Source organism: Colius striatus, chromosome 6, assembly GCF_028858725.1.
Source record: "Colius striatus isolate bColStr4 chromosome 6, bColStr4.1.hap1, whole genome shotgun sequence".
NCBI classification, from domain to species: Eukaryota; Metazoa; Chordata; class Aves; order Coliiformes; family Coliidae; genus Colius; species Colius striatus.
Window position 1 is genome coordinate 21840107 of NC_084764.1, and position 121920 is coordinate 21962026.

The 121920-nt window shown below is 41.3% G+C and overlaps 1 protein-coding gene across 1 annotated transcript; it reads left to right on the forward strand.

The window, feature by feature from the left end:
• Window positions 1-36379: 36379 nt before the first annotated feature.
• CLMN (calmin) lies at window positions 36380-116441 on the forward strand. Its single transcript, XM_061998370.1, has 13 exons — window positions 36380-36527; window positions 88700-88761; window positions 91274-91369; window positions 92881-92964; window positions 95567-95659; window positions 96893-97083; window positions 98826-99019; window positions 100151-100233; window positions 101422-102732; window positions 103718-103902; window positions 105465-105525; window positions 106556-106617; window positions 107821-116441. Exons 1-13 carry the CDS (start codon window positions 36446-36448, stop codon window positions 107972-107974), a joined length of 2658 nt encoding a protein of 885 aa, XP_061854354.1. The 5' UTR covers window positions 36380-36445; the 3' UTR covers window positions 107975-116441.
• The last annotated feature ends 5479 nt before the right edge of the window (window positions 116442-121920 follow it).

Genomic DNA, 121920 nt, shown 5'->3' on the forward strand with positions numbered 1-121920 from the left:
TGGCTTTGCTGTTTGCAAGTAGAATAAAGAGACTGGAAATTCATCACCACAAGACCTAACCTTCTGACTGTTCTGTGCTGGTCCGCTGTTACCAATGAGCTTTGCTGAATCAGATTGTAAAATCAGAGTATTTTATTGCATGTGTCCTTTTTTTGTACTGAAAATATAGTTGTATTTGAAGTTGGCATTACAATACAGTAAATAAACATACATGTATTTCTTTTTAAGGACTTTTAAATTATTCCAGGAGGTAGTTTCACAGTCTTAATGTTGTTATTTCTTACCATCAGAGTATTTTGGCTGACCTAGAAACACCCAGGACAAGTGATACAAGAACAAAATTTGCTGCTGCCTACATGTCTGCGCATGTACCACTGGAAGAGGATTGGGCTGAACGTACCTACTTCACTCTAGCCCGGTGAGATATAACAGATGATGTCAGCTTTTCCATAAGGCTGTTCAGTTGTTTGAATGGAATTCTACCAGACTCAAAGAAAATGTGAATTTGCTAAAACATATTACAATTTTCAGTACGATTTCTTGCGAGTGTGGCCTCTGACACTCTCTCAGTGGGGTTCCCCTCAATCCCAAACCTGCTTAAAGGGGAATTTTTTGAGAAGCTCACATTTGAAATTAATGCCAATCTCACGTAGTAAGCGACCACTGTATTAGTTCAACCACCTCTGCTTTCTCTGAAGAGTAAGCACTGCAGCATGTATTTGCAGATGCACAGTTCTCATTAGCGTCCAGGTAATTGGTGGTTTCTTTCCTGAATCTTTATGAGATAGAGTCTGCCAAGATCTCTGACATTAAAGGGCTCCACAGGCAGTTGCTTCTGGAGAAGAGGGCTAGGTTGCCTGTTGCTTTTATGAACACACTGAGCTTTATCCAGGTCTTTGACTTCTCTCAGGTCTTTGGACCATGTGGTGCTGTGCCTTCCTATGGGCTGTCTCCCACTAAGCCCATAACAATACGAATGAAAATGCTTCAGTTGATCACATCTCTGTCAAGATCAGAGCAGCAGCTTGAATACAGAAGGAACAGAGTAAAATAAGTCGAGGACTGTAGGAATAGCAGACTGTGATAGTGGGATAGTTGCATTCACATAAGAGCTACAATCAGTGCACAAAAGAAATTTCTGCTCTTCCCCTCTGCCCTCTCCCCGCCCCTTTGCAATACATGTTTAATCTTGCAGTTTATTTTTTTTGCAGAGTCAGAATGTAGGCTTCTTAGTGTATATCAGATCTCTTCTTCTGGAACCAGCAAAGAAACTTGGGACTTAATTTTGTCCCAAACACCATACATAGATCAGAAAAAACTGTCATGCAGCAGGGAGGAGTAAAAAAAAAAAAGCGCCTTGGGATAGATAAAACAGCTTGCATTTGTATGGTGAATGAATATTTTGTTGACCAGGTTCAGTCTGCAATCAACTCTACAGCTGATCAGTGGGAGTTGAGACAGTCAACAAGAATTATTATAAACACTTTTAGAGGACAATGAAATACTCTAGGGAGTTATAAATCTCTGAAGTCATATATTAGTGGAGAAACACCTGTTTTAGATAGCAACCCTGCTGCTAGAGAATGGAAGTATCTGTTTAGGTTATAGCAACAGAAGGTGGCAAGTTGAATAAATAAAGATAATAGGGTAAGACCCTCAAGTGGAGTAAATCAGTGTAGCTTCATTGAAGCTGTTGGAACTAAGTCAATTTACAGCAACAAGAATCTGGCTTGTGGTCAACAGGGATTTACAAAATGCTTAAAACCTCTCCATTTAGAAGGTTCTCCTCAGCCTTATGCCTGTGCATTAAATCATATCGGCACAAAAGTCCTCAATGCTATAATGAGGTCACTTCAGATGTGAGTGTTCATTATGTGCTTAGGTAAATTAAGGGGAAAAAAAAAAAAAGACATCATTAGTATAGTCCTAAATAAAAAAGCAAAGTTACCGAGTGTGAGCTATCTCAATAAAATCAATTTCAGCCCTGGAGAGTTAATGGGGAGTGACTTTCTATGGAAAAGGGCTGCATGTAGAAGCAGAGCGCTCTGACCATGAGAGATTAAAAGCAGGGACTGAGGATTTTTTCTAGGTTAATATTTCAAGCTTTCTAAACTTCATTCTGTGACATACCATGAATGCAGCCTTGATTTCCAACTGCAGAAAAATGCTCTGATAAACACATATTGCTGGAGCAAATGAAACTGAAGGCTCATCCGGTTTTACTGTAGCACTCCTCGTATTAAGAGGGATTGTAATATAATCCTCTTCAATGAATAACACTAACAGATGTTATCAGGGTTGCTCTGTGTGAGCTGTGGACCTCTTGCTAGAACTCCCTCTGTGGAAGTCCAGTTCATAAATTGTCCTAATGGGCTGCCTGCCTTGCCCCGCTGCTGCAGCAGCATGAAAGGGAGGTGGTTAGGGACGGCCTTGAAAGCCAGTGTTATTCCCATCTGCTTTGTGTTACAACACTGCTAAATATTTCGTGCTTTTTGTTTTACAAACAAACAAGAGCAGAACTAATCTTTTTATTTCATGTTCCTTGATTGACGTTTGAGTGAGGAAAAAAGTTTTATGTTTGTTTTGATTTTTCTTTTTTTCTTTACTTCAGATCTTAACATGGCTCTGCAAAGTCTTTTAATGGAAGATAGAGCAGATTGCCACTGACTTTTCTGGTGGGCTTTTTATGGCACCATTGATATAGGAAAAGATACGAGAGAAATCCAGATGATGAATGTGCTGTTCAATCAGCTGGGATTTCTTTGCTTGTGAGGAGATAACTCGATGAAGTGCAAACAGAGACAGGGAGCAGACATTGACTGCTTGTCAGCCATACACAAAACTATCTCTGTCTGGGGCTGCTGGAAAACACAGCAGCTATTAGTACCCCTGTGCCCTTTCACAGCACTCTGTCAGAGGGTCCCCAAGCTCTGCAGCAAGAGCCATCCATTAAACCGCAGAGCAAGGAGGCTGTTTCATTTCCCCCACTTTACAGTGAGGGGAATGGCAGCCCTGAGAGAATTCAGACAGCATTTTAACCTCCCAATTCCCTCAACTCCTGCCGAGGTGGCTGAGCGAAGGCACTCCCGCGGGCAGGCAATGTGTCTGGCAGTAGGCGCCCGCCTCCATGCAGGGACCTCCATCCCTGGGACAGAGGTTGGGACAGGTCAGCAGACTCCCTGGGATGTGCCGTCTGTGGTGCCCACCTGTGGAAATGCTGAAGGTTTTGGGCAGTTCGCTTCCAATCCAACGCAAGCCTTGGCACAGAGTAAGGCCTCATGGCCAGTACTTCTCCACTCAGACTGCCACATTGGCTGCTTTGTCTGGTGCTAGGACAAAGGTTTTCATTGGGGCGCCCATTAGGCTGTGTTAGCTGTGAGGCCTAATCTCAGGGTGGGATGGATGGAAAGGGATAAATATTGAGAAAAGGTAAATATTCACTCTCTTAGCCAGTTCCAGCTTGGCTCTGCAATGAGGTGACTGTATGTCTGTGCATATAGTTAAATCACCATACTACATTTGACAATACAGTCATAATTTTTAGATTGTTGCACAAACAGAAATGGGTTTGTCTGATTTACTCTTGAGATTAATTCTCTACAGTTACTGAAGGATAATTTTTTTTCTCATCCCTTCCTCCCGTAACCATGGGCCTGAATTCAGAGGCAAAAACAGGGCTTCGGGACTGGGCCTAAGGCTTGCCTGTAACTGAACAACACCCAAGCAGTAAAAGATACTGCTTTCTTATTATGTTTCTTATTTTTCTAGCATTTTCCTCCTGAGGACCTCAAGGCCCACTGCAAGGTTTAACTAATTCTCAACAGCATGTGAATTCAGTTCTTTTTGCTAATTACAGATGACAGGCTAGTGCCAGAGCGGGTGATTGCTGTTCTTGGGCATTTCTCCACAATAACATGCAATGGTTTTACTTGGGACTGTAAAAATAAACTGTAACTTTTAACCGCTGCAGTTCCTTGCATTCAATTATTTTCATTGTAGATTTTGACGTTCCACTTCAAAAATTTCAAATCCAGGAATAGTAAATGCCGAGTCATAAAAGCTTAGGAAACGGGTCAAATCCAGAGTGCAAGACAGCATTACAGTGTCTGGTCTGCTGTCTCTGATAATACCCTCACAAGACAAGGGTCTCTCTTTTTTTTTCATTCCTGAACAAATGAACTGCAGCATGTATGAAATCTCCAGAGGCCATCTGTGACTGTAATTAATTTACCCACCATATCATGGAAAAGATTTTCCAGTGAGTTCAAAACTCAGGAAAAGGGGGAAGGGAATAGTATGGTGAGAAGGACCTGCGATCCGTATCTAAAAATAAAAATATTATTCAATTGTCATATTTGATGGATAAAGTGTCTGACGCACCAGGCGAAGGCATGGCAACTAGATAAATATGTTTAAAGCATTTAATTTTGATACATTAAGAAAGGGTTGGAGCAGGGGCTTATCGACACTGAAGTTAAGCAGACATTTCTACGTTCCTAAAAGCCTCTGATTTTGTTTAGTTTGGAAGAAATTTGCTTGTAGATAACTTCGAAGTGCAAGGGGAAGTTAGTGCACAAAGGAGCAGCTCTGACAGGTCAGAACTAGCAATTACCTTTCCTCTTCAACTGTTATTTTCCAAGTGCCAGCAGCCCCTACCTGATTTGTGTTGGACCACATGAGGCCCCTCGGAAAACTTGCAGACCCTCAGCTTCTGCTTTTAAACTGAAATTAGTACCTTCATTTATGACTTTAGTTGCTGCAAAAATATTTTTATATACAGGGTGCTCTCAATATTTCTGCACTACTGTTAACATTCAGTAATTGTAATAAGGAACACATCCTCATGAACAGCCAATTGGTTATGTGGCTGCGAGCATCAGATTTCCTGCCTGAGTAATTCCAAGGATGTCAGCGATGTTAGGGCAGGAATGAGTTCAGCTGCGTGTCATGTTGGTGCCCACCGAATGGTTTCAGGTTCTGCACCGGGTCCTATGTTTCTTCATGAAGGGATGTGGTGCAGAGCAGGGAAACGGTGCAAACTTCATTTTTTTTTTCCCTGTAGACATCTGACCAAAAGTTATGGTTAAAGGAGGAAAAAGTTTACTTCCACACAGTAAATAGGGGTTTTATCTGAGCACAGAGAGGTGAAAAAGAAGGGAAGAGAAGGAGCAATTTAACTTGCTGTCAGTCTGAAGTCAGTGAAAGGTGCTGCAGTGAGCCCAGAGCCCCTGGCACTTGTGCAGGTACCAGTGTCAACTTTCTCCTCCTAACGTATCAGGCCCTGAAAGACCTTTTTTCAGAGACAGTGCAGAAGTGAAGAGCACACGGAGAACTCCTTTTCCCTCCTCTTCAAAGGGTTGCAAACACATTCATCTCATCAGCTAACTCACGTGGTTGGTGTGGGGTGTGAGGTGAGAAGAGGCTGGAAGCAGCAGTAGAGCTGATTGCTAACAGCCCAACTTCCAGCCTTGGAAGAGAGATTTGCAACTCTTCGGTTATTCAGAGCAAGTCAAATGTGCCTGCTTGGGTGCTCAATGTAGCCTTTAGAATCATAGAATGGTAGGGGTGGGAGGAGACCTTTACTGCTAATACTGCTACAATATCCCTTTCAACATGACCATCACAGACCATTAAGGACTGTGTTTCTTTTTTGCTCATGCCTTCACATATACAGCAGATAAAATGCTTCTCAGAGTGCCCATAACACTGAGTGTAGCTTTTTGACTGCAAGTATACAATACTGCCAAAATGTTCAGTAATGGGACATGGTTTACATCAGCAAAACTGCATCTTTTTAACAAAATGATTTACTTTTACAGTGAAGAACTAAGACTCATTGGGAGAAATATGCTTTTACTGGTACAACTATACCTATGCAACAGGGCATATTTTACATGCCTAAGTATATATTTGAGCCCCAGCTACATGCCCTGAAGCAGCACAGGGTTTCACAAGGGAAAAGGAGGCAGCAGGGCAGCATCCGAGGCAGTCAGGTTCCAGCCTAGGCACAACCATCAGCCACTCTGGGGATCTGCTGCCTCTTTCCTTGGAGCCCAGAAGAACAGCCTTCTGCTGAAAATCATGCCTAGAGATACTTTTAAATAACATTTCCAATCAGCGGTTACATTACTCGTGGTAAGACGTTCCAAGATGATATTCTTCCACATTGTCACTGTCTTGCTGTGTTTGGCTCTGTAGCTCTCTTTCGACAGCTAGCAAGAGAAAGAGAGCTCCTGGCACAGGGAGATGCTGAGTCCTCCGCAGAGGAATCAGGGGCTGCCCAGCAGTGGGCCTGGCCTTGCTCATCACTGCCCATCATGCTGGCAGGGAGCCAGAGAGGCTGCTCTTCATCAGGCGTTTGGCAGAACTAACCTATACCCACAGGATCCTTGTAACCAGCAGTTTTCTAATGGCTGCATTTTCCCTTCAAGACTGTGTTCAGCAGTGTTGTAGTGCAAGGCTGAGGCCAATAGAAATTGGCTTCTGAGCATGCCCCTGCGCCACGCTGTGTAATTTCCTGGGAAGCTGGGGTGTCTCCAGCTTCCTCAGCTGGTCTCAGCCCTTCCTTCAGCCCCTGCTATGGGGTGCTGGCGAGGGGCAGCACGACTGCCTGCCCGCATCACAGTCTTCTCCACAGGGCACCTGGAAGAGCCTAAGAAAAGCTAAAGGGAAAGGGGATTCTGAAGGTTGAATTTCTACATGAAGCCAAAGCAACTGCCGTTAGTACCTGCCTGCCATGCTGGAAGGGCAGCCAGTGAGTCTCGGTATCTCACTTCAGAACACTCCTGAAACTTAAGGGTATGCAGTGCCCTTTCAATTGGGAACAGCAGTTCATATTTGTAAGCATTTCCTTTGGTACCACCTTCTTCCCAGCCTCTGAAAATGTAAATCAGCATCTTGGAGAGATGTTTTGAACCAAGCTGGTAATCCAAGGTAGCAGCACAGTACTGCAAACACAGGTTTCAAGCCAGCGATATTTGGAGATGGATGTCACATTACTTCAGATGACTCTGCTTAATCTTGTGGAAAAACTTGGGTTCAATAAAAATTGACAATAGTTGTGTTAGTGCACAGGCAACTCCTGCTTGCCTTTGTGCAAATGCATTGATATTGTAGAGAGAAGAAAGCCAGAACATTTCTACTGGCACCTAACAGGTATCTAACAAAAAACCACAGTCAGGCATGCGTGTCATGCTGCTCATTCTCTGGTCTGATGAGTGCAGGCAGAAATGCCAGTAGCTGGCAGGAAAAGGACCACTTCTATTTTTATTAGCATGTCACCAGTGAGGAGTCTGGGTCTCAGGCAGCAGAGAGAAAAGCCAGGTGGTTTCACAGGCAGAGAAGTGTGTGAGTTCTGTGTGCATGGGAGCACATGGAGAGGCATATGCCCAATGCTGGGCAATCATGCGGTAGAAAGGTGCCAAATGAGAGCAGCTGGGACCAGACTATGGTTTGTAGAATGACAGATTATCTGACTTTTTGTGTGTTTGGTTTATTTTTTGGAGGACTTGGCTGATCAGACCCTCCTTGGAGAGCGCAAGTGCTGATTTTGGATGCAATCAGATTTGTATCTCCAGGTTGTGCTCTTGCTGTAGGAAGCTGTTTTGGGGACACGTGTGTGCCTGCTCCTCAAGGGGAGCAGACAGGCTCCATTTCCTCTGCCCCTTTCATACCATGGCCTGAAACATTTATGTTTAAATTCCATCACATTGTGAAAAAACCTATTCTATTTCCATTGGCCAAAAACAGCTGCTATTTCTTCTTTTGTTTGAAACAGTAAACCAAAACAGTGTTTACTTTAATTCTTAAGAGTGTCACAGATAATCTGTGGGATGGAGTCCTCAATTTCCATGCACTCCAAAACCACGGAGTGTCACGCACAGCTGTTGGTAGTACAAAAAATGAAATCGAGTTGCTCAGCTCAGACATAAGCAGATAAAAGTTCTCTGTGTGTTTTCCTGTAAGAAAAAAAAAATAACAGGAGGAGAAGAATTTTAATATAAAAGAAATGTGAGGATTTTAGAGACTCACAGGAGGATAAAAGAATCTGAAATCTGCCAGTAAAGAGGGATCTGTTGCCTTCCTGAAGCATGGGGATCTAATTACTCCTTTCCCCCCCCCTCATTTTAAAGCAACTATTGCAGAACATAAATGACCTTGTAGACTCACTAGATATTCTTGCCAAAAAGCGTATCCGTTACCAAGTAATACATTTTCTGCTTGTGTAGTTCCAGTGTGCTCTTCTGAAAAGCACTAAGTTCTCTTCTGACTCCCTTATCACATTTCAGGATGCCTTTAGTCATGGGACTCTGCTTATTCAGTAGTTCATGACAAATTTTCTTCAGTAAGCAAAACTTAAGAGTTCTTTGAGAGCTACTTTTCTGTTCCCCAGTGAGGGAGGTGTTGGGCTTGCTCCTTCTCTCACTGAAATATGTTTGAGGTTTGCTATTGATTTCATGGAGGCCATGAAGGCACAAAACAATACTTCTCAAGACCACGTCTCTCTGGAGCTATGCTAATTCACACCATCTGCAGTGTCTTTTTGCAAGAAATCAGTGGTGAAAGGAAAATCAGGATCTGGGACAAGGACTTAAAAAAGTTAGAAATGGATTTTAAAATGCAGCGCAGTTCAGATCTTCCTGGCTGGCTGTATTGATACACGATTTGCGTGTCATCAAACATGCGTCTCTGATAGGGAATAACTTTAGATTGAAACACTAGTAATTCTTGATAAACACAAAACTCTTTCAAATACTAGATGCAATCTGAAAAGGGTCAGCTGCACCCCAGTGCCTTCAGGGGATAGTTGTGGCCAGCGCTCCCTCCTGAGCTGTTCCCAGCAGAGGCTCAGGACCACGACAGTTGGCATCGGCTGCAACCAGACCATGCAGGTTAACCACACAGATCAGGCAGTAGGTCACTGAAAATGTAGCACCATAAATGTATTTTAGAGTCCCAAGCTCGACTGAGTACGTTGGCCTCTGATGACAAAACCTGGATTTGAGTGCTTTGCTTCATGATGCAGTGAGTGCCACAATTAATAAAAGATTATAGTTTTGTTAAGAGAGGTAAAGAAATACACTGTTTTTGGCCTAGAGATTGAGCCTTTTGCTTGCTCAAAATAACTCTTAAATGGGAGTTGTGCCCTTAAGAACACAGCTACCTGCTTTCATTTAAGAAAAATAAAATTGCTCTTGTTATCGTGTCTCACATTTTATTCAGCCATAAGGTACTTGGGTTTTCATTGTTATTGTAAAGTACTCAGACATTGCAGTCCCACGGGGGATGAAACACTAACTGTCCATGCTCTGTCTTCAGGTTTGTAATAAAAGAAAAAAAAAGGGGTTGCAATTTAAAAAGTCCTAGAAATGTATAAAAGCATTCTGATTTTTAAATGATGTTTCTTGTTAGGACCTGTCAGTTATGACAGCCTCCCTGGCATGCTGAAATACTGTGTCCCATGTTCACACCAGGGTCATTGAGGGCTGTCCTATGGGCTCTGTGCACCCAGGGGAAGGCATCTTATCTCTGCTGTTTTGTGGTTTCCCCGAGTTTTGACATAAAGCATGATGGACTTGCTCTGTTCTATATGTACTCGCATTAGATATTTCAGGCTTTTATTGGCCTTTGGCCTCTGAAGTCCAGTGTCACCACCAGGCTGAGGTTCATGGCTCCAGTCTTGCCTCCCAGACGCCCTCTTGACATATGGAAAGAGGGCAACATCTAAGCATGCTTCAGTACAAGCCCAAGCTGTTGCTCAACAGGCCAAAGAAATGAAGCTTGGTGTGGATGAATAGGCCACTTCGGCAGCAAACACTTTGGCTTCAGAGTGACTAAAACTACTCTTAACTTCAGTGTTCAAGAGCCACTGCTTTATTGGGCCAAGCAGTCTCTAACAGCTGATCACAAAGTTCTCTATATTGATCTGAACAGAGTGCATAAAAGTTAAATGTTTACAGCTTCTGTTTTCATTTCTATTGATCAGTCCAAATTTTTCTTCTTGTTTGCAAAATAGGCAAATAATGTTTGGGGTTATTTGAAATGAACTTTTTCCCTACTGGTAGCTTCATCTACATGGATGTGACTCCCGGGATCCTTTCAGTCTTGCTGCTGACTTGGGAATATCTCAGTCAGATCACCTGTAGACTCCAGGCACATCAAAGGTATCAATCTCACTGTGCTATAGTTTTCTCCTTCTCAGGTAAAATATAGCACAAGATGAGATAGTTCCACCTTTCCCTAGAAAACAGCTTCCTGCTGAAAGGAGAAATGGTCTTCCAGTGAACTTGTCTGACATGGACTGTCTTCGCTGCTTTGCCATCATTTTTTTTTAGGTTATTTGACACAAATCATCTGGTTCCAAAATACTGATTCTCTCTCTCATAAATATGGATATTAATATACATGACACCTTCAATGGAAAAAAAATCTATAGATGTTTTTGAGACTATTAATTAAATGAATGTTATAGAACAGCTTTCTAACTAGCTCTAAGCAAATACCCATCAGCATCAGAGGTAGCAGATCCTTGTTTCAAGTAAATTTGCATTTTTTCCATTGATTTTTTTTTCTTTTTTAAACTGGGTTAGACTAAAGCTGCAGTCTGTTTGTGAGAGGAGAAAGGGCCTTATGAATATCCTTAGCACCGGAAAAAGCTCAATCAGAATTACCTTTTATTACACACAGGATATGTTCTTCATCTGGGAAAGACAACTTAAATGATGGGTGGATTTTTATGTCTGATAAAGCATTAGCTGTGAGCTAAACTTTTCCTGCAGTTAAAGTATTTAGAATGGCTCTTTCCTGTGTGGATTCTCTGATGTCTCTCTCCTCTAACTGACTGCTTATTTAATGTAGAAATGGCAGGAGCACCCTATTTTTGTGATTTCTCCTCCTCAGTCAAATCTGTCTGAAGCTGGTCCATGAGCTCAAAAAGATATTATGAGAAGGGCAGACAGAGACATAGCAACACTCACGCACACAAGGTATGTGATCACATAAGCCTTCTTGTCCAAGCTAAAAATAGAAAACCAATGAAATATCCCCAAATTACTTTAAAAGATGAAGCTTAGGCTGGAGACAGATTTTTTCCATGTCCGGTATTAACCATCAGTATTTTGCTGTCTGCCCTCAACGTGCCTATGAGGTGCAGGGTAACCCATTGGCCCTGGCAGTGTTTTCTGTGGTGTGAACACAAGACAGTTGTACCACAGCCTCACTACCTGAAGGAATATTACATGGATGCAGTTGTCACTTTTGTTGAGGAAAAGCTGCTGGTCCTACTGAGCGTGGCTAGGCTGCCACATCATCCCTTTTGCATGAGCCTCTCCAGGGAATGCCATATATTTTCATATCACAAATAACCGTGGAAATGGGACTCAGATGGGAACTTCTGTTGAAATCTGGATCAAAATTCTCATGGCAGGGCCTCAGGAGGGCTCAGAGCCTCCAGCATCGGTACGTTGCTGCCATGACCTCAAGGATACACCACTTCTTCCCCATAGGACCTTCCCCAGGACAATGCACTAACCACCCTGTAATACACCAAATCTATCTCTCTTAAAGAAAGCTGTGTCTTGATGTACCCCGGTCGAGCATATCTTGCCCAAGCAAAAACCATCTGCTCAGCTTATCAACAAGCAGTTTTTTCCAGGCCTGTGACCTGCTTTTCTTTGTCTCTTCAAAGCCTAGGAGTGCTGGGGTTTCCAATCCACCTGCCGCCTGCCACAAAGGTGGAGTTGTATTGCCACACAAAATGGAGACGGTTGCAGAAAAGCACCCAGATTGCCTCAACAAAAGGTCCTAAACGTGAGGGAAAAATCAGAAAACAAGCAGGACATGTAGCTCAGCCAATGCAAACATAGAAGAAACTATGCAAAGGCTCAGAAGAGAAACCAGATTGCTGTTGAAATAGCTGGTTAACATTTTGTCTGGAAGCCCAGCTTCAATAAAATAGGTAAGGAAACCAGCTTAGGACCCCCAATGGCAAACATATTTATTGAGAATCCAATAAAACTCTCAGAACAAATAGCCTGAAGGACCTGTAGACGCAGCCTCTGCTGCAATAAAAACTCAATACAAGGCATCAGGGAAATGGTAAGGGAAAAGGGCTGCTCCATGAGAAAACCAAACAAGAATCCCAGAGCATGAGGCCTGGAGACACAGGCTGGGATGTAATAAAATAACTGCCATTGGGGAAAAAGAAAGAAAAACAAAACATCTAACAAAGGCACAAAGAAGCCCCAGATACTCCAGCTAGTCCTAGAAAATCACCACAAGTTGCCATAAAAACACATGGGAAAATAGGAAAAGAATAATGGTTGCAAAGTGATTGACTCCTGCAGGTACTCGAAGGCAGCTCGTACGTAAAGTCTACAGGAAGCTGTGTCAGCTGCAGTAACCTCTGAGGGTGCCTAGGAGACAAATCTGTTAAAGGTAACAAAAGAGCAGCCTCAGAGTGGCTAAATCTCCACACTGGAGAGAGATTTACATTAAATGCAAACCCCTACATTGCATGGAGCTGAGATTTTTATTTATTTTCTTCAGCAAAAATTTTCAGTAGGTACAAAAAGATGCTAGAGAATTTCTACTGCAAATGCAGGTGAAAAACTGATTCCAGAGACAACTGGAATCCTGAACCCTTGGCTTGAAGGGTTCAATCTGTACCTGCTTACTGTGAATTTTCATGTACTGTAAACGCAGATAGAAAAATGAGCATGCACTTACTGACAAAGTCATTGTCATACTAAGTATCATTAATGAAAATGACATAAACCACGGGTTTGTAGGAATAAGCAAGATTTTTTTATTAAGGCAAATAAGATAATTGAGAAGGAAGGTGATTTTCATTTCCTGGCTTTGGTTGCATGCTGCAGGTCATGGCCATAAAAGAGTGGCTGTCTGTCAGGAGGCAAAGACCTGCATCCTTGAGCCATACTGCTCCTTGGTCCATGCCTTGCTCACATAGCCTGTACAGATAGGAGAGGTAGAGGCTGGCATCTCAGCAGCACATCCTCCTTGCTGCAGACAAAGTAGCATGCCTTGCTGCAGAGAGATGATTCAACATAGGCAGATCTCTCACAGACTTTTCTCATTGCTGCCCCTGGTTTTACCATCAGGGAGCACAGGCAGCATATGAGTTCTGCCTGGATTTGGGCAAGGATGCTCTCAGGACAATCCAAGGTGCAGATGTCACCCGATTTTCTCCACATAAATGCTACACTCGGAGGTGCTATGACACAAGCTCATGCTACAAATAACATGGCTCTGTAGTTGGGATTTTTTAGTATCTCCAAAATCTCATTCAACTCGTGCCCAGAAGCTCTTTTTCTTTTTCTTTTTCTTTTTCTTTTTCTTTTTCTTTTTCTTTTTCTTTTTCTTTTTCTTTTTCTTTTTCTTTTTCTTTTTCTTTTTCTTTTTCTTTTTCTTTTTCTTTTTCTTTTTCTTTTTCTTTTTCTTTTTTTCTTTTATTTTTTTTCTTCAAATATACATACTTCTGGAACAACTGCTGAGTCAGTTTGCTTAGAAATATGCTACAAGTTGGCAGCAACAAAGTATTATTTTGTTTATAAGCCTCTGAACTGGGAAACCTGATACTGGCAAGTGCTAAGTTAGACCCATGAATCCACTTGTCAAGTTTTACTTTACATTGCTGACAAAGTATGTACCTTTTCAATAAGTTTCCTTCCACTTGTTCGTCAGCTCTATTCCTGGCACCAGTCCCTCTGAACCACCTACACTCCTGAATTTCCCTTCCTGAAATGTGCTTCCTGGGCTGCAACGGTCTTAGGGTTTGCTGGGCAGATGGTTTCATGGTAGAGGATAGAATTGTCAGGATTTCTGAATGACTCTTCATCCAAGCAGGCTGTGGGCTGTTCCTCACAGCCTATATTTCTCCAGCTCCCATTGATACCTTGGGGTAGATTTTGCCCTCCTTGGGTTATTTACAGCATCACTTGCTGCCAAGGAGACTTGAAGTTATAGCCACTTCCTGCAGGTGCCAGGCCAGCTGATGTGGGTTCATCCACTATTGCCCAAGCAGTTTGCATCTCCTGCTCCACCACGGAGTGCTCCGGGAACATGGCGCTGTCTGCAGTTCACAGAGCTGTACATGCAGGGGGGCTCTCATCACACGAGCTCTGGAAGGAGGCAAACACAAAAGGACCAGTTACAGCAAAGTGGTTAAGCTGTTATGTCTGTGGTCCAAAAGAGTGGTGAGCTGAGCTCATTCCACCAAGTTTCTTGATAATCTGGTGCTCTCATGGGTGTGAAATACTATCAGCTGTTAGAGTTATTAACCAGTGTTAACCAGGTAGTGCATGCACTGAGCTATGTTTAAGGTTAACTGTGTCGTTAAGGGCTTACAAAATCAATTAAAGATTTTAGTGCTCAACAGTTAATGGTTAATTTCTGCAGATGTCCTGTTTCCAATTACTATTCGTATATAATGCAAGCAGCATGGCATCACACTTCGACTCAGGCAGACCGATTTGTTTTTTAATATATTTTATACCAGCAGAAGGTTTCACTTAATTGTGTAATACCCAACATTTAGTATTCCTGGAGTGTCTTTGAAATCCCTTTTTAATACCAAGCATTTTCACCTTTCTTTTTCTATTATTATCACTGCTCCCCACCTCACTCATGCTTGCCTGACCCTACAAGGGTATGGAGGTGTTCTCCATGATGTGCCGTGACCCTGCTGCCTCAGGGGGAGGAAGGCGTGCTGAGAAACGGCCCTCCTGGTCCCCACAGACACAGGAAGAGACTCAGCTTTTTTCTCTCTCATTGGAAATGATGTGGAAAGCTTGCAGCCCACAAAGTGTATTGAGGAGCTTGAATGCAGATTTAAAAGCCTACATTTGAGCCCAATGAATTTGGAAATTTTAAAGCAACAATAACCCTCTTCAAGACCAACTCTGATAAGGAAGCGTTTGACTAAATCTGCAGGTGGAGTTAACTGGAAAGTTCTGAGTCCTGGAATTACGCCCAGGTGGAAGGAAACCCGTTACAGTCAGTAAAGAGAAAGAGTGAATAAATCAGCTCTCAATTGATGAGACAAATAAATTCATAACTGGAATCACCCATTAGGAAAAATCAATTCCTTTCTATACATGCAACTGTGATATTCCTCCTGAGAAATACTCTCAGTTCAGCAAAGAACGTGAATGTATACCTAGCTGCACATGTGAGTAAATCTCTGCTTATTAAGAATATAATTAAATTGAAATTAAACATAAAATGCCTTGGGAATTACTCATGAGCTTGAAATTCAGTCATTCAAGTGTGACGTTGAACTGGGGCTGCTGGGAGAAAAGGACTCAGGGAGATACACACCGCACCAGGCTTGCAAAACCCTGTGAACACTTTCAGCCATCTGACAATTCTACTGTTATTAAAAAGGCATATCCCACCTCTTTTCCCTGCCATGCTTCCACAGAACAGCAACCAACTAGGCTGTTTGGCCAACTGCATCAGCAAACCAAGTCATTTTCAGAAGAGTATGCTCTCTGATTCATCTAACTGCATGGCCACACTGCTGCAGGCACTGGCCTGTGAGAGAGGGGAGAGGGGTTGAGGTGATCCCACCTCTTCTGACAGCTGCAGTCTTCAGCAAGTCAAGGTGATGAGGAAACCTCACGTGTTCTGAGGGCCTGGTAGTTAGTGTTATCTGGAAAGTGCCGTCACTTCTGATTTGTTCTGTTCTATTACATGTGATTTTGTGGCTCATTTTGAGTCATTCTGTCAGGTAGAGGCGCTCTTTTGGGGATATCTAAGGAGGCAGTGTTCTTTGAGATTCACAGAGGTGCAGCATCAGTGCCTCCTATGGCTATACGGGCTACAGCGAGTCTGCAGAAAAAGTGTGAGCCGCTCAAAGGTAGAGATCTACTTTTTTCTGAACAAAATATTGACAGGAGTCATCAACCTCAGTGATGTGTGTTCAGCCACTGTAAACCAGGAAAAATCTGAAAAAGAGGTTAACAGAGGAGACCTATTAAATGCAAAAGGGGCAATGCTAAGTTAATAGGATGGCATGTCTAAAAATGATCATGGATGGAGAAAATAGGTGTCTGGAGCTCAGAATTTGTCTCAAGTTTTGAGGCGAGATCCATCCTTCTTAGATGTACAACGGTTTTACAGTGTGGGTAGAGCTACTCTTGGCAGGAGCCTCTACTCTGGCTGTGTGGGAGAAGCTCCAACAAGATGTAAGACTCATTCTAATGCTCAGTGCTTCTTGTTCTATATGTTAGAACAATGTTAGATGATGAACCTCATCATCTCCCACAGAAATACAGACTATTGGGCACCTTTAAATGCTCCCCAGTGAGTCCCCAAAGGGGAGAGAGCAGCCCACACAAGCCTGTAAATGGAGAGCAGATGAGAGGAGGAATGCAGCATGTATGACAGATATTCTTCACATCCTTCAAGGGATCACATGGGTGGAGGAGGTTCACATGGGCTGTGTGAATATCAGCAGTGTACAACAGATCAAAAACCACAGGATTTCTCTATTAAAAGACAACGTGTGTCTGACTTTTTCCTTCATTGAAGCTACTGAAAATGAAGGAATGGAGAATTCTTCTTAAGAAGCTGTTTCCGCTTAGTGCTGAGCACCTTGCTGAATATACGTGTTTTTATCAGGCATTTATTTTACAATAGTGGTGGCACCTCTAACCAAGACCAGGCCACCAGAGTAGAGAGTGACCCCAGCTCCCTACAAAGAGATAAAATCAACTGAAAAGTTGAAAGTGTTTCTCAGGCTTCATAGGATTTTTCTTTGCTTTTTTTGTTTTTCCTCAGTGGAAACTCGGAAAAGCACTCCAGTGGATGGCAAAGCGTCTCACAAATATCTTGTATAATTTGGCAACCACAATGTTCTGCATCAAATTTCACTGCAGCACATTAAAAGTTTGGGTTGTTTTTTGTTTTACAATGGTTTTTGCACCTTTAACAGCATGTTGATTATTGCCTTCTGAAATAACTCACTTCTTTAAGAATAACTTCAGTGAAAATTTCATTTAGAATTGCAACACCTGGAGAAAATCAACATCATGTGACTTGTAGGCACTTCTAAACAGGAAATACTCCATTTATTTTTTTAGCTGTGTTTGTGTAATAAAGTCTAGCATCCAAGTGTGAGCAACACATTTTCTTGTTTTATTAAACAGCATGAAAGGATTTATTACTCTGCTGAATGCACTTCTGGCACCAAATGGTGCTGGACAAAAATTGTCAGGCACAGAGTTTACCATTACGAGAAAACACCTTTGTGGAGTTTAGAGTTTATTGTATAATGAAAAATACACCTAGATGGTGAGGCTTCCTTTGAGAATTTGCTTGGTGAGTGTAATCTCAGGTACTGCTGCTTAATAAATTGGATTCTTTGAAATAGAAATTGAAGTACTGAAATCATACCTAAGAAAGTTATTTTTCTTTTCCTCCTACAGCTATGTGAACTTCTTTGAGAAGGAAAATAGAAATAGAGGGAAGACTATCCTACCACTGAACAGGTGAGGGCTGTGAGATGCTCTCAGGGGTCACGTACCATGCTCAGGACTCCTCTCCCTTTCTACTCTGATCTTTCTCAACTGTACTGTTGGCTCCTTTTCCTCTGATCTCCCCCATGCCCTGATCCAGGCATGAAGGACTTTCCTCTCTTTTCCCCTCTTTCTTTGTTTTATTCCCTGTATTGCAAGGGAAAGGTGCCCCAGGCAAGATCCTTGAAGAGAGGCTTGAGTGGAGAGTAGAAGTCACTGCGTGTTTTGCACATGTGCAGCATTAGTGTACCTTCAAAGCTTCCTGAGAAATGGAGGCTGATGAAGAGAGAGAGATGCAGTTAAAATCAAAGTCCCATGTTTCAGAGGATGCGCAGAGTGGACAGATCTGCAGGGTTCTGCTCAGGAGTCCCTTGCACATCACGCTGTGCAAAATGCCTGGGAAACACAGGCAGCAGAGCTTTGTGCTCTCTTGACACTGTCACAAATGACTGCTCAAAGTCAAAATAGCAAAAATGCCTTGTATAGCTCCGTGGTCCTGGGCTGACAAATTCTCCCCCAGGTCTCAGTGGAGCATTCCACTGGGACTGTCTGTGCACGTGTTAGAGGTTTGGGGTTAACGACAGCAGTGGGAAAATGCCCTACACAGTGCCCAGAAGAGGGATTCTGACTGACGAAAAAGCATGCAGGACAGAAAGTGCAGAGCAGGACAGAAGGGTCCGGGTGCCACTGCACGGGAGGAGGGAGGATTGGGAGAGTGCGTGGGTGGGCCTGGTCCCCAAAATGCAGAGAAACAGTGACAAGCTTTTTTCTGAGAACGAGTAGAGGCTTTGTCTTTAACACCCCCCTGGAGTGACATGTAACCGAGCAGACTGAGCTCTAAGCAGGAAGCCTTGCTTTTGTGTCTGCACGGGGTACGGCCGTGGCTTCAGCACTCCCACGCCGCGAGCCGCAGTTCGAGCCGGGGAGGCCGCCCGGAGCCGCCCGAGATGCGGGTGGTTGCCAGGAGAGGGCAGCGGAGCCCGGGCTGAGCCGCGCCGGGGCTGCGGGACCCGGCCGGGCGCCGCGGGACGCTCCCTGCGCCGGCCCCACGGCCCGCGAATGTGCCGCTTGGCCCGGAGGCCGTGTTCCCTTCGCGCTCAGGTGGGGCATGAGCCATCAGACACAGATGCAGTTGCCCCGCTGTAGGAATAGCCATTTCTTATTGGGTTTCAAGGCCAGAAGAGACATTCACAGTGAGACGGTCCGATGACTTGTCTGAAATGGACTTTCCATTGTGATGCCTGCCAATAGCACAGACCCCCGCGGAGGCCTTCCCTGTGTGTTCATAGTATGGGCAGGTGTGGTGGGAAAGAGAGGTTCTCCTCTGATGGCCTCTCCTCTGGTCCCTGTAGGGCTCCCACCAGCCTGGCCCTTTCTACCCTGGGAACGCACATGCATGTGTAGAGCGCTAAAAGCACTAAAAGCAGCTGTGTGTGAGTGACCTTTAGCCATCATGGAGACCACCCTTCCAGAGAAGCTGCCAGGCTGACAGACAAAGGGGTTACAAGTTGGACATAAAGATATCTACAGATCAGGATTGTTGTCTGGGTGCTGGTTTTCCCCATCTCGTAACATCAGAAATGAGGGCCTTGCTGGGAAAGTGAAGGTGGCAAGATCACATCAGTCATTGCTTTTCACACAATCAGGCAGTACACAAGCTCCTCCTAGGACAAATTCAAAAGTTCTCCATTGCCCAGTTTAACTTATCAGATCTGTGCATAGGTAACATTAATAGCTAAAATTTGATTAGTTATCATCGACCAAGAGGTCCATGAGTCTTTTGATTCTCCTAGTGCTGTTCATTGTTCCAGGAGAGGACATCAGATAAGATATCCTTCCTGGCTACCCCGTCCGACCAATTCTTGGTTCCCATTTTCCGTAGTAAAGAAGAGTTGCCATCTGTGCTTTCCTGCACTGGCAAACTGGTAACAATGGGCAAGGAGGCTGAGCTTCTCAACAAATTGTGCTTTGGCCTCACTGGCAATTTCTCATCCCACATTTCTTGAGTGGATGAACCACAAGACAGGGACTGGGTGAGCAAAGTCCCTCCCACTGTATGAGAAGATCAGGTTCATGACCACCTAAGGAACCTGAACATACGTAACTCTATGGGACCTGACGAGATGCATCCCAGAGTCATGAAGGAATTGGATGCTTTAGTTGCCAAGCCACTCTCCATGATGTTTAAAAAGTCATGTCAGGTGAAGTCCGTGGTGACTGGAAAAGCGGAAATGTTGCACTCATTTTTAAAAACGGTAGAAAAGAAGATCCTGGGAATTACTGACCTGTCAGCCTCACTTCTGTGCCTTAGAAGATCATTAAATGGATCCTCCTAGAAGCTATACTAAGGCATGCGGGAAGTACCAACCTGTCAGCTTCACCTCTGTGCCTCACAAGATCATGGAACAGATCCTCCTAGAAGCTAGATCCTAGAGGATTTTGCTCAAGATGGACAGGGAACTTCTGGAGAGGGTCCAGCACAGGGCCACCAAGATGATCAGGGGATTGGCACATCTTCCTTATAATGAAAGGATGCGGGACCTGAGGCTGTTAAGTCTGGAGAAGAGGAGACTGAGGGGGGATTTCATTAATATTTACAGATATCTAAATGGTGGATGTCAGGAGGTTGGGGTATCCCTTTTTTCTGTTGTATCTAGAGACAGGACAAGGGGTAATGGGATGATCCTGGAACATAAGAAAAAACTATTTTACTGTTCAAGTGAGGGAGCCCTGGCACAGGCTGCCCAGAAAGAGTGTGGAGTCTCCTCTGGAGGTCTTCAAAACCCACCTGGATGGATTCCTGTGTGACCTGATCTAGGTGGACCTGCAGAGGAGTTGGACTAGATGATCTCTAAAGGTCCCTTCCAACCCCTACCACTCTATAATTCTATGCTGAGGCACATGAAGGACAGAGAGATGATTTGAGACAGCCAGCATGGGTATACCAAGGGCAAGTCCTGCTTGACCAACTTAATGGCCTGAAATGATGGAGTGACCATATCAATGGGCAAGGGAAGAGCTACAGATGTCATCTGTCTGGAATTCTGTGAAGTCTTTGGCATGGTCTCTCCCAATATCCTTCTCTCTAAATTGGAGAGACGTGAATTTGATGGGTGGACTGTTTGGTGAGTGAGGAATTGGTTGGATGATCCCATCCAAGGGATAGTGGTCAATGTCTCAAGGTCCAGATAGAGATAAGTGACAAGAAGTATCCCTCAGGAATCTGCATCAGGACTGGCACTGTTTAATATCTTCATTAAGGACACAGACAGTGAGATTAAGTGCACCCACATCAAGTTTGCAGATGACACCAAGCTGAGTGGTGCAGTTGACACACCTGGGAGATAGGATGCCATCCAAAGGGACCTGGACAAATTGAAGAAGTGTGCTCATATAAACCTTATGAGCTTCAACAAGGCCAAGTGCAGGGTCCTGCACCCTTGCTATTCTTTGATTCTGTGAATACAGGCTGGAGGATGAAAGGACTGAGAGCAGCCTTGCAGAGAAGAACTTGGGGGTACTGGTGGATGAAAAACTGGACATGGGCTGGCAACGTGTGCTCACAGCCCAGCAAGCCAACTGTATACTGGACTTCATCCTAAGCCATGTCAAACAAGGTGATTCTGCCCCTCTCCTCTGCTCTGGTGAGAGCCCACCTGCAGTACTGTATCCAGCTCTCGGGTCATCAGCACAGAAAAGACATGGAGCTGTTGGAGTGGGTCCAGAGGCCGCAAACATGATCATAGAACTGCAGCAGCTCTTCTATGAAGACAGAAGGTTGGGGTTCTTAGCCTGGAGAAGAGAAGGCTCCTGGGAGACCTTACTGAGGTATTTCAATACTTAAAGGGGGCTTATAAGAAAGATGGGAACAAACTTTTTCCTAAAGTCTGCTGCAATATGACAAGAGACAATGGTTTAAAACTAAAAGAGAGTAGATTTAGACTAGATACAAGGAAGAAATGTTTTACTGGGAGGATGGTGAAACACTAGAACAGGTTGCCCAGAGAGGTGGCAGATGCCCCATTCCTGGAAACCTTCAAGATCAGGCTGGATGGGGCTCTGAGCAACCTGCTTGGGTTGAAGATGTCCCTGCTTCTTGTGGAGGAGTTGAACTAGATGATCTTTAAAGGTCATTTCCAAACCCAAACCATTCTATGATTCTAAATAGGATTTAGTGTTTACTTTCTCTTGCTTCTTGTGAATTTAAATGATCCTTTTCATTTGTGTGTATTTCAGATCTCAAGGGCAATGCATGAGAATCCCAGGTGAAGCAAACTGGAAACAAAAGAAAAACCTATTTACTAGTCTATGCTTCTTGTGCTCACTGAAAGAAATACAGAAAAACACATCTGAAAAATATGCTTAAAAGTAGGGCTGGTCTTCAGAATTGTTCACTTTCTCATGCTGATGTCTCGATGCAGAAACCAGTTATGCATATAATGAATGTTATCACCATGATAATCCCATGATGGCATATTTTGCTTTTTCATGAAACCAGAAGCAATGATGAGATCTTTCAGTTCTCCCTCAGTTACACAAGTTGCAGAATATAATGTCTTTATGAAGAACATATGGATAAGTGACATTTTGAGGAAAATTGTTATAATTAATAGATATTATAGGATTGAGACCTGATTATAAATAATAAGGTCATTGCTAAAATGGGAATATTTTCCTACCAGCTGTAAAATTTGCCTGGCAAAATATAGGTCAGGCCACCCTAAATGGTATTTGTGGTGTGGTTCCAGGCAATTATGAAATCCATTTGGAGGAACTGATTTAAAACTTGTATGAGATGTACCATATAAATCACAACCTCTGAGAACTCTGATTGTATTTATGCCATTCTTCTCTGCACATGTAACCTCAGTTTAAAAAAGTAGAGTAATTCCTGAACCTAGGAAGTCATATGTGAGGAGTGGCAAGAAAATGTCGTGAAAACACTCTATTATACTATAGATGTGTGTGAGAAGTGAATGATGAACTTTTGATGCAGTTATTAGGGCCAGCCTCATTATGTTCATAATCCTCACTCCTCATAAATCATAGATGTCCCAGAGTCACTGATCCAAGCCATCAAGCCTTCATTAGCTGGGAAACCACTCCTGCTGACTACTGCATATTGCAGTTGCACACACAAAGCTACATGCTGTATGAAGGCCTGAAAATTCATCTGGGATTCAAGTAATTGCTTATATTTAAACTTAGTCTGTTTTTTTCATAAGATGTCTATCCTGTGTGATACCAATGATAATTCTTGGGTGACTAAACAGCTCTGTGCCTGGAGACTGTTTCCACAGATAGAAAAATTTAGCCAGATAACTCATAGTGGTGAAACTAAAGTCTGGTAGGAGTAAAAAGAATTATAGGTATTTTTAAGAAATGTGACTATTTCCAAGTTTCTACAGGAAAGTCTAGAGCTGGCACTCATCACAATTTAACAAACTGGACATTGTTCCTCTCTGATGACTCAGCAAAGCAGCTAAGCATGTGCTTAGATATCAATGACAGCAAGGACGGAGGGAGGGAGAAAAGATTGATCAAATGTAGCAGTTCTTCCTATGTGTGCCTGGACCCTGAAGGTATATTGGTATGAGGAGGTGGTCATTAGAAATCATGTAATTACATGACGGTTAGGCAGAAAACATTACCTCTCAAGAGGAAAGGGAACCAGGAAGGTCCACATGGCAATGGCAGAATGCATGACAATCTAAAACCAAGCCAATATCCAGTCTCCAAGACAAATCCTCTTCTCTCCAGCATAATCCCCATGAAACACCCACACACAGCAATAATTCCATCATCGCAGTGCCTGAGACCTGTGCAGGAAGGGGTTAATTCTCTCTCAGCCTTTATGCACAAAGTAAAAGCTCTTGTTATTTTTGCTTTGTTTTTTTAAAAATTGTGTGGAGAAAGAGGCAGGCTTTAAATATTTGCGTAGGCTGCTTAGCAACATATTGCATGTGATCGTTATAGAAACAATGACTTCTCATAGAATTTACCTCCTGTTTGAACTGGATGCTAATGGCTCCCAAACAGTGCTCAATGGCTGGTTTGTGGGAAGAAGCAGCAAGAGACGTGTTACATTGTGTATTGTGTGCTGCTGCGCCAGCTCTCTGAGTAAGGCCGAGCTGTCAGAAGTTGAGGACCAGGGAGGAAATAAAGCTGTGGCTTTTACAGCACGTGAAATGCATTAGGTGAGACCCGACACTAGTTGTGGTTGCGCACTGAAGGTCACTGCTCTGAAATATAACTGATGGCCACAGGCCTGTCTCCTTCAGTCTCATGAAATTAGCTGCCTACTCAATATTTTTCCTTCAGAAATGATGTCTACTAGTCTGCGGTAAAGGTGCTATTAAACAGATTGTAATCCTTTCCCTACCGGCTGAGGACTGATTTTAAAATGATGTATTGTCTGTTCAGCCGTGCAGGAAAGGCAGAGCATACCTGCACATTTGGCTGCTCAAAGATCGTTGAAATTAGCTTAGAAGTCATGAGATTTCTCAAAACAATAAACATTACTTACTTTTAACTTTTTTTTCTTAAAAAAAAAAATCCCCCTCCATTTTGGCCCTCTCCATCTTAGGATACAACTGGAGCATGTTTTCTTAGATGTCTTCCACTACTGCTGAAGCCACAAGCATACTTCATGCATCCCCCAAATTCTGTTCTTGGCAGTAAAAATGCCTTTTTAAGGTAATGTTATTTGCAACAGCAGTGAGAATAAACCAGTGAGGATTTCTGGTACTGGGTTTGCAACCCCTCCCATCATCTAGGGAGGTTACACTATTTCCTCACACTAATGGCCTTAGTTTAGGGCCTTTTGAACCACATTTGGTGAGGGCAGAGAGGTTATGCATGTGCAGTACCAATTAGGTTGCTCCTGAAGAGGATATTTATAAAGAGTTGAATACAGGTGTATCTGATACTCTGCCTTAAAATGTGCAGAAATAAAAATTCTTCATTTTCCCTAGTCAAAATACAGCCATTGCTTTCAGTTTATATAGGTAACAATGAAACCATACAGCTTTCCTGAAACTTCCTCCACATGAAGACATATGAGGTAGCTCACAAGAGGTGGGAGAAGCAGGGCATGATGAGCAGACAGCATCCAGTCCAGTAAACAAGATAATATGAATTCAGAACAGTTAAGTGACTTACATATGATCATGTATGCCCTAGGCCAGAGCCAAAGCCAAACTAATGCCCAGGTTTTCTGAATTCAGGTGCTCTGAATTCAGTGAGTGATCACGATAACTTCACGTAGGTGTGCGGCTATTTGTGTTTTAACTCTCAGAACATACCTAAATGGGGAAAAGGAGCTTTCAAAAAGTGCCACCCAGTAGCGAGGCACATAGTGACTATCTGAGCCTCGCTCTGCAGGTACCATGTGACTGTTAGGAGTCCTCATGCAGTTACCTAAGAGGAGCATGCAGGAAGTTGCATGAGGCAGTGGCTCCTTGAGCATGGGCATGTATGACCGGTAGAGGTGGTGCTGAATGAATGTAAATGTGTTCACATGTTCATAGTCCACGAATATCATTCTTCTGTTTAGTCTCATATTGATTAATTCCATATATATATATGAATGTATATGTACATACATAGACAATTTTATATACACTCATGGAAGAGAGACATGGCAGGGACTATGTACACACACAGGTACGAACTGTGTTGTAACAAACATCTAGCAAGATGTGTGTTCAGACATTGTGGCAATGCTTTTGTCTATAAATGCAGGATAACCTCACAAAAAATGGACTGTGTGTTTTGGTGACTGCCTTGCTGAATTGATATCTGAGGATTAAATTATGACTATCAAACCATTCGCCTTTGTCAATGGAGCTAATCACAATCTGTTTGATATTGACAAAAAAATGCCATCTGATGGCAGCTTTGTAGCTTTGTGAATAAGCAAGTTAGTTTCTACTGTCTGAGCACTAACTGCAAACTGTTATCACTTTGCAGTTCCTGTTACTACTTTTGCTTTACTTAATGGCTTCATTTTCCAAGGTAGAAATCTGTAAGGAATGGAATGAAGACTCTTTTACATAGTCTGTGTAAGAGCTGGAAAAATGAGAAGAAAAACAATACCTTTTTAAGATAAACCTCTCAAGACTAAAGGCAAAGGACCATTAGATCCTCTGATATGGCTTTTATAGTACAGGCCGTTACACTTCACACAATTCATCCACTTTTGAATAAACTGTACTCTATTGGAGTATGGCACATCTCCTAGCAAGGCATGTGCTCTCTCTGAAGACAGTAAGAGCTGGCAAATCGTCATTTCTCTGGATGACTGACTCACTATTAAAATCGCGTCATTTGGATTCATTTTGGCTGCAGCTTCTGGCCAATGTTTTTCCTTGTCCCCACTGCATTAAAAAACTCCTTGATGCCTGATGTTTTTATGAAAAATAATTGTATGTGTGAAGGACCCTTTGCCACTTCAGTGGTATTTCAGCAACCAAGAGCTTGTGGAGAGAGACCACTTTTTTCATCAATTTTGCAATAAAATGCAACAAAATATGTAAAAGGAGGTACAAATCACTGAATACAAAAGGCAAAACACTCCAGTGCAATGACAGGTCGAGGCACTTTCACCTCATCCTGGAAACTTTAAGAACTCCTATAAAAGTTTAAATCAAAAGGGACAAGCCATTGACTTGTATAAAAACACATCAATACAACAAAGAAAATATTGTTTGTTCAAGCTCTGAGAAGCTGGGCAGCCTTGCCAGATCTTGCCAAATTTAGGAGGTTTTAAAGATCAGCAGTTCTGCAGTCTTGGAGATAGTTACTGCTGCTGGGACCTCCACTCGAACCTACCACTCCTTACTCTCCTGGTTGTGGCAGGTAAGAAATTGCACCAAATGTCTTTCTTATCAGTTAAGGGGAGAGTTAGAGAGTGTTTTCCACTCCAAAACTTTCTTTTCAAATTACACCTGTTCAAGGGAGTTATATCATAAATGGATGTATTCCTGAGCCTTTTTCAGAAGCAAAGTACAAACATTTCCATCAAAGATGGCTTAGGAATATTTCCCAGGTGATGATGCCTCATACTTTTGTCTTCATCCTTAACTGCTGTTCACTTTTTTTCCCCCAAAGCAATTATTAAACCAGGGGTAAAAGGCATAAATACATACAAATCTATCAATTTCTTAGTCCCTCAGCACTCATTTCTGCTACCCAGACATAACTGGGAGATGCAGAGGGAGGTTGGACATGGGGAGAGGCAACTTTAATGAAATCCTCATGCTAAACCATTGGTGGCAAGGTATCACTCCAGCCTGTATTTCTCTGCTCATGCCCACACAAATACCTACAAACTGAATGCAGGAAGTTCTTTTTGGTGCCCCACAGATACTGCTGTTTATTTTCTCTCCAGATTTTTCTGTTTAAAGAATGTATTTGAAAGTCAGAGTTTGATTCTCATCTATTCTCATCCCCTTTTACCAAACGCACAGTGATAGGAAGCAGGCAGCCACTTTCCTCTAGAACCACATCCTGACTAGGGTACTGCTTTCCAACCCAACATTAAGGATCCTGCCTAGCAAAGCAGGGGTGTAAAAATTTTCTTAAGCAAAGGCTCCACCATGTTCTCTGATGTGACTTTTAAAGATTCTTGCAGTTAACTGTGGTCAGGTGAAGTACCACCATGACTTCTAACCTGCCATCTACAGCAACCACAAGGACATGTCTGACATTGGTAGCACTTCTCAAGGTCACGCTTTGAAACATGGGAAAGAGAAACTTTCAAAATCATCAACCTCCTTCTGCTAAGCAATGACTGTCAGGTTTTAATTCTCCCTATTTTCAGAAGCTTCTGGCAGAACTCTGACATTAAATATTCAGTGAAATACAAGTAAGGTTTGAAAATGCCTGCTCTGAAAGAGCTTGGAACCATTAATGCACGTCATACTGCAAAAGCCTCCACCTGGAAGGTTAGGCATCAGAGACATCCACTTTTTACCTCAAAAAATGATCAGCTTATTTATCAGCTATGAAACATTTCTGTATTTCTGTTACTTGCAAAGCTAATGTTGTCTGAGAAGGCAAGGGAAGGAACCTCTTCTCACATTACTTTCACAGTCAAGCTGACTTGACATTGGACATAAAATTGAAACTACTTATTCAAACAGAATCAAACAAATAAGAGAAAGGTTGAATTACTTCTGAAGGGAGCTGCATTGGCAGGCAGTTTAGCTGAATATTTCATTTGGAGAATATTTGACATCTCCAGTGCTGTGAAAGAAGTCAGGCAGTTCAAAAGGAGATTTCTTGCTTGCTTGCTTCTAAAAAACTAGCTCATTTTGATACTATGATGAAGTACATAGAATAGATCACACATAATTCATTCTTCCATAAACATTTTATTGCAAAAATATGCAAGATGTTTTCTATAGTAAAAAATATTATTTCAGGGCTTGTAGATTTTGTTTCAGGCAGATTAAGCCAGGAAATTACAGAAAATTGCAATATACAAGAGATTTGAGATCTGCAGATGGAAAGCTGTGTTTAAAAGCCGGCAATGTTATCATTTTTATAGCATCTGCAACTGCATTGCTTAGGCACTGTAATAATTACCTGCTGCCCTGTATCCACTCCTAGGATTCACAGAGTAAAAACTACTCATGAAATCTCCATTTTCTACTTGAAACATTCACTTGTGGCTGGTGTTGGAGACAGATGATTTATAATTTACAGTGTGTTAAATATTTGCAGTAATGTCCAGAAATAGTCTTCCACAGTGAATATCACTTTTAAGGCCTTGACTTGTATCTATTGTATATACAGTGAGAGTACCTCAAGTTTCTCTAAGCATAGACTCATAGAATCATAGAATGGTAGGGGTTGGAAGGGACCTCAGCGATCATCTAGTCCAACCCCCCTGCAGAAGCAGGTTCATCTAGATCAGGTCCCATAGGAACATGTCCAGGTGGGTCTTGAAGACCTCCAAGGAAGGAGACTCCACAACCCTCCCTGGGCAGCCTGTGCCAGGGCTCCCTCACCTGAACAGTGAAATAGTTTTTTTTCTTATATTTAAGTGGAACTTTTTGTGTTCCAGCTTCACCCCATTACCCCTTGTCCTGTTGCTAGCTACAACAGAAAAAAGGAATGTCCCAACCTCCTGACACCCACCCTTTAGATATTTGTAAATGTTAATAAGATCTCTGTTATGGCTTTTATAGCACAGGCCATTACACTTCACACAATTCATCCACTTTTGAATAAACTGTACTCTATTGGAGTATGGCACATCTCCTAGCAAGGCATGTGCTCTCTCTGAAGACAGTAAGAGCTGGCAAATCGTCATTTCTCTGGATGACTGATTCACTATTAAAATCTCGTCATTTGGATTCATTTTGGCTGCAGCTTCTGGCCACTGTTTTTCCTTGTCCCCACTGCATTAAAAAACTCCTTGATGCCTGATGTTTTTATGAAAAATAACTGTATGTGTGAAGGACCCTTTGCCACTTCAGTGGTATTTCAGCAACCAAGAGCTTGTGGAGAGAGACCACTTTTTTCATCAATTTTGCAATAAAATGCAACAAAATATGTAAAAGGAGGTACAAATCACTGAATACAAAAGGCAAAACACTCCAGTGCAATGACAGGTCGAGGCACTTTCACCTCATCCTGGAAACTTTAAGAACCCCTATAAAAGTTTAAATCAAAAGGGACAAGCCATTGACTTGTATAAAAACACATCAATACAACAAAGAAAATATTGCTTTTTGTGTTTCAGCTTCATCCCATTACCCCTTGTCCTGTCGCTAGCTACCATAGAAAAAAGGGATGTCCCAACCTCCTGACATCCACCCTTTAGATATTTCTAAATATTAATAAGATCTCCCCTCAGTCTCCTCTTTTCTAGACTAAACAGCCCCAGTTCCCGCAGCCTTTCCTTGTATGAAAGATGTGCCAGTCTCCTGATCATCTTGGTGGCCCTGTACCGGACTCTCTCCAGAAGTTCTCTGTCCCTCTTGAGCTGGGGAGCCCAGAACTGGACAGAAGACTCCAGATAAGACCTCAGCAGGGCAGAGTAGAGGGAGAGAAGAACCTCCAAAGACCAAGATAATCAAGATAACTCAGGCAGCAGAATGTAACCTGGCTAGCTGGGGTCCCCTGAATGTTGCGTAGCAGAGCGTTGGTCTGCCCTGAGCACACCTAATTAACCGCTAAACAGTTCTTCAACCCCTTCCCTATCTGCTGAGCAACATCCAGATGTGGTTTGTTTCTTCCTGAACAACTTTGACAGCTTGTACAGCTCTGCAGGATCTTGCTGTCAGGAATTCACCATATGAAATCACTGCTCTGTTATCCTCTCTCCTTCCATGAAGTAAGCCCCTACACAGCATAGGCTCTTCCATCTCTTGGGTCATCGTTTAAGCCATTCTTTGCACTAGGCATCTCTGTCTTTGCGTGGAGAACAGATAGGATACAAAAATGAAAGTTGTGTTATGGGAGCGGGTTGTGAAGAGCTGAAAACTCCCAGGAGACACCCAGATGCTCTCCAGGTGAAAGCTTTACTTCATGCATAATTTTCCTGGCCTTTAGGGTGCTGCACAACATCTATAAATGGAAAAGCGATCCTCTTGCTGCTATACACTGCAAACTATGTTCAGTATCTGCTGGGGCAACAAATCATAGTGTGCTGGAGCATACAGAAGGGAATCTGAAAGGTCCTGAATTCAGTTGGTCACAGATGACTGAGAGCAAGTCAGGCTCAAAGTGACAGAATTACACAATACTGACAGACAGATGAGACCAACTGCATCCTGCATCAATGAGAAACAGAGGAAAAATAGGAAGGGGAAAAAGGGAAAATTAATGAACAAGTTACCAAAAACTAGATGGAGTTTTTACCGTGTCAAGTGCTGTATGAATCAAGCAAAAGATTTGCCCTAGTGAAGATTTTGAACAAAAGGCCCATGGCAACAGAAACAAATCAGCTCTACAAATATTCAAATGAGTTTTACATAACTACTCTCCTCTTCTTCCAGCCTTCAGACTGCATGAAAGAACATCAGAAAATCAGCACAAATGTAAGAAAACCAGCCAGCAGACCTTTCCTATTGCTTCTGTCAAATAAGGACAGTATATATGTCCTTAATAAATCACACCTTAAAATGAACCATGCTCACCAAAGCAAATGAAAAAACAACAACAGAGGAAGGACTGGGGGTGACACACACAATCCTCCTCCCACCACACCGGCTGCACCAGTGAAGAATCAGGACTTTACCTGTACAGATCTTGCTTTCCCCGAAGTGACGCTATCACTCCAGAAGACCCAGTCTCAAAAATACTACTGCTCACTGGAAAGTGCATTTTGCTACTAAGTTGGTACAAACTTCATCTTGGTAGCAAGAAAATAAACTAAATTCAGCTGGATTTGTCCAATTTAGAAGCCACCGAAACTCCTGTCATTGTTCAGAGACTGTAATGAAACTTCCTGATAGCATACAGATACCTTCTAGCAAATCCTAGTCTACAAATTGCTATCAGGTGGCAACAGATGTTGTGAATCAGTGTGATTCATTGGTGTGGTGGGGGACTTCTGGGAGTCAAGGAAGGAGGAAACACAATCAAATGAAAGAAGGGAGGCTGGCCAACATCCGGAGTTTGTACATGTGTTCAGTGGTAGGAAGGCAATGCCAGCAATCACCACTCCTCTCCCTCTTTTAGCACCTGAAAGGGACCAAGAGGAGGGCTGCTTTGGTGGGGCAGAGCACTCATGTTTCTATGCTGATATTCATTTCATTGAGCATATAAACTTTATATATTAATTCAATGCTTACCATCCAACTTTGGTTGGAAAGGCAGAACACACATTTTAGTGTACTGTCCCTTACCTTTAAAGTTGTAAACCACTCACATTTTATTGCTTATTTGTTTTTTTACATATGACCTCACCTCCTCCAGCTGCTTAATCCACTTATTTACAATCTCTCTCATTCCTTTTGCACCTTTTCCTGTTTCCCCTTTACTTGGTTGAATTAGACTGTCTTTTTTCTCATGACTTTTGGTGTTTTGCTTTGAAAGCCTAGTTTACATGGTACTCCTCCCATTGTTTACATGTGTGTGGGCAGAGGAGCCAGACTAAGGGGTGGCTGCTGTTGGACAGAGTAATAGAAACAAAATCTTCGCTTAGTTATTCACCTGGCACAGCTAATGAGTCTTTTCTCATGGTTGGTATTCCTTGGTACCAACTTGTTTCAGATACAGGCTAAACAAGGAAAATGAAGTGTTGATGAGACTTACGGTGACATGATTATTGCATTGAAATGGAGTCACTATTCAGGTCAGGTTGTATTGTATCTGTAACATCTGAGAGTTAAATAAGAACTTGGATTACTTTCCTTTGTTACAGACTTCAACTTTCCTCCTTCTCTTCATTTGGCTAAAGAGTAAGAAAGTCTCTGTTTTCAGTTGTCTTCCAGGAAGACTTCAGAAAAACCAAACCTTAGGTGCTGTATGGTCTCTTTATAACGAGCCAGAGGAGTGTGCAGACTTGAGGACTACACCATCGGTGTAGGGACAGGCCTAAATACCCACCATCTTTCCAGAAAAACTATCTGTCGTGGACCTCAGGGGCCTGTGGTGTTCAACAAGAATGTTTTGGGAACACGGGCAAGGGGAGGTCTAGCAGGGATCATTGTGGAGTTATTTTTGTAGCTCTTTGACCAGGACAGCCAAAGCATGCCTAGATAGGAAGTTACACTTCTCCAAGATTTGGGCTCAATAGACACTGTTCTCACATGGACATACCTATTTCAAGATAGACAACATCTTTTTCTGATTACCATTGGTCTGAAACTAGTTTAAACAATCCATTCTTGTTCATATGGGCAACTCTATTTATAAAGCCAAACTAATTTAGCTACTATGGCATAAATACCTTATTTAATTCCTTAAATAGCTTCCTTCATGTCAGATAGTTTCCGTTGCCATTTTAGCAGGAGCCACAAGGCACTCTCCACCTGGACAGATACAAAGCCTCGCTGGAGGATTGAGGGTTTTGTTGCTACTATCAAATGATCTTCAAGTATAAATTTTCCTCTCAAGCTGAGAATTCAACTGATTAAATCACTCACAGGTAAGATATGCAAAGGGTGGTAAACTGAAAACTTTTTAACATCTTTACTCTCCACACACTAAAAAGAAAGGAGATGAAGGTGATATAGAAGAGTGGTAAGTTCCTCATGAACTTCCTATTAGAATCTCTGCCTTCTCATATATGACCAAAATCTTTTTTTTAAATAAACCTATTATTATAGTTCAGAGGCTCTGCCAAGTGTTTACAGCATTGCCCTAAGTAACAAGTCTGAGCCAAAGGACTCAATGAAACGTAACCCGCTTTTTCAGTTATAGAACTGTCCTTAAACATCAAAAGGCAAGTGAACTTTAATAATAAAATCTGAAATCACTTTTTGTTTAAGAGAAGTTATTTACTCCTTACTGTATATAATCAGTTACTCTTAGAAGGCATATAGTACTTTCACAGATAATTTCCCACAAGCATTTACAGATTTTATGACAAGTAATATAACGTTTGGATTTCTGGCTTTATGTGAGATTCTCAGATTTCATATTGTCTTCTTGAACTGATTCATAGACCACATGGTCACAGGGAAGAACATAAAATCTTAAAGAAAAATGTTTATAAAGGATGTCCCTTTTGATCTTTCTTTTTTTTTTAGTGTCTTTACAATTTCAGAGGCTTAGCTTTTCATTTTGGAGCATTTAGTTCTGTGTACACTGCCATTTTTTAACAACCATCTCAGAGGAGGTTCTACCCATGAGGGCTTCAGCTAACACAAAGTTGGTTTGGGGAAGGTGCTGAAAAGCCATCTATTCATCTCAATTGACAAACATAGGACACATGGCTTCTGCCTCCCTGGACAGAGCTATGCACCTGCTAAGTGAAACTGGACTGGAATTATTCACAGTAGCTCACTGCCCAGTGTATTAATGTAATGGAGCTTATATTGATGTGCTGGAGGTCCTGCCTGGCTCACTGGCAGGAGAAGGGCATGCTGCAATGCTGATGCTCTGGGCTCCCATTAGTGCCAGGAGGCAGGTAGTCCAAGCCTGTGCTGCCTCTGGACCATACTGTCAGTGCCACTTTGCGTTCAGATGATGGGGCTGTACAGAGCAGATGCTTTTCCAATTAAGATTTAATGCTTTTCTCCTCTTCCTAGGTGGAAGTTTTAACTTCCTTGTGCTCACGTTAATCATTTACAACATCTTAAACCTAGCCTGACCCTGTGACCTAGGTTGTGCAGGTGAAATGTAGCTACCTGGCATACCTGGAGGTGACAGAGGCACCTTGGTAGTGGAGCTGGGCAGATCATGCATAGATGGAGGGAGCAGGATGAAGAAAGTAATGAGACACAGAAAAATGTGCAGAGAGCAATACATCACAGCTGCAACATCACACGTCAGGCGGGGTTGGCAGCAAGGAGTTACTGGATTGCTTCCTCTGACCTTTGTTCCTCCTGCTGCACCTCAATGTACCTTCTGTACAAGCAAAAGTGTGTGGCCAGCAGGACCAGGGAAGTGATTGTATCCCAGTATTCAGCACTGGTGAGGCCACGCTTTAAATACTGTGTTCAGTTTTGGACCACTTATCACAACAAAGACACTGGAGCATGTCCAGAGATGGGTATTGAAGCCGGTGAAGGGTTTGGAGCACAAGCCTGATGTGGAGCAGCTGAGGGAGCTGGGGATGTTTAGTCTGGAGAAGAGGAGGCTGAAGAGAGATCACTCTCTAGAGCCACCTGAAAGTAGGTTGCATCAAGGCAAGACTGGAAAAATTAGGAAAAATTCTCCACTGAAAGAGCCCAGGGAAGTAGTTGAATTACCATTCCTGGAGATACTTAAAAGCCATGTAGATGTGCTGCTTAGGGACATGGTTTAGTGATGGGCTTGGCAGTGTTAGGTTAGTGGTTGGACTCAATGACCTGAAAGTTATTTTCCAACCAAAATGATTCTATGATTCTGCTGCTGATGGTTGCAGACTGGTTCACTTCTCCTCATTCATTCACCCTTGTCTAATACCAATTCTCTCTCTGGCATATCAAGCATAGCAAGCAGACACTGGAAGGTGTCACGTGCAGGCCAGGGCCGACTAGAACAGGCTATCTAGAGAGCTCATGAAATCCCAGCTCCTGAAGGGTGCCCACGTGTTGAGCTGAAGCCTCAGCTGTCCTCATCCAGCATTGGCAGTAACCCTGATGTGAGCAGCAGCATTGGACAAGAGACCTCCAGCTGTCCTTTGCAAACAGTATTTCACCAACACCGTGAAGTCATTCACTTGCTTTTTCCACAGCCAGGCTAGCTCAGTTTCCAGCTCCACCCCTAAACATGGCACTGATGCATTCAGCCCACTCAGATAACTTCTGGAAAAAACAAATTCTTCAGTGCAAAAAGCCTGGCATTGCAATGTGAGCAAATCCAGATGAGTTCAGATGTCTTCCTTTTCACCAGCTGTTTCTTCTGCTCCTTGCCTTCAGGTTTATAAACTCTTTGGCATGACACTCACCTGTCCTTACGTTCATATAAAACTTTTGAGCCTTGATGTAAACAGCTGAAGACTGCCTCAGGCTCTTGGAGACTGGATGTTGGGATAGTTGACTGGTGCATGTTATAGCAGTGATGAATAGCTCACCTATTAGATGCTTTATGGATGACTTTGCCTTCTCATCATCTCCATCTGCTTTTGAGCAGTAATAGAGGAATCACTGGAGTAGGCTGTGGGAAGAGCACTGCATTCCTGAGCTGGGTGAAACAACTGGTTGTGTGCAGTTAGCCTTTATTTGAGATCACATAAACACTTCCAACATGAAAGAGCCACAATCTCTAGATCCCAGTTTGTTTATATTTAACTTCGTAGATTTCAGCTTGTGTGTTTTGCTAGTCTAACTAATGACGCTATACTAGTCTGACTGGATTGTGTCAAGATTTGCTGTTTACATTATACAGTCTTCATGGTTTGAAATGAAAACAGGCACAAAAAGCACAACTAGTGGTACACTGTAATGAAATGCCTCGCATGTCAAGGAAACGCTCATGCTGTTCACCAAGCTCATAGAGCACTGATCCTTGTGAGACCAAAGAGCCTTGGTAACAATTACTGCCCAGTTTCATGAAAAATAGTGTAAATGAAGATATTCGATGTGAAAATTCCTCACAGAGGGAAGGTGGCAGCTGGAACTGTCTAGCAAGAGCAGGATAAATCAACACGCAAACGGCGTGGCAGTGCTTTTAATTTATACAGACGCTTACTTCGTCTCCGCGAGGAAAACCCCTCTGCCGCCCATGCTTTCCTCTTCCATTTCTGCCCCGGGTGCGTGACATTTATTCCGGGGAAAGACGCATCTCACCTAGCCAGGCACAGGAAGAGAGAGCGGGCCAGAGCTCGGTATTGTTCGCAGCTCCGCTGTTGCCTCAGCAAGAAGAAACCGTGTTTACTCAGAGTGCCACCAGGCCGCTCTAGCGCGGGACGGGACGGGGCGAGGGGCGGCGGCGAGAGCGCTCCGGCCGCTGCTGGGGGGCTCCGCCGCGCCGGGGCCGGACCCTCCCGCGATCGCACGGCAGCCAGTGCCGGGGCAACGCTGCGGCGACCCCTCCGCAGCTACTAAGGGGAGGAAAGGGGCGGCGTGCGCCTCGCTCCCTGACCGGGCGGGCGGTGAGAGAGAGGCGGGCGGCAGGGGAGGGGAGAAGAGGGCCGGGCCGCGGGGCGGGGCGCGGCGAGGGGCCGCCCCCTCGCCCGCTCCGCTCCGCTCCGTTCCGCGCCGTTCCGCGCCCGCCGTCGGTGCCGGTGAAGGCGGCGGTGGCGGTGCCGCCGGCTCCCGCGGCCCCCACCCCGCTTCCCCTCGCCCCGGCCCTGCGTCCTCATGGCCGGGCAGGAGTGGGACTGGTTCCAGCGTGAGGAGCTGATCGGGCACATCAGCGACATCCGAGTGCAGAACCTCCAAGGTAAACCGACACCCCCGCACAAACCCCTCCCTCCGCCCCCGCGCCGCCCCGCGCCCCTTCCTCCCCTTCTCACTGCCCGGTCCTGCCTCCCCCGCCTCCACCCGGGCACTGCTGCGGGGCTGCCGCCGGTTCCACCGCCCGCTCCCCCGAGCCACCCTGTATGGGCTCCCACGGCTCCCGAAGGCGGGGGCGGTGCGGGGAAGGAGGGCGGGGGCGAGGGGCGGCAGCAAAGTTTCCCCCGGGCGCGGTGGGGGGCCCACCATGCCCGCAGAGAGCCGCGGCGCGGGCTCCTCGGGAGGACCGGGCGCAGGGGACCCTGCCTTCCGCAGCCGCCGCCGTGGGCCATCGAGGCGAGGGTGCGGGCACCGGCTCACCTCTGCCCCCCTCGGGGCAGCTGGCCGGGCAGGCGGTGGCGAGGCTCGCCTTGCCTTGCCAGCGCCGTAACGGGGGTTTTGCCTGTTGTCCCCGCGGAGCCTGGCAAAGGCGCACCACGGGCAGGGGTCAGAGCCCACCCTTGCCACTCCCACCCGCACATTTGGAGGGGCTCGGCCGCAGCCAGTACTGGGCTTTAGGTCCATTTCGGCGCAACCTGAAGAGAAGCCGATGGCCGAGTACTCATTGTGCCTTATCATAAGCTACTGTAGAATAAACGTGGGCAGAGCTTTTGGATAAATCATCTGCGAGATGCTCTCCGATTCTGCCACAGGCTGTTGTGGCGGAAGGGATGCAAATGCTTAGGTCTGAATGTAGTTCGAGTACTTCCTCCAAAGTTCTATTTGGCCCTCACCGGCGAACTCTTTGTGATTGGCAAGGGCAGTGAGAATCGGTGAAAGAACACCAAACAGCAGTGTTTTATGGGAGAACAACGCTAATGTAACATATCCATCTTAATCAACAGCTCGCATTATCCTGCAATGTATCTTCGTGTTCCATAAAAATAATAGACTTGAATTATAGGTCATTATCTTTTCCTGTTTATGCATAATGATATTAAAGCACTGTCTGCTGGCAGAAGCAGTGCAGTTGCTGGAAATGAGTTTTGATTTGGCTTGATTATAGAAGATGTATAATTTATCAGAAAATAGACCCAAATTAGCAATTCTTTCAGCTCTTATGTTGCATTAATGCAGTTAGCTACTGATGGAGTCACTCCACAACATTTTGACCTGCATCATCATAACCTCCAAAACTCAGATTTTCAGTACAGCCAGTGCTGTCAATTGCAGGTTGAACTCCCCTTGGGTTTTGACAGTCTCTCATTACAGTGTAATTCTACATTTCTGACTCCTGGCTCTGTCTCTTTCAGTTACATGTGTTAGCATGGATGGCCTTCCTCAGATCTCTTGTTGCTCGAAACTGTAGCAATTAAATCAGGTTTAATCCTTAATTCATGGGCATCCTTTTTTTTTTTTTTTTTGAGAAGGAACAGAAATGAAATCTGTTCTTCAAAAAGATAACATCTTTTTGTCTTTGACTCTCAGTCATTTGTGTAAGAAGGAGTTAAACTCATTTCCCTTTCTGGAACTTAAAATGCATTTATACAGATGCACACAGCCTTCTCTAAAATTCCTATAGTCCTGTAGGAGAATGTTATCCTAAAGGGCAAATTCCTCTGAATAGCATTATGTTCATGAAAAAAAACCTCCTGTTCCCTTCTTACCATACAAAAGGAAATTTGAGAGATATATTAGTTGTCACTTTGCTTCTACTACTAAATAAGATTTTAAGAAGTTTTATGCCCCGTATGGGCTATTATAGGGAGGAAAAAGCATTTCATCTAAGGTACTGCTCCAGAGCAAGTGGTAATATCTGTCACTTACAGTATATATGATTTGTAACACAGTTCTCACATTATCTTCTAGCAATGAAAAACATTTTACAGATGGTGAATCTGATACTCAGGAGAGTGTGATTTCTGTCACTCAGGAGCTTAGTGGCAAAGCATGGTGCTTCTCTTCAATATCACTTCTTGGAAAATGGCAGCATATGCTCTGCATTCATGTGTAGTAATTAAACTTGCTCGTGCTTTATAATTCAAAATTCATTCTCTTCTCTCTAAAGGATGCAGTCTGAATCACGGCCAGTATCATTGTTTGTCAGCTGCAGAATCAGTAACAGTTTTGATGTGCTAGGAAGTCGTAAGCATAGATAGGTCTGAGAGGTGTCAATGCTGCACAGGGAGTATACTGTAAGGAAGAGAGGAGAACAGGCAGTTAAATATTTGCAGATATAAACAACCCAGGAAAACACCGGCATGTCTGCCTGCAGGGATGGGGACTGACCACCTTCTTCCGTTGATGCACGGAGACAGCCAAATACGAGGTCTTTCAGGTCTAGAGGACAGATAGAGGTATTACTGTCATGCTGTGTCTAAGCCATCCTGCCCAACAGCTGATTGAAGAGCCAAAGGAGGTGAGCCCAAGTAGTGATTATTATGAGAACCCATGCCACTAGCACCTGAGCGACCTAGCTGGTGCTAAAAGATTCTGTAGGCATCATACAGCCATCAGCTATACCAGTTTTCTATAGAATTTCCACCTCCTTTTAAAAAAGCTAAAATTATTAATTTCTCTTGAAAAGTACTTCATTATGTCTTAGCTAAGCTAGAGAGCACTACTGATGTAAAATACAATTTGGAAATGGCATATGCCATTTCAGTCTGTTGCATCTTCCCTCTCTAGTTTGGTAGTTCCACATCCAGAAGGGATCTGGGATGCCAGTTACTGGGAAGTGTCTGCTCTCATGGCATCCTTTTGAAGTGGTACGATCCCACTGAATTCAGGAGTTGTTCTGGGTGTATGTGCTGGATGCAGAAATAGCCTCAGGAACTATACATTCTGACATGTAACTGATGGGGGAAATAATGGCAAGGGTGGGGTTTTCAGCTTTTTCACAGGGAGGTTAAAACTTAACAGCCAGGGGTGAAATTTGCTGAACTAACTGGACACAGGAGAAAAAAATGACGGTGTTAAAAATGGAATTATGGCTGGATATTTAGACATAGGATGGGATTTTATTTTCTCATTCCATCAAGATCTGAGATTTTCCATTATATTTTGTTCAATGAAGGAAGTTAGAGTTAAAAGCTGTCACAGGTAAGTGATGCTAAAAGCCAGGCGTGCTGCTTCTGTTCTCAACAGAGGTAATTTCAGAGAAGTAAAGTCATCATCTGGTAGAGAAGAGAAGAGGAGAAGATAGAGAGGCAATAAGTGCCTGGTATGATGATATGCAAACCAAGTCCCTCACTCTGGGTCTGTTAGTTTTCTAAATGCATTTAATAAACTGAAACTCTCGTGCTCTTTGTTCTTTTTATATATTCTCCAGAGTGAATTTCTCCACATACTGAAAGAGAAAAATGGAAAGCCTGGGCAGAATGTAGGAGCACATCATCAAGCAGTGGACTGCTCAATAATTAATTTCCTGCCAGGAGATGGGGTTTTTTTCCTCTTTCTTTCTTTCATTACAACACCACCGGGAACATTTTGTTACAACATAAGAATATTTTAAAATCTTCCCTACTGGAAGCTTGATTATTAAAAATATACTCCCTTACATGGTGAATTGCATTCACTAGAATGAGGCAACATCCTCAGCAGGACCTGTTCTCTTCTAGATGATATTTTGGTCCTGTGCTTTGCTATAGTCTGAATGTATATATAATAGTATGTATCTTTCAGTTTCATTCTTTGGAATGAAATATGTGGAGTTGAATACTTGTATAGTCAGATGTGTTGTCCATCTCTGGCAAAACAGTTCTATTACCACCATTTAAAAATAATTATGGTTTGAGTGTTCATTTCATACATTTATAATAGAGCATATATGCTGGGATGTTAGAAGCCTGCCATTCTATCAGAGGACTAGAAAAGGAGCCTGAAGTCCTGATGCTTTTCATTTTGCTACTCACTCAGGGTTTGACCCAGAACCCACAGAAATCCATAGATGTGTATTCCCAGGTTGCAGTAGATCTAAAAGCTTTTCTAAGACTCAGGGTTCCTCTGATGAGGGTTGCATGGCATTCAGACACACTTACAGAGTCATACAATCATTTAGGTTGGAAATACCTTTAAGATTATATAAGTCCAATGACTAACCTAGCACTGCCACTAAACCATGTCCCTAAGCACCACATCTACACATCTTTTAAATACCTCCAGGAATGGTGACTCCACGATGGACACTTCCTAGGCAGCCTCTTCCAGTGCTTGATAACCATTTCAGTGAAGAAATCCTTCCTAATGTCCAATCTAAATGGCCCCTGGCACAACTTGAGGATGTTTCCTCTTGCCCTACCTCTTGTTACCTGGGAGAAGAGACTGACCCCCATCTCACCGTAACCTCCTTTCAGGTACTTAGTAGAGTGATAAGGTCTCCCCTCAGCCTCCTTTTGTCCTGACTAAACAACCCCAGCTGTCTCAGCTGCTCCTCATCAGACTTAAGCTCCAGACCCTTCACCAGCTTTTTGCCCTTCTTTGGACATACACCAGCACCTCAGTGTCCTTCTTGTAGTGAGGGGTCCAAACCTGAAGACAGTGTTCAAAGCACGGCCTCACCAGTGCCAAGTACAGGAGCACAATCAGTTCCCTGGTTCTGCTGGACACACTATTTCTGATACAAGCCAGGGTGCCATTGGCCTTCTTGGCCACCTGGGCACACTGCTGGCTTATATTCATCTGGCTGTTGACTAGCATCCCCAGGTCCTATTCCACTGGCAGATTTCCAACCACTCTGTCCCAAGCCTGTAGCAGTGAATGGGGCTGTTGTGACCCAAGTGCAGCATCTGGCACTTGGCCTTGTTAAACCTCTTACAGTTGGCCTGGGCCCATCAATCCAGCCTGTCCAGGTCCTTAACTTGAAGCAGATCAACACTCCCATCCGTCTTGGTGTCATCAGAAAACTCACTGAGGGTGCACTTGACCCCCTCATCCAGACCATTGATAAAGATGTTAAACAGAACAGGCCCCAGCACTGAGCCCTGGGGAACAACACTCGGGGCTGGCTACCAACTGTATTTAACTCCATTTCCCACCACTCTCTAGGCCCAGCCATCCAGACAGTGCTTTACCCAACAAGGAATATGTGCATATAAGCCATGAGCAGCCAGTTTCACCAGAAGGATGCTGTGGAAAATGGTGTCAAAGGCTTTACTAGAAGTCCAGGTAGACAATGTCCGCAGCCTTCCACTAAGCGATAAGGAGATTGTGTTAGTCAAGCAGGACCGGCCTGTCATAAACATATGCTGACAGGGCCTGATCACCTAGTTGTCCTGTACATGTTGTATGATGGCACTGAAGATGATCTGCTCTACAACCTTCCTTGGCACTGAGATCAAGCTGATAGGCCTGTAGTTCCCCAGATCATCCTTCCAGCCTTTCTTGTAGATCACATTTGCAAATTTCCAGCACTTTGAGGGCTACACAGGAATATACTGTAGCTATCAGAAATACTGCTAAAAATCAGCCTCAGTGGCTCCCCATCCTTCCCCTAGTTGGTACTTTCAGGTGAATCACTTAGTCTTAAGCTTCTGGTGTGCTATGATGTTGCCTGTCTTCCCACTTGGGCCCTTAAGATTTGAACGTAAGCTTCGGACAGGGCTGATGATAGTTGTTAGTGCTATGAACTTCAGCTTCCTCTGAGACAAAGCCTGTGCCTTAAGAAGTAATATGAGTGTTGAACTTGTAACAGTTAACTATCTCTTTTGCGGAAAGTATCTACATTTCTAAATTCTAAAATCTTTACTTTGGGGGGTTTTTTGCATCTCCGATGGACATCCAATGGCAACTACTCATAGTCAGGAACTCTTGAAAATGTTTCTCTGTATTTTTGTTAAGCCATTTATGCATGAAGCACAGTTCTTATGATTGTTACGCTTAACTACAGAAAGTAATTTAGTTTTTTTTAATTACAAGATACAGCAGTGTTCAGCCTGTTTGCTGCAGTTTGACATGCCTTTCAAACACCTGGTAATTTCACAAATGTATCCATTAATTCTGACAAAAGTAAGGTGCTGTAACTGTTCATTACTTTAACTCTTCTGTAACTAGTCACCTTATTCAGCGGGATTTCATTCTGCCTGTAGACATGTTCATTTCAGTTGAGCTGCTTGTAGACTAAATTGACCTTTTTGAAGGATTAAATTCCTTAGAAAACCTTAGAGGAAGTTCTGTGAAACCACAGAGTGATGCTATTCTATGTAAAAGTGAAGTAGATCTGAGAATTATCAATGTCCAAAAGTCCAAAATAAAGATTCAGATTCACATAAGTCAACATATTGTTCTGGAAACATACATATTATGGCGAGGATGTATGGGCACTCTCTTACCAGACAGTATTTGTTAGCAATGAAAGGAAGACTTACCTGTTCCAGTTGTAGGAAGCTCTGGCAATGCAATGGAGGAGCAGTCAGAGGCAAAGAACAGATTGCATGTTTTAGAATGCAGTTTTAACAAGGTCAGTACCTAATTTCTCTAACAAATTAGAAGTCTGCTCTCTCTGTCCTATTGCGTGGATGACATTACACCAAATTCAAATCATGCCCAGTAGCTCCACAGTCAAATGAACTCTTACATCCATATATTAACACTTTGTTGTAAGGCTGTTGTTTGACATCCAAGCATACTCAAAGGCATAGAGTTGATCTGCTGTCACTTGCCAACGTCACCTTCTCTGTCTTTCCTTGGCAAGCTGTTCAAGCACTGGCCAGCCTCACTGTTAGAAGCATTGGTGACATCTCAGACCATATCACTTGCTTGAAGTAGAATGGCATTAGCTTAAAAAATTACAATCTTAAAAACACTGTGTTAAAACTAATGATGATTTTAAGAGATAATGAACTCCATGTAGTTTCTCCTACTTGTTTTTTGTTTTGCCCACTCAGCTTGGATAAAAATTCAAACAATTTTCTTTTTCCTAAAGACAATTTCTAGGTTATGTTGCTTGTGTCCTGAAGTATTTTCAAAGCGTTTACTTTGAAAATATTACAAAGGAATGACTTTGTTTCCTTTTTCCATTTTGAAGGCAGCTTTCTATTGGACTAGAAGATGCAACCTTGGGCATTTTGCCTTGTCAGTGTCCATTTAAACATTATTTGTTTATTTCCTATGCAGTTTAAACTTAGAGTTGTTGCAGAATGATTGTTAAGGACATATGTCTAAAGAGTAACAGCCAATGTTGTTATGTCTTGTCATGTAGAAGTCAAGAAGATTCTCAAAATTGTGTATTCAGGAGAATAATGCGTTATCAGATAAGCAGTCACATCTGTGTCAATGCTGGTGTGGTGAAGGGCGTCACAGCACCTTTTAAGAAATAAGTGTCTTTTTCTACATGTCTCTTTACCTGCCATTCTATTTTTATCTCTCCCTAACCAGTTAAATAGAGGAACTGTAGGTGGAGGATTGCTGGATGGATTTTACTTCATGATAATTGCTGAATATTTCTATGTAAACAGCTGAGCTGTGTTTTAGCTGTAGTTTGAGGCTTTATAGCCACAAACACAAATTTAAATTGTCATCTTCTGAGGATGCTCATAATAGCCTACGGGTGGATATAGATGTATGTCTGTAGTGTGAATGCCTGTGGACATGTAACCTGCAAGCAGAGAATAATTCTTTCTAAAAACAGAAATCCCACTACATCTGAGAAGATGTTACCAATAACATGTAAAAGATAGTACTCATCTCTATGCCCATTGCTTAATTTGATGATGTGATTCAAGATACAATAGTTAAAATAATGTAATACTTTGAAGGATTCTGTTAATTATTTTTCACTGATTCAACATATATAAAAACGTGTTTTATGCTGTAGTGTCTTCAGAGTTTCTCCTGATATATACTGAAGTATATACTGGGTAATTCAGACCCAGTGAATCTATGAATAAGTTACCCTGTTTTTTATACTTCACGTGTTAGCATCTTTTACTGTTTGTACTCAGAAATAAGGTCTCTCTAGACTGGTATTGTGGATTTGCTTCATTATGGAGATTTTTATGTTTTTCTCTTTTGGTAGTATAATTCTAGTTGTTTAATGTTCACTAACTATGTGCCAGAGGATTAATTTCAAATAGAAACATTTATGTTCCTGTCCTGTCTATGCATGTATCCGTTTGGATCTTCATCCTGTCCTACTTAAGACTGGGAATGAGTGCATTTTTTGTGTCCCAAGCCAGGCAAGCAGCCTCTGCTCTTGCACAATATTCATGACCAAGAAACACAACTGTTCAGTGGTATGTTTAGATTTACATGCCAGACAGACCTGCCTTGCTTGTTCTGGTGATGCTCCATACATCCGAGTCAGTCCAGAGCCCTCCTAAGCCCAGGGATGCTCTATCCACAAAATGACCCATCTGGATCAGATTGTGCTTTTGTGTGCACTGGGATTTTAAGTAAAACGCCAAATCTTGTTTGAAGGCAGTAAATTGTATTCTAGTTGCCTGTACTGGTGGGTCTGTGGGTTTTTTTGGGCAACTGGACATCTTGGTTTTCTGTTTCATATTTGGGTTGAATGGGAGACTGTTGTAGTTTCCTGCTTGTGAAATGAGTCTCGAGTGCCTATTTGACTACCCTCACGGTCACTGCCATGGTGCTTCTGTTCTTATATTGGGAACTCTAGGGAAGATGCTCCACGTTTCAGCCAGACTTATGTGGAAGCTCAGACTTAGGTCTTACACCTGGGATTGTCCATCAGAGGAACTAAAACTCTCTTGAGTACTGTTGTTCAGTGTGTCTCAGCAGTTACAGCCTCCAGATTAACAAAGAGCCCTTAAGAGAAAACATTTTGTATGTTGCACCAGGAAGAAAGTATTTACAGGGGAGAAAATGAACTTCAAATAAACTGCCTACATCTATTTTTTCCCTCCCCACCCATCTTACCATCATTATTAATGGTAATATGGCAGATTTTACTGTTTAGGCCTGTCCCTGAGAATAATTAGCTTGTTACTCTTATGAAACCCACGAAAGTTTTCTGATGTGCACCAGTCTTTAGCTATTCTCCAGTGCTTATAGTAAGCTGCATTTTTATTCTTCCAGGTTGTTTTTCTTGTTTTCTTAAAGAAATCCAGATAACAGTACAGTAAACCCCTCAGTGATCAGGAGTCCACGTGTTATTCAAATGATCCATATCACAGCCTGAACCATCCATTTCATGGGACTCCAGCTGAAGCTCTGGATTGCTGCCAAAGCACAGGGACTGGTTGTGTGCACAGGCCAGTTGTACTTCTGTTGTGCACGAATGGTCAGAAGTACTTTGCTATTTAGTTTTAGTCTTTGCAAAGAACCCCTAATATATATCAGTATAGGTGTTTTGTGTATGCAGTCAGTGTAGTTCACAACCAAGGGATGATTATACTTCTTTGCTGAGTAAAAAATGGGAAGGGCAAGAGAGTCCTGGCACCATGACAAATGAAAGCAATGCCAAGGAAGATAACTTGGTAAAAAATTGATCCTTCATATGACTGTGTCTCAACATGTGATTAGAGTTTTCTGGCTTTCACTCATGTTCATGATAAACATGAACTGCACTTATAATTTGATATAGTATTAACAAATAACATACTATGAAATGTCCACTTCAGACTTATAGTCTGGGATATGTATAAGGAAGGAAACATAAATCTGTCTGGGCTGTTTGCCCAGGGAGGGTAACTAGGCAAACAGATGTGGGCAAAAGGGGAAGAGCCCCAGAAGAGTGGAGAGCCCAAGCCCAGCTGTGTGGTCCTCAGAAACCTGATGATAGTGCAGGAGGACTGCAGCCAGCACCTTCATGGTGTGTTTCAAACTGGTGAATCATAACAATCCTGCCGAAGTCAGAAGATGAGCTTGCAGAAATAAAATTCCTATTAACTCTCCCTTTTCAACAGAATACTCAGTAGGCCTATTACTGATACAGGTCCTGAGCGATTCCAGCAGTTTACTGGGAAGCATTGGGTCCCTGTCCTTGTTCTCAGGTTCCATGCTGGGTAGGTGATTTCCTGGCCCTGATGATTAATGCCACTGAACAACATTTAGTTGCTATTATTCTCAGGGTGTTTTGTTTGTTTATTTTTAAAATCTCCTTGGATACAGTACAAACAGTAATTTGAAGTTATAGGGACTCTTACTTGAGTTTTTTTTCATTTCTTCCCATTAGAAAGAAAAAAGTATTTAAGGGACCTAATATTCATTGAAAAGAACGTATGCTCAGCCTTCTTACAGAAGTTAATATGATTATTGACCTTGGCTGAAAGCAGAGAGAGTATGAATTTTTGCTGGCTAAGCTGCATTTCTTCTCTTGAAGGTAAACAGTCTTTCTGATGTATTTAATGATGGCTTTTCAAAACTTTAAAACATTGTGTGTTTATTAGACAGATCAAAGAAGATAAGAGATTTACTTGTCTTCAAAAACTGTGTGTATCAAGAGGAAGCACCATGTTCTGGTTGCTAATAAAGCTGAGGGATGCTATAAAACCCTTCATCCGTAATGCCGCAGTTGACAGTATCACTCACCATGAGTTTATTTTAGTTTAAGAACTTGGAGGTAGCAGCAGCATGACTACTTTGAAGTCAGGAAGCAGTTGTGATCCTGGTGATGGTAGCCTGTATCTCCAGGAGAAGGGCAGTGCAGGTTTCCCATCCAGTTTTTGGCATTCCCAGGAAGGGCCATCCTTAGGTACTGAGAGATCCAAATGTAGCTGGGGAGCTCTGGAAAACTGATACCCACCTGTGTCCCAAGACTATTTGAAAACTAATTAATACATCGCGTTATATTCAGATTTTGTTTCAACTGATCAGATCTTAGAAGTCAAGGACTTGTAGGGCACTCTTTAATTTTTTTTAACAGGAGTTATAAACATTGTTTAATTTCCTATCCCGCAGATGTCTGTAGAGCAATGTTTTTTTTGTGCAGGATCCCATTTTTTTTCATGCATATTGAGTCCTTTGCTTTTATGCTGAGACTGAGACTGATGATGAAGGCCAGTTGCAGAAGTGATCTGGATGCTTACAGCTAGCTCAGATGAGACCCTTATGTTGCATCATTGAAGCCAGGAGACAACTCTGCCATTCAGGCACTTAATTATGAACCAAATGTTCACTTGACCTCTTATATTCTCATTTCACTAATGAACCAAAACTTACAAAGAGTGTCTGACTGTGGATATGCTGCCTTTTGGGCCCTATCAGCCAAAGTTTCCATTCATTTCATTTATCACACTAATGATCAGTTTTGGAGCCTAAACACTGGCTGCCTCTTAGGAGCTGCATGGGAAACAGCTTAATGTGCTAATCTGGTGTCCATGTGGCAAAAAGACTGGCGTGGGCTGCCCACTGCATTTTGACTTACCAGTCCTGCTATATATGTGTGTTCTTGCACTCTGCATTCATACAGAAGGATGGGGCTGTACTGGATGTGGTTGTATCATTTAGTATCTGTGGGTTTACAGAAAGGGTCTGAGTTCTGGTACTCAGATAATATTGATACACGTGGACTTTCCCACTGCTTTGTGTTTGTCTTGAATAAAACTGAAATGTGTTATTTTCTTTCTTTAATATTTGAGGGTCTCATTGTTTTGATGTATTTTTCTAGATCACACCCCTATGCTGAAGCTGGCAATCAAAAGCACATGAAAGTCAGAGGATTTATTTCAAATTTATGCAGACAGCCTAATGACATACTTTGTGTGAAGATGGAAAGTTTTAGTGGAGCAGTCCTTCTTCCCTTTCCAAGGTGACCATTATAACTACCTAATCTAATCCATCTCTTCACATCTTTTTCTCCTCTTTCACTGTATGACAGCAAAAGCTAAAGCTAAACTTGTTATCTAAGAATTCACATGAACTGTATATATGCTCCCTTGTCTGTTGTAAACTTTTGCAACTTGTCAATTCACATGAATTTATAAGCCCATCTTTTGTCCCAGCATGTGATATTCCCATGTTTGATGGCAGGCAGTTTCTTTCTAGGTTTGCTTGTACTGACTGGTGTTCCAGTGCACATCAGTTGGTGTGAAGGCTAATTAAGTGCAATCAGATTTCATTTTGGCTTGGCTTAGGGTTTTTTAATGCAAGGAGAACAAAGTGTTTGTGGAATGGGATCAACCTGCTTTCTTCTACTTCTCCCTGTTTGTGAAGTTATATTTTTTTAAGTCTTGCATTGATCATCTTTATGTGTTACTGTTTATCATCTTCAGGTAAAAATGTGGGGGTTTTTTTCTCTCCAAGTGCTTTGAAATTACCTCAGTCAAGATGCATATCAGCAGTACTCTCTCTGCCTTTTCTTACTATGCTTTCAGTTCACTGAATTAGTTCCAGGAGTTTTGTTTGATTTTGATTTGAGCTAGAAAGGAAATAAAGTGGAGCCAGGGAAGGTAGAAGACTTACTACTAGAAGCTGGAGGAGGGTAATTAATGATGAACATCTCCAAGAGCTATCATTTGTTTTCTTTGAGGAATGTTTGTTAATAAAAGCTTTCCATTTGCATACGTACATGAATCGGATTAAATTTTATCCCAGACTGAACTCATCATACCGTGCTCATCAGTTCAGTTCTCAGAATAATCCAAATGTTATTTTAACAGAGAACAGTACTACATCTACTGTCCAGAAGCCCTGTCTCCCTTGTGCTTGGGTCTGAAAGAGCTTGGTGAGGTACAGAGGAAGACCAAGGGAGAACTTGCTTTGGGCATGGATGAGAAACATTAATACTGCATGTAGAGTGATGTCACCTAAATAGGTCTATCTGCCCTGGATAATTATAAAGATATGTTCTGCAAGAGAAAGAAGTCAGAGTATTAACAGTAATGAGATGAGAACTAGGAGAGCATTCAGGTTCCGTTTTTCTTTTCTGCAAAGGTCATAAAGGAATGAGGCAATTAATTGCCTTGCCTTGAATTTGGGTTTGTAATGGAAGCCCTGCTACACCTGTGAATGTAAGCTGACTTGACTTGAAGCCAGTTGCAGCAACCATCTTGTGGAGTTAAAGCTTCATGAATAAGCCATTCTGACTTGCTCCTGGAAGACTTCTTTTCTTCTTTGCTTTCTTTTCCCAGTTTCTCAAGCTCTTTGGTATTTGTTTGGTGATATCCATCTAGGCTTGGCTTCATGGCACGGGCAGAGGAAAGTGTTGCTATTTAGTCTCACGATTCTTAGAGATAGGTTATTAATACCTAAAGCAAGCAATAGATGACAGGTGCTTTGCTGAGCCCTTCACCCGACTTTATCAGTCTTTCCTCACACTGGAGCATGGGAAGTGCTGAGACCCGCTAACTCTTGAAATAGCCTCAAGTCTTCCCTGGGCAGGGCCTCCCCACTGTCTTGCAGTCAGTATGTGCGTAGGAGCTGATCCATTGCTTAAAGCTTCTTTGGGAACCCCAAAGAACAGTAATATTCTGTTGACTAGGATTTTACTATTTATATCCATCAGCTGAGTAGCTGCCTCCTTTGCCTGCTCCCTGGTTACCAGCCTGTAAATCTCTTGGTGGTCCTCATAGTCTGTTGCATGGTTGACAATATGATGTTTAATTTCAAGATGAAGTTGCTTGAGGCACTTAGGCAAATGCATTGATGAAGAAAGACTTCAGTTTTTTATTGCTTTGTTAACCTGTTAGGTTTTTGGACATCAGGCAAAGAGAGTGACAGGAAGCTAACCTAAAAATAAGACGTATCATTATAAAACAGTACAAACCTATAGCAATGCAAAGAGGAAAACAATTAGATCTCTTATAGCTATGTTTGTGAAGTGCTGACATACACCTGTCAGATTAAAGATTGAATCCTGCTACCCACATTCTCTCCCAGCAGTTTATTCCTTTGTTTTCATTTCTTTTTTTTCCTCCTAATTTTTTTTCTGCAGCAGAATTTCAATTTACTTGAGTAGAAAAGGTGTCATCTTTTTCCAGAGAACTCTTCCTTGGCTTTGAAACATGGGGAAAAACATGTCAAATTTAGCCTGATATTTTCTAGGCTGCTTTTTTAAAGGCGAACCTTTTAAGAGAGGCTATACAATTTATTTCAAAGACAAAAAATAAAGTCAAACCTGTGGGAGTTTGCCAGGGTGAAGTGAAAAGAAAGCAATTATTGCATAGTGAGCTTTTATGAAGATTTTTGAGGCTCCTGTCAGAAACAAAAGTGTGTTAATAATGGGACTTATTCATAATAAGTCCAATTGCTTTGGCTCCAATATGGATAAATCCCATCCCAGGGGAGAGGGAGTTTAATCCAGTGTGAATCAGAGGAAGCCACTGCTCCTACTTGGAGTTATTTTTAACTGTATGAACATGGATCACATAGTTATCTAGTTTTCCTTTGGTGCCATCCTACATGACCAGAGACCAGTTCTTTTCTGAAGACCTCTGTAGTGCATGCACCAGGGAAGCACCATATAGCTCTTGGATTCCTGCTTCCTTTTTCTCTATGCTTTGGGAATGTGATGGTTCTGCACAGCTCCCCTCTCTTGTGCTGTTGTTCCCCAGCTCTGCCTTTTGAGGTTTTCTAGCACATAAAATCCTCTTTGCTTAACCACTGGAAGCGAAAAACAGGGCATGTTCAATGGTTGAAAGCAAACAGCGAATGCTCGGAGAAACCAGTACATTCTCTGAAACCATTTTTTAATTACAATGAAAGCTTTCTGATTATGGAAAGTTTGGGGTATATTTGATACCATCTGGATACCTAAGCTTGGGCAACAAATCACTTCTGACATAATGACGACAGTGTATAATACTGTGTTCTTCTAACCCGTGTCTCATTAATGTGGAAGCACATGGATTTTCCTGTAAAACGTTGATTCACCATCTGTGCTACTATTCTTTACAGCAAGTGAAAGACTGCCTTTTCTGTTGCTATTGCAATGGACCCCTTCTGCTTTTAATGACTTCTTTCTCTTGGACCAAAGGGGTGGGTCACAAAACAACGTAAAACTACACCAAACAGTACTTGCTGCTAATGCTTATCTACTTTGCTTCCAATGTCGGAGTTATCAAAATTTATTAAGGTGGAACTCACAAGATGAAGTGACATTTTTCTGTTCTTACTTTCCGATGCTTTTGCTTTAATGTGCTTATTTCAGCCGTAAACCCCTGGTTTTGGGGAAATTGAGAATTCCTTGTACGCCCCTTTTAGATGTCAAGACCTAAATTGGAGATTGTGTAAAGGACAGTAACATTGCTAGAGTTAAAATAGTGTAGGTAGATTTAAAATGGTATAGGTGAGGATTGCCCATTGGATGGGTTGCAACATGGTTTGAGTTATGTTGCTCCTCAGTTATAAAGAAGCTGAGAGGTTATTTACTTTCAGAAGTGAGCATTGAGTCTGGTCTAAGTCTGGGGATTCTCAGCTTCATTTTACTTCTCCACGGATGCATGAACTGCTCTTTGAATTATTCTGCCTTCTTTGTGAAGCCTTTTATATTTACAGATTAATAGTTCAGATTCTTACGTAAAAGGTGTTGCAAAGCACTCTGTCTCTTCACCATCATGTCATTTGAAATATCACAAAAAGGATGTTTTACTTGCTCTGAAATTTTATTCCACTATCATATAATTGATAAGTTCATTTATACTACTGAGTTTCACGAGCCACTACTGATGGTATCCAGATGAAACCTATCAACCCCAGGGATCTTGAACCACATTGTGTTTTCTTAATCTCTCTCGAGTCCTTCTGCTTTTTCATATTTTTGATCCAGAGAAATAGATGGAACATGTTTAAGTAAGTACATAAGTACATTAGCAGTAAAAATTTTGTCTGCTTCAGTAAGCTCATGAATGTAGTATGACAGCACAGTAAAATTAAGGGCAAATTCTGTTTTCTCTCACTTTCAGTAGTTTTACTTCTGCAACCTCATGGAGACAAGCTGCTTTATGGAAGATATCTGCATTTTATTGATGAGTTTTTAAGTTTGATATATCAGTAAATAGTATCAAAGGGAAAGAAAGGCCTTCAAAAGAAATTCTTTCAGATGTGATGTGAAAAGAGATGAGGAACATCAGCCAAGGGGTTAGACTTCTCTAGGATGCTGCAGGGGAAGATGATTACAACACGACAGCAAGAGGAAGACTGCTCTGGAGGGACTGGGGAGGGAGAAGCTGACATCAGGAAGGTGACTGATCCCCATGCTTTAGAGACAAGTCCATCTCTCTTCAGACACAGTGAATGACTCTGACAGGATTCAGAAACAAATTAGAAACAGCAATAGCAAAGCTTTTCTTAGCTCCTTGAAACTAACCTTTGGTGGGGTCTAACAAAGTAGAAGCAGCAGTGGCTGGCAGCAGTAGGCAGGAAATTACCAGGTAGCTGGAACAGGGTTTTCTGAAGTGAAAGAATGTGAATAGGAGAGACTTGAACAAGTAGGTAGATGAAAGTCTACAATTTTACCTGCTGGGATGCGAAAATCCAAGGGTGTTTGCTGGGAACATAGAAGAAGAGGTGGTTATGGTATAGGAAGCTAAAAGGCATCTCAATGCTTTGTTCATGGCTTTTATCCACCAAATTATTCACAGGCTTAAACCTCTGTAACTGTAAGCTGTTAACGCTTGCCTTCATCCTCCCTGCTTGTCTTCATATCTTTGCCTGCAGCTGGGGTCTGATCTTGCATCCACTGATTTTTTTTGCCATTGAGCTCAGCGGGGCTAAATCTGTCTGCTGCAGTGGAGAAGCTGCTCATCTTTGCCAGTCACAGGTGCACAGTTACGTGCTAAGGCTCCAAGTGTGCAATGTGGGTCCTCCTGCACTATGCTGCACTATGACCAAAGATGGCTTATAGAAATGTGTCTACCTGCAGTCCAAAAACCTGAATATACAGAAATACATATCAGAATTAGATCCAGGTCCTTGGATCAGCCAGATATCCCACGTGCTTGTCCTTGGTTGGCATGTGGTTGGATAGGCCAGCAGCATATCTGTGTAAGAGGGGTCATGTGGAAGCCCCTAGGTGGATGTTACAACAGCTTTATGTGTGTATTTTCCAAGGTGTAGGAGTCGTTATTATGGCTTCTGGCCTACTTCTCAGCAAAGCAATTAGCAAGTCCAAAAGGTCTTGCCTTGACGCTCTCACAAGCCATGAATTATGCATTTAATTCTGTATCCTGCCTCCCATTTCTCTAACATGCTCTTTCAGAAGATCCTATAATGTGTCATTTTCCCCTCATATAAAAATTTGACAGCCTGGTGCCCTGAGCAAGGGAAGGGGAAGGGCTTTTTGTCATCTCTTCACAATATTCAACTTCTTTTTCTTTTTCTTTTTTTTTTTTTTTTTTTAGTTAGTGTTTATGAAAGAAAATGCTTGTTGCTAGACATTAATATCTTAAGGCTATTCAGTACCCTCCTTCTCTGATGAGAGTCCTGAGAGCAATAGCGATCTGTTGGGCATTCAGCAGCAACAGTTGCTGCTGCCTGGTACCATTAAACCACATATTTAGTGTTTATTTACAGTACCATGGAGCAATGAACCATGGTTTGACATGGTGTAGCTAAGGAATAACATAGAGTGTATCTACATGAGTGCACTCAAAAGTTAATCCAAATTAACTTTCCTGAAAGTCAATTAACTAAGCCACTCTGGATGCCGATGAGACGGTTCCTCTGCAGAATCACAGTGACTCTGATTTAGCTGCATATGTTTCAACTGAATTCAAGGATGCTTTTTTCCAGAGGTGGATTCCCTCTGCAAGTGGTTTCCTTGAGATAAACTCCCAGCTGTTTGTGGTTCAGGTCTGTTTCAGCCTATTTGAAATCGATCAGAGCCCTGGCTGTGGAGGTGGATTCAAAGCAAGCAGCGAGGATGGTAGAGGAGAGAACCCTGTCATCTGAGTTTTTACTGATGGGTCATGCATATGCTTTGTAGCAGGGTCCACACATGTGGAGCTGGGCTCAGTCAGTCACCAGCGCTGGAGGCTGTGCCGGGAGAGGCAGGCTGAGGAGCGGTTTAGCTGGAATGGCTAAATGCAGAACCCTATCCTGCCAGAGCCGTAGGGCTCAGGCTAATTAGTGTGTCATTCTGCTCTTGTCATTGCCTTGAGGAAAGGAGGAGGAGTTGTGTGGCTACTCCAAACACAAATAGGCTAGGAAAGAAATTCATGAGTATTTCCCTGCATTTCTGTCTCAACCCTGAGCTCTTAATGGCAAGGATGTATGTCTCTGTGTGTGGGTATGATTACTGTGCAGCTGACAAAGACAAGGTTATATACCTTAATGTATTTTGTTCCTGGAAACAGTTTCTTTGTCCTCTCCAGACTTTGGGATGTTCCAGGGAAAATACCAATTCCCTAAACTCTCCCAGGTATCCCTACATTGTCCCATGGCTACACATTTGCTGATCCATGGGATACACTTACTCCTCCAGCCTCATGGAAAATGCTGTCCTAATTCAGTGCCATGACAGTGAATGTGGAATGAAAAGTGGCTTTCAGCCACTTCAGGAGCTTGCTGCTGGAGTCGCCAAGGAATCCCACACGCTTGTTAGGGAGCCAGCTTGTCTCTCAGATCAGTTCTTTGGGATAGAGACTCACCCACAGTAGCGATGGCAATTTTGGGCAGTGTCAGATGGGAGGTAATTTGGTCCCGAGCCCCACCGTTTTGCTGCTGAGGCTCCTCCATGGGTGCGTGGATTGCAGTATTGAGGGTGTGGAGGAACTTGCAGAATGCCCACACTGGAAAAATTATACAAACTTTGTTTCCAGTACCAGTGTTCCTGTACTTTCTTTTCCCTTCTGCACTAAAAATCCTGTTTAGTTACAGAAGTCATTTATAAACGGACGCTGGAAGTCTTAAACTTCCAGCAAATGTAAAATTTAATTGTTAGGATGAGAAATATCTGCACAGTGAAGCTGCTGCCATGATATAAGCAAGGCAAGGTTTGTAGGGAGAGGTAATGTCTTTTATTAGGCTGGCTGATAAATTGCTTTCTTGTTTTCTGACTCCTATTTGCTGGCCTAATAAAAGCTACTGCCTCACCTCAAACTTTTTTTTTTTTTGTGGCATGCTTATCTGAGTAATAGAAATCAATGAAGTTAGCCTAGTGTGAGTGGTCATGTTTTCAGACTGCAAACTATGGAACAAACAAATCCAAGGTTAATTTTTATAAATCCAGATTATTTATTGCTTGACTTATGTTGCTTTTGTTCTCTAATTTGTCACCATTGAGAAAAAATCATGTTCTTTCATTTATATAGAGTAATCTCTTGAAAATGCAAATTGCTTCAATAGCATGACTAGAAAGAAATATGATTACAGCAGTGACTGACTGAGACTGACAAGTAACCAAAAGGCACAGCCAAGGCCTAGCCTCAGTTGCAAAATGTGAAGTTTTGGCTTTGACAGGTAGCAAATGGATGGATTAAACTAAAATGGTAGGCAGGTGACTGTTGTTTGGCTATGTTGCCATATCCTGAGTTTTCTGGTGTCTTTGTGGCCCCTGGACAAAGTCATCCAGCACTGTTTCATGATAAAAACCAGTGCATGAAATGCACCTATCCAGACTGCAGTCTTGTGGTAATTCCAGCATGTATAATGTATCAAGAAGTTTCATTGCATTAAATATAAATATTACAAAACACACATACATTTTCCCTAGCTTATTTGACTGTGTAGGGTGAGGCCTACTTGAAGTTCATCCTACTTTAGTTTATTTATGCGTGGAAAACACTTCTGGACTACTTCAAGCAGGGGGCACAAGCAAAGGCTGGGAAATGCTTGAGTGTTTCCCATGCCCTCACTAGGCTGTCAATGTTGTTACAGGATCAGACATTCCTGGGAGCAAACAGTGTTAGTGTTGAATTGACTTTTTCTCATCTTGTTATGGCTAGCAGAGCTTGGTGGAAATGGACCTTAATTTACTAAAACCAGATTTAATTTACTAATGAAGGAACTACCTTTGGTGTAAACAGTAGGGAGGTTGTTTGTGCTGCTCACTTGGAAACTGTTTTGGCAAATGTCTCCTTGATGAAAATACAGTCCACTCCTATCTACAGTCCTTGTAACTGCTGGTATTACATGCCCTGAAGGTCCCTCGTGTTGACTTAGCTCTCATTAAAGCTGTGCATTTCTCAGAACGGCAACTCTTAATGACAAACACTTTGAGTCATAGCACTTTGTAGTGGCTGGATGCAATTCCTGAATCTTATAACCCCCCAGGACTATCTTTAGAATTTGGATTAATGGGTAGTATTTCTCCTTCTTAAGCCTGAGCTGTCTGGAAGTTGGGTCTCTTCAGCTAGTTGTGTAGACTTCCTCTGGAACCATGATTTTCCCCTAGTTTTGATGGTGATTTGCAATATGTGAGCATGTGAAATACTACATGCCAGGCTGGGAAAGGACTCTTTCGCTGTGAGAAAATTAGGCTCCATTTCTGCCTCTCTGTAACTCTACAGACATAGAAAAAGATTTAGGGCCAGCAATGTAAACACTGCAAACTACAGTGTAAGCCTCGCTGCTACTGAGATGGCAGGAGCAGCAGAGGGGAGGCAGAAGTCACCCCAATTTCCTTTGGACAGAGTCTGAACAGTAGCGAACGCTACTACCTCTCTGCCAAAGGAAAGTTGCCCCACTTGCTTGCAGAGAAACCTTGGTTACGTCAGCCCGTGTTTGTGTGCTGCACACAGTAAAAGAGCAAATAAAAGAGCAGAGTGTTCTCAGCCCCCTTCATCCTACCTAAACCCAGCCTGTTTTAGGCAGCTTGGTTAGTAATTTTTATTTAATTTTGCAGTGTAAACTCCTTTCCTTTCTCTTCTGTGGTGTTTATAGAAGAGTGTGATCCATCTATTAATTGTACATGATCCTTGCTTCTGCCCATCCACACCATCCTGGGTGAAGACTGTAACTTTACCAGCCAAAGTCAATTCTCACTCCCTCTGCATATTCCGAATTCAGCCTTTTCTGCTTACCGACGTTCCTTGATTTATTTCCTAGTGCAGATTGAATATCAAGTTCTTCCACACAAGTGAAACTGTGTTTGTTAGAGCTGAGTCAATCAGGTTAATGATGGATTAACAGGGCCACTAAGTAAAGAAAACCTGAGTATGGTTAGGATGTTCTTCTCTGGAGCAAGGCAGGGTGCTCTGACTTACTTGGCTTAGAACCATCATGTTTCATGTAGGCCAAAAGAGCATTTTAATGTGGGAAAGAGCAAACAACTTTACAAAATCTGGGTTTCTGTTAATCAAAAACCCCCAAAACTTGTCAGGTGATTTCAGGTTTTGATCTTTTTTTCCATGTTGTTTCTTTATTCCCTTGTCCTCTTTTTCCCCATCCCACCAGCTTGAAATCATAAAATATCACTAAATAACTTCTAACAAAGTTGAAGCTCTGATAGTTGACAAACTGTCCTGGCAGAGCTCAGTGCTTTTCATAGTGAAGCATGCAACTACAGAGCAGAAAGCAACTCAAGTCCTTCTTCCCTGATAAAGAATTTTTCCCAGGTCAGAAAGAGAATGTTTGTGTGCAGAACTTAGATAATACTCAACTTTGTTCGAGTGATGTTAACCAGTTTTAAACAACCATTGAAGTGGTATTGCAAAAAAACAATGGAAAGCCCCCACAGCACCCACTCATATAGGTGCTAACTCTTTTCAAGAGCCACTAGGCTACGGTCTCTCTGTCACTTCTATCTTATGCTCTGACACTTTCTACAAGTCAAAATTATGTTAAGCTTGTCTGGAAAGATACTGGAAGTGCTTCAGGGTAGTAGCTTTGTGTGTGTGTGTACAGCTACGCAGTCTAGATCAAACTCTCTTTCATTTTAAGCTCTGCTAATAATTAACCTTCTGCTTGTAATAACTATCCAGCATAATGATAACCACACCACAGGTATATACTACACAGCATGTCTATTCCATTCTGAGAAGCTGATGTCTGTGAATGTGAATGAATGTGAAAAAGTTTAGATTAGGCACTCTTCCAAGTATCTTTTTTCTGAACTGTGTTACTGTATAGACGGATATCAGTTCATCTGTATTTTGACCTGTTACATCATGCTTAGAGAGTTTGCTTCTTGCAGAGTCTTCATTAAAGCTATTGAGCACACATTGTGGGTTATGCTCTCATGTTTGCGTTAGTGATGGTGTGTTTTCATGTTAAACTGGTTTGACTGTAAACTGTGTAAGATTAAGTCCACATCTGTTTTATTTATATAATTTTTTCCTACTTCCATGTTATGTGAAGGTGGGTAAGCAAAGCAGTAGTTAGGTCTCTATATTTCTCATCAGTCTTGCTCTCTGACTCCTTGAGGTATGGAAGGTGCAAACAGGCAGCAAATGTGTTTATTGCTGCTGATCACTGATGCTTTTGGCAGCTTCAGTAGAAAACATTACTAAGAGAGCAGAAAATAAGGTATTTTCTCTTAAAATAGAATTTGTTTTATATATCAGCTGCTCTTTCTTTTTGGATACTTCTTTCCGTTGCCCTAGCTCTATTTCCTCAACTGATTGTCATCAGAGCTGAAATCCTGTCAGGGGTGATTGGGCTGTGGAGCTGCATGATTGACTCTTGTTGTGGCAGCTGAAACTCTGCAAGGAGAAACCCCTCACTACAAAACAAAGATTGCAAAGGAAACCCCCTAGGAAGCGGGAAGGGAAGCTAAAAACTTCTCTTCCCCCTCTGCCCGCTGCCTGACCCAGCAGAGTGACCCTGTGTCTCACTGCAGGTGGTCTGTCCTGAATCTCCCATGAAGCCGATTTATGGCCTCTCCTTAAGTGCATGTCTGAAGGAAGGGGAAAACTGAGCTGTAGTTAATCTCATGTTTCTAAGCAACCAGGTAATTCTCTGCAGCCGATCCCTAAAGGGACATTCCTGTTTTCCTGCACCCCTGCTCAGCTGCAGCGGAGGCCACCTTTCTTCTCCCTTGTCCTGGGACACGGGCACCTGCGGCAGTGGAATCCAAGAATGGTTATGGCTTTTCAACATTTCTCCAGATGTCATGGGAGAGGGTGAGGAAGCACAGAAGGGAAGCTTTGTTAATGGTCTGTAACAGGTAAGGGGGTGTTCTTTGCAAAATGAGTAGAATAGAGGGAGTGTGAAAAGTTTGAGTGGTTCACCCAGGGCTAAGCTGAAAATCACAGTCTCAAGTGGGGACTTCCTCTGCTCCAAAAAGCATCAAAATGTCTGAGTAATGTATTGCAAGTCCTGTTTACAGTGAAACCTCTATTTGCTGTAAAGTTTTAGTGTTAAAAATGACTGAATTCTGTTTTGACTCTGTTTGAGTCCCTTGGAGTGGCTATGGGGATCTAGTCCTATTAATAAAAAATTCCTGAACTTGAGACTGTAGAAATGGGAGCTAGAGGACATAGAGTTCCAATGAGATCTGTGAGCTTCTGCACTGTCTGAAGAATGTGAGTGCCTGATTGAGGCTCCAGAATAACAATGATTAGGACTTTTTCTTTAAGAAAGCCACATGAACATTACACAAGCAGTTATACTGCAGGGACCTGAATTTGCTTAGATCTACTAGTGAAGGTGAGGTGTGACAGACCCAGAGGTGTGCAGGAACGATGTGGGAAACTGGGCAAGCTCCCAGGTCCAACCCCAATGGGGGACCTCGGCGCCTGCTCTGTGAAGCAAGGCTGGAGAACTTGATAAATGCTCCAGTGGGTCCAAGGATATGGTTCCCTCAAATGAGGCTGCTCATTTGATCAAATATAAAGTCTGGTTAGACTAAGGGACAAAAACCTCAAGCAATATGATAGTAGTCATTAGGAGGGAATATAGTTAAGAGAAACGGACATGTGTTGACCCTGTAGGACAGATATATTATTGTCTTGCAGTTTGGGCTCTTTGACTTGACTGATACTGATAATCTGAAGCTCAACTGAGGACAAGTCCATGTTGTCCTTTGTCCTGACTATTGACAAATATGTGCTTTTGGCCACTGTTGCAGATGAGGTTCTGAGTCAGATGGACATTTAGGTCCCATACCGCCTTCTGACTGTCCAGAAAAATGAGTACTAAACAACCCCAAATGAAGGTTTTACAGCTTGGTGAACCAGATGCTTGGAGGACATATCTTTACATTAAGTCTTCAAGCCTGATGCATTTAAGCCTGTGATAAGCATGCACTTTTACAGGAGGGAGTGTTGAAGTAGGTAAGCCTTTAACAATACTGCTTCAAAGGGCATTGTCTTCTGAGTTGTAACCTGTGGTAAGGGTACTCGTGAGATAGACTTGCCTTTCTCTGAAGTGCTGGCCAGGCACGGTGCCTTGTCCCGTGTACCTCCTCATGGACCCCAGGAGGGCCACAGTGCCACACTCCTGTAATGACCAAGTAGCTTCTTCTCCACCATCACCCTGACACTTTACATTGCCTACTTGTAACACAACTGAAGGTTCACCTAAACACTGGCTGAATGGCTGCCCTGCCATCATGCAGCCTATGTGCACTTTACCTCATGTGGGGATGCTCTGAGGAATGCAGCCAGGGCTGCATGGAGCTGGATGGGTTTTATTTCAAAGCAGGAAATGTTGTCAGGGCAGATTACATGAGATGGGCAGGGTATCTTCCAGTAAACTCATTTTAATCTCGGGTCTGGATATGTTTATCTCTTTTCACGTAACTGTAGAAGAGCGTGTGTGGCAAGGCAGGGTGGTTCACAGGCTTCCCTCCAAGTTCCATTGTGCAACTAGCATCGTCATGGCACGTCCTGTGCCATTACATGAGGCTATGGATGGATACCAAGTAGCGTCTGGCTTGTACCTGCCAGTGTGTGCAGAGCAGGAGGTACAATGAGTTTTCTCCTCTCTTGTACCTTTGCTGAGGAACCAACCATGAGAAAAGATTAATGTGCAGGAAGTTCCCGAGAAGACAGAGATATTGTCATTTTTGTTTGGGAACAGAGCAGAAATATTCTAGCTGACACCACTGGAGCTGCATTTGAGGTAGCTGTTTTCTCAGGCGTGTCTCCTCTCAGCACCAACATAGCCTTTCATCTATCCTGAAATTAGTGTTAATTACAAGTTATTAATTTTTTTTAAACAGCAAAATGCAGCTGAAAGCAATTATCCCTAATTGCCAATTTGTGTGTGTACACCCAAAATGGTAATCTCTTCATCTGAACATCCAGTGCTCACTGGAATCAATCAATGTATATTTGCTATAATTTTTTACATCAATTTTGGATCATATGATCAAGAATACTTTTCAGTGGCTTCTCTGAACGCTACAAAATCTCTTCCTATAAGTGCTGTGATCTCCTTGGAAGTGTGATGTTGTTAACTGTTAAAATTCCTCAGTAAAGAGAATATGTTCTTTGGTTTTGGAAGTAAAAGACATTGGGAATTACTCAACTAAATTATTTCAAATTGTGCCTAAAATACACGGGGATTTCTGTTGGATCTGTTTCATCTGTGAATAACATCCTTTTTCAGTAAGCTAAATGCCACACAGACTGCTGCTTTTTGCTCATAAGTTCATAGTACAGTTCAACACTGACCTCTGCCATCCTAGATCTCAGATTGTTTTAGATTTAAAGTAATTAATTCAGAGATATCCTAGCTTCTTTTTCCATCTGAAATTTTCATCCTTGCCAGAGTAGGAAAGATACAAAGCTGCTAAATTCTGCCAGTGGCAAATGGCCTTTCTGATACTGCAGGCACAGTCTGTTAGGTGGGCTGAAAACTGATGAGACCATCCATGGCTGAACTCCAGGAGCATAAAGAGCTGACATCCAGCTGGCACCAAGTAATGGGTGCAGCAGGGTACTTGGAACTCAATGCAGAGGTCCACGTTGCTCAGCATTTTCTTCAGCAGGCTAGTGAAGAAACAGTTTGCCTTCCCCAAATATGTTGTTGGCACTAAATTGGGGAGAGCAACTGACATAGCAAATTGAAGAATGTAAATCCGGATAGATAAACCTGGGGACTAGGCCAACATGAAGCTTGTGGAGTTCAGTAAGAAAAAGTGAAACGATCTGCACCTCAGCCAGAACAACTCCTTGTATTGGTAGAGGCTGGGAAGTAGCTGCATGACTTGAAGCCCAGCTGATATGGATGTGGGCGTTACTGTGGATGCCAAAACATGCCAGTAGATATGAAAGTTTTAAACAATGCAACAGTGCACCCTGATTGTGAATAAGGCAAACCCTCTACTAGGCTACATTGAGAAGGTCACTGCCATCAGATTGTGCAAAGTTATAATGGCCCTCTGCTTTGTTTCTGGGGAGGCCACAGCTGGACTGCTGTTTCCAGGTCAGGAGAGATGTGGAGAGGGTTCAATGGGGTACTACAAAGATGGTGAAATAACAAGAGCATGTCCTACAAAGAGATATTGTAGGATATGGGCTTTCAGAAATCACTTTTATACAGCATCCCTGTGATTGCAGGAGACACTCAATGTGAATTTGAATGGTGTGTGTTTTCACACAGTTCATCTTGAGCTCTGCCTGTTTGCAGTTCCGAAGGAGACCTCTAAAAGCATTAATATGATAAGACAGGGAAATTGTTAATGTGTAATTACCAATTGTTAAAACAATGGCTTTTTCTTTGTCTAAAGTAGCCCGAGTTTTAAAAAGAACTGTAGGAGGAAATACAAATTATTTTTATGCCACCTAATCTTAGTGATGTTACAGAACTGCCTGCCCTGTTTAAAAGAAACTGGTGCTGCAAATGCTCAGGAATTTGTTTCTGGAGGCCAAGAGCTGTACCTGAGCCAAATGCCCACTCTGCCTGCTGCTCTTTGGGCTGCCGTTTCCACAGCTGGCAAACACCAACTGCAAAGTGATCACTCCTCAGAGAATATTGGTTGTGACTGACACTGAAATGCTTCATCCTACGGTAGTGAGGACTCGCTTGTAAGAGGAGGCGGACAGAGAATGCTTCCATGATCTGTCTCCAGGTATTCTAGTTCAGTTTCGTAATCTGAGCATTCAAAGAGACTTTTGTCTTCAAAAGTTGTTCTCAGATTGTATTCACGACCCCGCCTCAGTTGATAGATCTACCTCTTAGCCTGAGGTACAGGCATAATACTTTTCCTCCCACTAATAAGGATAAGAGGACTTCTGGCTGTGCCAGTAGCACTTCAAAGCCGTCAGGCTGTTAAAGAGGAAAGTGCAGCTGCCAGCTCTACTACAGACCTTGCACGTGTCTGTGGGCATCAGAGCCAGCCTCCATTCTAGAGGGTAGAAGCGTTTGTTCTGCCTCTCATCCTGCCTGGGTAGGTGTGTGTGGATCATGCCTTGTGTGCCCAACAACTTCAGTGAGCACTGGCAGAGCTTGGGGAGGCTGCCAGGGATGGTAGCTTTACATCTTCAGTGAGGGCAGGGACTTTAGTAGGGTTTGCCTATGGAAAAGGATTTTGCAGGCATGGTCTATATTTAGCCAGCTTCTGTTTTTGTAGCATTAAGTCATTGGAACATGATAGGTTTATTGTTTCATTTTCACCCAGGTGGCATCTTGCAGCTAATGTAAGTCAAATCCCATGCCCTGAGCACAGCTCCTGTTTAACTATGTAGCACTTTTCATCCTTGTAAAATCAAACTGAAAAAGAGGGACTCCTCACCTGCTGGTAACATGCCACCAGCATGGGCAAAACAGGACTTGCTCATGCGATGCACATGTTGCCTGGCGGAGAGCCTGAGTGACACTCAGCCTGAGCTGAGTGGGTGTGCGATTTACAGGCCAGCCTGCTCTGCATGCATCTGGGTGATTGGTCTTCAACTCTTCTAAGCCTTTCCCCATATGTGAAAGGCTTAGTCTGTTTGATATTGTTCTGCTTCTAACTAAAGATGTAGTTCTTGTACACAATACCTATGCTTTTTAATTATTCATTATTTCAGATATGAATAACCAATATAGAGGATCTTTTTTTGGTTATATGGATTTAAAAGGTAGCAGCCCCTTGTGATTCTGATATTTAATGCATGAGCAGGGACTGAATCCTGCCATCGGGCCTCCTGAGATGGTGCGTCAGCTGCAGCCTTTGGGCAGTGTAATGCATAGATGCATGAAAGGCATTTTGTTCATTTTGTCCTGATCTGAAATGTAACAGCTGGAGTGACTAGGTATGTGTAACATCTCTCTAACCCCAGCTATCTCAAAGCGGTGTCCAAACTGGGTTATGCATTGTTCTGATTTTCCAACTTGTTGTCTGGTAAGGAAGGGAACTGCCTCTGTAGATCTGTGCTACTGTATCTGTGAGTCGGAAAGAACGAACAGAGAGGGGAAGAGGAACAGATAATTGTGTACCAAGATTACAGACATGATCAAAGACTGAATGGGGAAATCAGCACCAGCAAAACAGGGAGTTAGAAATGGTAAATTGAAAGAAGGCAAGGAGGAGCGTGGTTCTTGATCCTTGCGTTTTCAGCCAGTTGTGCAAAACACGTTCCTCCATTTATGTCTTTGGGAATAGGATTTGGATTATGCAAAATGTATAATTTAACTGTTCTAAATCAACAATACATATACTTTATTCTGTGGTTTATCACAGGATAGGTAGACATAGGGATTAGGGACAGAATGGAGAGAGGAAATGAAGGAACTCTTAAGACAAGGGCTTCTCTTGTAGTGCAGGCACACTGTCTTAGAGCAGCCCTGCAAATCACAGAATCATCACAGAATGGCAGGGATTGGAAGGGACCTCTAGAGATTATCCAGTCCAACCCCCCAGGTACACAGGAGGGTTTGGACAGCCACTCTGTTAATATACATTACACTTACTTGGTTCATATCACAGCTGTATGTTACATTTTTAAATGCTTTTAGGAATGTTAAGAATATTAAGTTTTTGTCATTTATTTTTCATAGACTTGCAATGAAAAGATTAGCTCTCCTCCTGAGACCTTACAAAGTTGTTTTGTAAGGTCGTACCCAGGTCATGGCACTGGGGCACAGAGATGAATTCATTTGTTTGCTTCTCTCATGGTAGTGGCATATGTCAGCAATCCTCTGCTCGAACTACCAGACTACAAATATTTCTGAAAGCACAACTATTATATATAGACATTGGATCACTGAATACTTGATTAGACATATGATCATTTTCTGTCCTGTGTGAGGACTTGTGCTGTGTTTATGAAGTGTCTCCAGTCTGGACAGCAGCAAAAATCTGTGATGTGTGTGTGACTCAGGAGACTAAATAAAATGGCTCAAGGGCTATTAAAACGTATTCTTACATACAGTTTAAATAGAAATAAGCCAGTGCTGCTGCCAAGACAGCCAGAGCTATTACACACCCTTTTCCCGATTGGCTCATACAGGCACAAGTGTTTGTGTGATTACACAGTGAAATGGATCAAGTGACCAAGTTAAAATAAACCCTTTTGTCCACCAGGTTAATTTTAGCTGGCGTCAAATCCTGCATCTGGTTTCCCATACAATCATAGAGGATTTAGGTCTCTCTTCCCTATGTCCCAGATTGTGCAGGCCACTTGAGTTTGTGAACTGCTGGAGAACATTAAGCAAGTCTTTGCAAAAGGGCTATCTGCATCCCCTTGTTGAGTATGTAAACTGGGGATCCATGGTACAGGTAGGGAAAAACAGATGTGGCACAATATGTCTAGTCTAGTAATATAGCATTAAAGGACAAAAAAGAAAGTGAGTGATCGTTCTGTCGAGTCTTTTCTTCCTGATGGGATATCTGATTGGTATTGCAGACTTGCAGTTGTGGAATGAGATATATGTTACATGGCTAACGAAATCTGTTGTAGGCAGTTATGCCTCTGTTTCTGCATTTCTGCTTTTGGTTGATTCCCAGGATGAGAATTCGAATCCCTCAGCATTCATTAGTTAAAACCACTGTTTCCAAGACTGGGTAATAATGACCGTGTTATAAACCTATTCAAATATGACATTTATATTAGTAGTGGCAGGTGAAACTTCTTTGCTTTTAAAGACTGTCCATCACTGCCTTGTGAGAATATCCTTTCCCTTATGAATGAGCTCTGATCCAGGCTCTCCTCAGCCAGTATATTTACAAGTGTAAGAGCTTTATTTTGCTTCTAGTGGCAAAGGATTGAGAGCAAAGAGGGACAGGCAGAATCTACTCCTCTTGCTCTGTATTCAGATACCCTCAGTGGGTATAAAAGGAAGTCTGACCCTCTCCTGTGTTGGATTACATCTGTCTGTGCTAAAATACGAGATGAACCAAGAGCAGACTTGACATTAAATTTTCCCTATGTCTGTTTGATGCCAGGACATGTTGCACAGGCTAATGGTTGACAGCTTAATTCCTGAAGGAAGTGTTTCCTGATACCCCAGCTCATTAAAACCAGGGGTAATTTTAACACTACCTAGCCCATAGATATTGATATTGAATGTATATTAGTTGCTGTACGATAAAGCAACACTGATGGGATAGAGATCACAGTTACTTCTCTGCTGAAGTCACCAGAATGTGCAATGAAGAATTTGGCAGCTCTACGCTTAGATGCCGGCTGCAGGAGACCAGATAATAACTGATGTGGTCTAAAACTTAGTGGTACAAAGGTAACTTGAGCCTTATTTTAAATAATAAAGCTGATATGTTGAATTTATATTAGTTCAGCATTTTGTGTGATGTGGGTTTTTAAAAAATGTGGTTCTACAAGCTATGGAATGGATTTACTGTACTGTTGAACTACAGTGTTGTTCTTTGCTGCTTATGCTAGTAAGTTACTGTGTTTATCTCTGAAGATAATAAAAATGAACTAAAAATTGACTTTGGTTTGCAAAGCTTTAAGGTGGCAAACTCTGGACAAGGAAAATGGGCCTCAATGAGTATCTTTTTGAATTATTTTCCTGAAAAATTATAAAACCTACATCTGGCACTCAAGTTACTGTGGGAAATAAAGAAATGGAATGAACTCGTGGAAAAAAAGTCACATTCTCTAATTGCTTTTTCTTGTCATGTGTCTTAGGACGTAAATAAATGTTTTATAAAAAAGACTTTTTTTTTGTAAGGGTAAAGGTGAATTTTCCTGGGAGCATTAAGCAAATACTTCAACTGCTTCAGAATGCAGCATAAAAACTAAGCTGGCAAAGGAATAAAAGATGATGGAAATAATCCTATTAAAAAACATGTCCAGAATACACTGGCAGCTTACTAAAGAAATATCCAGTGAGTCATTTCAACGGTGTGTTAAACAGCAGGTATATTGTTTGGGCTCCTAACATGTAGGCGACCTGAAATCTCTAAGTAATGCTTTGGATTGTGGAGATGCTGCAGGATATCTGTCCTTTCCCATGAACACCGCCAGTCTCCCTGTGGCACCTTCTTGTCTCATTCTTTTCCTGCTTCTGTGTTAGGAGAGGAGTGTAAGATGTTTCTCTGCAAATGTGGCTGCAGGGCTTATATCCTACTCACAGTTTAAAGGTATTCTGCAACTAGCAGGATTAGATTTTGGGGTTTGTAATTAAAAACTTCCTTCTGATAGGTAGAGAGAATAAATTACTTAAAAATTTAACAGATTTTTTTTATTCCTTATGTATGATTCACTAAAACTCAGTACTCTTTTTATTAAAAAACCTCAGTCATAACACAGTAGATCTTCAACCAAAACTTACAGAAACTTAATGCTTCAGTAAATTGCAGATGGATTGCACAGGCCTTCTTTGGGGCTACAAAAATATCAAAGACACTGACACCAATATGAAGATAAAATCTAGAGACTGATAGATACTTAATAATGTGGATAAATCCTTCCTTTTCTCTCATCCTTCCTTTCTCCTATGATCTCTTTGGCATGGAAAGTGTTATTTTCCATCACTTTGCAATTGCATGGCTCTTTTGGATGCAACACATTTGCACACTTTCCATGAGCTCTGAGCTGCTGCTGATTAGTCTTTTTAAGGAGTCTTACCCAAATGATACAACAGGAGTCAGTGGTCCTTTTGGAAATCTTAACAAGTAGTGTTTAGTCAGCTGAGAAATAATGTACCTACTGATGAGAGTGATGCTTTAAAAAGAAAGTGGCAGACATAGCTGTTTCCTAATTGTTGAAAACACTTAAACTGTTTAAAACATAATGATACTTCTGTGGATGCTTCTGTAGAAGAACCTTTCATATCCTTGAATTATTTACAGTACTGGTCTGCTGTGCTTGCCTTTCTGTCTGCATCTTGTATGTGTGCAGAAAAAAAAAATGAAGTATAAAATGCTTGGCATTTGCATCCACATTTTTCCCTTGCCTTTGAAAAAGAGATGATTTGTCACTATGGTGTAAAGGGGTGTTTCTACTGGAGGTAAAACCCAGAGAAAGAGCCAGAGCAGTGTGTCTATGAGAAACTACAAGAACTACTAAAAAGCAAGATGGAACAATTTCCGTTTGGCTTCGAGGAAGAAATGTAAGTCACAGAGAGGAGGAATTTGGAGAACACCAACAGAAATCTGTGCATCTAATGAGATACAAGCTATCCTTGCAGCGCCTCTGTGAGCTGGTTTGGGGATTAGCCCAGGTCTTTCCTAAACCAGCTGTTTCTCATCTTTCCTGAAATCTTATGTTTTCTGGTACTTCATAGGTGTAATATAATCAAAGTTGTCAGTTTAGCAAATCAAGAAAAGAAAAGGAGCAATAGCTAGAAGGACTATCCAGCAGAAACTAACTGGAAAAAGGGGCTTCTTGGCAAAAAATGGTTGCATGCATGTGAAGCATGAACAGGGCCCAAGTGCAGAGAGGACCATGGGAGGGGGAAAAGAAAAGAGATTACTTTTATTGTTTAGTGGTAGAATGTGGAGCAGATGACAAGCTGGGTGAATCTTCAGTATTTCTTTCTGCTGTTGAAAGTATATATTGCATCAGTTTTTAATGGGATAGAATGTACTTTGCGGGGAGAGAGGAGTACAGAGGGTCTTTTTCTTTGGTTCTGATGATTCAAGAAGCAGAGGAGGGATGGATGGTGGGATAATCTGTGGAATACATGACTTTATATCCCAAGAAAACTGAGATTCAACTGTAGAGAAATGCTTATAAATAGCAAAAGCAGCTGAACTCTTCAGGGAAAGGATAAAATAATACAAGCCACTAGTGTAGAAAAAGCTTACAGGCTGCAATTAAAGGAGCTCGAAGAGGTTAACAAAGACAGAAAAAGTAGCATCTTATCTGCAGTGCATATTTTATTCAGTGACGCTTGAAGTATGAAGTAAAACTCTTCATACAGGTTGGGGCAGGGAAGAAGGGAGGGGAGAAGGGAGGGAGGACAGTACCAAACGTGTCCCAGGCCAGCAGAAATGCCCATGGGGCAGCTCTGGTTCTCTGCAGAGTATGAGGAACCCACTTCTGGGCTGATGTGATTTTCTGGCCATGGCATCGCTGAGCCCAGGGCCCATCCTGCTGTCCTGCTCTCTGCCCTCCACCTCCTCACAGCTTGGCTATGAGGCTTGCACAAGGGGAGTTTACAAACGTCGATTGTTTCTACTCAGATGGGTTTGCAGCAAGTTTCTCAGCAGTTTTACGAAGAATTGGCAGGAGGGTATAAATCTGGGACAGTGATCTGGGACACTGACAGTGCTGATGCAAAGCTCAAGGGATGCAAGTATAGGTGGGCACTCAGAGGACATGTGGATAGCTGAATTAAGCCTCATTGGGTCTATAACTTCATAATGAGGAAGAAACTTTATTTTTCTGTTCAAAGTGACAAAGGACAGAAATTATCCAAGGACTGATATGCCTCATACTACTCACACCAACTCTATTTAGGGCAGAGGTTTTTACTGCGTTAAACAACCAGGAATCAGTTTGCAGGTTTGCAGAGCTAGCTGAAACAGCTGATACCACTTATGAACCATTTTGGTACACACAACTGCAGCCATTAACTTGGTCTCATGAATGTTTTGTCTCCATTTGAAGCAGGAACTAGAAGGGCATCTAGAAGAAAAGCATGAGTTGGTGCTTCCAAACTGAAGGTGAAAATTCAAGTGTGCCAAATTGGCCATTGGACAGTAGGTGCTGGTACTCCTGTAAACTGCAGGTTTCTTTAAAAAAACTCAGTTAATATTATAATGTTTCCTTTTTAAAGCAAGTAAATAAAATGGTAACCTTGTCTGTCAAGTAATTACATTGTTAGGAAAACCTTTAATAGCAGTGTTTTCCATATCCTATATATGGAAACAATATACAGAATACATAGAAACAGATATGGAAATATATGTGGAACAATTCATAGCTTGTTCAGCAAACCTACACTTTAGAAGAAGTTCCTCTGATGAAGGTAAGGGAAGAGGAGAGGTGTTCATACAGCCTAGTCAGCCTAAGGCAAAGCAGACAAAAGTGCCATTTTCTAATCTCTGAGATGCAATTAGAGGGTGGACTGAGCTAAACAGATCTGCAAGGGGATGGAGAAATAAATCTTCAGTGGATGCTGGCATCAGTGAAATAGTGTTTGCTATGAGGGTAAGAGAAAGTAGCTGCTTTCTAGCCTACATCAGTCAGACTGTTTCTGGTCTAAAAATATTCTCTGTGGTGACCTATCTGAGAATAATTTTGTATCACTTTCCTGTCTTTATTTCTGGCTTTTGATTTCCCATAGAGATCTGGAGTCTGATGGATTAGACCTGTTTCTGGGAGTAATTGTGGCAGTCCTGTCTTGGCAAGGAAGGGCCCTGTATCTGGAATGTGCTTTCCTTGGCAAGTTCTGGGTGGTGGCAACCTTCAGGGTGTGACAGGAGACCTATTTATTTATTTTGGTTCTTGTGCTTACTATAGGGATTTTTCTGTGTGTGTCCAGCTTTGGATGCCAGTACTTTTCTCCTACCCATGGGTTCAGTGATAGCTCCGCCCTGTAAGACATACACTGCTGAATTTTTTCATGGCTGTTTTATTAACAGATGACTGGTTTAATGAGGACAGCTGTTTTATAAATAGGATAATGCAGTTTGAATCAGTAATTTGTTAAAGCAGTTGAATTTAACAAGATGTGTTACTTTTTACTAGTATAAGTGAGTGAAAAACTCTTGGACCAGATAGCCAAAAGGATTGTCTTAATCAGGTCCTTCACCCTCATTGCTTTATTTTTTAATGTTTCTGCCCATCTAAGGGTGAAACCATCCAAAGTTGCTCAAAGAAGACTGTATATTGATGTCAAATATGGTAACAGTCATCTGCTTATCTGCAGCGGTGGAAGTCCTACTGTAGATTTGACAGAGTGGGCAATAGTAAAAAAAACCCCTCTAATCTCAAGTCTAGACCTAGCCTGCAACCACTTGCAAACACTTTCAGAGCCAGAAAGGAGTTCACTGTAGCTAATAAACATGGCTGGATTTCACTGAAGATGCCTGCCCTTAAGCTCTTACTGCATGTGTTGCATCCACAGCATTTGTCTATGAAAACTTCCACAATGCACCTATGTTGTGTATCAAGTGCAGGTCCCTTAATTTTGTTTTTAAACCTGCATCCTGATGCTTTCATTTGATGTTTCCTAGTTCTTTTGCTGGGATATTCAATGTCAAGTTTGTCTCCATCAGTGCCACTCACAAGAGACCCTGCACAGAGAGAAAAAAATATTCTGTCAAAATCTTAAGTCTTCCTTTTTAAAAATCAAATAGTCTCTCTCATTCCACTTCTCTTGTACCAAAAGATAAAAGAATTATCACTGAAAAAAGTCCATCTACCAGGTAGGTAGTCACAAGATATTTGTGTGATGCCTTCCAGCACCTCTGTTCTGGTAAAGCATAAAGAAGACAGGGCAAAGGCTGGTATCACCCACCCACTTTTTTCAGAGCTGGCTTTTCCTAGGTAGAGACACAAAACAACAAACACTCTGCCAAACCCACTTGGAGAGAAAGTAACTTGGAGATCATGTTAGGAAATATGCCAAGACCAACGTTGCCTCCTACTTATAGGTGGATATTGGCAAGAAGTTCAATGCAAAGTAACCAGAAAGGATGCTGGAAATACACAGCTCCTTCTTCGTCTTTCTAAGAATGAAGTATTCACCAGCATTTATGCTTTACCCTTAAAGAAGCTAAGACTAATGTTTACATTAGTGCCTGCACAAGGAGAAAACCCATCTCCTGAAACTAAGCACCATGATGACTTCACAGATTTCCTCCCCTGAGTCCCAGAAGCTCCTCAGCAACATGTATTTCATCATAGCTCTGGATCCTTCTTTTATGAGAGAGTGGTGCTCCTGTGTGCCAGGCATGATACGAAGTCAGAGTACTGTCACTTTCCTGGAATGCTTCCAGTGTCTGCTCAAGCGCCTGCTGTCTCAGATTTGAAGAGTGTTAAACAGTAGTGCATCTCTATTTTATGCTAGAGCTTAAAAATTCATTAGGGCTCCTCCTAATGGATGAGGATTTACATCCATAGACTTTTGGAAGTAACGTGGGCCACAAATTCCTGCTCTTGTGCTGTCAGTTATTAAAAATAGATGGATCCTGAGAAATTATGATATTTGATTAGAGAAAGAAAGTTTCAGGGATACTAACTCATCACTGATTAGCCCATCTCTGTACTTGAAGAACAAACTGTTAGTACAAGATATGAGTGGAGCAACTGTATTTAGAAACATGTTTCCAGGGAGACATTAGTTTCTCTGGAAGGCAACCCTGAGACATGAAATTTTATGTGACTCTTGGGACAAATGTAAATGGGAAGGCTTTTTTTATCCTCCTACTTTTTATAGTAAGTACATTCTGCTCCAGATTTATTCACTTCAGACTGGTATGGTAAAACCTATTTTAACTGTGGAGTCCAGTATCTCAGTGGATTTCATTAAGAAAAGGGCCCACACAGGCTGAAGTTTGAAGTTCCATCACTTGCATAGCAACTGAAATCAAATCAGCACTTTCTAAGCATATCCTTGCATACCATGCAAAGTGTGACTTACAGAGCTAGGCTCAAGATATAACTTGGCTTCTTATGTGACATTTAACCAGCCAATTGACTGTAATTTGTTTGTAGAGTCAATGTAGTGGTTAATTTCTTATCTTTGTCCCTCAAATTGCAAAAGTCAATTTATTAAACTTCTGGAAATCCAGAAAAAAAGAGGCCAGTTAATACTGACTAAAAGTTTTTCCTTTGTCTAACACTTCCTCCTGCAACCAGTTTCATCTCTTAACTCCTTGTCAGCTTCTTTATCAGCGAGTTCTGTAGAAGACTATTGTCTTTCCCTTGGTCAACAAAATTTATGTTCTTTATACCAAGGAGATTTCTGTTGAAATTGCAAACACTATGAACTTGTCTAAGTACTTTTATCATTTGTTTGTAAATTATACTTTACTTATTCAGAAACTCAAAGTTGTTTTTCTTGCATGTTGTCTGTGACAAAAATGTCTTTGCTATAAAATTGTACTTTTATACCTAATAGTTTTTCATTTCTTTGTTTTTTTTTTTTTTTTAATGGAGAGAGTGGTCTGGAAGGATAAGTTGGAAAGAATTATATAATTAAGCTTTAAAATCCTGTGTTCATTCAAACCCAACCTGGATGAGTTCCTGTGTGACCTACTCTAGGTGGTCCTGCTCTGGCAGGGAGGTTGGACTAGATGATCTTTCGAGGTCCCTTCCAACCCTTAAGATTCTGTGATTCTGTGACATAGAAATAAACCAATCAGTTATTATTTTTCTAGCAGAGACATGTGAGCCAATACTGGCATTTGTAAAAGTCAGCATTTATCTCTGTTTTTAGTTTTCTGGCCAAGGTAGAAGAGAGCAGATAAAGTTTGTCTTGGGAGTTTTAAAGGCCCATGGTCCTTGCTTCTCATCTGTTAATGTCAAAGACTCTTTGTTTGCTTACACATGTGAGGTTTAATGTGACCATCCATAAAAGAGCTATAAAATGAAACCTTTTCAGCGTTGAAAGAACAGAGTAACTATTATTTATGTCATAATAAAATGAACTGCAAGTTTAATCTGTTTGTTTTAGCAGACAAATAAAACCTAAATCCTGATGCCTATGTTTAGCTGTGGGTGCTGTCAAGGAAGAGTCTCTATGGGACACAGCTGTGCCCAGAGCATTGCAGGATGTCAGATGCGTGGGAGATGAAGGCTCCCCAGCCATTGAAGAGGTGTGTAGCATGTTGTGGTGTCAAAGCATCAAATTCTGATTAAATTATGTACTTAGGGATTTCTGACAAGCCATTCCTACTTAATTGCCACCTACATGTTTCATCTGGCATAGAACCGTAAGTAATTTTGCCGTCTTTGATCCATGCTTTTTTTCTTTGCTTTATCACCAGCTGCTCTCCAGCAAAGCAGGAAAAGCCCTCTCCTGCCAATGGGTCTCCACTCAGATGGTTCCCACCTACTCCACACACACCACAGAATGTGACAATGAAGAGTGTGCATGTTACTGGCATTGCTATTGTTGACCATTTGAAAACAAACAAAAAGTGAAATGACTGGTCTGGTGGCCAGATGCAGCTGTAGTCAATAGTGCGAGCTGACTGACAGTAAAGCAACATGGAGTGAAGTTATTTTTCAATCAAGTTAGGCTTTACCACACTAATCCACTGAAACTGCAAAGGCTGTTCCCAGTAAACTCATCATTTTATTAAATAGGAGCCAAAGCCAAAGGCAATCCACTTAAAAAAGAAGTTAAACAATATAATTCTACAGCTGTAGAAATAAATTGAAATAGAGAAGGTATATTTTCAAAGCTGTTCTTGCAGCTAAACTCCAGTCATTCATATTAACAGAGAAATAAACTAAAAGATAATCATGAAAAGTTTCACTCTCTTCTTCCAGGTGAAGTTAAACCAAAGAAAATTCTCGTCCTGAATTATCCAGTGACTATGAATGTAGTGTTGGCAAGCAAGGGAAGAAAGGTCTGCGGCTTCAGAAGTTCAGTTGTAACTGAACTGAACTTCAACTGAACTTCAGTTGTAACTTCTTCTCCTTGGTTACTTCTAGTATCATAGGGCTAGTAGGTAAATGGTGTTGCTGTGAGTGAACTGAGGTCAAACTGTATACAGGTGCAAACAAAACTAGCACAGGAATGGCACACTGTTGTATCAAGTCCTCTTGGTGTTCTCCTTTTTTGGCTGTGTAAATGATGTTATTGATCAGCAACAGCAATATTGTTAGAGAGATGAATCACAAAACTCATCTTATGAACTGCTTATTTTCTAAACATTAGGGCATGACTCTGTAGTTGTCACTAAAGTATCTGACTGCCTTTGCAGTCAGCATTTGTTCGTTTAATTTCAAGATCCTTTCAAAGCATGAATGATTTCACTGTTGGCAAATAGATCATGGAAATTTGGTCAAGATCTGGAAGACAGTCCTTCAGACACTTAAGACTCCAAGCCTTCTCCTTTTGGCATCTTCTACCTAGTATTTTTTAGTACAGATCATACTCTGGTATCCAGGACATTCTTAGCAATGTGTTGCAGCAGAGTGTAAATGCTGTTTGGCATTGAGAGCCCTTTTATTTTTTTTAATGATCCCTCAGTTTCAAAGTAGCATCTTTGCTTAAAGACTTAGTGTTTCCCTGTTGCCAAGCAAGAGTCTGCAATCAGGGAGTTGCGTTCCTGATGGTTTTTTTTCTCTATGAAGCTTTCATTGTGTTTCTAATCCTGAGGGGAACTGACTGTATTTTTTTATATGTTTTTATATGTATGTTTTAGCCATGATTATTCAATTCTCTGGTCTGACTTTGCTTGTGCCCTGTGAGTGCTTTGATGAAGCTCATTGCCATGCATAGTTCAGGCCTGTCAGTCTTTGGAATACTTAATAATGTCTTTCCATGACCCCAAAATGACAGACATTGGGGATACATGGACTCAGACTCTTGAAACCCATGAGTCAGGTCTCATATTCCTAAAATGTTTGTTTTGCCTTAGGTCGTTTTGCTATCTTTTCCTATTTTACTGGATTGTCCATCTGAGTTGCTGTAAGGAACTGGGGTATGTAGTCCCAAAAGCAACAGTGTCCTCATTGTCCTCTTCCATCTCACATCCTATAGATGAAGAAAAATAGAGGCCAAATAATGATTTGTCAATTGGGAGATCCTGCACATTCGAGCTCTGTAACTGCAGGCCTAAAGAAAGTGTATGTATCACCTGTTAACCACATCCAGCACATACTAGTGGTCCTCTGTCATGAAGTTGGCAGGTGTGCCTGTCAGAGTGAGAAAAAGAGGCAGTACTTGAGCTGACTGATTAGAGCTCTCTGACTCCTGCAGCAATAGGAACGCTGTCAGTCCTCACACTCTGCATTATTCCCATTGCACAACATTCATGATTTGGTATGTAAAATGGATAAAATAAAACAAGGAGCACACATTAACTAGAATCCTGTTGTTCAAGCTTGGGGTTAGAGATGAAGGTAAAGCAAGAACAACCAGGGGAGTGGGGGGAGTGACCTACTGTGGTAGTGTTTAGACACATAAGCACTCTTAGGCCAAGGGCTAATGTGCACATTAGGCCATCCTTGCTGCCAAAACGCTGTTTGACTCCCTCCCTTGTCCTGGTCGAAGTGTTTGCTAAGCCTCTTAGTGACAGTGCGGATCTATACTAAGTTAAAGGGTATGTGAAACTCTGCTTTTGCGTGATGCAGCTTTGAAGTCTAACCAAACAGACTGCAGTGACTGAATGGCTCGTTGTCTTCATCTTTCTAATATTCTTGGGGAATGGCCAAGAGCACCAGGAAGCTTGGAAAAAATAATTCTAATTGTCATGAAAAGAAAAATAAAAGTAGAGGACTGATTCAAAGGGCTGTAGAAACCAGACCCTCCAAGAGAAGCTCCCTTTCTTTCCAAAGTGCCTTTATTCTATTTCTGCTATGGACTATAACATATATTTGAAGGTTTACTTTCTCTGGAATGTCTGATTAGTGTTCTTCTGAGTACAAGCTAATGTAGCAAATAAAATGGCTTACATGCCATTTTGAAGTATGTCTCTCAAATCCATCTCAGGAGGGATTGTTATGCATGTTGAGCACAGTTCAAAGCAACAAAATATGTTTTTTCCATGAGCTTTTGTTTTTTAAACTTGCCTTTTGGAAAGATATGATGTCATATGAGCTCAAGTAAGTGTATCAAAAGAAAAGCTTATTGCTTGCATGATAATTAGTCTCTGAAGTTCTTGGTGCTCCCACTTTCTCCCTTGTAACAGGAGACAATGCTGTGTCTTGTCCCCAAAGATGTGGAGGTCCAAAAGGAGGATCACAGGGCTGTTTGAGTTGAGAGTACTGTGCAGACACAGAGTATAGCTATGTAGTAATGGGATTTTGCTTCAAAGAAGATTGTCTTGCTGTAATACTGTACATGAGGAAGATCTCTCTACTAAGTTTTGTTTATGGAAGTGTCCATAAGTAACACAAATATTTGCTTGGCACCTAAGTCCAAATCAGTTTATGTTTGCTTTTTCTTCTGGGTGAATGTTCTGTATGGGCCATGAAAGAGAAAGGTTTAATAGTTCTTACTATGTTCTCATTTGAATTCTGGAAAAGAACTGCAGAAAATAGAGAAGTAGAAAGGTGTTTGTTGTCCTGGACGTTACAGGTGAACTATTTAATGACAGCATTAGGGAGCAAGACAGTGTCAGTATTGAAGACACATGCAGTGTCTACATCTCATTGTGCTCTGGTCTTTTGATGGCATTAGTTTAATTAATTACTTTAATGGTACTATTTTAGTGTTGGATCCTCAGAATAAGAGACTGTGTATACACTTTCCTTTTCCTTGGATTTCCATCCTGGCAGATTTCCTGAAACCGGCCGTCAGACATACAGCTAAAAATGTGGAGCTCTGTCAAGACCTTCAGTCAGTCACTTGAGGGCTGCGTTGCCACACTCTGGGAGATGCTCAGGAAGAACTGGGATCTTGAGTGTTACAGCAGGCCTCAGTCTGAGCCTGGACCAAGATTTTGTTTTGATTAATTGTGAAGATGTGCCAATGCTATTTCCAAATGATCTCCACACATTATAGCCTGGTTTCAAAGCCTGCTGGGGCAAAAAAAAACCAGACTGCTACTAAGTTTAGGCAGCTGGATAGCATCACTCAGAATAATGCCCAGGACTCTCAGCACATGGTTCCTGTACTACTGAAAGTGATGCTCACCCATGAGCAGAGGGCACCAGACTTTCTGCTGTGCTGCCCATGAAGCCCATGTTAGGTTTAGAGGGGGGAAGAGTTGAGGTCAGAGTCTCGTGGTAAGGGCTATGTGGTTGACTTAGCCTCATGCTCAGAAGTTTGCTGTTCCTGTTTTGCTCGTAACTTCTGTGGCAACCATCCTTTTCTTAGAAGAGCAGGTGTAACTCTCTTGAAGCATAGCTCTTAGACAATCATTTAAGACAAACACAACTCCTCAGAGTTATCCACTGGTCACTGCTAGGTTCTTACACTTTATAATGCATCTTAAAAAGAACCTCCACTGTAGTTGAGCATTTTAGCCGTTTTAACCTAACTGTGGCAGTTTACGCTCTGCCTTCATCTAGTTTTAAATAGCAGGTGCCTTGCTCTGTGACACAGCGTTTTAGAGGGTAGATCCCATCTCTTACATTGGTTTTTTTGGCATTGATTTCCTCTCCATCCCTCCATGAATAGTCTCATACCCTCTACGTCAGATCACGTGTCTGACCCACAATGGACAAAGCATCTGCTTATTCCTCCAAAGCCACAGATTTTGTGCTTGTTTAATATTAATCTCTGTAAATCTCTCCAGTCTTTAGCTCTTAGAGTTGCATGTATTTCTGTATGATTCTAATATTGATCTGACTGCCATGCTCCTCACTCTGTTTCTTCCTTGCTGGTTAATGGCTTTGATAAGAGACATTAAGGGGATGGATAAGTGGGAGAGAGGCAGGACACAGTGTGATTGTGTGTATTTTTCACTAGGAAGACCCATCTGAGGCCTCTGCCTTTCTTTAACATACCATTAGGTTTTGATGGTCTGTACAATGAGTTAGTCTCTCTGGCTTTTAATACTGTTTTTGCAGTACTGCACATGTATAATTCAATTTTACTTCTGAACTCCTTCTAGTGCTGTGGTGTCCTGTTCAAAAAGTTTCATAGGCATTTCTTATTTTGGACAATGTGTTGCCTGGGTAATGTCTGAGCTGTTCGGGGACAATGCGGGAAGCAGAGAAGAGAAATTCAGAAGCCACAAGATGCTCCAACATGCAATTCTTTGTGATTTCATGGTGACAGTTCTATGTCACCATGTTTGTGGTTGCCTTTCCTTACCCGGTTTGAAAAATTAAACTATGGTCTTTTAAATACAAGTTTCCCATAGATAAAGTCAAATTCCAAAGAAGATTATATGTCTCTGACAGTAGTCTCCTTGGCCCTTCTGCACCATCCTGTAGTTCTTTGAAGGTCATGGTTACTAATTGAAAGAGTTAAAATTTTGTGTTAAAGACTGACTCCTGTGAAGGAGCTCAGGAGGCTGCTTGGGACTTCTATTGGAAGTGGATGGTTTGCTGGTTTCCTGCCTGTGCATTTTCTTCCTTCTCACAAATCCAGTTACAATGGTTTCAAATGTATAAAAGTACAGTTAACCACCAACCTCTTAACATTAAGTGGTGAATACAGAAAACAGTGGGACTCTGGGCACACACTAGTTCTCATCTGACTCGGAGTGTCAAGAAATAACCCTGACACATAGTGTGGGTTTTGTTAGGCTTCTTTTCTCATCTCAAATTATTCAGGCTATAGCACTGTCTTCAAAACTGAGGTAAAGCAGAATATATTACTGCATTTCAGCTTTTGATGTCTCAACAAAATGAATCTGCCAAAAGGATTTTTTTTCCTCTCTGAAAGGAAAAAAACCATAAACAATAAGGAATATTTCACAGTCTAGGCCTTCTAGGTTTGCCACAACAAATAAGGGTAAATGCAGAGCAGTGGAGATGAAACAGACTGGACCTTGTGACTAGCCCTTACTTGATTGAGGTAGGATGGTTTTTGGAAGGTGTGATTGTTTTCTCAGGTGCTGCGGGATGAGCACTGAGATCTTCAGTTAGGAGTGGTATATAGATACTGATGCAGATTGGTATAGGTACGGGTCATTCTTCTCCATGTTGGGAGGAAAAGGGCTGTGCTAGTAATAGTAAAACCATGTTAACGTGAGCTTGATTCATGATCTGTTCCTCTAACTAACAAGAAAATAGGGCTAACTGGTCCCTGCCTGAATGCAGTGACTATGATTTTGTTTGTTTCAGAAGGGGACTCCTAATTTTGGTTTTGAGCAAGTGAAGAGAATAAGACCTGGGATATGCAAGTAGAAAGGGTGCAAAAGGGGATGGAAATGGAAGTTACGTGTTGTCTTTTGAAGCTGAGTTCAGCACTCTGGCATGGCAAGGGCTTGACGTTTTGCCCACTGCAGAGCTGGGGACATAAATACCGCTGAGAAACATCAACATTCTCAGGTGAACTGTTTGTAAAACCAGTTGTACCAGCAAACAGCACTGGTACACAGTGAACCCTGGGCTAGGAGTAGCTCTTGGCCAAGACATTGTAAATGTGCATTACTTCTAATGGCCACTGCTAGTAATAGCAAATGCTATTTATTCTCATGTAAAGAAGGAGGTGTTATTCTCCTCATACAGCAGGTAATATACCACAAGAAGTGGCATGCGCAGTGTGAAACCCCTTGCTGGATCGATCCTTAAATCACGTATTAGGTCAGTTCCAAACCCAATGAAATTAACTTAATTACTACTTTCTTGGGTCTGGCAACTTTCCAAGTGAGCACTGATGTTTGTTTCATTCAAAGTGTTCAGAACACAAACGTATTTGTCTTTTTTTAAATGTTAAAATTCCTGGCATATAAATGAGAAATTTATTAATCTGTTCAATAACATTTTCCATGTGTATAAAAAGTAATGAGAACAAAGATGTTTGCTTTGTGATTGAAGGGTACAAAGAGGAGAATCTTTACCATCTGCCACTACCAAATTAGTTTTCAAGGGGGAAAAATAAATGACTCTCATTGGAAGCTATTTTGATCAGCTCTAATAGTATCATTGTATGTAGGATTTCTCATACAGAGATCAGTAGAATTTAGAATTTACAGTAGAATTCATCTTTGTAATGCTTTAGTAAGAAGAACATCTGTCTCAGATATTCTGATGATTGAAGCACTAAGAGTTTTTTAGAAATCTTATATTCATTCTGCATTATTTGTCTGGCATATGTAATCCTAATATATCAATTGCAGCAGTAAATATTTTACTATAACCAGACACTGAACACCAAATGAAACCTGTTTAGCTGCATCTAATGAAATTACAATGCCTGTGGTCCTGCAGTGTTTGTGTTCTGCAGCATGAACCTGAGTTGTAAAGAATTTTGAACGAGTAAAGACTCAGGGAGAGACTGCAGCTTTGATGGAATGAAAAAGCCTCAAGCTTTCAACACCTGCCATAGAAATTTAATAAGAACCCTAATAAATGGGTCAGTTTCAACAAACAATTAACTTAACAACTTCATCTGGAAGGCTTAGAGGCCCTGTTTCATAGGAGGTAACTTGAGAGCAGTCTCATGTTATATAGTTTAGTTAATGTTTCCTTTAGAAAACCAGAGTTTTTTAGATTTCGTATTTCATGTACTCCAAATTACATCAAATTGGCATATGGTGCACAACAAAGCCTTCAACCCCTGTATAGATCAAAATTTACGTTACTTTTCTAAGCTGTTTGGGGGTTTCTTAAGTGCAAGGAAAAGATACAATTCCCAGGAATTCATAAGCTTATAAAATGAATTTTGTGGGCAATTTGGCTAAAATTGTTCCCTATACTTTGATTATACCATTAAAATTCACACTTCTACAAATACAGATATTTCCTTGTTAAGTGTTGACGCTGAGCATTGTAGCTGTACTGCACTGTATAGACTTGAGAGGAATGTGTTTCCCTACGTGTTGTCCTATGTTGTGAGCTATTTTTTCAGCCTCCAGTAAAAATATATAATAGAGATTAAGTTTCTGAGGATTCTGAGTTCAGTGTGTTTAATGTAACTGTGTTCAGATGAAGCAAAAGAAGAAAATTTAGTTGAACATTTCCCTGGCCTGCTTTACACATTTAATCTTAAATTTTCCGGTTATTTTGCTGTCAGTTGCTGACCCAAACCCAATTTCCCTTTTTCACCTCCCTTTTTTTATCTTGTTACAGCTCAGCTCTTATCATCCTCCCCATGTCGGATGTGTTGCTTGTATGTGCCTTGTCTTTTGTCTTTGCATCTGAACTTTGTCCCATGTGTTTTGTTTGAACAGTAAAAGGTCTCCTGGACGGGGATCTCTGTTCCCTACAGCTGTTGGTATACTGTAACTAACATCAGCATCTTGTGTCTAATGTCTGACTGCTTTAGTGACTAATGGCATGGCTCTTACTTGCCCAGATGGTAAATGCACCATTACTTGCACCTTTATAGGCAAAAAAAAAAAAAAGAGATAGATCTGTGTGCTAGGATTCATGTATCTGAGATGCACCGTGTACAGAAGCTTATTGAGGCAGATCGTAGTCAGATATCACTCTCTTTTTGCTGTTTTGATATCAAAATTCAGCTTGTCTACTCAGTGCTATTGGTCTGGGTCTATGCAAAGATACAACCACCTAATTAAAACAAAAGCCCAAGAAGTTCTTTTTAGCTCTTTAGCTAATGAAATTACTGGCAGCCTTGTCATGGCCTGTAAAAACAACATGGGCTGTCATGTTCAGAAACGCACTCTTTGGTGTTTGAGACATAGCAGCGCAAGTTTGGAACATTGCAGGCAGCAGATAACCAATTTTAGGTAAAATCTGTTCTCTAAGATACCAGTCTGGTTTCCTTCATGAACCTTAAGTTTCAGAGAAACAATATGCAGACTTGATAGTATGATGACTAATAATCAGAAATACCAAGGCTGAGTCACAGTGTAGGAGCACCATAAAGCCCAGTTTAAACTCTAGTTCTAGTTTTATTTAGTAGCCTGGAGTTTGGGTGGTTCAAAAGTAGATTGTTCAATGTGTGTTCTTTAGATACTAAATGATTGCTTGACTGTATGAACTGGGCTTTGTGGTGAGGAAGGCAGAGGAGAGTAATTTGTATTTCCCAAGACTTAAAGTGTCTGAACCATGTATTTCATTTTGGACTTTGGCTATAGAATTTAAATATCATACTATGGATTTTTGTTGTGTAATAGGAAATGCCATTTTCTTCTGATCTAAGACTTTGGCAGATGTTTAGATACCTCCAGAGCCATACATATTGTGAGCTGGTTTTGTGATGGCTATTGGTTACTGAGGCAGTGGATGTGGGATGATTCTTCCACCAAGTTATTTATTGCCTCTGAAGCTAAGGGCAGTCAAAGCATCCTCTTTCACAGTTAGGTGGCCAACACTACCATTTCTGTTTTGAAAGCTTGCGCAATGTTAATAACAGGTATATTTTGTATCCATGGAGGTTATGACTTGCAGGAGAAGCAAGGAAGCTGGCTTTTGTGTGTGTGGTAAAACTAGTAGTTAGCAAGATGTCTTGAAGGTAAATTGCAAGGAGATCTAAAAGCCAGCTTGGCCTGTTGTGAAGGTTTTAATGTCACCTGATGATATCCTAGATGAAATGCTAATAGCTTTGGAAATGAAGTTAAGTAACCTTCTGCTTTGCTTTGGGAGTAATATCCATACACGCAAATCAAGCAGTTTTCCGAAGCCGTGTAATTACACACTGACAAGTGTTCCACTTAGACCAGCTTCCACATTTCATCGTTCCTTCATGCGCCCAGCCCCATGGTGGTGCGCCTCAGAGAGTTATTCATAACTGGTTCTACAACAACAAAGTAAGTAGTGTTTAAAAGCAAATCAATATTTGCCGTCTCCAATTTGCTGTTGAATGTAGAGGCTGTTAGGGGATTGGCTTCTTGCAGGTATTGCAACAGTGGTGATCTTTGAGGAGATCTGAAGGAGGAAGAAATCACATTAGCAGAAAATGCCTGGGGAGTGTCTAGGCTGATGGGGAGGGACCCCGTGCCACAGAGGGAAGCAGTTGAACTCTCTTTTCCATTAATAGTTTAACCTTGAAGTTGCCCAAATGTTTTTTGAGATAGTTTAGTTTTACTGTGTAATAAATTAGTTGCCTTTGCCATAATATTTGACAAATGAGAATGTATGTCTGTGTGAATAGTTATGTGCAAACTGACTGGCATGCAGATACTGTGGCTGGGCCAAATTCTGCTGTCCTCTAGGATACAGTTGTGGGGCAGAGAACTGTGTGGGTTATACAATAGGCTCATCATCCTATCAATACACCTTTTCCTTCTCTAGAAGTTTCTTCCCCTCCAAATTATTGCAGCTGATGCCTGTCAATGCCTTATGTGTGTACTTTGATGTAAATCCTAGACCCTACTGTGAAAGTGTGTTGCAGTTGAGTGCATTGGAACAGTATGGAAGACCCAGCTTCTGTGTGGTCATCAAAATTTCTACTTAGAACTTTTCTCCCGTGTCAAGATCTGAGCTGAGCAGAACCAAAATGCCAATTCATAACTTTTTTATTATCTTCCAGTATTATGTCTTTGAATCTAACCTTTTCAGCAGGCATCCTTTTTTCCAGCACAGGAGTTGTGTGCAGGCCAGCCATATGGTGGGTGGAGTTTTTATTTTATAATGATGTTATTGCTCTCTTGCTGCCCAGTAAACTCAATGCAGTTTCAGTAAACTATATACATAAGCATTGGAACTTTAGATTTGAATCATTTTCTTCACTTTTATACAGTAGTAGGTGCAAAGGTTCCATTTAATTTATAGAAACTGTATAAAGTTTATGGAGTTTCTACAATCGTCTCAAATGAAAAGGCTATGGAGAGAAGGGCTGTAGTGAAACCGTGAGGTCCGCAAAGCTGGAGAAGAATAACAGTTAAAAGCACACATCAGTAAATACCTGTGCTGAACTCTTCCCATTAACTCTGCAGTTGAGCATATGGACTGCATTAGGGATTTGTCTGCCTTAGGGATTTTATAAACACATTTCCTCCCCTTTCTTCTTCCCCATCTAGTTACTATTGCTTTACATTACTACAGAATCAAAGTGTCCATTCTGGAGTCATCTTTACTAGAAAAAGGCTGTTTGCTGTAGAAACGTTCATTGATTAGTGGCAGAAACCTGTGTATATGCAAGTGCTTTCCTGAATGTGCTGGGTTGTTTTTTTGTTTTTTGGTTTTGTTTCTTTTTTTTGCATGTGAGAGCTTCCTGAAGCAATGATACCAGTTTGGCTTACCCATCCTTTCAGGAATATATGCAACTGTAATTTGCATCAATGGCAGAAGTTCTACAGCAAAATTAGGAACCAACGTGTGCTCAGTTTTATAGATGATCTGTAAATAAACATAGCTCTCTTTTGCATCCTTATTTACCCTGAAAATGAAGGTTGCCAAAGTGACTGGTGAAAAATAAAACCTGAAACCAAGAAACCAAGCCTCTGTTGAAATCAGAAAACATTCATTTTGCTTCTGTTTCCTCTTTGATATTGGTCAGTGTTGGAAGTCTGATTATCCATCCCATTTGGTAAGGTCTCCTGTCCTCCCCAAAATCTGTCACTGCCCATCCAAGCACTCCTGAGCGTTTCAGACAAGCTTAATAAGGAGATAGCCCTGCCACTTGTCCCCAGCTCCTCCGCCTGTTCAGCCTTTGCCACCAACACATGCATTTAAACAAAAATAAGTGTATCTGGGAACAGAGCTGGCTTAACATTAACCTCCACCCACCAATCACAGAATCTTAAGTGCTGGAAGGGAACTTGAAAGATCACCTAGTCCAACCCCCCTGCCAGAGCAGGACCACCTAGAGTAGGTCACACAGGAACTCATCCAGGTGAGTTTTGAGTGTCTCCAGTGAAGGAGGCTCCACAACCCATCTGGGCAGCCTGTTACAGTGCTCCCTCACCCTCACAGTGAAGAAATCATTCCACGTTTTTCTTTGGAACGTCTTATGTTCCAGCTTGTACCCATTGCCCCTTGTCCTATCATTGGATATCATTGAGAAGAGCCTGGCTCCATCCTCCTGACACCTGCCCTTTATATATTTGTAAACATCAATGAGGTTACACCTCAGTCTCCTCTTCTCCATGTTAAAGAGCCCCAGCTCCCTCAGCCTTTTATCATAAGGGAGATGCTCCATTCCCTTCATCATCTATGTGGCCCTGTGCTGAACTCTCTCCAGCAGCTCCCTGTCCTTCTTGAACTGAGGGGCCCAGAACTGGACACGATATTCCAGATGTGATCTCACGAGGGCAAAGTAGAGGGGGAGGAGAAGCTCTCTCGACGTACTAACTACAGCCCTTCTAATATATCCCAGGATGCCATTGGCCTTCTTGGCCACAAGGGCACGTTGCTGGCTCATGCTCATCCTGGTGCCCATCAGGACCCCCAGGTCCCTTTCCCCTACACTCCTCTCTAAGAGTTCATTCCCCAGCCTGTACTGGTACATGGGGTTCTTCTTTCCCAGATGCAAGACTCTACACTTGCCCTTGTTGAATTTCATTAGATTTCTCTCTGCCCAACTCTCCAGCCTGTCCAGGTCTCATTGAATGGCAGCACAGCCTTCTGGTGTGTCAGACACTCCTCCCAGTTCAGTATCATCAGCAAACTTGCTGACAGTGCCTTCTGTTCCCTCATTAAAGTCATTAATGAATATATTGAACAGCAGTGGTCCCAGCACCGATGGCTGAGGGACTCCACTAGATATAGGCCTCTAAATAGACCCTGTCCCATTGATCACACCTCTGGCATCTTTCCTTCAACCAGTTAACAATCCACCTCACTACCTGATCGACTGTGGATGTTCCACCCCAGGTGACACACAGCACTTGAGCTCCCCAGCCCTGGATGTGTGAGTGCCTAGAAAGCCAGCCTGTTCTGGGGTTGAGCTGCTGAAAGAAGGGATGCCCAAAAAAGATGTGACATGTCTCTTAGTTTATTGTACTTTGAGATTTATAGGTGGTAAGTGCTGTGGGGTTTTTTACAGATATTCTAGAACTCTAATATAATTTACAGTTTCATTTGTAGGGAGCTGTTTCAAATCTGTGCACATTCTTCTAAGATATTTTAAAAGAAAAGCCAACAGCAATAATTAGTTTGGCATTTTCCATGTTTTCTAAAGCACATAAAAGGGTAATGACTTTTTTTAACCAATCTTACATAAAATCAGGTTTCACAGGAGTAAGAGGACTTAAAAGGCCTGCATGGCCATCAGTGAGAGATGTAGTTCCTGCTGAAAGCTCAAAATAAGGACAACTATTATATATATAATTAGGGGCAACTGACACTTCAGTTAAAGTGATAAAAAAAGAACAATATCAAGATTTGATTTACGGAAACTACTCTTAGCCTATAATTAATCTGACCAATATAAAACTCCAGACTTTTACAGGATCTGATTTCCCAGTAGATAAGTTAGCTATTTTTGTAGTGCTGAAGAAACACAAAATTGTTTTAAAATATATTTGATATGCTCTATGAGTATATTGAAATACAACATATAACTAGTTTTAATGGGTTTTGATCATAGGTTGCCAGATTTCCTTAATTCAAGTGAAATTTGAGAACCTCTTGAGAATAATGGTCTCTAAAATGAAATATTACTTGGTCAGTCTACTTCATTTATATTAAATTTATGGTTTACTTTTTTAATATGAGAAGGTAAATGAAAGTGGGTCAGTAAAATGATTGCCCTTACACACCTGCTGTAGTTCACTATGCAAATGGATTCAGGAAATGCCAGATGTGATTGAAAACTCTTCAGATGGCCCAAGTGCTGTTTGAACAGCACCTAATGTGCAGCACTTCTGGCAAGGAACAAACACTCCTCATCTTATTGCAATATAAATAAAATTATTCTTCAATGTAGGGACTTGGCGATTTGATTTTCAATGCACGAGTGAGGAGGTTGGAAAAATGAGTTTTGATGAGGCTTTTCCATTCATAAGAATGAAGGCCACATTGTTGGCTAATGCTTGTCCTGCCTGCTTGTGCATGCGAGTAAGTATATTGGAATCCACGCCAGCTCAATTTCCATGAGGGTGTCAGAGCAATTATCCTATAAATGGACATAGAAGGGTCAAGCTGCCTGCTCAGAAGCTAACATCACTGGAGAGCTGTGCACAACACATAAATTGTTCACCTCTCAGAAGCTACATTGAAGACTGCAAAATGGAAAGAGATTTCTTCCTACATGTTTTAGAATTCATCTCCAAGTGTATATAGCTCATGTCTGGGCAAAGAAATTGAATAAACCACCGTAACTCAACATTTTCTCTCCCATTTTGGAATATTGTGTTTTATGCACAGGACTCTCAGGAGTTCTGACTTTTTTGTGCATCAGTTTTTGGTATTTCCTACCAGCTTTTCTTCTTCTGGAAACTTAACCACTGTTGTTTGTTTCTGATATTTCTAGTGGAACGAGAAAATGTACAGAAGAGGACCTTTACCAGATGGATAAACCTACATTTGGGAAAGGTAAGACTGACAAACAGTCTTGGTACTGAGATACAAGGATACAACCGTAGACAGTTTGCAGTTAAGTCCTTTTAAAGTAGTTAAAATTTGGAAACAAAGTTGACTGCTGTGCATAGGTTGACATTTGGAGGAGAATGAGGGGAAGCTGTTTCTGGGTAAAGGGAAATTGCTTTGCAGGCACAACGAATGTTTGACTGGCTTTAGTTAATCTCACGTGCGTTTAAGTTTTTAATGCTACTGGTTATTAACATGAGGCTAGAATTTTCCCATAGAACGTACCCAGCTAAAATCAAATGTGGTTGAGGCTGCTCTGAGGTGATGATGTCTGTGTTATTCCCTGGACTGGAAGTTTGAACATCTGAGGTATCATGACCAAAGGTTCTTCAGAACCTGGCTTCATCATGGATGTGCAGACAGGAAACATGAATTCCCTGTCAGATATGTTTTGAGAGGTTTGTATGATGGGATTTTACAAATCCATCTGTGTTAGAGAACTAATGTTAGAATATCACTTCATATTTTTAAGATGTTATTGTTTCTTAGTCATGCCATAATATGGCTATAAAACCTAATCATACTGTTCTTACTGATAGTAGATAAGGGCTAACTCTCCTGAGTAGTCTGCCATCCAGAGAACAACTAAAAAGAGAACGAAAATTCTTAATGTTCATGAGCAGTCTTAACTTTGACTGGAGTTTGAGTTTCACAGTGCTTTTAATATCTGTGACTAAATTTAATAAAATACGGATAGACACTAAGTTTGAGCTACATGCCAACTCTTTTAGCTCTTGTAGTTTAGTTCTTGTTTAGCTGTTGTAGTTCTTGGGATGTGATTGCATTTCAGACATAGTGAGGGGGTTTGAGAAGAAAGGCATCACATAGGTAGTTGTTTAAGTCCACTACTCTGCAGTGAGTGTTGCTGTGGGAGTGAAGTGATCCTCTTAAATCTCACTGGAAAATCAGAATAGGGCTAGCTGGGAATGTTTTGACTACCAATTGCTCCCAAAGGTCTCTCAGAACAAAGACAGTGTTACGTGATGCCTTCATGAGTCAGGCTCTAGGGCTTTAACAGCAGTTTTGGAAGTTGTTAAAAAGGGTTGTCAAATATGTGACTGTGGAGAAGGTCTTTCATTTAAAGGAGGAATTAGATCATGAAAAGCTGTAGGGTGCTGTTAATTCTGCCATGCCAAGCATATGAAGCCTTACAAACTTTGTGGGCAGGTGAACTGTTTTCTCTGGAGTGCATACAATTTTTTTTTTCCTCCCTAGTTCAACAAAGAAAAATGCTTTTTCTGAAGAAAGGATAAAATGCAATGCTATATTAATGTTTTTCCTCAAAGTGATATAATAAACATACCCATGTAAATAACCAGAGCTTTGCTGAAGCTCTCTCTCATTACAGGATATCCCTTGAGAACACCTACAGAGGAAAGTGGCTTCTGCTTCTATACTCAAAGAAGCACTTACTGCAGAGTGGCTTCTTTCTTATAAAAGCAACAGTGAAGTCCTCTTCTTGTACTTCTTTGGGAATCTTAGGGTGTGTCCTCTTTTGGACCAGACCATCCCATTTGGATTGTCTTTTGAGTGGAGCTGTCCCTGCTGGTCATGCCACATTGGGGGTAGTCTGCTGGGGGTAGTCTGTGTATTCTGAGTTCTGGTTTTTCTTGTCTTAAGTACTGGAATAATAATTAAAAAAAAAAAGGTTTGAAGCTTTCAGATAAGTGATTTAATTTTGAAATGAGCCGTATTTTCTTTTAGCATGGAGCATTGTTTAGTACTCTTGGCTAGATTATAGACTAGTAATGAAAATATAGGGTCCCTATTTGCCAGAAGCAGTTCTTAATTGAACGGTAGTGCACTGCCCAACCAAAGATTAAAAGATTGGGCTCTTTAGGGACATGAGTGAGTGACACCTGAACAGAGTTTAATTGCTGCAGCTCAGACTACCCCTAAGGACTGAGCTGACTTGACTGTGCCTCGCAGTGCACACGTCATCAGCCACAGTGGTGAAGTGAGGAGATGGTTCCCTTTGGAAGAGTTTACTGAGAGGAAAGAGACACAATACAAGAAATTGTTCTCTAAAGTACTTAGAAAATACTGGGAAACAGAATAGCACCAGCAGAAACTTTACAGAGGAGACAGGACACTGTGGGCAAGCTTATTCCAGCATAAAGTCGGATTTGCTTCTGCTAGATTTAGTCTGAGAGATCAGCACCCAGACTTTGGGTGGTTATTTCATAGGCAGAGTATTTAGGGTGAGATTCTGTTATGGGAAATCTGGAATATGGGAAATCAAGGAAGTCCTTGTCTGATCTCAATTACATGAGTTTTAGCTCTGATTCCTTGGACAGAATTGCCACTGATGTAAAGAATAGTCATCCCTTTCTTCCTGCAGGCTAAGATTTTCTTCTACTATCTCTGTCTTGTAAAATCCTCATTCTTACTCTCAGAAATCACAGTGATTTACCAAGTGGTACTGCTTTCAAGGCTATCCTATTTCTTTGCTTCACAGTGCAAGCCTCCTCTGAAAGTGAAGGACTTGTTTATTGATATACGAGATGGCAAAATCTTGATGGCGCTACTGGAAGTCCTGTCAGGACAGAAACTGGTATGTATGCAAGAGGGGGAAAACTCTGTAGGTATAAAGCTCTGTACTTCATGAGCAGCAATGTATAGACATCCGAGGAATAAGAGTGAATTTGGTTCTGTTCCTTGGGTATAGTAATAAGAATTCCAGCAGCTTTGTTGTGATTTTCTTATGTTACAGGCTGGTGTCCTCAGTTATAACTTAGATTTCAAGGAAATATGTAAGTAACAATGAGGTGTAAATCATGTGTGATCAGTGTAAATACTCCCACCCCTCAGATTTTTAAGGCTTTAGTACATTAATGGTCACATATTCCCTTTGGACATCACCCAAGTCACATTACCAAGAACAGAATACCCAAATTCTCTTTGTATTTTGTCTAACAGCATTGTGACACTTAACAGGTCTGCTGATGCTTGGTATGGTTGTTGCGAGTTTAGTTTTGGTGTCCTGGCTCAGGTTTCATTAGTCTTACTGATATGGTCTAAAAATCAGCAGGGAAAAGATTCACTTATCAGAATTTTATTGTCCTTTCTTTGTAAGAGTTCTATAAAGTTCTACATACCAGAAAAGGAAACACTGAGCACAAATATAAATGACACATTACACACGTTTTCTTTCTACATCAGTCTCATCAGGAAGTACTCTCTTCTGTGTGACTATCACACCTGGATAAGAGGAGAGAGCCATTCTGCAGCCAACTCACCACTGCAGAGGCACTTGAAATCACCTGGTGATGGTGTAGTGACTGAACCACTTATGTACTGCAACCTGAATGGCCACTGTTGTTACACATTCAGAACTGCCTGTTTTTTTTAATATTCTTGCAGTTTTGGGGAGCTGTAGCAGAAGTAGCAATATCTCTGTATTCACACAGATTGCATTGAGAGCCAGGCTGGAAAGGAATTAAAAAGGGTTGGGGGTCGGGGTAGGGGCACATAATGGTAAACCCCAGGCTTTGTGCTGTGAAGGCATGGAGGAGGGCAAAGGTGTGGGTAAGGTCAGTTGGCCAAACTTCTTGTGCTGGTAGTTAGGTGTTCTTGCATACATGTGATAAAAGCAGTGTGTCAAAGTGGAATTACAGGGAGACAGGCAAATCTGTTTCATTTCTGCCAAAATGCAGGCTTCTGCCTCCCACCTGCCTGTGCCTGCTATGAAAACTGCTCACACTTCTTAATTAGGAACATTTAATTTAATTCAAGACAAAAAATCTATTACTATGAATTTTCAGGTAAATCTACTCCTGTGACTGAACACGGTTAGGGAGTGATTACATAAATAACCAACGTGGCAGGTCCAAGAAAGTTGTAACATTTGAAGAGCGGGAAAGCTGGTTGCTAACCATGTTTTACCACAGCAAGGGCAGGTCATGTAGTTGCAGCACTTTACTGATCAGAAAAGACGGCAATGATTTTACGTAGATAGATTTCCTTAGCATTATTTGGCTCTGTGTTTGTAGGTTTTTAAGCTTCCTATGATGTGGTGGATAGTTCCACCCTTTTAAAAAACAGCATGGCTCTTATTTTTCCTAGATGCACGAGTACAAGTCTTCAACACATCGCATTTTTCGTTTGAACAACATAGCCAAAGCACTGAAATTCTTGGAGGACAGTAACGTGAGTATTTCCAAAGACAGGTCTAAGTACTTTCTCTTGATGTATGTTGCAAACTGTAATTGTTGTAACTAGTCTGATGTGCTGCATGTGCATAAGAGGAATGTACCGCTTAAAGGCCCCATAAAGTACCTTAGCAGCAAGGCTGAAAAGCTACATAAAAATGCGCGAGAACACCTACAGAGTCTAAAGCCAGGATTATTTGTTCATTTTATAATGTAAAGGTTCAACAGGATTAAAGGATCAGGAACCCAATATTAAAAGAAAATAAAAAGAAATGCAAGTAATTTTTATGAACTGTGCATTACTTCAGTTATGCTGAAGGTAGATGCCTTTCTTTTGTCAGAAATACTTTCAGTATTACAAATCACGTATTTATCTGGTAAACTGCTGTAGTGGCTGATCATGAGTCAAAGGCAAGAGGAAATGAAATCTGGGAACATGACAGAAATGCATAATTCCAAAAATTGAAACCTTATAAGGATATAACTTCACTCATAGCCAGTGTGGCACTACTACAACATCAGTTCCTAAAGTTGTAAGTGACCAAGCAAGATCAGACCCTGTAGCTTGAAATGATTCCTTCCTTTTGTTTTAGTTCTCTTATTGGGACTTTATTCTAAAGCCATATGGATGTGGTCTGTGTATTGAAAACTGTCTGCTCTTGAAAAATATTGAGAAGTCCCTTCCATGTAACAACTCCTAGACATGGTGTACCTAGATCTTTCAGAAAGGGAAAGCAAATACTAGACTACATCTTCTAAAAGATGGTTTAAACTTTATGGGTGAGGAAGTATCCAGTGTGTGCATAGGTGCAAAACCCTGACTCGCACGGAAAGCCACAACAGTGACTGATGTCCCTTTGCTGCTTCCCTGCAATGAGTCTAGCTCTTAATCCTGAGACCCCGTGCCAGCAGTGCCAGCCATGCAGGAATCAGTGCTAGCCATACAGGAGTCCCTGCAAACCCCAATGCAGGAGTAAATATGATCTGAGGTCTTGGAGGATCTTTGTGACATTGTAGATATGAGAAGTTTAAGCTCCTTTGCCTTTTTCCTCACGAGAGGATGTGAAAGGTCAAGTTGTCCAGTAACTCCCAGTTGTTCCAGTCTCATTTCAGAAGCTCCACCAATAGGGGGTGATCTGGTCCTAAATGTGTATGTCTGCATGTCCTGCTGTAGAACCAATAAATCTTTTACATGTTCACATATTTCTTAACAGTTTCCCAGTTGATGCTTTCTACCCAAATCCAGATAAGGTTCACTGGCAGATAAGATTTCTTTTTCTCTGTTAATATCAATACCTTTGAGAACTGCAGCTGAAACATGTCTGGTTACCTGGACCTTGCTAGGGGACAACTTCGAACTTCAATGAGCAAGGCCAGACAGGAAGAACTTTGGACCCAGGTGGCCTTTTAATTAGTAGTGCTAAACCACCTACTTCTCTATGGGTTTCTTGTTTCCTTAAGAGTAGGTAGCCAGTAAGTTCGAGCCAGGTATCTCTACTGGGCTGGGTGACAAACATTAAGCAGCAGTATGAGGGCAGAGCTGACACTGAGAGCAGTCTGATGACAAATGCCACTTGCTCCCCATTTTGGAGAAACTGCGATTCAAATGTGCTAGGTCTTAAAAGTTTTCCCATGCCAAATACCATGGGCTGGCAAGAAATCTGAGCCTTAAACTAAGACAGATAGAGGTATATTGATGGTAAGACTGAAAACTGTTTTGCAAACCACTAGATAAAAGTTATTTTGCTTTCCTTTTTTCAGTTTAACCAAACCGGTTAGTAGAGGGTGGTGATGAAAGTGTTGGCAAAATGCCGTGGCTGCCAAGAGCTTCAGGGTTAGATATTAAACCACAGTGGGTGGAACCTGTCAGTGTACACTTCTGTTGAACTGGGGCAGCAGGGTAATGCACTTCTAAGTGATTCATCATGAACAGGATTTCTAAGTGATAAATGGGCTGTATGCTGGCCTTTAACTTGATCTGGGTGCCCTGTGCAATGCTGACAGCTTCTTTGCTTTCTTTCCCCTCTGTGACCTCTGGCAAAACCAAGTCTGTGTTGTCTAAGAGAATAACATCCTGGTGTTATCAGGTGGAAGAAACCTCAGTGTGAGAAAGTCTAGAGTTTGCTTGCATTAGGCAACCCTATCCTTTGCTAGGTGATTTAATCACAGCTTTGTGACAAGCTGTGTAAGGTGAGATAAGCAAGGAGAAAAGAGATGCATAGCAAACCAGAAGTAGGCAAATCTTAGCAGCATCTTAATTTTAGCATGGGAAGTGACTCTGCTTTTTAAGAATAGGATTCACTGGTGGAGGGCATTGTCTTGTTACATTTTTGTATGGAGGAAACGCATTTGTAGTCTTGAGGATGCAGAACTGGGCTCTCTTCTGTGCTGCAGACTGCTCTGGGTGCTTGAGATAAGAGTTCCATGAGCAGGGTGGTTATGATCAGGGCAGATTATCATTAACATAAGATTTCAGCATTGCTTTTTGTCTGGCCAGTCAATGTTATAAGTGTTCTTGACATATCCAGTAGGCTCAGAGCAGTTTTTGCGTTTACCCTGCTTCTTTGAATTCATCTCTGAATTTGTGATCTATTCTACAGGTAAAGCTGGTTAGCATTGATGCAGCAGAAATAGCAGATGGAAATTCCTCTCTGGTACTTGGACTAATATGGAATATAATCTTGTTTTTTCAGGTAATAAAACTTAAATACTTTAATCATAGGTGAACAATCTTGATGGTTCTATTCCAGTTGAATACTGATTTTTAAATTGATTTTAAATGCCGAAGAACGTAATTAGGCTGAGCTTTCCTCTCCTTATACACACTGATTTTACACCTGCAGCTGCTTTCATTTTACTTCATTGGACTTATTTTGGTGTAAACAGGAGACAGTTTAAGCCCTTGTTTGACTTGGACCAGAATTAGAGCTTCAGATTACTACTTTGCCTTCTGTCCTGTGACTTCTCAGGGTTCTGTTGCAGATTCCCTGGATTTGAACCAACACCTTGGGTTTGGTCCCAGGTCACAGTTTATTTTCAATAACCCTTTCTGGATTTGGTCCAATGTGGTGGGAAATTCCATGTAGAATCACTGATCTCTAGAGACTGACTTAATGTGGCAAAAATTCACAACTGATACAGATGGCCAGATGGAAGATGTTGAACGGAACTGATAAAACTGATTCGAGCTTCAAAATTGATTTAGCCCCAGGCTCAGATTAAAACTACTCCTTACATGTATTTTGAAAATGGCCTTCTATGCAATACTAAATTCTAATGAAGGAGAGGAGAGGGAGGATTCTGCAACTCGCCTAAGACTGTGATGCTCTTGTATTCTTGGGCTCATTTGAAAAAACAACTTTAAGTGTAAGAAATAATCTCAGAGTTGCACGGGGTTTTCTCTCCCTGGCTGAGCTTCTCCAGCTGAACAGTGCTGCACAGCACCAGTTTGGCCAGAGATCTTGTGACCGGAATCTGTTGCCCCAGCAGCAGAGGGCACTGGGGACCTGAGTGCAGCAAACTTGATAGTCTGGACTCTAATGTCAGTGCTGACCAAGGACAGGAGTGCTGCAGTATTTCTTGACTAAAAATATTTTACTCAAGCAAGTCCTGTGAAGAGAACAATTTCAGTTAAACTAAGTTTTCTTTCAAGGACATCTTTCTTTGCTTTTTGTTTAATGTGAATTTGCTCAGTTCAGCCGGAACTGATACCTTGCCCTTCCTGTTTCCTCGGGTTGCCAGCTGGACTGCTGCTGGCTGTCACACCTGTGCAATACAAGTTGAGAGTTATAATGGACAAGGTTATAACTACCTCTTTAAATTCAGTTATGGTGCTGTTATCTTTGAAGTTTCCGTGAGAAACGCACTGAGTTCTCCATGCAGCCAGTGTTAAACCAGAGCGCTGTGTGTTTCGCCTTTTATTGCAGATTAAGGAGCTGACAGGCAACCTGAACAGGAACTCCTCCTCCTCCAGCCTGTCCTCTGGACCCAGTGGTCCAGAGTCAGACACATCTTACCCCAGCACTCCCAGCGTGGAGAGAAACATGTCCATTACAGTGAGGGATCAGCGGAAAGCCATCAGAGCCCTTTTAGTTTGGGTTCAGAGGAAAACCAGAAAGTAAGCAAATAAACCCTTGTATAAAATCATGTTTTGTCACACACCCTTTTGAAGCTGTCTCTCCACTCTCCTGCCCTGTATGTGCATGGCTGCTTTGGGCTTTGAAGTTTGCAAGCACATGGGTTTGCAAGCACATGTCTCACTACGGCCATGTGTCTATAGCTGCTTTCTGACCTTGAAGTGTCTGCATTGCTGGCTTCAACATTTGAGTGTTAAATGTTAACTTTCACTAATCTGCTTGGTGCTATTTAAAACAGGAGGGTTTTTTTCTCCCCCTACCTTCTGACTTTTGTGCAGTCTATTTGTTATCTTCTGCTAATTAAAGGGTAGGCATAAGCAAGGGGTGAACTGAAAAAATAAATATTAAAGACTTTAGCAATAGCCTTTTAAATTAAGAAGCAGTCCTGAGGGAGCTTCTCTGTGAACTACAGAGCGCTTTGAAGGACAGAGACCCTATTTGGGTCTCTCCTCAGAATTAAAGAGGAAGAAGGGGTGAATCTTAAGTCACTTCTCATGAATGTGTAACATTTGGGTCCATTTCCATTGCTCAACATGTCTCTCTAATAAAAAAGCAGTTCTTTCACTAAAGCATTTTGTCTAGTAATGTTTTAACCTGGCAGAGTTACTGTTGGGTTAAAAAACTTTAGTATGTCTAATGCATGTGTAAATGCTTGGGGAGTATTTAACATATATTATTATGTGAAGTGATGACTGCTAGGAAGTTTCAAAAAGGGCAGGGGTCAAATTTATACAAGTTGAATAACTGAATATTTCACATTTTTGTCTGTTGATGCATTCAAATCAGCCTGTGGAAACAAACGTTCCATGTCTATTGTTGAAGATACACACTTACATCTTAAATACTTGGCCCTGTGAATCACATCATCCCTTGGTTATTTACAGTGAAGCTAAAGGTACTTGTTGTGTAGATAACTGTGTCCCATTGAGATTTACTGGTTTACTGCTGCCAGTGCAGACTGTAGAGGAAGCGCAGGCTTAGTTTCAAAATAATGCTGATATTGCCATTAACAGAGAGGTTGTACAAGGAAAGTGAGGATCAGAGAAGCAGAGGCCACAGACTTTTCGGACCAGCCAAAGAGTACGAATTGAAAACATCTAATAGGAGAAAATTGTTCTTTTAACTGCACTTTTAAAAACATAATAGTGTCATTATAATCCTGTTATCCAACGACCTGTGCAGAATTTTCTAGTCTAGGGCTGTATTTCATTGCAAGTTTAATGGTGTTTCTTTCCTTCAAAATTTCAGGCATCTAACACACTTGTGGTTTATACATATACTCACACTATTTGCATTTGGTAAAGTACAGTTTTCTGCTATGGAAGGCCAAGTACATAGGAATGTGAATCATTTATGCTTATGTTTTTAAATAGTCAAGATTTGGCAGTCTTCCCAAGCTATGGCATTCAAATGCTGGAGAGCAACAGAAACAGGAATCACACAGAGACATTTGGTTTTGTGAATGTTAAATGTGGTTGCTGAGTTCTTGAGGGCTTTGTTTTTACTAACTACTTCCTACAAGCAGGTTGATGTCAGCTGTTAGCCATATCAATCCAGTTTGTTAATCTTTGTGTTTTATGGACTTATTCTGTGGATTTCAAAATTTAAAAAGATCTCAAATGTGACTAGTGCTACTTTCAGGAGTCTTTGAAAATGATGATGCCTTTACTTGGGATTTTGTAATACACAACCAGCCATGTAAACTATATGTGATTCTGTTCAGGTACGGCGTTGCAGTTCAGGACTTTGCCAGCAGTTGGAGGAGTGGCCTTGCTTTTCTAGCTATCATAAAAGCAATAGACTCTACTTTGGTAGACATGAAGCATGCACTGGAGAAATCGTCTCGAGAAAACCTGGAGGATGCTTTCAGCATAGCACAAAATAAACTGTCTGTTCCTCGGCTCCTAGAACCAGAAGGTAAAATGCTTACATCAGCTTTGTTGGGTTGCATTCAAACTAGAATGAATTCATTAATACTGTATAGCGCTACATACCAAAAGCTTCCCAATGATTAGGCTGTTGGTATGATCAGTGTGTTGGGTTCATTGATCATAAAAATAAGAATGAATTGTCACTGGCATATAGTCATATGCTTCCAGTCATACTTGTAAGCTCTTTGGGGGTGGAGATCTTACTATAGCTTTAGCTATGTCCACTAGGCCTGGTTAATGTTGAGATGTGATGTGACATCTGTACTACTAGTTAGCATTAATCACCACACTGTTGTGCTGAGAGGTGTCTCAATGCATTAGCACTAATTTGTAATGCCTACAGTCTGTGGAGACTAAATGCAAATGGATTTGCATATCCCAGTTTTTCCTTTACAATGCATATATATATGTTTATAGACATTAACATAAGCATATATGTGTGGATATCAATATATGTAAATAAACGGAGCTACTGCTTGCAGTGTTTTTTATTAAACTCTACTAGACAGGTGTTAGGCCTTGATATTGTGATTGAAAGCACATATTGGTTGGTTTTGCTGTCACTCGACAAGACAGGACAAGAGGAAATGGCCTCAAGTTGTGCCAGGGGAGGTTCAGACTGGATATTAGGAAGAACTTCTTCACTGGGAGGATCATTAAACACTGGAACAGGCTGCCCAGGGAAGTAGTTGAGTCCTCATCCCTGGAGATACTTAAAAGACATGTAGATGAGGTGCTGAGGGACATGGTTTAGTGGTGGGCTTGGCAGTTGCTGGACTTGATGATCCTAAAGGTCTTTTCCAACCAAAATGATTCTATTATTCTACGATTCTAAGATCGCTGTCTAGTGACAACAACATAAATGACAGTGTGCAGGTGGACGAAAAGAGACCCTGATCAGGGTTCAGCATGTGTTTGGAAATATGAAAAAATTAATGTGAATAAGATGTTGAGAACTCTTTTGAGTACTATCAACAGTGAAAAGTATTGTCTCGGAAAAAGAAAAGTGTTTGTAGCCGTTTTACCATAAAGGTAGGGTAAATGTCTGACGATCTGTTCCTCTGCAAGAGCATTTTCAAGGCATGTGTGCTTAAGCCCCGCATTTCTGTCTCCATAGATCTGATGGTGGAATCACCCGATGAACAGTCGATTGTGACGTACGTGGCACAGTTTCTGGAACATTTCCCAGAGCTGGAAGGGGTATGTGTTTACTCCTGCATCACACAGGTTTTTTTAACATTTGCTTTGGCGTACTTAAAGTCAGATATTGCTGTATTTATCTTCTGGGTTTCTTTCTAAGCTATTTAAAATAAACCACAAATTCAGATTTAATTTTTCATATTTTTATTAAATCCAATCAAATGGGCTTTCGTTAGTGATTGTTAAGATTCTTTAGGTAGAACTGGGCTTTTAAACATTTACATCCAATTGTAACTTTCAACGGTTAGAACTGGTTACATAGGACTCTAATACTTTGCTATGGTAGTCTTAAATAAGGCTGGGGGTAACAGGGACTGACGGTGTCAGGGACTGCCAAAGATCTTTTGGAGAAACAAAGCATAAACTTATAGAGGAATTAAAGGAGAGGAGACAGAGAACTTGAGGAAAAATGCAAAGTCCCAGTAACTGGAGAAGAGACCTCCATAAACTGAAAAACTATTATGGAGGCTAAACCTGGTTGAATGTCGTCTGTCTGGGTCCCTCAAATATTTAGGTAGGTTTTGGGTCAGAGTACAAGCATGTAAACAATAGTTCCTACATGAAAGGCCTTTCTTCTCATTCGTTTCTTGACTGAAGGTTCTAGTTGGTATGTATTCTGTAGCTTATAAAATTGGTGGGCATTGCTAAAGCTGTAATTAAAATTATAGTAATAATCTAATTATAATAATTATTATTGTTATTTAGATGAGCAATAAGACTTTTGTTGGCATTAAGATTTGTGAGTATTTCAATGGACAAAGGAAAAGAGAAACTTTAAAAAAAAATATAGTCTATTGGAGCAGAACAATCTAGTATATTAGTATCTTTCAGAGTGGATTTAGTGGATTTGTTAGATTTATTTTATTCCCAGGGTTTGGAATTGTGTCAAAAAGCCAAGTCAGTTGGCTCCGCAGGTGCAGCAGGCAGAGATGAATACATTAACAACTGAGGATTAAGCTTGTCTGCATTCTGATCGTCCTCTACAAGTGGCTTCTTGATGTTGAGCTGTGTTCAACTCACTTGACTTGCCAAATTGGTTTTCCTACTTTCAAAATAAGTCAGTCATTAATTGCTTTTCACTAAGTAATGAGGTGATGGGCTAGGTAAGTTACTCTTTCAGTAGTGTTCAGGAAAATAAAATGATACTGAAGTATGATTTGTCTTTTAATAGTGTATTATCACTTACAGGAAGATTTTACAGATCCTGACAAAGAGCTTCCAATTGAGTCCACATATGTTCACATCAAGGACACACCTTCAGAAAAGGAAGGCAAAATCTTGATTTTAAGTGAGAGTGAAGAAAACATGTATACTGTTAACCATGAAAGGAGTCATCCTGCTCCTCCAAAGGTTCATATTCATGACATCCCTGAGAGAATCCCATCAGAAAACATTCCTGAAAAATGCAACGGGAAGTCAAGTGAAGTGTTAGGTGATCCACTGGAAATGTGTGAAGAGGAGCCTCAGAGGCCTACCTCACTGAAAATTACAGGCTCTGTTAGTTTTGAATCCAATTCCCCTTGGGAGGTTCTAAGTGATAAATTCATGCCAGGTGAAGGGAGCATATCTGACGATTCACTGAAACAGAGCAATGACCTTTCTCCAGCTGTTCTGACAGAACAGAAAAATTCTGCTGACTCTTTTGAAGACTACTCTGAAGAATTAACTAAAGAAACCTCTACTGAATATGACAATGAAACTAAAAGCCTTTCAGCCAATACTTCTTCTTTGAGTCCATTATCATGGACTTCAGGTATACTTACAGATGAATCTATAAATAAAGTAGAAGAGAGCAAAGCCCAGACTTCTATTCTTTTACCAGAAGATACCTCAAAACAAGAAGAAACACACAAGTACGTTCTTAATCTTCTAAATGAGGAAGTACTGAAACTTCCACAAAATGAACATACAAAGCAATCACCTGTCTTTGAGACAAGAGAAACTAATCATTGTTCAATTAATGGTTCTGATCTCAAAAGTGAAGAACTATCTACACAGCACGAAACATCTGATGACTCTCTCTCAGATGTACCTAAAAATCCAGAGGACCTGGACAGCTTTGATGAAATTGAGTCTTCAGCTGAAGTGCTACCTAGTTCTTCGAAAGTATCTGTAATACCCCACAATCTCTTTTATTATCCACATTATAATGTTCCCATATCAGCAGTTTTGAATGCTTATCTTGAGCCTTGTATTGAAGGTTATGATACTGGAACTGGCAAAGCTTCTGAAACAGTAGCAGATGTTTCACATGAGAAGGCCTTACCAGAACAGAACTACATGGAAGATGCTCCACAGCCAGAAGTGGGGAATAATCTAAGTGTCCTTCCATCAGAAGTAGCTACTGAAAATGGGGAGGAAGAAGTAACAGATACTAATAGTGAAATGAATTCTGCTGATGAAAAAGAAATGCCATTACAAGTAGAAGAGTTTGAAACTGAAAAAGATGGCGAAAAAGCCATCAACCATCAGGATTCCACTATTTTGCAACATCTTGAGGTACTTAATTTTTTATTAACAGCATTTCTTTGTGTATAGATGGGGGATTAACATCTGACTTCGATGGTTTTCATTTGGAGAAATACCTAAAATGTACTTGGTTTCCTGTCCTGTAACACTAGTTGCCACAGCCCTCTACTGGAGTGAATGGAATTGCAGATCCCTGAGAAGATCTGACATTAAAAGGGAGAATAAGCCCTATTACTAATAGTGCTGAAAAATGTGAATTTTAATTATGTTTTAAAGTAGTTTGAGCCTTATGTATAATCCTTAGGCATAAAAGAAGTTATTTCTAATGATTTTTAATGACATTAACAGAAAGCAGTACTGCTGATATAGAAAGGATACAGGCAAAGGTAATTTTTGTCTGAATCCAAATAAGTTTGCCTGCAAAAAACTTAAGCCAATTTGAGTAGGATTAGTTACTTGGGTAAAATTAAGGCTTGTCTGCACTGGAGAAGGAGTTTGGGTTTTTTTGTTATTTATTCTGTGTACTGGATTTAGGCAATTTGCTACTGCATCTCTTCTTGCAAACACTGATTTTGAATTATCTGAAACGTTTTCCAGGAATGATAAGTGTCTATTTAATGCTATTCTACATGTTACTTAGACAAGTTACTTGGACATGTTTTGGTCCTGATGCTTACTAAAGTAATGAAGTCAATTTGCTGTCAGCTTCAAAGGCTAATAGCAGATAGAAGATTAAAAAAAGTCTTAGCGGATTACGTCGAAGAGCTGTGTAATGTCATGACTTCTTATATAAAAAGAACGGACACCTGATTGTATACATGTTGAACTGATGGTACTTTATAGCTCAATGTATCCAAATTGATTTTCAAGAAATTAATTGCTTTTATTCTCTTTATAGAGACTTTCGATTTTGTACTACATGCAATTTAGCTCCTGAGTAGGATACATCACTAAGATATTCAGAAGGTTGGAGAAACAGTCTTGTTGTTTAATGCAAAATGTTTCTTAATTGCAGCAGACCATTGTAGAACACCTCGATGATTTATCAATAGCCATAAAGACACCAGAAAAAGATAGCAACAAGGAGGAAGAGGTGAAAAATGTGTTGAAAGAAGAAGACTTGCCGATCTTAGAAGTTGCCACAGCTGATTTGTCACAAGATAAACTGGAAGAAATTGCTGATTGTCAGGAATTTACCAGGTATTTCACATTAACTTTGTCTTAACTACACATAACTGGTATGAATGCCTGGTCTTATTGAAGTGTGCCCTTTCCATTGGGTGTTTCATGTAGACTTCTTTCAGGAACAGTGTTTTGGGACACATTGGGTTCTTCCTGTTTTTATCTTAAATATGTCAGTTAATTCAGTGCCACTAGGACTTGATTTGACATTGCTATGCAAAACCCAACTGGAACCCCAGTGCATTTTGAATGTGGCAGTGTGACTGTTTATCCAACAGGAGTAGTTAGTAATGTAGATGAAATAATCCATGTGCGTTGTGACACTATATGCAAGCATGACACTGCTTCATTCCAACAGCTATTTGTTGGACATCTCTGAACAAGTGAGAGAGATTGTGGTGGGCTAACCATGGCTGTACAGCAGGTGCCTACCAAGCCACTCTCTCCTGATTCTCAGAAGAATGCAGGGATAAAAAAGGATGAAAAACTCATGGATCAAGGTAAAGGCAGCTTAATGAAAAAAAGAAGCAAAGGATGTGTGTGGAAGAGAAGCAAAAAGACACCAAAATAATAATAATAATAATAATAATAATAATAATAATAATAATAATAATAATAATAATAATAACAACAACAAAACCTATTCTTATTCTTATTATTCTCTACTTCCCACTAGGAGGTGATGTCCAACCACTTCCTGGGAGATAGGGCCTTAGTAGGCGTAGTAGTTGCTTCAAAAAACAAATGCCTTAATAACAAGTATATGTGTGTGTCCCTCTGCCAGTTTCCTCCTTTCTCTTAGTTTCTGAGCTGAGCACAACATCATATGGTATGGAGTATTCCTTTGGTCAGTTTGGGTCAGCTATCATGGCCGTGTTCCCTTCCTTGCCCAGCTGCAGCCATCTGACCTTTAGGGTAGGGGGTTTGGAGAGAAAGCCTTGGTGCTGTTTGAGCACTGTTCAGCACTAACTGAAACATGGGGGTGTTATGAGCACTGTTCTAGCTACAAATACAAAGCACAGCCTGATTGTAGCTGCTATAGGGAACGTTAACTCACCCCAGCCAGACCCAGTACAGAGACACTCAGCTAGCTTTACTCAGTTCACTTCTCTCTTATGTTCTAATTTAGTTCTTAAGTTACGTATTTGAGTGGGACATGAACTGTAGTTTGTTTATGCTTATCAGTGTGCCACTCTAATGAATTTGAAAGAGTTTGCTTAGAAAACCCATTGTCTCCTTCAACCTTTATGTTGCCCAGAAGGTCTGTCAATTTTTTATTTATATAGACAGCCATGAAGCCTTGGGTATACTCTCACTTAAATGCCAGTTATGTCAAAAGTTCAAAAAACCTATCAGGTACCAATTTTCAGGAAAGGTTCCCATTTGAGCATGTGCACATTTTTTTACTGTGGGTAAGATTTTTCCAAAGCTATTTTTCAATAATGTTACTGATAAAGTCAAGTCTATCTTTGTGGTTCTGCATAGCTTAAAATTAACGTGCAGTTGCAGTGGCTCTCTTTGAAGTCAAAGCAGAAGTTAAATTTATGAATTTAAAAACTTTGCTTTTACATATCTTTCAGAACTAGTGGCAGTGATTCCAGCATTTATCTCCGAAAAAGATCTCCTAATACTTCTGAGGAGGTAAGGACGTGGAAATTTACCTATTGCTGTTTCTCGTAAACTCCAAAAGTTCACATACTGTGAAAGGGTCTACTCTGTATTGTGATAATACAAAAGCATTGTGACTTCTAACGATTTTAGTGCCAAAACCAGGCACTAAAATAGCTGAAAAGCTTTACTGAACTCTCCTAAATATATGGAACTGGACCTTATTGAATCTTGAACAAGTACACAAAGGAGTACCTGGTACTACAATTAAATCTGTTGTAACTTTGAGGTGTACTTTGTCATAGCTGTATACCTGCAACAGTTTGCTGCTTTGAAATGCCTTTATTTGCTACTTCAGTTTTTGTTTGTGCATTCTCTGTATGTATGTTGGTGACCTCGCCACAGCCCTGCAAAAATGCTGTGTGTCTCCTGAAGTGCACTTTTTATCAGGTATTGGGCTCTTCCCCTCCTCTTTGTAGTAGCAGTGTACTGTATTATCTCAATAGCAGCAGCTAACCATGAAAGAATTTTAGCTGCGTTGTGAAACTGCATCCTTAATGGCAGATGTATTCACACTGAGCACACTATACAGCTGAGGTCTGGATTTCTATTTTTTAAGTCAGAAGGAAGGGACAGCATCAGCAATATGGGCACACTAAGCAAGGATAGGAACATGGCTCTTTTCAGCACATAATAAAATTCTGACAGTCTAGGAGTTTTAGAGATATGTTGCCACCAATATTCAATGAAATGGAGGTTTCACACAGATGCTTTAATTTTGCAGTGCTGTCAGAGCTACTAGAAATAAACATGAGTGAGGGGAGCTTTATTTCAACTGCAGTTTAAAACAAAAAAAATCTTATTTCACAACTTTTATTCCTTTTCTGTGTGTACCAGACTGCAGTGGTGGATGTGCTGGCAAGGAATAAATTTATAAGCACACTTTAATTTATTTGAACAAACATTAGACATCCTCTGCATAAAATACACACACAATTACCATATTTGTGACATGCTAAACTCTTTGCTTTTTTTGCTATAATCTATTCCTGGTTTGTTTAAGGAAACCTATGGTGTAAACGAGCAGAAGACCACAGATATGGATGAAAATCCTTTGACCAACAGGTGAGTCGTTGTTATTCAGACAAAGTCTTTTGCAAGGAATCTGTAATTCTTCTTCTAGAAGGTACTTCCACCATGTTAAAAAGGGAAGTGAAAATGATCTCTTGTATAATGGTTTGGACTCCATATTTTCCATGGGTATAAGAGCCAAAGCTTCCGTACTCCTTGATCTCCCCCTTGACTAAAATGCTGCTTCTTGACTTGAGAGGAAAGATTCAGCTGTCTGAGCAAGACTGTGAGCACCTTCCACGCATGGTGGATATTTCAGACCAAAAAAAGAGTGGGAGGACTTCAAATACAAGGCTTTCTGGCAGTGATGACTCTTGCCAGGTTTGGAAGACTGTCATGACAATGTTCAGTGTGGTCAGTGCTAGGAAAAGTGTACTTCAATGGAGTTCTGGCCTCTGTTGGAGCACCCATGAGTTTTTATAATTTGTATCTATGTTTAGATTCAGGATGATAGATCCTGAACGCAAAGTGTGTGTCCCTTTGATATAAGGGTCTACATATCTATAAGAAACAAGGACTGCTTTAGGTTTTCCCTCTCAGAACTTCTAGTTAAAAGGATAGTTGCATTTAAATGCAGAAACCACACAAGATACTATCAGGGTCCAGTGTCCTGATCTCACGTTTCTGTTAAAAAACTACATGAATAGCTCTGACAGTTATGCCTGTTTGTGTAATACTCAGTTACATATCCAGTATAATATCTGAGCAAGTGGGATGCCCTAAGCTAGGAAAAGGACTCATTAAAACAGGCCCAAACCCAGTTTTCTCCAAATATAAATTAAAAAAAAGTCTACCAGAAGGTGATTCAGACAGTATTAGCACTGCACCATCTTATGCTTTTTTAAGTAAGACATTTTCCTGGCTTTGTGAGTGCTCAGTGGTGCTGGTAGAGTCCATCGGGCTTTGCCCTTAGGAGCCACAGCTGGAAGTTTGGAAAGTTGGAATGTATTTAAGCTACCTGGGAATTTGTCCAGAGTTTTCAGAGGATTAATTGTTATATACATTGGCTTCTAAGGGAATGCACTGCTACAGCCTATTATGCACCTCCTAGTCTAACTTGGACTCGGACTGACTAGATTGAAATAGTCCATTAAACTGCTGTCTTTTAGCCCACCCTCTGATCTTTACAATAAATATTGACAGTGAGGGTTTTTTCTTCTTTTTCCTGACTTTTATCAAATTCTCTCCTGTTTTCAGGAAGAAAACAGACTTTGAAGCAAGTGAGACTCCAGCGCCAACTCATGAGATTATGACTGTTGAGCAGCCAGAGCTATTCTACTTCATCATTTTCTTCTGGGTGCTGGTCTACTGCCTTTTACTCCTTCCACAGCTTCTTAGCAACAAAGTTTGATCTCTGTGAGGTGTGGGAAAATAGAGTGGCTGGATTGCTTTGTGTAGCTGCATATGAGTATGTTCCTTCAGGTGAAGCACAAACAGAAACGTAGGACCTGGTATTTGTGTTTATTATCAGGTTGTGTTTATTATCAGGTTCCTCTACTGTTGTGCTATGGCAGTGTCTAAGCACATTTTATATTATGATAACTGTATAAATATATATAAAAATGACCTGATTTAGTAGACGCGATTTTGTACATTTGTGCCTTGCTTTATAAGATGCTAGAAATATGAACAATTCAGAGCTCTACTCTTCAAAAATGATTCTTCTGGCTTCATTTCCTTATGTAGGGTCTGACAGCTGTGGAAGAGGGGTGATGTTGACTTGCCCATGAATCTGGCCCACCTGCAAGGGCAAGGCTAGAAATGCTTTTTCATAATTTTATGGAATTCTTTGAGGGAGCTTGAGGCAGAGCAGAGCTTCAGGTGGTGGAACATGCTGACCCCAGGAATTGATTGCAATTCCAATGGCAGTGCAGTGGAGCACAAAAGCAGGTTGAGGGTTTATTTAGGTAGGGAAGTTTGATTTTTAGGATTTTAAGTTAATTTTTATCCTGCACCTTATTTTATGTTTAATTCACAAGAATAAATCAGGTGTGGAGAAGTGTCAAGAACATACATGCCAGCTGCTGCTTAGGAGGCATTGTAGGGGAAACATAGCCCAGAAACTTCTGTATGGAATACCTGAAGAAAAACACATTTTGTATATTACTTCTAGTGGACATCTTTGAAAAGATAGTCAAGAAGCTTAATCAGGAACATATACCATGGTTTCATTTCTGTTTTGTTTTTAAAAGTACCTCACTGCTTCTGAGGCTGCTTCTGCTTCCTTCATTTCTGCTGCTTTTACTTGCAAGACCATGCAAAGATTTCTCCTTTTTTGACGATACAAAGAATGATACTAACCTAATTTGCTCAGGCTACTCTTAAGGCACAAGTGCTTGGTAAAAGGATCAGAAATATCCTTTAACTGCCAAAATCAATAGAGAAAGAACTACAGGTGTAAAACTAAATACAGAGAAATGTTGACAGCCAGTGTTGGCTTCCTTGGGCAACTGAAGAGACTCCTGTGGCCTGTCTACAGACACAGTTGAGCTGCTTCTGCATCTTGTAATTTTTGTCCACATCAGTGATCACTTTAGGATATTTGACTTAGGATTTTTTGCCAGAGAAGGGGTACCTATGCATTGCAAGACAAAAGGGAAGTCTTCATGTTCAATTTAATTGCAGTAACTTTTTTCTGTGCAACTTCTAGCAAAGTCACTATTTTTCATTAGCACATTTTTAGTTTCATACTATGCTTTATGTTGCTGCTTCCATCTTCAACTTCATTAGGTTGAGTGCAATGGGCTTCATAAATTGGGAGGTTACGTAATTCACATTAAGTGAAGGGTAGAGCATGTGGCTCTAATTTTTACATATTTTGTTTTAGCATAAGGTGTAGCTCTGCCCTGACTTAGTTTTCAGCAGAACTAATAGTACCTGATATCAGGAGACATCAGCATGTATAGCAATTTATTTGCAAGTATTTGAAACCTGTCTGTAGTCATGTTATCTGCTCGGGTAATCTTCAACTGTCCATCACACTTCGTTCTTCTTTATAAGCTTTTTGTTTCCCTGGGATTTTTCTCCCAAGCCGCAGTTGGAATTCAGTAGCAGCAGCACACAGCAGGATATCTGAAACATCAAAGATAAAATTCTGAGCCTCTTTCAGTTAACAGAAAGCTGAAATCTTCCTTATTCTGTCTTGTCACTGTGGACTACATCTGGATTCACCCCATGAACCTAAAATAAGTTCCTTTGTGCTTGATGAAGGACAATTCCCAACTTCAGAACTTAAATTTTTGTAAAGCAACACAATTTTAAAAATAGTCATTCATCTGATGAAAACATTTTTACATTTTGAGTCATCTATTTTTGTGATGCATGAACCTGTTTGTGCTTATTGATGAGACAGTGATGCTTTCTTCCTGTATTAGAATTATTCCAGATGCTTTCTTAAAATACAGCTTTACAAGGCTAATGCTTTGTTTTGGACAGCCTAAAACTTAATACAAGAAACTTTATATCCTTAACTTGAAAACTGGTGAATACCGTGCTGGGGAATGGTAGCTATTTAATAGCAGCAAGTGGCAATGTACATTAGGCTGGAGTAAAAGTGTTGACAGTTCTTCATTATGTGCCATTCTTCATAGACTCCTTTGGCTTATGACATCTTTTTCTGAGCCTTTGTATCTTACTATCTGTTTCTTCCATGTTTCTTAGCATTCAGCAGAGATTATCTGGAGTTGGATTACAGTCCCTTCATAGAACTTTACAGCTATCGAAGGTCAATCAAGTAAAGTAAGCTGCCTTCTGTCTTCTCTGAATCACAGAATCCTAAGGGCTGGAAGGGACCTTTACAGATCATTTAGTCCAACCTCCCTGCCAGAGCAGGACCACTTAGAGTAGGTCACACAGGAACTCATCCAGGTGGGTTTTGAGTGTCTCCAGAGGAGACTCAACGACTCGTCTGGGCAGCGTGTTACAGTGGTCCCTCACCGTCACACTGAAGAAAACCTTCCACGTGTTTCTTTGGAATGTCTTATGTTCCAGCTTATACTCATTGCCCCTTGTCCTGTCATTGGACATCACCGAGACGATCCTGGCTCCATCCTCCTGACACCCACCCTTTACTTATTTGTAAACATTATAGAGGTCACCCCTTTGCTGCCAGGATGCTGTGGGAGATGGTGTCAAATGCTTTACTGAAATCAAGATAAACCACATCCACTGTGCTACCATCATCTATCCACCTGGTTACATCTTCATAAAAGGCTCTCAGGTTGGTCAAACATGACGTCCCTTTGGTAAAACCATGTTGACTGCTCCCAATGACCCTCTTGTCCTTTAAATGCCTGGAGACAGTACCCAGGATAAGTTGTTCCATCATCTTTCTAGGGACGGAGGTGAGGCTGACCAGTCTGTAGTTACCTGGCTCCTCCTTCTTTTCCCTTTTGAAGGCCGGAGTGACATTTGCTCTCCTCCAGTCCTCAGACACCTCTCCTGTTCTCCATGACTTACTGAAGATGATGGAGAGTGGTTTAGCAGTGACTTCTGTCAGCTCCCTCAGCACCTGTGGGTGCCTCCCATGGGGCCCATGGATTTATGGACATCCAGACTGTTCAACCCAGTCCTCATCAGCCACACAAAACTCCTCCTTTAACCTGACTTCCTCTGGAGTCTAGGGCTCCTGAGGATAGTCTCCAGCAGTATACACAGAGGCAAAGAAGGCATTCAGTAACTCTGCCTTCTCTGTATCCTCTGTCACCAGGGCACCTGCCTCATTCAGCAGTGGGCCTGCATTGCCTCCAGTGTTAGTTTTGTCCACAATGTATTTGAAGAAGCCCTTTTCGTTGTCCTTGACCTCCCATGCAAGGCTCAACTCTAATGAGGCTTTAACTTTCCTAGCTGCCTCCCTACATCCTTTGATGACAGTCTCATATTCATCTCAAGTGGCCATCCCTTCCTTCCATGATCTGTAAACTCTCTTTTTCCACTTGAGTTTGCCCAACAGTTCCCTGTTTAACCATGCGGGTCTCCTGGCTCCCTTTGATGTCCTACCTGCTGGGATGCTCTGACTGTGAGCTTGGAAAAAAACTGAATATAGACCAACTATCTTGAGCCCTTTTACCTTCTAGTACCCTGTCCCACGACGTGTCCCCTATCAATTGCTTGAAAAGGCCAAGGTTGGCTCTGCTGAAGTCCAAGGTTGTGATCCTGCTTGGTATTCTGTTCCTACTGCACAAGATCCTGAACTCCACCGTCTCATGGTGGCTGCAGCCAAGGCTGCCCTCAACCTTCACCACTTCAACTAGACCCTGCTTGTTTGTGAGTACAAGATCCAGTAGTGCTCCTCTCCTAGTTGGTACATCCACCATTTGCATCAAGAAGCTACCATTGATGCACTGAAGGAACCTCCTGGACTGTAAGTGGAAGCCATGTAGGCCTTCCAGCAAATGTCTGGGTAGTTAAAAACTCCCATGAGAACCAGGGCCTGTGATTTTGAGGCTGCTCCCAGCTGCCTGTAGAAGGCCTCATCAACCTTCCCATTCTCATCAGGTGGCCTGTAACAGACACCCACAACAGTGTCAACACATGCTAGCCTGCTCCCTTAATTCTAAACCACAAACTCTCAACTTGCCCTTCATCCTTGCCTGGGCAGAATTCAGTACATTCCAGTTGCTCTCTCACATAAAGAGCAACTCCACTACCTCACCCTGTTGGCCTGTCTCTCCTAAAAATGACACAGCCATCCATGACCACATTCCAGTCATGTGAGCTGTCCCACCATGTCTGCAATAGCCACCAGATCACAGCCCCTTGCCCATACACAGAGTTCCAACTCCTCCTGTTTATCCCCCATGGTATGTCCATTGATGTACAGGCATTTCAAGAAGGAAGCCGATCACGTAGGATTCACCCCTGGCACTGGCTTGCCACCCTTAGCCTCAACTCTAACAGGCCTGGTTTTATCTCCTCCTCCCTTTAAAATTAGTTCAAAGCCCTTTCTATGAGCCCTACTAACTCATTCACAAGGATCCTTCTCCCCCTTTGAGACAAATGAACTCCATCCGTCACCAGACCTGGCATAATGAAAATTTCACCATGGTCAAAAACCTCAAAGTTGTGTTGGGGGCACCAGTCTCTTCTCTCCTTCCTCCTAAGAAAATTAATCAGAACAAGGTCTTTGGATGTCTCCTCTAAACAACTGATGCCTGTACAGAATGGAAAAGTGAACAGGAAGGCACTGATGGTGACAACTTCATCACACAGTGTTCAGTGGTTTCTGCCATGAGGGAGAAAAAAAAGCATTTTCTTTCTTGCCTCCCACTGATGAACAGTGACTGAAACAGTGAAATGGGCAGTTTAAATGTCAAACAGCATCCAGCAATTTTGATCATTTTGCTTTCCAGCCTATCCCATTAAGAGTTGGAGATTGTTTCTTCCATGCAAAATAGATGAAAAAAGCACATTAGTCCATGATACTTGGTATTGCCTTCCATATTTGGGTTTGATTAATTGTGGTTTTGCTGTAACAGCAGCAGTCTGCCTTACTCAGTCTCTCCATGAGTGAGAAGATTCAGGATAAAGAGTTATAAGTGTTCATGAAGAGAGACCAAACAAAGAGTTTTGATGTTACTTGGAACTGCAAAAAAACTTGACACCTGCATAAGCAGCAGCTGCCCTCAATTAAATTGCCTTGTAAGCCTGCATCTTTCCTTCCACAGTACAAGATCCAATCCCTCAGTGCAAGTGCCCTCTTTTGAAAACATTGCTTGTTGTTGGACTTCCTGTACTGTTCTGAGCTTATAGTCTAAAAGCCTGACTGTGAAGTGTTCACTGTGGCAAAGCCCATTTTAACTTGCTGGCTAAAGGACTGGCTTGAGGTAGCAAAGGTTTTAAAGGCTGGTGAGCAATCTATTGTCCATCCGTTTTCCAACAGATATGTGCACTGTCCGAATGAGGAAGCTTTTCATGAATTTTTGCCTGAATTTTTTGAAAAGTGCTAAGCTTGCACTTTACCACATTTGGTATTTTGATGTAGCAGCAGAATTCAGATACACAAAGGTACCGATCTGTTAAGACTGTTTCTAAAACCTGTTGTTGAGCAAACGTGTGTGCAGCAGAGTATTGTGAAGTGTCAGGAAGTGCTTGAGGAAAACTGGATAAAGGGTGTTTGGTGTCCACAGAAGCACCAATAAAGACTGGGAAACAACTATGATAGGATGGTTCAATGTCAGGGTAGTCACGTAACTTAACTGCATAGTGTTTCATTGTGATTTTATAGAAAGTGCAAGGAAAGAAAGACTATTAAAGACGGAACCCCACTGAATGTTTATGTGGCAGATGTCAAAGAGTTGAAGAAATCGGTTAAACAGTCACATAATCTACAAGCTGAATTGAATATAGCCTTTGCCAAATTGTAGGAAATGATTGGTGCAAAGATAGGGAAGCACAGATTAGAGCAAAAAAATGACAATCATTTTCCAATGCCATGAATATTTTTGATAGATTGAGCTCTAAAATGTATTTTTATTGAGTTTCTAGATTGTAATGAATGTGTCTACAGAATTTTATGCAAAGCTTGAGAGTTCAGCTGTTTTAAAATGATTTTTTTATATAGCAGTGATTATTTTCTCTATATATTTAATAGAACTGTAAAGCCATTTTAAGAGTACCTATAAAATTCTATGTATGTGATACGATAATTTATTAATTATTGCTCATGAGAATGAACAATAAGCTATGCATCAGTTGTGTCATCCTTTTGAAAACTGGAAACTGCAACTAGAGGAGTTTGTAATGATCAGTAGACTTGAAAAACATGGGAAATGATTGAATACAATTGTGTGATTCTTCAACCTGCATAGCAATATGTCATTTTGTGAGGTTTCAGCTAAAGTTGCAAAATATACTGGGTGATTAAGCTACTTTCTTCCATTAAAACTTCCTGAGGCTGAAATTTCTACCTGATGATATTTGATGTCTAAACACACTTAAATCCTCTGCGTCTTTTGGAGACTGACAATTTAATCCAGCTCAATATGAGTGTGAACTTCTTTACCCATATAGTGCTCCACTGAGTTTACAGGAGTACCATTCAATTCCCAGAGGCTTTTTTATTAGGGTTTTCTGCACCAATCCCCTCAGAAGCAGAGCTTTAGAAGATTTAATTTGGCCAGCGTATGTGGTACCATATTCAGCCATCTAACAAGATAGTAGTGATAACAATGCATTATCACTCATGTTAGCTTTAAGTACTTGATTCCCTTCTTGACAAGATTGAACTTGAATGCATCCAGTGATGTGTTCAGTTCCTTACTTCTGTGGAAGTCAAAGCAACACATCTGTGTGCTAGGCACACACTACAGGATCTGGCCCTGAGGGGACCTATACTGATGTTAATTGCATAGGCCAGGAACTAGCAGAAGCCTCTGCATTGCCCTTAGTGGGATCCCCTCAAATCCAATGTACACAAACAATGCCCCAGACTTCAGTTAACACCACTGTAGGCATAGCATTTGTTTGCCTAAATTCTGCAGGATGAATCCTCTCTTCCTCATAGTTACCATCTCCTTCCATTTTTTTATTTAAGAGAACAGCAGCGGGAAACAAATGCCTAGAGGATGAGGGTGAGGTTACAGGCTGGAACGTGGCCATGAAGGTTCCCAAACCACTACAGCTGAAAGCCCCTCCCCTGACAGTGGGTTGCCCGCTGTTTTCCATTGAGCTAATAGGTAGTGGATCTGAATGGAGGTAACCCCCCAAGTTTTTATAGCTTGCTTACTCTGCCCATTGCTTGACACAACTCTGGTACTCACAAAGGATGAAAATTAACCATTTTATTTTCAAGGACTGTGCCCATCTCAGAGTTATCTTAACTTAAATTGTGGAACATCAAAATATCTCTTTCCTCCTCTAAATGTGACCTGTGGAAAACTTCCTTCCACCTCAATGGCACTTTTGATGACTCCTTTCCAGGCAGCTGCTACTGCTGACAGTGGAAAACAAGAACTGTGTTATTTACTCACCATGAGGGAAATGCCTTAAGGTTATGTCTCTGGACTATAAAATTGGCCTCTGGGTCATTAATATAGTTCTTTCTTCATGAAGACATTAGAAGGGGCAATAAAAATAATTAACTTTACCATGGTGAAAAATACTGAAATCTACCCTTCCAAGAAACGATACATCCTGGCCTTCACTACTGTGTTCAGGCCAGGTAATATTTTATTCTCAAAGCAGTTTCATTACTTTCACTGGGCCTTCCAGAAATGTCTTTGATTTGCAGAATAGATTTGCTCTGTGTCCAAAGACTAATTCATACAGGGAGGTCCTGATCCACAGCCATCACTGGACTGTAACAGACAATCACCATTGTTTAGTTAGAAATGACTGTTCTGATTTAAATCACATAACTTTCAAATTACACGCTGCTCATTTTTGTGAGAAATAATGGAGTCATTTTTAATGCCAAATAATGAGTCACATAAGTCTATTTTTATTGTAATAAAAAATGCAACTTCTGCTTTTATCTGAACAAAACGTATTTTAGTAGGCATAGCATTTTGTGCTCTTGTATTCAGCTGTGTAAAAAGCTGAAGGAAGTGTTCTACCCTTCTTGTTCAAGCTCTCCAGTTTCAAACATAATCTCTAAAGTGCTAGTTTGCTAAAGAGTTAATGAGAGACTTCTATCCCGAAGAAATCATTTGTAAGGAAGGAAAGTACTATTGAAAATACATGTTTCTCTTTGGCAAGAGGTGAGGAATGAAGGATATTTAAGTGAGAACAAATGCTGGGAGACTTTGAGCGGCATCAAAAGATATTCTGAAGGAGATGCATTTTTGTGTACTTTCAAATACATTTCTGAATGCTTTCAATCAGTGGTATGTATTGAATATTTGCACTTGTTGCTCAAAGCTAATTTTTGTGAGAAAGAAATATATTCTGTATAGTTGACATACTAGAAAAGAAAATGTTTTTAGAAACTGTTACACTGTAATAAGAATAGTATTTGCTAGTGAATAGTTCTACTTTATTTTATAAAATCTCCAATTTTGAAATAAATGGACAGGCTTCCTGTATATAATGTTATCTGTGGGTTTGTCCTTGTCCTCCCGAGAAAATAGCTTCGAAAATCTCATTACAGGAGAGATTACTATTCATTATTCATTCATTCATTATTATTATAGACATTATATATTATTTTTATTTATATATTCATTTTCCGTTTTTAGCAGAGATCTCAGTAAACACAGCAGATGCATGAAGTGCATTTTTTTCCTACCAACCCAAAAAGAGACTTTTAATTTTGGAGGAAGAACCTAAACTTTTTTTACAGTCAACAAACATAATGAATTTAAAAGTTTTATAAAGGTGAAGATTTATAATTTATTAATGCATAGAAGTTGGCATTATAAAGGCAAGCCATGGGAAATCTTCTAAAACCTGTGCTGAATTAAGCATTGTTCTTACAATTCAGTTTATCTGGCCTGATCCTGTGACTTGTGGATTAGAAAATTATGAAGTGCAGTACTGATTCATATTTACTACCTTCCTCTCCCCTACACCTTAACTCTCTTTGCAGGCTGTGAGAAAAGGAAAGCAGAAACCTAATATAGTTGAGAATCAGCCCTGCAAAAAGCTATCTGAACTGGGTAAACACAGAAAAAGAAAATAGTATGTGGGGAATGCAGTAGGAGTGCTGCTTCAAGTTTGGTGGGTATCACGCTTTAGGAATTCTAAATGTTCCTCTGTTCCTTCTGCAAACCAAACCATCTCACAGGCTTTCAATGTGTTTCACATTACCCCTGGCTGATACCTGGCTACTGGCCCATCCTCACCCCACCTAATACTTGCAGGTACTCAGACAATGTTCATAATGCTGTGCAGAATTCGGGATATTTGGGTCCAGTCCCATTGGCAATGCTGACTTACAGAATCACAGAATGGTTTGGAAAGGAAAGGACCTCGAAAGGCCATCTAGTCCAACACCTTTACAGTGAGCGAGGACATCTTACACTTGAGTTGACCAGAGCCCTCTACAACCTGACCTTGAATGTTCCCAGAGATAGGGCATTTATCTGTCACCTCACTACCTGAGGTATGCCTGTCACTTCACTACCATAACACTAAAATCTCTGGGTACAATTTGAGACCAGTAGCTTTTATTGGTGTCATGAATGATACGTAAGTGGGGAATAAAAACTTTGTGAAGCTTGCTTCTTTAATGGAATTAATTTTTTGTAACCAACACTGTGATTAGGAATTTGCAGGTGGACTGTAAGGTGGACAGGGAAGGGGGAGAAGTTCAGCTGTGCCAGATGGGTCAGGTCAGAATGTGGGAGCAGTATAGTAAGCTTTCCCGAGATTATGGGCACATACAACAAAGCCTTAGACCTAAGTGGTGATTTCTGTTAAGACACCAATACACGGCATTAATCTTTTCCAGAGCTGCTATTTCTATTGGGGTTACAAGGGTTATTTCCAGAAAAGTTAATTGCTGTTAGTTATGAAATGCCTTCTAGTGACAAACTCTATTCCCTGGTTAGAGGGTACCAGTGTCAGTTATCCATCCTTGCCAAACTGCACGTTACCTTGGAGTAGCATGTAATGCATGATCAAAGCAAAATGTATAGCTCCATCTGCTGTAAATGCTTTGAATTGACTGGTTTTCTATTACTTTTTTTTATGGCTGATCTGTACCAGAGGGAACTGTTTTATCACTTTGCTGATACGTATTTTCTGCTTGTTAGCAAGAATCGGCATCAATACAGCAGCTATGTACAGTTATACATTGCAAAGTGGGATTTCTCAGTTCTCAGGCAAAAGGGAGCATAAAAGAGATTATAACTTTTTCACTGTGAGGGTGATGGAGCAGTGGCACAGGCTGCCCAGAGGGGTTGTGGAGTCTCCTTCCTTGGAGGTCAAGACCCGCCTGGACATGTTCCTATGCAACCTGATCTAGGTGACCCTGCTTCTGCAGGGGGGTTGGATTAGATGATCTCTAAAGCTCCCTTCCAACCCCTACCATTCTATGATTCTATGAAAATCATTTTGTGACAGATATTTTGAACTATGTCACTACAGCTGCTTGTGAAAGGCATAAGTTACATGACTTGCTTAAGTCAGTGATGGATGGGAAGAGATTTCCGGTTACACTTCTGGTAAGTGATGGCTTTCCACAATAGGGAATGGCAACAGGTTTTTTAGGCAGTAATTGTCAATGCTGCATAGGAAGAAAGACTGAGTTGATATCCCATTTTCTATACTGATTTTAAAAGGTAGCCTAGCAATTCAAAGAGGTCAAAAAAGCACTAAAGCAGTTCAGAATACTGAAGTTTCTCTTGCACTAGGGAAAACATCCTTACATGGAGTTACAAAGTCTGGGTCACTGAAGTGTGAAATCAGACAAAAATTGTTTTTTTTTTAAATAGTGTCTTAGGGGGAAAAAACATCTTTGGTTTGTGCAACCTAACACCTTTTCAAAACCTCGGCTCCAGTTTAAGGAACAGAAACTGTTCAAGATACGTTCTTCCTTCCCTCCTTCCCTTCCTTTCTCTTGCTTTCTCCCATGCTTTCTTCTTTTCTTGCTTGCTTTCTTTCCTCCTCCATAATCACACCTACAGCTTTACCTCATAATACATTGCAGGTGTTGTTATTATCAGCATTGTGCTTTAAAACATTTGCAACAGCTCTTTCCTGCAGCAATTCACAGCTCTGATCTCAAAAACCTGGTAACCAGACTAGGGACTGTTTGACAGGAAAGCCTGAAGTTAAATGTTCTCAAGTGGAGTGCAGAATAGACATATCCTTTCCTGGCCACAAACTTGAGTGCAACACCTGGGCCTGTATTTTCTCCTTAAGTGCCAGCTAGCTTCAAAGTGCATTCCTGACACAGTGTGTGACCCAGTGACAAAATAGCATCACAGCCCGTACCAGCAGGAGGGAACAATGGAGGTCACCATTGTCTCGTGGGAAGGGATCTCTTCAGAGTCCATTTTAAAACCTGATGAGACACACAGAGCCCAAAAGCACAAAGCCTGTTTTTCCCTGGTGTGATTACACAGTTCTGTAGCATGAACAGAGACAATTACTTGTGACATGGTGATATTTTCTTTTAATTTAATTTTTTTTCTAACTCAAGCACAATGTTTTTTTAAATATTACCCAGCAAGTAAAAGACCAGAAACAGCCCCCACCCCCTGCCCCCATCCATTCACCTACAGGACTTTTTAAAAAGGGGAGGGGAGAAGAATGTCTCTGTTTTCTTGCTGTTTGACAACAGTTATTCCCTTGAGTAAAACATCACTATTTCCAGTACTAAAGACCTGGGAAAAGCTGCAGTCTGCTTCATTACTACTTATTCAGTTCTGGATTTTAATCAGTTGGGCTATTGTATTCTTCTCATCCAACAGCTTGTTTGCTTTGGTTTTAATGACTGCTTGTGTGGTTTTTACCAAACACTGGATGCCAAGTAGTTTGAAATATGTGGAATTTTTTATAGGTGTGTATCACAGTGATGACTTCACCTTACTTTAAAAAATCTTTGTAAGGAATTTGTGACATCAACATAAAAGACAATTTTGGGAGGGGCTTAACCTCTAAAGCTTAACTATCATAGAAGCATGTGATAACCATTCCTTACAGTGGAAAGAGGATAGTGGGGATAGAACAATAAGAAATAGCACCAATTTTATCCTCATGGTGCTCTTAAATCAAGAACTCCTGCCAGCAGGCAGGCTCAAGGAGGAAGTAGCTGTGGAGAAAGACATCCTTTTTTATATGAAAATAACTTCCAGAATTCTCCTGGCATTTGTGTGTTTTCTTTTCTGTGTTTTAAATATTCTGCTTGCTTTGAACCTACTTGAATTGGATAAAATTCATTATTTAATCATGGCCTGCAGAGGATTAAGGAGGGTTTCTTTCTGCTCTATTTTATGTCATAAATAATCAAGAATGCCAATTCCCTTCAGTACTTCGGCTAAAACTGGAAAAGTATGCCCATATGTTCTGACAGTTCCCACTGGATAAGATGGAAAAACTGCTCCTCTTCCTAAGCTTTTGTCATGGCATATAATTATTCTTCCATCTATAAAAGACCAGAAGGATGCCCTTTCAATGCTAAAAAAATACCTAATACAGTAATATTTAACAACATGGGCATTACAGAAGATGTTCTCTAAATAACAACAGATGTTTCAGCCAAGAAAACACTAAATCTGATAATATCCTAGGCCTCTCTATCACTTTTAATCTGAAATAATTGTACTAAAGTTGGTTTAAATGAACCTTAGAATGTTCCAGTTAGCTTCATCTTCTCACATCCATTTTTTGGCACAGTTATATTGAAGAAGATGGTAGAATGCAGACGGAATGAGGAAGGCTCCAGTGATGTACTGTCTATTGCATAGACGCTGTCCTCAGCACAATTTAGAAGGGGTGAGGCTAGCCAGAAGTGGCTTTGCATTGCATTTATGGTCCTTTTCCTCTTCTTTATTAGGCAACAAGGGCCATCTCCAGTCCTTGTGTAAGTATATGTGATCTCAGGAGACTCTAACTTGGTCACTTGGCCTAACACAAGTGTAACTGGTTCTGTACTTGTACACTTTGTGGGGCTTTGCAAAAAGGGCAAACAAGATCAGTGAAGTACAGTGCAAAACCAAATGCATCCTCTGTGGGAAGGAGGTGCCAGGAGGAGGCCAAATGGGGCCAGCAATGCATATTTACCTGATTTCCTTCCACAAGACAGATCACATTGCCCATATCTGGCTTTGTCTTTACATTTTTGACGTTATTTGTATCTGCCCATAGATCTACCACTCGTTATCACTGCAGGTAGCCCAGTTCTTCTGACTTGTATGTGTATCCCATCACAACAGTAAATTATAGTAAAATATAGTTCTTTTTTTCTTGCTTTTGGATGTGTGTGTGAGTAGAAGACAGGAAGCAAGAGTCCAGATTGAAAAACGGGATTGTGCATTTCGTAGTTTAAAATGAAACCAAAGCAAAATGAGGTCCCTAACAGTAAAGATTTTCACCATGTCCATCTTCTGGCACAGCTCTTTTTCCATGCGCAAAAAACCTCCAAAACAACAAAATAAAAAACACAAACAAATCCCTTCTTGTTGGTCAGTAATTTCATTTCTCCATAACATAAATGAAATCCTGAGAAGAAAGGCATCACGGAAAAAGAATGAGTTATTAAGTCCATGGAGAGTAACAGGATAATCTTAACAGCTGAATATTGACACCGACAAACATTCACAGATATTGCAAAAGATGAGGCAATGCACTGAAGAACGGTTAGGGTGACTTGAGCCCGACACAGCTTTTTCATAAAGCAGCAATTTTCTGCAC

Coding starts and splice junctions, on each gene's coding strand:
- CLMN (XM_061998370.1), top strand. CDS start 36,446: ATGGCCGGGCAGGAGTGGGACTGGTTCCAGCGTGAGGAGCTGATCGGG. Junction 36,528..88,699: donor CCGAGTGCAGAACCTCCAAG/GTAAACCGACAC, acceptor TGATATTTCTAG/TGGAACGAGAAAATGTACAG. Junction 105,526..106,555: donor CTCCTAATACTTCTGAGGAG/GTAAGGACGTGG, acceptor GGTTTGTTTAAG/GAAACCTATGGTGTAAACGA.